This window comes from Sinohyriopsis cumingii, chromosome 16, assembly GCF_028554795.1.
Source record: "Sinohyriopsis cumingii isolate HCF-2022 chromosome 16, ASM2855479v2, whole genome shotgun sequence".
Classification (NCBI taxonomy): Eukaryota; Metazoa; Mollusca; class Bivalvia; order Unionida; family Unionidae; genus Sinohyriopsis; species Sinohyriopsis cumingii.
In genome coordinates, this window is record NC_142976.1 from 77,028,589 (window position 1) to 77,172,767 (window position 144,179).

Sequence of the window (144,179 nt, forward strand, 5' to 3'; positions counted from 1 at the left end):
CACGATAATGTGACTGGGTGGGACATGATGCTACATGTCTGCGGCATGATGTCCCAGTGCTAGACATCACCATAAAGTGCCACACTGCAGATATTGTAGTGATGTGATTTTAAAATTGTTAAAGCTACGTTATAATTCCAAATCACACACACACACAATAAATCCAGCATAAAAATACTGTAAACCAAGGTATTGTTATTCACCCCTCCCCCTTTGTAATACAGGGGGATATATTTATTGCTATGTCCAATGTTCCCAATTTCAGCTTGACATTTTTGACAAACCTTGTCTGACACATGAACCTGCTGCTTGTAATATACATTCATTAGGAAATAAAATTCTGTTTGACCCCTCCATGGGTCTCGTCATGCAGAGCCAGCAATCATTAAGTTTAACCTTATGATTTGCTACAGATTTCCCAATAACAGTGTGTTCATTTTGTAACCAGATGTATTTACATACTGTTGCTATTGCTGATTATGATGTTGACATTTTTTGCACTTTGGTAAATCCACTAACTTTGAGTTGAACAATTAACAGTTCAGTGACAGCATTCTTTTTTGTTTTGTGATATTGAGTTCACTTTTGATTTCCCTTCTGCTTCATGATGGCATTGGATCAAATCTTTTAATTTCACCACCAAAGAGGTTTATTTTTGTAAGTTTATGCTTTGTTTTGATCTGCACTCATGCTCAAGTAAAAATTAAGTGATTTTGACATTTATAGTTAAGACAGAGCAAGTTAAAATTAAGTGATTTTTACATAATTTTGGTGAGCAAGTTAGAATTAGGTGATTTTGTCAATAATTAGGGCAGAACAACTTTAAATTAAGTGATTTTGACATAATTAGGGCAGAACAAGTTAAATTCAAGTGATTTTGAAAATATATAGGACAGAGCAAGTTAAAATCAGGTGATTTTGACATAATAATTAGGACAGAGCAAGTCAACATTAAGTGATTTTGACAATAATTAGGACAGAACAAGTTAAAAGTAAGTGATTTTGACATAATTAAGACAGCAAGTTAGAATTAAGTGATTTTGACAATAATTAGGGCAGAACAACTTTAAATTAAGTGATTTTGACATAATTGATTAGGGCAGAACAAGTTAAATTCAAGTGATTTTGAAAATATATAGGACAGAGCAAGTTAAAATCAGGTGATTTTGACATAATAATTAGGACAGAGCAAGTCAACATTAAGTGATTTTGACAATAATTAGGACAGAGCAAGTTAAAATTAAGTTGGTCCAAGGATTGGATGGACCATTTTCATCATGTGGTTAATTTATTGCCTTGTCAAATATGTGACTTAACAGTAATTAGTGTGCAGTATAAAGTGCTTTGGCAACCAGTGACATTGCATTCAACTAAAACACTCAAAATGATGATGAGGGCATCATGGAAAATGCAGTCACCGATATTGGTCAGATCAGTGTCCAAATTACTGCAACAAAGACATAAAAATGTGCTCTAGAGAAAGCTCAACCATCCATCCATCATCCATCCATCCATCCTTTTGATATTGAGATACTGAGGCTTTAACCTGTCACACCCTGATAGGAACTTTTATTTAGATGTGAAATTGTGGTTCTAGCCTGTCTCACCTTGAAAGGAACTTCTATATGGATGTGAAATTGTGGTTCTAGCCTGTCTCACCTTGATAGGAACTTCTATTTGGATTTGAAATTGAGGATTTTTCCAGTTACATCTTTATAGGAAACCTCTATTCGGATGTGAAATTGAGGCCTTAGCCGGTCTCACCTTGATAGGAACTCTTTTTTTGGATGTGAAATTGAGGATTTAGCCTGAAATGCCCTGATAGGAAGTTCTAATCATGATGTGATAAATGAGGTTTTAGCCTGTCTCACCTTGATAGGAACTTCTATTTGAATGTGAAATTGAGGTTCTAGTCTGTTTCACCTCAATAGGAACTTCTATCTGGATGTGAAATTGAGGATTTTTTCAGTTACACCCTGATAGGAACTTTTATTTGGATGTGAAATTGAGGCTTTAGCCTATCACGCTCTGATAGGAAGTTCTATCATGATGTGATAGTGAGGTTTTAGCCTGTCTCACCTTGATAGGAACCTCTATTTGGCTGTGAAATTGAGACTTTAGACAGTCACACCCTGATTGGAAGTTCTATCATGATGTGAAATTGAGGTTTTAGCCTGTCTCACCTTGATAGGAACTTCTATTTGGATATGAAATTGAGGATTTAGCCTGACTCACCTTGATAGAAACTTCTATTTGGATGTGAAATTGATGATTTTTCAAGTTACATCTTGATAGGAACCTCTATTTGGATGTAATAATGAGGTTTTAGCCTGTCACGTCTTGATAGGAACTTCTCTCAGGATGTGAAATTGAGGCTTTAGCTTTTCATACATTAATAGGAATTTCTATCTGGGTGTGATAATGAGGCATTAGCTTTTCACACCTTTATAGAAACTTTCCACATTCAAATCAAACTGTCCTGTATCTAATTTTGTCAAAACCATCCTGTTTCCCGTTCAGTTTTTCTGGTAGTTAATGTTTAAGTTCAAGAAGAGCAATGGTTACAGAAGAATGTACACTTGAATATTCATATTAGTTCAAATTAAGGTTTCGAGCTGACAAGTTTCCTGTTGATTTTAATCAAATTGGAAGAAATACAGTTGTGATTACTGTTTTGAGATTTAAGGTCGAATAAGAAAGGGTGCAGTCTTTGATAATTGTACCTCAGTGGAGATGGATCTGCAAGAACAGACATCAGTTGATATCACACTTGATGTCCTTCATTCATTATCATATATAAGTATATATACATAAAACATGTAACAAATTAAACTTATTAATGATTAATAATGGAAAAGAAAGATTTATAATTAATGTCATTGGTTGATCTCAAATTTATGTACGGACAAAACTATATAAATAAGTGTGGAATTGTGAAGCAGTACTAAGAGCATGATGAAAAAAGTGTAATAGCAAACATTAAACAAGTTTTCTCTTAATGATAGCTGCAGCATGTGAGTGGTGGAAGTAACAGAAATTTAGAAAAGGCCATTAGCTGTAAATTGTAACCAGTAGACTAATTCTTGGTAAGCTGGACACCAGAGAAGTTGCTTCCTACAGTTTAGCATGGTTACATATTTAGAACAACAGTCATTGACTTCCTAGTGGTTATAAAGTACTGGCTCTGAAGTACTCTGTAGGTGACTTTTTGGGTAGACTTTTAATGTGGTTATTTGTGTTTTCCCACTGCAAAACTAACAGTAGCCAACAGTAATATGACATTTTGAGCATGTAGATATTTGATGACTGTCACCTGATCAGTGACCAGTGCCTCATTGCTGATGATTGGTCATATAATGTAGCTGTTTATTGGAGTCTTTGTTTGAGAACTTGATGAACGAACAAGATCTCTTTGATTTAATTTGAGGTCTACTTAAGCAAGAGGATAGTTGTGCTTCCCTTGCTTCAGGGAGGCTAGCTTGTTGTTGGGATATGACAACTTCACAATGCCAAGGATCTCCCTTCTCGGGAACTGACATCTTCTCACCAAGCGTGTGCAGGCAGTTTTCTATTTTCGAGACCCCTCTTTCATGGAAGCAGCCACTTACCTATCAAGAAAGTGTCTTATACTCCTCTTGGAAATTGGGGGGGGGGGGGGGGGTTGTCCACAGTGGAAAAACAGGACCATTCTTCATGGTCCTATTGGCTAGGTGACTCTTAGCCAAGACCCAAACCTTATTGGACTGCAAAAACAAATAGTGCAGTCATCCATGTGTACATCTGCCATGCACACTAAACAGGGTGTGGTGGTGTCCCATGTTGCCTATTTACGCACACATCTATGAACACCTTGAGGCATTATTGAAGGCTGAAAGGAATACAAAAAATAAAACTATCAACCTGAACAAAAATTTTGTATGAATTACCTATTGCTATTATGGCAGGCATGAGCAACTTCCTTAAGGGCATGGGGCTGATCAATGATTTTTAAAGCTGCACCTTATGATGTAATTTAACAGATAGAACCCGGTTATGGGCCGTATTTTGCCAATCCCTGAATTATAGGGATGAGCCACAGGAAGCAACACTGCCAATATTCTCAAAAGCATCAAAATAAACAAAAACAATGCCAGGACTGGGGAGAGATGACTTTTAATAAATGCAACACAGTAAAGGATACTATTGACAGTAGAAATTCCAAAACACAACTTAAATTGTGAAGTGTTTAATATTCAGAAAACACAGAGAAATGCATGAAGTCAGTCTAAAAGAATGATGATATTCCAACAGTAAAAGTCATGTCCACAGCCAGATTTAGAATGTACCTCCTAACTGCTTTAGACTGTACCTCCTAACTGTCTTCCGATTCACAAGAAGCTTGGAGTCCTCCAATTCAGCAGACAACCAAACCAAACCTCCAGATTACTAGGCATTTACACATACAATTGTACATACTTCCGTGATTTATATATATACCATGAACTGTGTCACATTTTATTGCGACATGTAAGGGGGCGTGCACAAACAAATATTTATAGCTTTGTAGGGAACCTTTCTTCTTTGATGTTTTCACTCTGTTTTTACTAAGAGATTGGTATCGGTGCCCAATAAATCTTCTTGAACCCTTGCCAATGTGAATAAGATAAAAACAATAATTCCTTTTATCGCCTTCTTGATTTCTTAGTAGTCTTCTTTCTCTGAGGACAAAATGCATCACAATCCCGAATCAGCTCACCTTTGGCCTTCATATACAGTGATACCACATGACATTTCACGTTAACTGAGTCTTTTCATAACTGGACCATCTCATTCATAATACAGGGATACTTATGAAAATGGTGCATGGAAAATCGCTACATTATGATGATGGTGTAGGTAAAGTCTCATACATTGTACTGATATTGTAACTATCATTAATCAAGAGAATTAAGTCATAATAGAATGACAAGCACACAACAGATTATATCCTTTCGAACAGGCTGGTCTAGATATTTCTTTAATTTGTGAAGTATTCAAGTCTGACTGTTCTAGTAATTTTCAGAGTTATATATATTTCTGGTTACTTCAATTCGGTTCTGCTCTAGAGTTTCATACTTTAAAAAGAGGGGTTTTTTTATTTTAAAGAAAAAGAATTTCGCTGGTCTTACGCATTGGTTATTTGTTGCAAATGCATACAACTTCACCATATACCTTTCCCTCCAGAAGCATGTAATAACTGTAGAGCAGAACCTTATGATATTATTACTGTATGCTTTAGTTTTGGTCATATAGCTGAAGCATATAAGCCAAAAGCATCTAATCATTCCTTTTGATTCATCATTATGCATTTCTTCCACAGAAAAATATTCATTAACACCAATGTCTCACACAAGTATAACACACTTAACCCCTAGTGCCTGGTACAAAGTGAGCTATTTTCGAAGTGCATGTTGCATTTTCTCAACATGTTGTAGGGTTTAACGCCATTTTTCAGCACACGATAGGCTATACATGGCGGCCAGTATTAATGGTGGAGGAAGAAACCGTGAAATCCCCGGAAAGAACCACCGACCCTCGAGAAGCTACTGGCAAGCTTTCTCACATACCCACATTGGCCGAATCTGAGACTTGAACCCATGCAGACAGAGGTGAGATGGCAGTGATCCGTAACGGAGAGCGCTTTAGACCACTCGGCCACTCGGGGCCCCCATTTTCTCAACATAGAAACCACCAGTATGCTAAAAGACAGGATCTTAACACAGTTGCTGATAAAATGTCACTGATAAATATTTTCAGTTTGGACACGGACAGAATAGATCAGATTAACAGAGGTCAAAGATCAAACTATAAAAGTCAATGAGCACTTTATACTTCAAATTATTTTAACAAATAATTCCTCTCAAATTATATCTTAACACAACTATAAACTCTGATCATAGATTCCCAAAGATTGATATTAAACAAGAATGAATGCCAAATCCATTATATACATATTTCATATGACATGTGCCACAATATTATTTTCTATTGAAAACCCCATTAACTCGTAAACAATGTCGGGTCTTGAACTCAAATTTAGGTAAAAATCTTGTTTATTTTAAGATATGACAAAAGTCGGGCAGGCACAACCCACAGTCATGGAAAAAAAATTAAGCACACAACATGGGTATACATTTCAGTGCTGTCTTGAGAACTAGAACTAAATTATTTTGAAAAAACTTCTTTTTCTTCTTTTTTGAGTCAGCTTTCTTGACCTTCTGACAACCATTTATAGAGTTTGATCAGGATACAACATCTAGAACTGAACTTATTTTGCAAAAACTATTCTTCTTCTTTAAGTTGGAGTGACCTTGATCTTTGATCTTCCAATTCCAAATCTAAATTTTTTAAAGCCAGGTGCATGCTTTCTACTAAGTTTGATTAAAAGATGCTATTTTGCAAAAATAGTCCTTTCTTCTCAAGAGTCACTGTGACCTTGGTCTTTTGAATTTTGACCTCTAAATAGATTGGTTTGCATTCTCGCTCAAAGTGCAAATGATCAAGTTTGGTTAAGGTATATGTTCTACAACAGAGGTCTCAAACTTAGACCACCCTGAGGGCTGAATAAGGACATTTTTGATGGCCCAAGGGTCACGAAGCCTTTGTTATCTCTCCTGATGCCTTGTGACACCAATCATTTTGCGGGCTGTGTGTTTGAGACCCCTGGTCTAGAACAAAGTTTTTTAGTGGAAACTTTCTCCTCTGAGTCAGAGTGACTTTTGATCTTTAGCCCTCCAAAGCAAGACGTTTCTTCACCCAAGTAAAAACTTGAGTTAAGGTATGTGGTTTGTAACTAAAGTTATTCTATTGAAACCAAAAATGGACATTTGTTAGTCATATCATAACACATTCCATGAAATAGCAAGGCATACAAATATGAAATTCAATACATTCTCTACAGTTTGCTTTCAGTCAAGACACACTAACAAGTGTTATCCACCTTTCCAAAAGTAGGTCGCAGTGACTCGAGTCATTTTCTTACAATTTTACAAAATTTGATATATTTTTGTGAGTACAACACTATCACAAAGAAACAGGCCACAGTGGCCTAAATTTAATGCTTTCTGTCAGTTTCTGTCCTTTCAGTTTTCAAGCACATGCATAAGATTGTTTTGAAATTTAGTGATGATGCATTACTGATTATTATACTATCTGCTCTTAACCTATATATGATGACCTAAATTGTTATGTTTTGCTTTGCTAAACAGAGATGTGAAACTATATGTTGGGGGGTGTATTATAATTGTTGTTGAAATGGAGTTCAGTTTATAACAGGGGTGCACAACTCCTGGCCCAAGAGCTGGATCCGGCCCTCGAACATGTTCTGTCTGAGATCGAAGCCTCATTGATTAAAAGGCAATGGAGACCTAAGCCTCAGTGATTAGAAGTCAATGAGACCTAAACCTCAGTTATTAGAACAGTCAATGGAGATCAAAGTCTCAGTGATTAGAACTGTCAATGGAGATAGAAGCCTCATTGATTAGAAATCAATGGAAACCTAAGCCTCAGTTATTAGAACAGTCAATGAGACCTAAGCCTCATTGATTAGAAGTCAATGGAGACCTAAGCCTCAGTGATTAGAACAGTCAATGGAGATCAAAGCACAGCCAGATAAAAGGTCAATTCTTAAGATGGGTTTAAATTTACTTTCTTGCATTGTAAAATGTGAGAATTCTTCTAGTTACCTTTAAAGTTAAAAAGATCAACAAATTAAAGACAAATTATTAAATTCAAGACTTTATTTATAATAATTTTTTGCTGACAAAAGTGATTATTGGTATTCAGTAGCTTTCTAATGTGATTTTAATTGCAATTTACTCAATAAATGCAATAATTCAAGCATGTCAAGGATATCATTTTGCATTACAATAAGAACATTGGTTTGCCATGTGTATCGAAAGATATTTTGTTAAGTAAACTAAAACAATTTATATGAGACAGGTCTAGGTCATGGGATCACCTTCAAGTCACTGGGAAAAACGGGTCTGGATGATCATGGCAGAATGAGACAAATATTAGAGCATTCAGTCAAAATGGTAAACTTCTCTTTGAAAAATATGTTTACCAAATCAACCAAAACAAACTATTTTGGTACTAATATCATCACCATGCACCCTAACTGTCCTACCCCCAAAATCTGTAGCTTCTGGGCCAAGTCACTGAGATCAAAAATAAACACAGGAACCAAGTTTCAATGTGCATCTGAATTTATTGATGTCACAAGAAAATACTGCAAAGTGTGCTCCAAGAGTAGGTCAGCCTCAATAATGAAAAGTTCCATCTAATATATTCCAATCAGATAATAAATTCATTTATATATAAATTAGATGGAATATACTAATTTTGATCAAACATGACATTCTTATGACAGTCCAACTTTAAAATCATGTTGTTTTAAAAAAAAAATGTATTTCTGCATCATAACTTGATTAATAACCACATGTATGAATTTAGAAAGTTCCAAAGACTCCTTGCATCAGAAGTTGTAGTCAAATAAGCAGCCTAATATTTTTTCCATTGATCATCTGCTAATAATTTAGTCTGAAATACCATATATATAATCCATTGATCATCTACTAATAATTTAGTCTGAAATACCATACATATAATCCATTCATCATCTACTAATAATTTAGTCTGAAATACCAAATATATTGATCATCTACTAATAGTTTAGTCTGAAATACCACATATATCCCTTGATCATCTACTAATAATTTAGTCTGAAATACCATATATATAATCCATTGATCATCTACTAATAATTTAGTCTGAAATACCATATATATTGATCATCTACTAATAGTTTAGTCTGAAATACCACATATATATCCCTTGATCATCTACTAATAGTTCAGTCTGAAATACCATATATATATATATATATGCTTATTAGTCATTTTCAACTGCAAACAAACAAAACCAGCAGATCATGGTCTATGTTGGTGCTACTGATTGCTTCTAAAACTCCACACAAACCCAGATCTGCTCGAGCATTATACAATGATAGATTTTGGTCTGTGCAGTTTGCAGTTTGATTCAACATATAAGCAAGTATATATACAAAGTCTACTTGGAAAACAAACCTACATCATTAGAAAAACCCACAAATTTAATGAATGATCAACAGGAGTATTTCCCATGAGACACTAATATCTGACACGAAGATCCTCTTACTCTACTTGTGTATTTTGACCCGTTTTTTAATAATAAGACCAGCTCCAAAACATGATGAAACAACTTAAAAGGCTAATTTTCTTGCTTATCAATGTATTTATGAACTCACAGGGTAGTGTGACCTTAATTATTATCCTTCATATACATCACTGGAATATTTCCAGTAAATGATTCAATGAAAATAAAATGATTATATGAAGAAGAAAAAATTGATTAAATGAAGAAGAAAAAATATTCATGCAAACAATAAAATGAATCAAAATAAAACAAAAAGATCAAGATTGAACAGTAATGAAAAATATAATAAAACAACTTACAATCTGAAAAATAATTTCTGCATATTTTTATATCCAGTCCATTCATCTCCTTGATCTGACCACCGTTTTACTATCTTTAATCTGATCATATGAGTGGACACAAGTGAACAATGGTTAATTTAAATCAATTAATTCAAAGGCTAAGTTTTTACAAGATAATTTTAACAGAAATGATTTAAATTGAATTAATATCAACGAGAATAACTCACTTACAAAACTATACTGTAAACAAATTATAAACATCACTTTTAGCACAGTACTACACAATATAACATCACATAATAGCTTGCGCTAATGGACACCTCTTTTCAATGGCCAGCTCATACTAATGGTCACCTCCTTTCAATGGCCAGCTGACATTAATGGTCACCTCCTTTCAGTGATCAGCTCACACTAATGGTCATCTTTCAGTGGCCAACAGTCTAATTTCCCTTAAAACATATTTCCTCTACAGTCTTTTAACTCCCTCAAACAACATCCTCCCAAAAACCGTATATACTTGAATACAAGTCCAACTGCACACAACATAGACCCATATTTACCATTGTGTAATGTAGTGGGAGATCAGAGACTATGTTTTTTGTTCTACTGATTACTTGTAAGAAACTGCATTGACCCAGATCAGCTGGTGCATTATGCAATAGCAAATCTTGGTCTGTGCTGTTTTCAGATGGTCTTGATAGTACATTCAGAATATTTTCTTGTGTGTTTGGCTGTTGAAAGGAGGCTGCACTATACTTTTCTTCCCAAATATTCAAGTTTAATCTTCGTCCAAGAAAAATGACACTTTATTCAGAAGAGAAATGACAGTAAAAAACAACAATAATTCAAACAACCCCTGCTCAAACAATAGGCAATGTTGCAATGACTCACTCAGCTGAAAGTACCAAAAACTTGAGCAAAAATTTAGTGTCACATTGATTTAAATTTCCAAAGTTCTACTCTATATCAGTGTCTCCTATCCAGCATGCAGTGTGGTAGATTTATCCAGTCTAGTTTCATTTATCTCAAGCAAATCTTCTCTATAAAAACTCAGATTGATATGACGGTCATGTTGTTAAGGATTCTGTAGAAACAGCACTTGAATACATTATCTTCATCTAATTCTCCTGTAAACAAGTCTGACAAGTTCCTGATTACATCGTAGATGCTGTGACCAACCAACAGTTTAGTCAGTGAGATGATCTTTTAAAAATCTTATCCCAAAAATTGGACACGGTTGTTAAATAAATTGTTCCCATAAACAAGATTGTCAGATACATAGAAATTAATTTTTTTAAAAACAGACTGTACATTTGTTTCCGGTGCTAATGAGTATCCATGGCAACAAACTGATTTGCAGCAGTCTTACAGTGGAATGCTATTGAAATACAAATATTACGAGTCCGATTCAACTGCAAATTGCATCGACCCAGATCTGCTGTCACATAATGTGTTAGCAGATCTACTGTACATACTTGCATACAAGTCACGTCAAACTGCAAAGAAAGATCCAGATCTGCGATAGCATAATGAGTTTTAATGTGTTTTCTTATTTTGTTTGCTCTATTGCTCTAAATGATATTCTTTTAGACTAAAACTGTTGCTACATACATTCGTTTGAAGACAATCCTGTGAAATACAAATGCCAGCAATTCTTTAATATGCACATATAACTCTTCCTTCTCATAACCAAGGCAGTTGGGTTCTATAACAGCATTATGCACCAAACCAAGGAATGTGAAAAGGTTTAAAAAGTCAATGAATGCATGCGTGTTGTACTGGGGGTGGGATAAAGAAAAGAGAAAACATCCAGTCATATGTATTGTAATAATTTTCATTTTAGTAAATTGTATATATTTTTTCTCATGTCATGCTATTTGTGCATTTAAACTTGCCTAATAATAATGTTTTAAAAATTTAGCGTGGCCGAATGGTTGCACATGTAGGAAAAATACAAGATAGACTGAAGATAGATGTTTTAAATAGGAATTAATTTTATAATATCATGCTTCACATTTTTTTCCCACCCATATTGCCATATAGGCAATTTAAGTAAACTGGTTTAATTTTGGTCATAGGCACCATAGCAGTATTCTGTTACATCAGGAAGTGTGTTGTAATATTAAGGTGTGTTGCAATAATGAAGTGTTTTTGTGATAATGAAGTAAATTGTAATAATGAAGGGTGTTCATTATAATGAAGGGTATTGTAAAAATGAAGAATATTGTAATCATGAAGGGTTTTGTGATAATGAAGTAAATTGTAATAATGTTTGTTCATTATAATGAAGGGTATTGTAATAATGAAGAATGTTGTAATCATGAAGGGTTTTGTAATAATGAAGAGTTGTACATGCATTTTTCTATACAGATTTTTTTTACAGAAAACAATTTGGTGGATATGGTACATGGTTTTGGGTAGGACAATGTAAGTAAAATGGTATAAAATACTGTATGAAATGAACTCTATGCTGTACACAAAGAAATCTATAGTCTACACAATAAAGAACTATATCTACATATGGCACATAAATTAGAAGGTCACAAAACAATCACAATTTGTGTGATCAAATAAAAGGCATTTCTATCTCTGCAAAACTGTTTATCATGACAATGAAATATCACAAATTTGCCTAATGAATGCTAACATGATTGAAATAGTAAAAAGTGCAAAATGTAACAGAAATTGTGTGATTTTTTAACACAAACAGCTATACAAGAGAACAAAAGAAAAATGCAAATTAAGTAAAATATGAAGATTTCTTTAATCTTTGCAAAGAGACAAGGAACTGTGAATTGTTAGTGAATTTGTGCTCTAACAAACTGTAAGTTTATGGTGTATGTTTAAACCAAGGGAAAAATAAAAGAAGAAAGGTAAACTATAGCACATCTCAGAAAAGCTTTTTCTAGACTATCAGTTGTATCCATTTATTGGCAAATGAGGTTGGATAGGTTCATATAATGTCACTCTTTTCATGCCATCCAAGTATTTGTCGTATTCATCAGATTTGGAGACCTCAATGGTCGGTGTTATTGGGCTGTGACACGACACCTGCAAGGTAAACAAAATATCACACATTATTTCTTTCCTTTTTTTGTAATACTTATTGTCTTAATGGCAAGTCTGTGTCTATGGTCTTTGTAATATTCATTAGACAATGACAGATCTATGTCTGTGGTCTCTGTAATATTTATTAGACAATGACAGATCTATGTCTATAGTCTGTGTAATATTTATTAGACAATGACAGATTTGTGTCTATGGTCTTGTAATATTTATTAGACAATGACAGATCTGTGTCTATATTTGTAATATTTATTAGGCAATGACAGATATATGTCTATAGTCTCTAATATTTATTAGGCAATGACGTATATGTCTATAGTCTCTAACATTTATTAGGCAATGACAGATATATGTCTATAGTCTCTAATATTTATTAGTGACAGGTCTGTGTCGATGGTCTTTGTAATATTTATTAGACAATGACAGATCTATGTATATGGTCTCTAATATTTATTAGACAATAACAGATCTGTTTCTATAAGCTTTGTAATATTTATTAGACAATGACAGATCTACGTCTATGGTCTCTAATATTTATTAGACAATGACAGGTCTGTGTCTATGGTCTTTGTAATATTTATTAGACAATGACAGATCTATGTATATGGTCTCTGTAATATTTATTAGACAATGACAGATCTGTGTCTATGGTCTTTGTAATATTTTATAGACAATGACAGGGCTGTGTCTATAGTCTTTGTAATATTTATTATACAATGACAGGTCTGTGTCTATAGTCTTTGTAATATTTATTAGACAATGACAGATCTGTGTCTATAGTCTTTGTAATATTTATTAGACAATGACAGATCTGTGTCTATGATCTTTGTAATATTTATTATACAATGACAGGTCTATGTCTATGGTCTTTGGAATATTTATTATACAATGACAGGTCTGTGTCTATGGTCTCTGTAATACTTTTAATATAATGGCAGATCTAAGTCCATGGTCTTTGCAGTTGCTTGACCATTATACGTTAATAAACAAAATAAGCAAGACAATCTAAAGGTCAGTATTTAAGTACTGGTTCACATTTGTAGTAAACAAAAACAAAAACAAGGAACAAACATACAAGTACGTAAGTAAACATAAATCAATTTATCTAATGAAACCTGTTCTTAATTTAGGACACTTTCAGAAATCCAAGGAAATTCCTAATATTGGCATCCTGTATATAAAGGAAACCTGACTTATGTGGACCAATGACACTGATTTTTTCCAAAAAAAATTGTTTCACTGCAAACAAAGGCCATTGCCACAAAATAAAAGTTGTACACTATTAAATACTGATGGTTTCATTGTGCATCTCATTATATTATCACTTATATATCGTTGGTTAAGGCACGTGCATTAAGTCGGTGCATTAATAATTTCACTGATATAAAGAATGCCTGTCCATAAAGGACAGATTTATCCAATTTTAAATCTTGTGTTATAACAAGTAATAAAACAACCATTGACCTTTGTTGAGAAGAATATAGTTTTATGAACTAAAAAACATGACATTCTGAACTGCACTTTGTATTAGTCAATATGAGGCTTACTGGTTAATAAAATATAATATTCACCTCAACTAAGGTTTATAATTGTATAGATAAGATAGGGAGACATAAACAGATGTGACTATATACATCTTGGCAAATAGACAGCATGACAGAAAAGGTAGTTGCCATGTTGTCTTTTAATTTTGAACCCTCTACTCATGCACCAATTAAAACTAATCATATTTAACATTAATTATTAATTATTAATAATTAATCATATTTAACTTTGATGTGGAAGAAGATGGCCTTGTGTTAAAAATGGGCCTCTTGGACCTCATAATGGGGGACCATTGAAGATGCCCAAGGACCTCATAATGGGAGACCATTATAGATGCCCCAGACCTCATAATGGGGTACCATTATAGATGCCCAAGGACCTCATAATGGGGTACCATTGGAGATGCCCAAGGACCTCATAATGGGGTACCATTATAGATGCCCAAGGACCTCATAATAGGGGACCATTGGAGATACCCAAGAAGGACCTCATAATGTGGGACCATTTGAGATATCCAAGAAGGACCTCATAATGGGGTACCATTTGAGATACCCAAGAAGGACCTCATAATGGGGTACCATTTGAGATACCCAAGAAGGACCTCATAATATGGGACCATTGGAGATACCCAAGAAGGACCTAATAATGTGGGACCATTTGAGATATCCAAGAAGGACCTCATAATGGGGGAATCATTCTGGATACAAAAGATAAGAAAAGTCCACATATTAAAAGTTGGTGGATAAATTGAAAATTACACTTTCTGAGTGTACAGAATACTACAGTATGATTGTCACTCACACAAAGTCCCTTCATTATAATGCAGTTATGGGAATGACTCCCATTTTTTAAACTTAGTTTTAATCATCACTATTTATTTCATACTTTTGTCTGGTTGTTAGACAAGGAGACCAAAATATAGTGTGGCTTTGCATCATTAAATATCTGGTTTCTTGGGAGTTTTGTGTACAGCATACCCCAAAATATATCATTCTGACATATCTCATTATAAGGTGACTGTACATTTTATATGGCACACTTGTATGGCTCCCATTACCAGCTTTATAATGAGGGAACACTTAACAGTAATTTTACAACCAATGAATTTAAAGATGAATTGAGAAAAGGATATAACAATGTATTAGACAGGACCCCTCCCTCTGCAGAATATTCACTTGAAGAGAAAAAAGTGCATCCAGTATCTGGAAATTTTTGTTAACTGGTACTTACAGTAGTAAGCTGTCTGTGGGCCTTGGTGTGATAGACAGTTAGGGAAATCAAAAGATTGGCACGATCCTCTGTCAGGAGGTCAAATTTCTGACCAAAGCTGATGACTACATCTGTGGATGGTTTTGCTTCATTTCCTTTTTGCAAATATATTTGAAAGGCTGGCAAAAAGTAGTTTTCATAGTCATAGATCTTGACTGGCTGGTCTCGGGCAAGTTTGAATGTTTTTCGACTGTCTATGGATGGTGAAGATACAAATATGGCACATCTGTGAGAGAAATATAAAGAGAAACAATTATCATGAATTTGACTTTCTGGATACCAGCTTGTCCGACATGAGTTGTCCTTAAAATCCAAATTTATTGCAATTAATAAAAAGATCGTTCCCTCAATGTAAGACAGCATTACCTCATTTTAATGCTGCATATGGGAACCATGGAGTATACTGTCTTACATTGAGACTGCCTTATAATGAAGCACATAGTACAGTAGTTACTCATTATAATGCTGGCAACTGAAGCCATGAAGTATATGACCTTATAGTGAGACTATCTTATAATGATGTACATGGTGCAGCATTCCTTCATTATAATGCTGGCCATGGAAGCCATGGAGTATACTGCTTTATAATGAGACTACCTTATAATGAAGTACATGCTATAGTACTCATTATAATGCTTGCCATGGAAGCAATAGAGCATATAGCCTTATAATGAAATACTTGGTGCAGAACTCCTTCATTATAATGCTGCTAATAGAAGCCATAGAATATATGGCATTATAATGAAGTACATAATACATATAATTTAACTACCACTTAATGAAATGGGATCCATGACCATACACACTTATAACAGGAACTGTGTTATAATGAAGGACATTATAGTAAGGGAATGGTATACAAATACCACAAGTTTGTTCAAAATATTGCAAAAGACAGTGGAATGAATGTCACTGTAATAATTTATATTGCTTTGATATCAAATTAGTTTGGAGAACTTTTATTATAAAGAGGATATTTGCTTCCTGCAAGTGAATAATGGATATATTTCATCATATTTAATCTCATGGGTGAAAATACTTGACTTTTTCATCCACAAAATGAAATATATCCATGATTCTCTCTATAGCAAACAAATTTTCTTTTTATTTTATGCTAAAATATATTGGCTAGCAAAATGTGTATTGTCTGTATAACATACGGAAGTAGCATATTTCTTTGAATCCCACACGATGTCCGTGGTGTACCATTTATGTTCTGCTATGTTATTCATGCAGAAAATGTAAACAAAAACCTAATTCTCATTCCCAGTTCAAAGTATAATAGCATGTTAAGAAAAGATAAAAAACTATTTGTGCCTTGTTAGATTTGAACTGGAGTTGGGTTTGATATGCGGCAGCCAGTTTACCACATGGTGAAATAAGCATCTAAGAATAACTTTGAATTTCACGCTTGTCTTCACATTGACATGGCAGTGAAATTATTTCTTGTAATTCACGGCCCTCACGTTAAAATAAAATTACAATTTCTCAGTTTTGGGCAGAGAAATTGATTAAATTTTATCACTTTTAAAATGTAATTAATTACCTGATGATTACTTTTGATCATATTTCTCAACAAAATTACCAACAGAGTATCTTTTAACCTATATCACTTTTCAAATGTAATTAATTACCTGATGATTACTTTTGATCATATTTCTCTACAAAATTACCAACAGAGTATCTTTTAACCTATGTATTTCAATCTACAAATGTAATACCTACATATATTTATCCAGAAGCGTTTTATATTTTAAAGTAAAGGACATGCAAAATACTCTCATTTGCACAAATGTGTGTGTTGTTATGTGGATTTTTAACATAGCTTAAAAAAATTTCAGTCATATCACTATGATGTCTGCAGTGTAGCAGTTTATAGTGATGTCTAGCACTGGGGCATCATGCTGCATACATGTAGCATGATGTCCCACCCAGTCACAAATATATATATATATATATATATATATATATATATATATATATATATATATATATATATATATATATATATATCTGTTTTTATGAAAATGTAACCAAACAGTATTTAGAAAGAAATCTTGAATCCAAAATCTTTCTAACTAACTGATTAAATTATCAATGACTGGTATGCCAATTAAAAAGTCTGATTGGATTCTATTTCGGCTTTTCACAAATTACTGATCAATGACAGATGATAACAGTTGCTACTGATTATAAAAAACCCAATTAAAATAAAAAATGTGCAGAACCATACCAGTGATACTTTCAAAGTACTAGAATGTGTGATACTTTCAAAGTACTAGAATGTGAGATCTGACAGAAGTATTCTATAAGATTTACCAGTGATACTTTCAAAGTACTAGAATGTGAGATATGACAGAAGTATTCTATGAGATTTACATAAATATTATTACATTTAATTTTTCTGTAATAATCCAACTGCTCTAATTTTAAATGCAAACTGTTCATGGGTTCAATTTTAACACAAGTCAGCAAATGAGTAAGGTCCGCATAACTTCATTCCAGATAGCCCGATATGCAAATTATTCTGACGACACTTGCAAGGTATGGTCATTTAGTTGAAAATGTCCATGGAAAAAAGTCTGTATGTGCTTATTATTCCATGAAAATTAATTCAAGCAGTGAACCTGTGATCTGGTTAAAAGTTCTGTAAGAATTTTTTTAGCAATGAGATCTCACAGGCATGTCTCAGAAGTGTATGAGAGCCAAAGTTACAAAGAAGGATACTGAGTGCTACAAATTGAGAAAATGCAGAAAGTCCAGGACCACTCCAGCGACCTAAGTGGTTAGTGCATCTGCCTCAGATGTGGGAGGTCACAGGTTTGAACCAAGGCTCAGTAATACTAAAGACTTTTAAAATATGGTACTAGCAGCTGCCTTGCTTGCTGCTCAGCATTAAGAGGTTAGTTTTAGAACTGGTCGGCCTGGTGTCAGGATAATGTGGCTGGGTGGGAGATGATGCCACATGTCTGTGTAATGATGCTTCAGTGCCAGACATCACTATAAACTGCCACACTGCAGACATCATAGCAATATGACTGATTTTTTTTTTATACATCTATGTTAAAAATCCAAATCACACACACACGGAGTCCAGAGAAAACCATTGGCTCAAGGCTGAGAAATATCATGAACCATTCATTACACACCATGGCATTATTGCAAACCATGGCACCATTACATACCATGACACCATTAACTGTTACCTGCATTTCCTTGTGGCAATAATGTCGTTGCCTTCTACTCGTAACAGCAGTCCACGATCAGCCACCTTAAGAAGCATCTGTGTGGACTGATTTTGAGCAATGTTGGGTGTGTTACATTCTGGGAGACAAATCTGTTCTGCATTAGGTGGCCCAAACATCTGTACAAGAAATAAATTTAAAAAAAAAAACATTTACATAATAATTTACTTCATATGGAAGCAGATAGAACTATTTTTACAGCTCAATAATTTAATATAAACCAGAATTTTATACAACATAACATGCCACTAATAAAAAGAAAGAGAACTGAAATAATGTACAAGGTACCTAATCTGTTGGCCGTATCTGTCGGCCTATAAGTTGATGCGGAGTATAAGTCAAATGAGCATTTTTGGTAGATTTTCCATCTTCATCAATATATAAGTTGATGCTGAATATAAGATGAGGCCATTTCAACACCTCAGCTTCAGTTTTTTCCACTTTGTTCCACAAAGCATCACAAATGTTATCCTATCTGTAACTCAGTAACCTTTCCAGTCTGGATCAATAAATGTAACTTAAAGTACCTAATTTGTTTCACATGAAGTATGTAAAACATGTTATGTACTTTTAGCTACATATAATTATGCTGATCTGAAAATTTACTGAGTTACTGATAGAATAAAATTTGTGATGCTGTATGAAATTAAACAATAATAACTTCCAGTTTCATAAATATTAAAAGTATCACTGTATGCTGTTTCAGATTACCAGCAATAGGGAAATGGCATTATTAATGATAAAATGCTTTTTCCACATTTAATGGGAAGAGATGTATATGTATTTCATCACAATTTTCTTACTGCACCTCATGATCAAAATAAAATATGGCCCGATATATATATATATATATATATATATATATATATATATATATATATATATATATATATATATATATATATATATATATATATATATAAGAGAGAGAGAGAGATTCCAGCTTTTCATGTTTTTTGTAACTTATTGCCACTGTTTAGCTAAAGCTTTTGTCAAAGAGAGAAAACATTAATAAATAAAATAGTAAATGTAATCTATGAAAATACATACCATAGTCCTTCAGGGTTTAAATATTCACAATCGTTATATCTGTAGAGTATCCATTAGGTTAAATCACATGAATAATCATTTTACTTGCTGTCTAATTTTCTTTGCAGGTATAACAACCTCTCCATTTCCAACAAATACAATTTTTTTAAATGTGAAAGTACTCTTACTGTACTTAGGTGGCAACTGTTTTTTATCTTTACCCATGCTATACGTTACTGTAATTGCTGTCAGTCGTATGAGCAAGTTCAAAAGATGTCACTGGTTGAGAATATTATATGAGTAACTACCAGGCATTTCCTTTCATTATATGGTACCTTATTCATAATACCCATGGGAAGACTCATTTCCCTATTGGTAGCCTCACTAATCTGATCTGGTCTGCCAAATCTTGACCTCATAAGAGTATTAGCTTAAAAAATCCTGATTACAGCTGTAGTATATTTAATTAGCATGTGAATATTGGAAGTGATAACTAAAACTAAAAGAAATTACTTACCTCGTGGTATCAATTGAAAATGGAATATAGTACTGCACTTTTATACATGAGTAAGATAACAGACAAGTGAACAATACAGATTATCATAAATCTCTCTCTCTCATAATGGGGCATCATTTTTATTTGATCATGATGTGCAGTAAGAAAATTGTGATGGAATATCTGCATTTGCCATGGTTATTCATCTTCTAACTTGTCAATTCTAAAGAACATATATCAAATTTAAACAACATATATTACTAATGCATGCTGCTTTAGCGCAATTACATCTGATGTACGTTCATTTTTAATACTGACCATCATGCAATTGTTTAAAATCCTTCTATATTTCATCATACATGATCTCTTCCCCAAAATGAAAAATTATTTTTCAAACTTTTGGAGAGTTTTTTTCCATACAAAACATTACGTGACATACGATTAAGCAATTTGGATGACAAAATCCATATATAAGTCAATTCGTAGTATAAGACCAAGTGAAAATTGACTGGTAAAAAAAGTATAGTCTTATAGGCCGGCAAATATGGTACTCAAAATTCAACAGTGATATTCCAACCAGTTATGTTGACATTAATTTGATCAATTTACATGTACGTATTTGGCTTTTAATTATTTGGACTCCACCTAAGATAGCCAGTTTGACCATTATCATTCTGTTACATTTCATTGCCCTCAGTTAGTTCCAACAATGTTCACAGCAATTAATTCAATGACAGAGCCTTCAGTATACAATAATACTGTGTGAATGTTAATAGAAAATATGCTTGTGGACACTGGAGTATTAATTTCTTTGGGTTTCCAAAATAACCATTTTTTTTAAAACCAAATTTAACTGCTTCATAGATTATCAAAGGTACAACAAAAGAGACTTGTCCACCTACCCCCTCGTTTAATTCCTCAGATAGCTGTCCAGTCAGATCCTGTCCAGAACCATGAAAGACTCGACATCCATCAGGGTTTTTACATTCATGCTCAAACATACCTTGGTTTCTGTAGTGCACTGATAGGTACAAGCTGTTATCATCACCTGAAAATAAATACTGTGTTGTTTTCATTTTGAGTCAGACCTATTGACAAAATTTACATCAAAACGTTTCAGGTGAATCTTGATAAAGAATCAAAGGCTTGCCATTTTTTCTAGGGTTCAAATAACAGCTAAGTATTCCAGGCTGAGTGGTCAAATTTACATTTCCTCAATGCAATATGCAAGTGGTTTTACCTCCCTCAGTTTCAAACTTTAGCCAGTACATCTGCAAGGAAAACAACTCTAATTAGAGCTCTGACTTTTTAAAAACAGAAGCAAGGAATGTCTATTGTCATGGTTGTCATATGTATGCGGGTGTAATTCAGGGAATGGTAAGCCATTAGCAATGTCAGTAATTTCAGCAAAACTAAATTTTAGAACTGGTTGATGGAATATCTTGTTGTGAAATGCAGCAGCAAGGGACTACTTTGCACATACTGCAAAATAATACAATACTGACATTAGCCATCCTGGAGTGTTGCTATGACATCCATCAACGTAGTAACATAACCCAGCATAGAGACAATGCAGGAATGAAAAGCTCACTCCCAAATGCAACTAACATGTTAAAACATTCTGACTAGTGTGGCCATTGCATGCATGACATGCCTAACAACAATGAAGATCCTATTTCAGAAATTGTATATCATTATTTAATAGTAATATATTGTTTTAAATACCTCAATATAAGACAAATTCACTTACAAGACAGTCAACTTATATGGGTCATATAACTGCATTGCATTGAGGGTATACTTATATTGGTTCTATCAACTGCATTATAGTGAGGGTATAATTATAATGGTATGATGAACTGCATTACAGTGAGGGTGTCATTATATTTGCCTTTGTAATTATATTGGTATGATGAACTGCATTACAGTGAGGGTGTACTTATTTTTGCCTTATGAACTGCATTATAGTGAGGGTGAACTTGTATATGTACTATGAACTGCATTATAGATTGGGTGTTGTTGTTGTTGTTCTTGGGTTTAACGCCATTTTTCAGCACACGATAGGCTATACATGGCGGCCAGTATAACTGGTGCAGGAAGAACCCTGGAAAACCCAGGGAAGAACCACTGACCCACGAGAAGCTACTGGCATAGATTGGGTGTATTTGTATTGGTCCCATGAACTTCATTATAATGAGGGTGTACTTATAATGGTCCTATCAACTGCATTATAGTAAGGGTGTACTTGTATATGTCCTATGAACTGCATTATAGTAATGGAATAAGTAATGGAATACTTAAGTGGATTCTATGCACTACATTATAATGAGGGTGTACTTACATTTGTATCTAAGGATTTGGAAACATTGTGCAGTAACCCCTGATTATAACACTGTCATGGAAGTCATAAAGTATACCACCTCATAATAATGTATATGCTGCATATAATATTACAACCACACTAACCTTATAGCAAACATAATGTTATAATGAGGTGCCTTATAGCGAGACCACTTATAATGAAGTACATGATACATCTAATTTTACTACCATTTAAATGAAATTACATCCATGGGTATACTTGTCTTATAAAAGGAACTGTGTTATAATAAAAGGACTTATGATACTGGATATATTGTGGTTTACTGATACAAATATTTTTAAATGTGTTTGCATTAGTAGAGATAATAGCCATGTGTAAATACAACAGTAAAGTCTCCATTAAGATGATCAGATTGTCTCCAATATAAATTAACATCTATGTTGTGTATCTATTTAAAAAAATCATTTCAGAAATTTCCAAACAATATTTTTGGTACAAGAAATCATTCCATGTAGCTTTAAAGTGAAAATCAGTATTCTAATAGCAAAATGGCATCAAATTTTATAACAGGGGTTTTGCTGCTGTTGCAAAAATGCGGCATTTGACCAATCAGATAACATGTTTCTTTCACAAAATGTTTGAATATAATGAGTCCTACCATTGGATGCTAAAGATGTACTAGACGAAATTGTGGAAAGTTCTTGGGGTATATCTGCCCCAATATCAGAAAAGGATTTTGCTGCAATTCTCTCAATACTGTTCATCTCTTGGTGGTGTGGTAAGGGAATCTCAATGTCTGAAGATAATAATAATAATAATAATAATAATAATAATAATAATAACTAAAATAATAACAACAAGAGCAACACTGGCTATTTTATGGTAGGCCATGAATTGCTGAATTTCCAAGTAAAATAACTGATAATTCACTGGAGTGAATTAGGATAATTAATTTCATTGCCACATCAATAACAAGATAACCGTAAAATTCAAAGTTGTTATTAGATGCTTACGTAACCTTGTTGTAAATATGGCCACTTCCCATTAAAGATGAATAGAGTTCAAATCCAGCAAGGTGCAAATTATTATTATTTTCTTATTGTGCTCCTTTACTTTGAATTGGGAAGGAGAATTATGTAATTGTTTATATTTTCCTTGCGAATAATCACAAAACAGAACATAAACATTATACTGAAGATATCGTGTAGGATCCGGTATTGAATCTACTTCAATCTGTTCCACAGAATATCTTGCAAGCCAATACGTTTGAGCAGAAAATAAAAATTAAATTTACTTTGCTATGAGTGAATGTCATTGGAGTATATTTCATTTTGTGGGTGAAAAACTTAAGTATTTTCAACCACTCAATTAAATGTATTCTTTCTTCACTTGTTTCAAGCAAAAATTCTCCAGAAAATCTTTATAATCACAAGTAACAGTTTAAAATTACAGAACTCCCATACCTAAACATCCAAATAATTTGTCCTGGAAAATGATTGATATTTCCTGCTTTCTGTTTATTATTTCACTCATTATATATTCAAATGACAAAAGTTTTTGTGAATAAAAGTAGCAAGATATAATTGTCGTTCATTCTGATGTAACACTGAAGGTGGCACATAACAGCTGTGTTTAGAAGCTTAGGTCCCATTTTTTCTGTACAGCATTAGGAACCAAGCTCCTATAGGGATGGTGTATGACAAGAAGCTTCTAGCCCCTATTGAGTGATGCCATATGATAATAAGCCCCAAGCCCCTTTGAGTGATGCCATATGACAATAAGCCTATAGCCGATTTGAGAGATGCCATATGATAATAAGACCCTAGCTCCCTAGAGGGATAGTGTATGACAATAAGCCCCTAGCACCTTTGAGTGATGCCACATGACAATAAGCCCCAAGCCCATTTGAGTGATGCTGTTTGGCAAGAATTACGTAGTCCTTTTTAGTGATGCCATATCATAATAAGCCTCCAGCCCCTTTGAGTGATACTATAAGATAATAAGCAATAAGCTTCCTAGAGGGATAGTGTATGACAATAAGCCCCCAGCCCCTTTGAGTGATGCCAATTGATAATAAACCCCCAGCTTCCTAGCGGGATGGTGTATGACAATAAACCCCAAGCCCCTTTGAGCAATGTCATATGACAATAACCCCTAGCCCATTTGAGTGATACCATATGATAATAATTCAGTGATTAAGCCCCTAGCACCTTTTGCATGATGCCATATGATAATAAGCCCCTGACCCCTTTGAGTAATGCCATATGATAATAAGCCCCTAGCTTCTAAGAGGGATGGTGGATGACAATAAGCCTCTAGCCCATTTCAGCAATGCCATAAGACAATAAGCCCCAAGCTCCTTTCAGTGATGCTGTATGATAATAAACCCCAAGCTCATTTGAGAGATGCAATATGACAATAAGCCCCTAGCTCCCTAGTGGGATGGTGTATGACAATAAGCCCCTAGCCCCTTAGAGTGATGCTGTATGGCCCCTAGCTCCCTAGTGGGATGGTGTATGACAATAAGCCCCTAGCCCTTAGAGTGATGCTGTATGGCAATAAGTCCTTAGCCCCATGGAGTGATGCTATTTTGCAAGAATCACCTAGCCCCTTTGAGCAATGGTGTATGGCAATAAGTCCCTTGCCCCTTTGAGTAATGTTGGATGACAATAAGCTGCTAGTCCCTTTAAATGATGGTGTATTGCATTAAGTCCATATCCCCTTTGAGTGAATGTACATGGCAATAAGTCTTAGCCCCTTTGAGTGATGGTGCATGACAATAAGTCCCTAACCCCTTTGAGAGATGGTATATAGCAATAAGTCCCAAGTCCATCAGAGTGATTGCTGCTATAGTAATGCAAAATAAGTAAGAATTTACACTTCAGTTTGCATACAATCCTCCCTCTTTCAGCTATAGTAATGCAAAATAAATAAGAATTTACACTTCAGTTTGCAAACAATCCTCCCTCTTTCAGCTATAGTAATGCAAAATAAGTAAGAATTTACACTTCAGTTTGCATACAATCCTCCCTCTTTCAGCAACAAGATGGATATCATTTAAATTCTAGATGAAGTTCTCAATGAAAACCTTTCCAAATCATTTTTTATGGTCGGGGGAGGATTGCTGTCCCAATTTAACTGAAGATTACATTGGGATTGCCTTTTTATATGTACACTCCACAATTCTACTTCTATCCCCAAAGCAAAGTGAGGTGTCATTTTAAAATTGTACCTTGGTTAAGTTTTCAGACAAATATTAAGATGTATGTATGTTCTTAAGTTACAAATCTTACAGGATTGCTGTCATATGAATGCAAAATTAGAAGTCCTATTGCCTTTTCATATCCATGGAACCAGACATTGAGGGAAGGTCAGGGTAACTGTAAAATTAGAAGTCATATTGCCTTTTCATATCCATGGAACCAGACATTGAAGCAAGGTCTGGGTAACTGTAAAATCTGAAGTCCTATTGCCTTTTCATATCTATGGAACCAGGCACTGATGCAAGGTCAGGGTAACTGTAAATTTAGAAGTCCTATTGCCTTTTCATATCCATGGAATCAGACATTGAAGCAAAGTCAGGGTAACTGTAAATTTAGAAGTCCTATTGCCTTTTCGTATCCATGGAACCAATGAGGGAAGGTAAAGGTAACTATAAATCTTGCTTAAGAACCATAAACATCTATATCATGCAAGAAATATAACTCCTTGGAATATGTATCAATATTATTCTCTCTCTTATATATATATATATATATATATATATATATATATATATATATATATATATATATATATATATATATATATATATATCTTAATATAATGCAGTCCATAAGAGCTATGGGGTATACTGCCTTATGATAAGCTATAGGATAAATATAATGTTACTACCACTTAATGAAATGGATGGCTCCATGACCACACTTGCCTTATATTAGGAACTATTTTATAATGAAGGGCCCTATAATGAGGGAGTAATGTACACTAATGAAAACAAGCACACAGCTACCATATGTACTGAATGATTAAATTTTGCAACAATATAAAAGAAAACTGGAAAATGCTTTGGCTCACCACTCTCTGGCGACAGGGACTTTTCTGACGTGTCCATATCACTTATGCTGGTGCTGAGGCGGAAGTCATCAGGCATGGACCCGGACCGAACATGGATTAAATCTCCAGAGTCAATATTGTTTAAATCAGGAGGGATTTCTTGTTGACTAACTACGTCACAAGGCTCTGAATAAGAGAAAATTAATTGAACTGATCAGTTTTTACTCTGTTTATTCTCTACTTATTATGGACATGAAAAACACAAACAAGAAATGGGTTAGCTGATAGAATGGTCTAATGCAAAAGTACTCGAGCAATTAACCTTGGTTAGCAGAAAGTATTCCATTTTGTTCAAAACCTGAAGAGTCATTTGTTTAGAAAAAGTTGAAAGATTTTCTATTTTCAGTAAATGCTGCTATATTTGATGCCCCTATCAGTGCTATTTATGCAAACTTGAAAGGCCCTCATGTCAGGATGCTTTCTGCCATATTTATTCTTTCTGGCTGAGCTGTTAAAAATACTAAGTGGAGCAGATGAAGCCAAACTATTTGCATGAAACCATTATGCATAAATTTAACTACAAAGTTTGGTAAACATATGAGGAGCAGAACTCATGCTATTGCACAGAAAGATGCTTGGTGTGATTGGTCACAATTAGTATGCACAGAAAGATGCTTGGTGTGATTGGTCACAATTAGTATGGACAGAAAGATGCTTGGTGTGATTGGTCACAATTAGTATGCACAGAAAGATGCTTGGTGTGATTAGTCACAATTAGTATTATCTTTGATAGCTTGACTCCAAATCAATAAAGTTCTGTATTTTATGGGGGATACATGTCTGTAATGTGTCATGAGGGTATCAAAGCAGAACTCAAATTACTGCATACAAACCATGATCATAGTGGCTGTATAGCCATTATACATTCCATTTCAATTTTGGGTGCATACATGTTGTGACAAATATCAGAGCTTAAAAAACTACAGTGTTCAGTTCTGAAAATTCTGTTGTTCAGTGCTCAAAGTTCTCCTGTTCCATGCTTAAAGTTCTCTTGTTCAGTGCTCAAAATTCTTTTTTGGTGTTCAAAATTCATTGCTCAAACTTCTCTTGTTAAGTACTCAACGTTCTCTTGTTCCACGATCAAAGTTCTCTTGTTCAGTGCTCAAAGTTCTCTTGTTCAGTGCTCAAAAATGTCTTGTTCTCAGTGCTCAAAATTCTTTTTGGGTGTTCAAAATTCTCCTGTTCCATGCTTAAAGTTCTCTTGTTCAGTGCTCAAAATTCTTTTTTGGTATTCAAAATTCACTGCTTAAACTTCTCTTGTTAAGTACTCAACGTTCTCTTGTTCCATGATCAAAGTTCTCTTGTTCAGTGCTCAAAGTTCTCTTGTTCAGTGCTCAAAAATGTCTTGTTCTCAGTGCTCAAAATTCTTTTTAAAAAAGTAACCCTTTCCGTGCAAAATAATATCTATGAACAGAAGACATTGTGAGGATAAAAAGGATTAGAACTAACTATAACATTCCAATTACATCTATGTATTATAAATTTAAAACAGATGTATTGACAGTACATCCTCACCAGGTTTGATTTCCCTGTGTATAGTTACAGGTATCGTCTCTGGTTCCACCTGGTGGACAAAGCCCTGAAATAGTGAAAAAACACAATCCAGTTTCTTCTGTAACTCATTCGTCATATGCAGAATCTGTACATGATCAAATATGATTTCATCTGGTTTGGTATTTGACAGCACGGCAATAAAAGGATATTTAGCAATGAGGAAAATGGTATAATGTTCCTTACCCAAGGTCTCACTATGGTAGCCAACCTGTGGTAGGATTTAAACCAAGAACCTTTTTGGTCAAAAGTCTAACATGCTAACCACTCAGTCAACACAGCTCCAGTCTTCAACAGTTGCCTCCTACTACATGCATGTGAGTGCATTGGGTCTATTCTCCATCCCTGAACCCAAAGGGGGTTAATGAAAATTAACATTGGGTCTATTCTCCATCCCTGAACCCAAAGGGGGTTAATGAAAATTAACACTGGGTCTATTCTCCATCCCTGAACCCAAAGGGGGTTAATGAAAATTAACATTGGGTCTATTCTCCATCCCTGAACCCAAAGGGGGTTAATGAAAATTAACATTGGGTCTATTCTCCATCCCTGAACCCAAAGGGGGTTAATAAAAATTAACATTGGGTCTATTCTCCATCCCTGAACCCAAAGGGGGTTAATGAAAATTAACATTGGGTCTATTCTCCATCCCTGAACCCAAAGGGGGTTAATAAAAATTAACATTGGGTCTATTCTCCATCCCTGAACCCAAAGGGGTTAATGAAAATTAACATTGGGTCTACTCCAAAACCCCAAGCCCACAGGAGGTTAATGAAAATTAACACTGAGTCTATTCTCATTTCACAGCCACAAAGGGGGTTAATTAAAATTAACACTGAGTATATTCTCTTTTCCCAACCCCAAATGGGGTTTAATGAAAATGAGTAACATTTTCAGTCTCATGGTTAACATTTTGAATCATTAATTATAAGTTTATACGATCCTAATAAACAGACAAATTTCATAAATTGCATCACTCTTTACGCCTGAAACTATTTTTTCACACTAAGATAATTACATCTCTTACATACGATGTTTACATTCTGTTCTCATTATTTTTAATTTCATAAGTGAAATCTGTTATAATCTATACTCACATAATAGTCATGTCCAACTGCAAACAACATAGACCCTTATCTGTCATCACAAAATGCATTGGCAGATCAGGGTCTATGTTGTTTGTTCTACTGATTACTCCAAACAAACTGCACAGACCTAGATCTGCCAGCACATAATGCGGTGAGAGACCTGGGCCTATGCAGTTTACAGTTGGACCGGATGTCTAAGTTAATATATACATAAAATAAGGCCAGTACTTACAGTGGGGTCTTCCACTCCTATTGGAAAAAAAAAAAAAGAAACTTCAGTGGAAAATATAATCAAAATCTAATATGCCTATTATAAAACCCTTCCTTTTTTAAATATAGATTCCCACTTTTGCAACAATATTGCAAATATAAGAAATTATTGAATTTATGAATGCATTGATTTTACACACCTATATACACCTCTCCCTCAATAACTCACGCACATCGGGGTCCAAAAACATTGACCACACTATAAGTGAGGCACGAGTTATCAAGGGATCTATAAAAAAAAGCCAAAACCAATAAAGGAATCGACGTAAAGGCAAAAAGGGGTGGGGATGGGTTGGCAGGTTATAGTGTTGAATACTCAATTTATAATCGTGCTGAGATTAACTGTGAATAAATATCTCTTCATAACGGTGTACTTTGTTTATTTTTTCCTCATAGAGCAACATTAATTTCAGGATAAATTACAGTATATTGAGGCGATCATCGAAAACATTATTCCACGCGGTTTCCATTCTCTTAACATGTGTACCACTTCACACATTGTGTACTATGTCACTAATTTGTGTGTTGAATTGGAATTTACATTCTAGTTTTAGTGTCTGATTCAAAATAGACAGGTATTTTTAATACAAAAGATCATTGTCAATCAAATGAACGAACGATAAATAGATAGATTTGATTGTGGTAGAAGTAAAATGAAAAAAAAATCACAAGGGTTAATCATTACCAACATGAATTTAATGGATCTACAAATTTAAAACAATGTAAATTTGAACACGATAGTACTTGCCGTTTTGTGACATGCTTGACAAATATAACTTCACATTTTGAAAAAATCAGTTAATTTTTTTGTGTTACTCCTTGATTTCTCTGCTGCCGAGCAAAATCCCACAGATTTCTCAACTGTATGATCTTTACATAGTCAACATTTTGGGTCTCCAGCCACCGTATAAAAATGTGAAACCATTTTTGATTGGTCAAATAAAATGAATTTTGATAATGGTAGTGACCACAAGAACTTGTGCTCAGAATTGCATGCCTTTGATTTTTTGTTGTTGTACCTCCCATGCTTGATTTGATACAAAAGACATATTCAAAGTGATAAACAACACAGGTCTCCTTTAACTGATTGTTTAGTGCAACAAACACTTCCCCAAGTTGTTGATCAAAACAAAGCCAGCATGTAATTAGGTTCTTACGAAAGTACTCATGGGTTTTGATGTGACGGTGGATTGACTTTTTCATGTTTTCATAGAACAGAATATGTTGTGACTAAAATGTTTACACTGAGACGGAATTAAAGGATTAGAATGTGACTTTCACATAGCAAGACATTTAATTGGTGTTTATTTCATTCTCTGTTGTCACCTGTTAGCATTTACCAGAAGTTTTCATTGATCGCCATTTCACCAGACTGTTTATTTACAGTGTATTGACAACTATTTATCATTACAAAAACTTACATAATATATGATATCTTATTTAGAACTTGCAAATTTCACAATATGGATTCTATCTTTACGGGCATTAATCACCATTTTCGATGATAAAACAAGCGATGTATCAAGGTTTAATTTACTAATTCTTATCATAATTTTTTTTTAAATTGGGAGCCATGCCGTACACCCCGTTATATGTGGGATCCCGAGTTATCCGGGCGCAAGTTATCGAGGGATTGGTGTAGTAGGTCGCTGACTTGTCATAATGGTCATAATGAAATGACCCCTTCAAAATAGGATCCCTAACCATAAACAATGCTAATAAAAGTTGTCAGTATTATTATAAACAAGACATGCAGAGAAATTATGTTTTTGTTAACAATAACAATGATTATTAGTTAAGACCAATCAAGACATGCCAGAGGGTTGTAGATGTATGTCACAGTGACCTATATCTGTTATAGTGATGTAGTACTAATCTGCAAAAAGTAGACATACATCAATGTTCAAAGAAAGTATAGCAATAGAACAAGAGAATGACAAAAATTATTAGGCCTGTACATAGTCACTTATGCAATGAAAAGTAGGTCAGAGTAACCTACCTTTCATATAATGGCATAGTACTCCACACATACAATGTACATATCAAGTTTAATGATTGTACAAGCACCACTGTCCAAGAAGGTGAACTAAACATTAAATATATACAGTCTCTGAGGCAAAGAAATGTAGGTCAGTTACCTAATGTTGAATGGCTGTGGTACACTTTAGGCTGCATGTACATATTGAATTTCTCAACTGTACAAGCAACAATTATGTTTGAGAAACTAACGTAAACAAATAAATTATATATGATTATTGGACAGAAAAAGTAGGTTGCTGTCCATTCATTTAGTTTGGCAATAAAATTACCCATCAGTATGTACAAAAACATATAAAGTTTCATGGCTGTACATGCAATACTGTCCATTAAACTGACCCAAAGAAAGGTTTCAGTCACTAAAGTGTGAAAAACGTAGGTTATGTTGACTTTCTTCTGGTATCATGGCGTAATACTCCTCAAATGCATGTACATATCAAATTCAATGACTGCACAAGCAATAGTGTCAGAGAAACTGACCTAAAAACAAAATATGTACAATGAAGATTGGTCAAAACATAAAGTAGTATGAAATTAATAAAGCAGCAAAAGTAGGTCACAGCAATCTGAATTTATTTTGGCAGTGTGGTCCTCAGGCTGTATAAAGTTTAATTACTATATTTACATGTGTTTGAGAAATTAACTTAAACATAAATTAATACATTTGTTAACGCCAATGCCAACTAAGATGGTGGGTGTATTGTGTAAGTTCTCCTATGCCTTCATGCAGACAAACTACAAACTGGAATCCTATGTCAAGCCTTGTCTTTGTGTGCTTTGAAGATTATACATGATTTATCATTACAGTGCTTGATCAATCAAGTATTTATCTCATTGTTCACCTCCCAGTTTTTAATTATGCTCATGTTCCAATTTATATGCATTTGTATATAATATGTATTTATCAATTATACCATTTCAATAACTAATGTACATGTGTATAACAGTTTATGTACTCTGTGAACTTGTTTGCATATTTCAGATTTCACAATTCTCAACTCCACACATTCAAGTACTAGTATTTACTAATGCTGATTTCAGCTGAAAAAAGTGAAAGACTATTATCATCCTTGTGAGATTAACAAGTTAAGACCTTAGATCCAATCACAGAGCCATTTAAACCATAAAGAGGCCCAAGAGAGGTATTATATTATGAAATATTATATTTAAATTTTATTTAGCATTTATAAACCAACAAGCACAGCTTTACCTGTTTGAGTGTGATTTGGATTCTTAATGTAGCTTTAACAACTTTTCAGACATATTGCTACGATGTTTGCAGTAAGACAGTTTATAGTAATGGGGCATCATGCCGCAGACAGGTAGCATGAATATGTCCCACCCAGTCACATTATCTTGACACCAGGCCGACCAGTCTTAACAATAACCTCTTACTGCTGAGCACCAAGCGAAGCAGCTGTTAGTAACATTTTTGTAATTCTTTGGTATGACTCGGCTGGGAATTGAATCCACGACCTCCCGCATCCGAGGCAGATGCTCTCACCACTAGGCCACCAGAGTGGTTTGTCTGTCTTAGGTTTTGGAGAATAGTATAAAAATGGCAGACACTTTAATTTTTAGAATAAGCAAGATTTTCTGTAAAAGAAGCAAAGAACAATGGTGCATGACGTCACATCAGAACAAAAAGTACAAGTGACCTTCAACTAAGTTAAACCTTTATTTCAATCTTTAGATATAATTAGAAAAATGTAACATACTTGAATTTACAAATCTGTACACTTTGTATGGGTCATTTCCATCCAGTCTGTTCATTTCCTTGACCTCCTGGATGTTGGGCAGACGATTCAGAGCACAACGAAAACGTGTCTTCCACGTGGGCCAATCTGCTTTGTCCACGCCCTCTCTGTATCGCCCCGTGTGGACAGCCCATTCCTATAAAAATTACATATATAAAGATAACACTGCAAGTCAGAGAGAATATTGTAGTAAAATCGTATTTAAATCAGCCACCTAATTAGGAAAATAATAACCCATTTAAATATGTCTCTATTTTTTAGCAAGTTGATGTTGAATATAAAATCCAAATAAAATGTTACATTTTACAATACTGACAAAATTGGCAGATTATGGCAGGTAGTAGCTTAATTAAGAAGACCTTTCATGCAACAAACACGTTTTGAAATATCGGGGTACAGGAATGTGCTGGTTTAACAAGACCATTACATTTATTTTGTATGCTTTGATATTTTATACATACCTACACCTTTCAAAATGTGAACACCTCAAGATAATTAATGATCATTACCAAGCATATGTAACCACTGATGTCGATATATGATATGTATCGTGATATATAGAGCCTGATATGATATGTACAGTGATATATATTCCTATAATGCTTATTTTCATGTAAGTCACATAATGGGCTTCCTTCTGTCATTACAATTCAGTATCACCTAATTATTACTTGCATTTTGATTGCAAATTGGATTTCATTAAACTATCCCAAAATATGACAAAATTTAAAAGACAACAAATACGGCAGGAAAATGCTAGACCTGCCAATACAACTGCGTCCTATTTCAAGAAATAATGTATTATACAATTATATAATTATATAAGTTCTCAGGTTACAAGTATATCATGGATATCGCGATTTGGGAGTTGGTTTAGGCCGTGTTTCTCGTCTTGAAAACTGCTTTTTATTCTATGCCGTTTATATAATAGTCAAATAAGGAAAGTTATTTTCAAAACTAAGGAAACTCAGTTAAGAAGTGCCAATACAATATTTTGTATCTTCATAAGATTTTCAATATCTCCCATACATATGGCTGTATTGTTACATTCCTAATTATTACCACACAGTGGCAACAACAATGTCATGCTTATACATGTAGTTATCTTTAGCATGCGATATACTAATTACTCTATGTCGTTAAGTCTTAAAGTTCATTTCCATTTGAAGATTGAAGACAAGGGAGGTGGATGAGGTTGGAAAGAAGGAGAAGTAGGTACGAAAAATGAAGTTGCTATCCCTCCTCACTCCCTCAAAAAGCATTTTCAACAATTACTAATTAAAAATATATGATACTATGTACTAAAAGCAGTGTATTGTATGACTAGTACACACTTTATAATATAGGATTATGTGTGATATGACTATTACACACTTTATAATATAGGATTATGTGTGATATGACTATTACATGCTTTATAATATAGGATTATGTGTGATATGACTGGTACATGCTTTATAATATAGGATTATGTGTGATATGACTGGTACACGCTTTATAATATAGGACTATGTGTGATATTACTAGTCGACTCTTTATAACAAAAGATTATGTGTGATAAGACTAGTAGACATTCTATAATATTGGATTATGTGTGATATGACTGTTACACACTTTATAATATAGGATTATGTGTGATATGACTAGTCGACTCTTTATAATAAAGGATTATGTGTGATATGACTAGTCGACTCTTTATAATAAAGGATTATGTTTGATATGACTAGTAGACGCTTTATAATACAGGATTATGTGTGATATGACTGGTATATGCTTTATAATAAAGAATTATGTGTGATATGACTAGTCGACTCTTTATAATAAAGGATTATGTGCGATATGACTAGTAGACGATTTATAATATTATTTTTTTTTTTTTTTTTTTTTATTAACCCCGTAATAGGTTGACCAATGGGTCGGGGAACCATCCCAGGGTCACCTTACAATCAAACATTTCTGGTTATCAGATAATCTAGGGATAATAAATATAATCTACAGAGAAAGTAAAAAAGAAAACACACACACACACACACACGCATATACACATGCATATGGCACACAATCTAGGTGACATGGCCTTTGTGATATTACAATATTTTGTTCCTGTTTACCATCAAGACAGAGACAAGTTAAATGTTCATTGTTGAGGTCCATTTTTGAAGAAATTGGTCCTCTTTTTTATTTACCTTAGCATTGTATTTTTCAATGTTCTTATGCATTGCAACTATTTGCTTGAAGGCAAAAATAGAAGGATTTTTCATATTGAATCTGCAAGTATAAATATAATATTTTGCCAAAATAAGCAGAAAATTACCCAAACTGTCCAGTTGTTCACTTCCTAAAAATGTTTCTTTTTTGGACAGATGTACAATATTTGGGCAAAAAGGTGCAAAATCTTCAATAAAACGGTACCAAAACTGTGAAGTAATACTGCAGTCATAAAAGAGATGCTCAATACTTTCAGTTTCACTCTTACAGAAAGTACATTTGTTGTCATCAAATATGTTAATTCTTTTAAGAAAATCATTAGTAGCGATTATTCTATGGATTAATTTAAAGTTAAAAGAGATCAACTTGGTATCCTTGGTACAGCGTTTTGCCTGGCTGTATATATCAGACCACTCCTCACTACTTATATTTTTATTAAATACTTGCATCCAAGCTTCTTGCTTCGCAGTGTGTTGCCTTTTAGTTTCCTGTAAAAGATCTTTGTAAACATACTTGAGTGAATCTTGTTTTCGCAAGTTCGTTATTTTATCCTCCTGCTTATCAAAATTATTATGTACTAGATGGTTTTTTATGGCATCTTTCCATGCTTTAGGAATTCTGGATATTAAGGAGAAGTATTTCAAGAAATCATCGCTTCCAGTTTTTTGTTTTATTATCTCAAAAGGTATTAAATTACCGTGGTCATCTACTAGATCGTTCAGAATTTCAAAACCAGCTTCTGTCCAGGATTTGTATTGATAAATCATTTTAGGGGGGACAAAATTTAAAATACTCATGGATAGATACTCGTTAGGACTTTGCGGTTCTTCTTTCCATTTAGATACTGCCAAAATTACATCTCTCCAAAAACTGTTTTTAATGAACTTACTAAATTCTTCTAATTTCCTTCTCCCTAAATTCCAAATATCCTTTTTATTTCTGAGTATAGTTGTATTGACTAAGCTCTGCCACGTTCCATCTTCCTTTTCCAGCAATCTTTTAACCCATCTTATCTTAATATACCTAATGAATGAAAATATGTGTATCATATTTAGTCCTCCCTCGTTTTCTGGGGAAACTAGTATATCACGTTTTATTCTCTCTACTTTTCCACCCCATACAAATTTAAATAACATGCGATTTAGTTCTGCTTCAACTTTTGCTGATGGGTTAGGAAGTGCTGAAAAAAGATGTATGAATATGGGCAGAACAAGAGTCTTTACAACAATTACTTTACCAACTATTGACAGATGTCTTTGACTCCAGCTTGCCAGTATTCGTTTTGCCTTTGTTAGTTTCTTCATATTATTAATTTCCACCATCTGTTGTAAATCTGGAGAAAATTCTATGCCAAGGAGTGTAAAGTTCGAAGAGGACCAAATTAGGCCCATTTCGGGACATATTCTTTCATTAGAAAATTTCCTGTTTCCAATCCAAATAGTTTTTGTTTTTGTTATGTTACATTTAAGTCCCGATAATAGAGAGAAACCTTGCAAGATATTCATAGTTGCTTCAAGAGAAAAACTAGATCCATCAAGAAGAATAAAAGCGTCATCGGCATACTGACCCAATTTATATTCACTGGCGTCAAAGATTACTCCCCGTACATCCACGTTTTGCTTTAAAGTTATAGCTAAAATCTCAACCCCAATGATAAACAAATAAGGTGCAAGGGGATCTCCTTGACGACATCCTCTTTCAAGTCTAAAAAAAGATGACATATGTCCATTATTTATAACACAACTATTAGAGTCATTACAAAACAGTTTAAACCACTTACAAACGGAATCACCAAAATTAAAAGATTGTAGAGCTTCTTCCACAAAGATCCAGTTAATTGAGTCAAAGGCTTTTTCGAAATCCATTAACAATAATAAACCATATCTGTTTTCATTCTCAAGTTGGTCCATGATATCATATAATAGTCTGGTGTTTTCTCCAATGAATCTACCCTTCATATATCCTTTCTGAGTATCGCTGATTATTGATGGAAGAACCTTTTTAATCCTAGCTGCAATTGCTCCCGAAGCAATCTTATAATCAGTATTTAAAAGTGATATAGGTCTCCAGTTTTTAAAATATCTTCTGTCTTTTTCCTCCTTTGGTAGACATGTGATGACTCCTTGAGTCTGAAAATCTGAAAGTTTTCCTACAGTATATCCGTAATTTATTGATCTACATATAAATCCCCCCAGAGACTTCCAAAAGAATTTATAGAACTCTACAGTGAATCCATCCGAGCCAGGACTTTTTCCATTTTCCATCCGTTTTAGAGACATACCGAATTCATTGATTGTAAGCAGACCCTCGCATGATTCTCTTTCCTCTCGACTAAGTTTAATATTGTGATCAAAAAATCTATTTCGAGTTTCTTGAGTAGCCTCGTCATCAAGCTGAGCTATTCTACTTTTGAACAATTCCATATAAAACTGTTTTTGTGCTTCTAAAATATCTATTTGGTCAGATATATTTGTCCCATCATCTAAAATAATTTCTTTTATTGTCTTATTAACATAGTTTCTTTTTTCAAGATTTAAAAAGTACTTTGTGCTTTTTTCCCCAAATTCATACCATCTAGCTTTAGATCTTAATATAACACCTTCTATGTATTTTTTCCTAGATTCCTCTAATTCTGCTTTTTTTCTCTCTAAATTTTCCAGAATTTCCTCATTTATGTTATTCGACAGTCCCCCCTGAATTTCTATTATTTCCTGCTCAATTTTCTTTAATTTTTCCCGTTTCTCTTTTGATTTCCTAATAGAATAACATATAGTTTCAGATCTTATTTTCATTTTCAAAATTTCAAAGAACATTTGGTCGTTACAGGAAAGAGAAACATGGAGAGAGTCATCTTTATTTCCCCCTACATAATATTCATTTACAGTGTCAGTTATACACTTTTTGACCAAATCAGTATACTCAGTGTTCCTCAACAGTTGGTTATTAAATTTCCAATATCCTTTTCCCCTTGGAAACATTGAAAACGCCACACTCAAAACAATAGCTGAATGATCAGTCTTGTACCCTGGTAAGATACATGCATCAGCTGTATTCATATGAATGTCATCCGATACAAGAAAGTAATCTAGTCTACTTTGTTTCAAGGGAGATTTTTGCCTCCAGGTATACATCTTTAAGTCTTGGTTGAAATTTCGCCAGGGATCAATTAATTCCAATTCGTTTTTCAGGTCTTGAATCGCTGCCCTAGACTGTTGGTGTTTGTCATGTAAAATATTATAAGTATCCAAATCTAAGTCTTGAACAGTATTCCAGTCTCCGCACATTATAATTGATGAGTTCTCAAAAAATAAAGTCTCCTCCTTTAACTTTCTAAAAAAGCTAGGATTATCATCATTATAACCATACAAATTCACGAGGGTTATTCTGTTGCCATTAATTGTAATATCTAAAATAATAAATCTCCCTTGACTGTCACATCTTTCTCTATGGATTATAAATTCAAAAGTATTTCTAAAAAATATTGCAACCCCAGCACTCTTACTAGAGCAGTGGCTAAATATACATTTGTATCCCCATTCAGCTGCCCAATATATTTCATCGTTCTTTGTACTATGAGTTTCTTGCAAGCATATTATAGATACATTCTTTTGTTTTACCCAGTGGAAAATATCCCTTCGTTTTAAGACTGAACCTTGCAGGCCTCTAACATTAATAGATATAATTTTTATGTTATTATCCATGAAAACAGCAGAAATTTTACACATACATATTCTTGTACAGGAATGTATGAAGTAATTATCACCTTGAGTTTATCATATGCATGGCTTTCACACTCACACTCACACAGAATACAAACATCCATAATAAAATCATCCATGGTGTTACAGTAAATGCTGTAGCTTTGGCTGCGTTTAACATTGATACAGTATACTATGGACAACAAGTGAAACAACTCCATTTGCGATAACTCTTATGCACCTCTGACAGACCTTTCCGGGGCTAAGACAGTTTTGTAAACCAAACAGCACAGATTAAAAAGAATATAAATTACAACTTAATGAATGAAAAAAGGGGTAAAAGGGAAGAAAAAGAAAGGGTGAAAGAGCGCATACATGGGAGTGGTGGGTGATTGAATGTATGAGCAAAAAAAGTGAGACTGAGAGATTTATCGTGGAGGAGTAATGTTGAGAAAAGTGAGTAAACAACTGAGTAAATGTGTATATGACGATTTATAATATTAGATTATGTGTGATATGACTTGCATGCTTTATAATATAGAATTATGTCTGATATGACTGCTACATGCTTTACAATATAGGATTATGTGCGATATATGCATGTTACATTCTTTATAATATGACTGTTACATGTTTTATAATATAGGATTATGTGTGATATGACTGGTATATTCTTTACAATAGGGTATTATGTGTGATATATGAATGTTACAAGCTTTATAATATATGATTGTGTGATATGACTGTTACACAGTTTATAATATAGGTATATGTGCAATATATGACTATCAAATGCTTTATAATATAGGATTATGAGTGATATGATTGTTATATGCTTTACCAATATAGACTTATATGCAAGCCCCTTCAGAGGCTGAGAGAGGTCTGAGCGACTTTGAGAGTTTGATGCCCCCAGGCCCTGCCTATATTGAAATTTGGAAATGAACTGATTGCCAAAAACAACCCATATCATTTACCTGGTACTATGTAAAGATTTAAAAGATGACTAAGAACACAAGAGTATTAAGGAGATTTTTAAAAGAAACTGGTAAAAACCAAGGCCCCTTAGGGGTTGAGGCCCAGTCCATATACCCCCATCCACCCACCCCTCTGACTGGGTCTGCTTATATGTGATGAATGTTACATGGGTTACACTATAGACTTATATATGATATGACTGTTACATGCTTTACAATACAGAATATATATGATATGACTGTTACATGCTTTACAATACAGAATATATATGATATGACTGTTACATGCTTTACAATACATAATATATATGATATGACTGTTACATGCTTTACAATAAAGAATATATATGATATGACTGGTACATGCTTTACAATACACAATATATATGATACGACTGTTACATGCTTTACAATACAGAATATATATGATATGACTGTTACTGGCTTTACAATACAGAATATATATGATATGACTGTTACATGCTTTACAATACATAATATATATGATATGACTGTTACATGCTTTATAATGCAGAATATATATGATATGACTGTTACATGCTTTATAATACAGAATATATATGATATGACTGTTACATGCTTTATAATAGAGAATATGTATGATATGACTGTTACATGCTTCCAAGACTGAATATATATGATATGACTGTTACTGGCTTTACAATACAGAATATATATGATATGACTGTTACATGCTTTACAATACATAATATATATGATATGACTGTTACATGCTTTATAATACATAATATATATGATATGACTATTACATGCTTACAATACTGAATATATATGATATGACTTTTACATGCTTTACAATACAAAATATATATGACTCTTATATGCTTTATAATACAGAATATATACAATATGACTGTTACATGCTTTACAATCTGTTGTTTTCACGTGACGTCACAAAACGTTAGGACTTCCACATCCACCATGTTAAGTCCCTAGCCCCGCAAGCCAGCACCTAATAACATTGTTCTTCCCTCATAATTACGAAGACACGTTTCATTTTGTGCGTAAGAATATAATAATACATCACAATGTGTTGTTCCTGTCAACCACACAAGACTGAATGTGTGACTTTCTACTTGTTTTCTTCAAGTAAAACATTTAAATTTCAACCATCTTTGTTATTCTTTCATAAACAAATTAGATCGATCAATAAAAAAAGGCATTACACAAACAAGTGAAAACATGTAATGATTTTCAATTTTCGTGGGCTGAAATCAATCATTTGGTTATCGTTCAAGTTCAAATACTAATTGTTAATATATAATTTCATATTTCTAAAAGCATTTTAGGAATACTTTTTGACATTCGACACAGTCATGTTCCGTTAGGCACGTGTTTCGTTTGAACACACTGAAGATGAAACTTCTTTGAATGGTTATCGCTTTGATTCATTATCATCCTACGTCCATCATTTCCACCACAAATACAATACCTGACCATACTAATTAAATTGGTTTGTCAACTGTCTTTGGCACAAACACTTGTTGACGCGAAAAGTATTTGAACATAAAAGTTCTGGCATAAAACACATGCTATGAAATTTTAATTCATAACTGATATTGTATCCCTAAAATCATTGTCTGGAAATACTCTTTCAAGATGACAAGGTTAAGGATATGATATGAAACACTTTAAAAATGTCAGTATTGTCTGTTTGTAAAAAAAAATAACTGCATTTCTATTTGATAGCAATATGCACAATTACGGTTCAACTTCACCATTCTGTCTTTCAATATAAGCAAGGGAACTTCCAGATTTATTTTTATTTTCATGCCATAGGGCACTTAATTTCAAGTATCTATGTATTGTTTCAATGAAGTAAATGTCCTTATTGACAGTTAAATCAGATTATTATCTTGAATATACACGATGACTAATGTTGACAAAGATTTGTTAGGGACTCAAGATGGTGGCGCAAGGTGCGCGTGCGTTGCATTGTGGGTATTTGCATACTCGATCGTGACATCTGTGAAAACAATCCATACAGAACATATATGATATGACTCTTATATGTTTTACAATACATAATATATATGATATGACTGTTATATGCTTTACATTATATGATCTGCACCAATTTATCCTTAGGAGTATACTGACAATATGAGCCCATATTTGGGTGCGGGGAGGGGGGGGGGCATATGGGACCAGCCTAGTCCTACATGTAAGACATAGCACATTTTGATTTTGTTGAGGTCTTACAGGTAGGACTAGGGACCAGCCATTCGCGAAGTTTTCTCAAAACTGTCCGGGAAAAAAAATTCAAATTATTTTGAGGTAGAAGTTTTGCTAATGGTTAGAGAGATTGAAGGCCAGAGGAAACTGGCGGCGGTAAAACGACGAATACTGCAACGACGCTGAAGAAAAGAAAAAAAAAACAAACAACCATAATACAAGCTAAAACAGCAACATCGTTGATTGGAGTCCTGCAATTTCTGAAGAAACTAAAATACATTTTATTATTCTAACCTTGAAAATCATTGAATCTGCCTCACTCCAATCTCTGTTGCCCACGTGTTTCCATGGCACCCGGAATGTTTTTTCTTTCTTGTTTATCCACTGTAGTCCTGGAATCTCCCCACTCTCAATCCGCGATTCCAGCCACGGTATCATCCGCTGGCGACTGTGGTGGTCTGCGTACGTCATACTGGAGTTATGGTGTTCCCTGGAAATTGATGTATACATTTATTTATTACATTTATTTAATAATTTATCCATGATCTAGTTTTAGCTATCATTCTGCTAAAAGATATATGTGTATCAAGAGATGCATTCTAAGATTACGGTATAATCTTACTAACATGTTTGACTAAACTAGAAAACTTGTTTATATTTTAATAATAATAATATTTATTTTTAAAAAAAAAAACAATCGATCCTTGCTTCCCCATCCCTGTATGAACCGTACCACAATCCCCAACCCCACATTCATCATTAAATTAATAAAAAGTGTAACCGCGATAAACACTAAAAGCAACTTCAATTGCATTATTGTGATGTTTCCTTGAAGATGATGCTGAAAATGTTCCAGTCACAATGAAACTCAAACTGTAACCCAAATCCTTGCAAACATTATGTTGTGTCATTTTAATTATTTATTTAAGTAATAAGATTTTTTTTTTTTTTTTTTTTTTTTTTTTACTTCACTGTGATTCTTTTCTGTATTCATTAAATATAGATCACCAACGTGCACCCCTAGTACCTCATCTGGTAAGGGTGGTGGAACTGCAGTTTAATATCGAGTTTCGTAGTCCAAACAGTTGGCGGGATGGGGTGGGGGTGGAAGCATAGGGGAAATGTCAAACAACGCGTTACACTTTATGTTGCGCGCTTGATTTTAACAAAAACATTTCATACACACTTCAACGGATATATGTGTATAGTTTTAAGTAAAGTTTAGAATGAGGACGATTTGACTTAATTGCAAATTTTAGTTATTTCTGTAAAATTCATCATTTGCATACCATTAAACAGTTTACAGATTGACATGAAATGCCATTAATGGGTGAATAAAATAACTGAATACAAATCTTTTGAACTTAAGTTAGTAATATTCGCAATACAGTGTTTCATTAAGAGTCCAAATAATTACCATGCGACGTGAACATTATCTAAAGTTATTTTTCTGAAGTTACTACCCAACGTGAACATTGTCCAAAATATTTGTCAACTAATAAACTTTTTTTTTCATGTCACTGATTGCAGTGCGATATAATGATCTAAATTCAACTAAAAAAACTCACAAATTCACTAGAATATTCTCGGTTTATATAAATCTCTGAAATCGGAAGCTCGCTGTATTTTAACGTTAATTTTATCCGGTATCAACCTTTTGTCTATGAAACTCTGTGTGTGCGTGTGTGTGTGTGTCTGTGTAATTTTGGATTTTTAACCTAGCTTTAACAATTTGAGTCATATCGCTACGATATATGCTGTCTGACAGTTTATAGTGACGTCCAGCACCAGGACATCATGCCACAGAAATGGAGCATCATATCCTACCCAGTCACATTATCCTGACACCAGCTGACCAGTCCTAACACTAACCTCTTAATGCTGTCAGCCAAGCGGTGCTGCTGCAAGTAGCATTTTTATAAGTCTTTGATATAACTCAAACCAGCGACCAACCGCATCCGAAGCGGACGCTCTAACCACTTAGGCCACCGAAATGGTCAGAAACACTCAGCAAATTAGAAAATTTAGTGTAAATTATGGCCGAAATGCACTGTACATAACAAATGCGTATCCCAATAAAAGCTACATCAGTGCGCTTAAACAAAATTTTTACTTCCGTGTTTGCCAACATGTTTTATCCTAATGTTTATATAAACTGAGTAAAAAACAAACTTTGGTATCAAAACTGGGGGTCAAATTAAAAACTGGGGGGTCTCTGAAGCGCAAATGAGGGTAAAGGGAAACACTGGTTATTTTTCCAATGTGTAGTAATAACAGACATATTTAATTGAAGATTGACATCCTTTTATAAAACATTTTAAAAATCCTTTCTGTCAAATTTGGTCAAATCCTTTTTGGCAGTGTTAGAAGAAGGCGTTGAAAGTTTTTCTAACTTGAAAGTTTGTTGCACCGTTTTAGAGAAGACGTAGATCACATTTGTTGTTTTTCTGAATATATTCTTTAATGAAGAAATTGCATCATTTGTGGAAATTAGCAAGACCTTTATGTTACAATGCCTTCTATTAAAAGCTGGTTGACTTTGGTGCACTGTTTGAAAACAGGTAATTTCAGAGTTTATTTATCTCCAATACATCGGTTATATTTGATTTTGGCTCAGTAACATTTTGTACAATAATGAAAACATGTGTCGGAATATTTCGCTAAACGTTGGTCAAATTCGTTAAAGCGTTTTCTCGAGAAATCATTTAAAAGTTTTCCATTTTCAGTAATAGTGGCCAGTTTCATGGCGGATTGACATCATTTGCATTAAACTGAAATGCCTTCATGTCACGATGCTTTCTGCCAATACTGGTTTAATTAGTCAAGCATTTCTTGGAAGCTGACAAAAGCAATTGTTCATGAACGCAGGACGGATGCAGGGTCATACGATAAGCTCATCTGGCCCTATAGCCAGATGAGCTAAAGAGAAGTCATAACTCAAGTGCCTAATTAAAAGAGCCCCACAGTTCTATCAGAGGAATATGTAAAAACTGCTTGCTTTGGATATATGATTGCTTATTAAAGGTGAAACCAATCTGATTAAAATCGCAATCTTCGTTTAATAAGTAGATCTGATAGGCACCGACACGAGGCCATGTTCTGTGACTTTGTGATTCACCAATCAAATCACAGCTTTCAAATTTTTTAAAGTTAAAATCGTCATTTGAAACAGATAATAGTAACGAGAACTCTCTCCAACACGAAATGCAACGATTTACCTGATAGTGATTCTAAAATTAAGCTACCATGTTACATACTTTTAGTAAAAGTTTTCCTCTGATTATAGCAGCAAGTTTGCCTAATTACCCACCATTCTCTGTCCATGAAAATGCACCTGATGTCCGATGGAAGAAGTGGGTAAAACAGCTTGATAACCTTTTGACCTGAATGGACATCAAATAACACAAAACGTCGGCGTACGTTGTCCTTTACAATATTCTGGAGAGGACATAAATCGTATTTTCGAAAACCTCCAAGAACACCGGCGATCATTACCCATCTGCCATAGAAAATCTGACAAACTACTTTGCACCAGAGAAGAACCACGAATTTGAAATCTACAAATTTCGTCAAGAAAAACAACAAAATGGACAATAATTTGATGATCTTCACAAGAAGCTAAGACAGTTTTCTGCAACGTGTGAATTCGCTGATGTCGATAAAGAAATAAAGTCGCAAATAATTCAAGGTTGTCTGTCAACACGTCTTTGACGTCGCGCACTTCGTGAATAAATTAACCTATCACATCTATTTACATTTGCCCTGGCCTGGAACTCTCTGACAGATATGTGAGAGAAATAGAAAAATCTGAAGAGTGAATGTAAATGCCACAACAAATGGAATGACATGGAATCGTCGCAAAAACAAGACACGCTTCATGGAGAAATCGAACATCAATCACAAACAATAATAAAGAAAACAAAAAATGCAGAAATTGTACCACGCAAAGGCAATCAGTACCCAGCAAAACGGAAACAATGTAATTTTTTGAAGAAGAAAAACCATTTTTCAAGAGTTTGATGATCAAAACTTGAAAAAAATGAAAGTTAATAAAGTAAAAGGTCAAAGAAACAAAGATAGTACATCTGAGAGCTCAAAGAATACACTTTGGCCTGCAACCTAGAAGCAACGTAAACATTCTTAAAGCAAGACAGCTTCAAACAATTTATTTATTTATTTATTTATTTATTTATCGTATGTCGTACATGCCTAGCCATTTAACAGCACAATCGTCAGCAAGGTGCAGAGCCTGCATTCCACTGGGGAACTTGTCAGTGGACAGTTGTTCTTAATGTGTGACATAATCTGCAGAGCTCCACAATAGCAGAAGTAGATGGAACAAAAAGGTGTTGACTGACACAGGATCGAGTATTACTCTCATGGACAAGCATACAGCAGTGAAACTGAAACATATCCCGAGACTACAGAAAACAGATACAATGTATGCATTATGGATAATAATAATAATAATAATAATAATAATGACCTTATTTAAAGAGGGTAACACAATTAGCTAAAAACTAATCTACCTTGAGGCCCTCATACAAAGGAATTCATTTATTTAAGCTGCATCTCTGAAGCCACTGGATATATTGGGTTTGGAAGAAGGAAATAGAGTGGGCATTTCTATTCTCAACTGGAATACTATTCCAGAGCAGAGTTCCAGAGTATTGGAAACTTTTGTAAATAATTTCTTTTTTGGTTTGGGAATTTTATACTGTTTGGTAGACATGAATCGCAGGTGGGGAGTATTACCAGGTAGCCTATACTGGAATAGTGATTGTAAATATTCAGGAGCACTATTCTGAGATATCCTGTACATTAATTTGGCTTTTCTCAAACAGATTCGGTCTTTAATAGGTAATATTTTTAACCTACCAGCTAAACTTTCCTTGCTTTCTTTCTGGATTGACATTAGCCCAAATGCACTTTTTTGAAGATGTGCCAGCTTTGCTATGTTTTTATCATTTGAATTACCCCATACTGTACTACAGTAGTCCAAATAGGGTTGTATGTAACTGTTATAAAATAGTTTTCTGTGCCTTTCAGGGAGAAAATGTCTTATCCTACTGAGAAGCCATAAACTTGAATAGACTTTTTTACTGGTATGTTTGATATGTTCAGTCCATGATAGCTTATTATCTACCAGAACACCAAGTAGCCTATCATGACAGACTATTTGCAGATTTGTATCCTTCCATGTCAGACATAGTTCATCACTATCAAGATTTGTCCTTCTTTGCCGTGTTGAGATAAGTAATATTTTAGTTTTACCAGTATTTACCACCATGCCATTACATGTGCACCAGTTTTCCAGTTTGCTTAGTGCATTCTGTAAAGAAATTTCGAGCTCATGCTTTGTGTTTTGGATGTCTGACAATCTTGTGTCATCTGCATAGAGATCTGTAGATGATATTGAGTCTCTTAGTAAAAGTGGTAGGACATTAATAAATAAAATGAATAGTAGTGGACCTAGAATTGATCCTTGTGGTACTCCATATCTAATTGTTTCAGGTTCAGACAGAACATTATTTATGTAAACATGTTGTGTTCTCTCATTTAAGTACGAAGTAAACCATCTAATTGTTCTTTCATCACACTGGTAGATTTTCAGTTTCTTCAAAAGGATTTCATGATCCACCATGTCAAAAGCTTTCCTGAAATCTACAAATACAGTTCCTATTATTCTACCTTGGTCAAGTGCTTGAAGCCATTTATCAGTTAGGGAGATCAAGGCAGTCTCACAGGAATGGTTCTGTCTAAAGCCTGATTGATTAGGATGTAACAGCAAGTGTTCGGTTAAATATGACATGAATGAGTCATGGACATGTTTTTCAATCAATTTTGACAAGTTTGGTAGTATTGAAATTGGTCGGTAGTTATCAGCATCATCCTTAGAACCAGATTTGTGAATAGGAGTTACTTTTGCAGTTTTCCATATTTTGGGGACAGATGAGGTTGCAATACTTAAATTACTTATGAATGTTATGATATCTACAATAGCAAAGGCAGAAGATTTAATGAGTCGTGGACCAATCTGATCAAGTCCTGTAGCTTTCTTGGTATCAAGTTCACTGAGACATTTTGTAACAAAGTTTTTTGACACTGGTGGGATAGAGAAACATACCTCCTTTGAGATTTTACTGCTGCAGAACTTTTTCAGTTCATTAAAGTTGTTTTCTATCACTGGCTCTTTTAACTTTGTGGTCATGTTGATGAAAAAATCATTGAAAACATTTGCAATGTCAGTGTCATCAGTGACTATGGTGTCATTTACCAGAAGTGAGTGAATTTTATTTGTCTGTTTTTTGTGCGTTCCTCCAGTGAGTTCATTGAAGACTTTCCAAATGGAGTTTGTGTTGCTCTTTTTGTTTTCAATCAATGATTGATAATAAGTTTTTTTTATAGCTTTTTTGATCATACTTGTTATTTTATTTCTCCATACTTTATATTGTGCATGGTTTTCCATAGCCTTGAATTTGTCTCGTGTTTTCATAGCATCTAGGATTTCAGTAGTAAGCCAATTAGGTTGAATATCAGTCTTTACTCGATATACTTTCAGTGGTGCATGCTTAGATACTACATCCATAAATAAGTCAGTCCACACCCTCATGGCTTCATCTATGTCATCCAAATTTTGGATCATACTCCATGGAACTTTATATAGGTCATTGAGAAATTGTTCTTCATTAAAAGTTTTGAACGATCTGTAAGTGATCGTTTTATGTGTATTTTTCTTATTTTTCTTGCATTTAACCTTTCTTGTCAAAAAAGTAGGATAGTGGTCACTAAGACCAACATTCGGTACATTAACACAAGCCACATTGTCTGGTAGGTTAGTATAAATGTGATCAATAAGAGTGCTTGATTTTTCAGTAACCAAATTACCATTCAGACGTTAAGTGTGTGTGTGTGTGTGTGTGTGTGTGTGTGTGCGTGCTTGCGTGTGTTTTGGATTTTTAACACAGCTTTGACAATTTTTCAATCATATCGCTACGATGTTTGCAGTATTACAGTTTACAGTGATGTCTAGCACTTGGGCATCATGCCGCATGATGTCCCACCCAGGCACATTATCCTGACACCATGCCAACCAGTCCTAACTCTAACCTCTAAATGACGGGCGCCTAGCGAGGCAGCTGCTTGTACCATTTTTATAAGTCTTTGATATCACTCGGCCAGGCTTCGAACCTGCGATCTCCCGCATCCGAGGCAGACGCTCTAACCACTAGGCCACCGGAGCGATAGCTGTGAAGTTTCATGCCAAGATTGAAACTATGGATAGGACCAAGTCAGCTCAATCAACGTAACCAAATGAAATGTTGGAAATCAACTGAGCAAAGAAAACAAGCTTTTGCAAATAATTCCACGAGTATGTGCTTCAGTGACGAGGAAATCCGAAGAACTGTCCAAACAGTTCACAGGTATTTTCAAAGGATTCGGAAAATTAAAGACATATAAATACACTTTTACGCTGATGGTAATATTGTCCCTGTCAATTAGCGCCACCGACGTATTACATTTCAATAGAGCTGGAAATACTTGAAAAATTATCGAGAAGGTGGGTGGATCAGCTCCATGAGTGTCACCAATTGTGGAAGCACCCAAACACAAAACCCTGATGAAATCAGGATCAGCGTATATATGCGTTTGAAGTGAGGGACACGTCACTTTAAGGATAAATGATCTTACAGTACATCTCAGCGGTGCAACCATGTTCTCCAAGCTTGATCTAAATTCGGGTTACCATTAACTGAAATTGGACGAAATATCAAGGAACATTACAGCATAATTTACTCACATAAGACTAGAGAGATATAAACGCCTCAGTTTCGAAATATCACTAGCTGCATAGACATTCCAAAGCACGCGTTACAACAATGGAATGACTATGAGGCGCAAGAAATATTATCGATGACAGTCTAGTATTCAGTCGTACTCATGAAGCACATGACTAAAATCAAGATTCTTTCACCTGCATCGTTGAAAAAGTATTGGCATTAAATAAACGGAAATGTTAAACAAAGACAAAATTGAGTTCTTTGACATCTTTTTCAGCAAAGATGGAGTTTTTTTCAGATCGAAAGAAAGTGGAAGCAATTGAAAATGCCAGTATTCCATCAAATATGTCAGTATGCGGTTTACTAAGCATGACAAACGACGTAGGACGATTTATCCAAAAATATTCAATGACCAACTAGCCTCTTCGTGCCTTAACCAATCAAAACTAATCAGGGGAATGGACAGACAAACACAAGAAAACAAGACTGAGCAAGTGACACAGTAACTGCGTATTTTGATCCTAATGAGGAAACACAATTAATTGTAGGTTCAAGTTCTATTGGTCTAGATGCAGTACTAACTCAGAATGGAAAGTTTACTGCCGACGCAAGCAGAGCACTTCCAACTGTAGAAAAACAGTGTTCACAGACGGAACCAATAGTGTACTAGCGGGGGAATGCGCGGAAGGGCGGTTGCCCCCGGCGCCAGAGGTCTTAGGGCGACAAAACCCCTTTGGGTCATTATCGCGGCCCCAGGTGCAATTTACCCTTAGTACGCCAATGGAGGGAACGTTAAGCACTAGTAATAGCTTGGAGTTATCAAAATTTCCATCTGAGCTATACCTGTTTGGCCACGCATTTACGCTAATCTGTGACCACAAGGCCCATAAAGTCATTTTCAATAATTCAAATCACGACCTTCTGCAAGAATCGATATGTTTCGATTGAAATCACAAACGTACAGTTTCAATGTGGTTTACAAGCCAATTAAAACGAATACAGCAGACGACACCTGACGACATCCAAAGGCTCGAACTAAATCCTGTAAACATGCAGAAGTTGCCGAAGCAAATGTTCGGTTCATATCTGTCAATGCAGTAACTAAGCTGTCACAAGAAGCAGTGTTATAAGAGAATTTAAACATTCCCTCTGCTGAACTAGAAACATCGAAACCAGTGATGACGTTGATATTTTTGGATGTAGGTCTGACAAGTGGGTCAGTTATAGTTTTAATGATAGTGAATAAAATATGCAAGTAGAAACATATCTTTACCTCTCGCAGCAAAACGCATACAGTACAGTTGTACCTCTCTTAGGGAGAATATGTTTATATGTACTTAAATATTTCGTTACACTTAGAGTGATCTCGTTAAGCGTTGATCACATTAAGCTGAAAATTTTAGATATTGCATAAAATGATTACACCGAATAAACAAGAGGTCTATGATACGGGGCTTCCAAATATACCTTTAAGTACAAGTACAACAACCCTAGCACTGCAAGTTTTGAAGTTAAAATTTGTCTACACATTTGTCTTACGTTTTGAATTTTAAATATCCCCAAATAACGGTGAAGACACGAGTGTGTGTGTGTTTGTGTGTGTGTGTGTGTGTGTGTGTGCGCGCGCGCGCGAATAACATATAGAGACTGGCTGTCAGAGTAGAGAAGACAAAAATGTATAGACACATTAATAGTTTTTGACTCAGAGACGCATCGGTTATATGTTACTTATCAAAACAAACGTTTTATAAAAAATAAAAACAAAATAGACGAGTACTCTTCCAAGAATTTGCTCATTAGGGACAAATATATACTTTATACCCACTGAACTTTAAGATAACAACTGATACAAAACAATAGCTATTGTGGTCAAGACACCAGTCGTTTATCGTACTAGTCTATCGCATCTTAGCGAATACCGGGAACTGTTTGCGTTTGAATGCTCAAATGTCATAGGACTTTAAGATTTTTTTTTTTTAAAAAAAACGGACAGAATAATGCCTGTTGTCAGCAGAATACGCAATTTTTTTCTTTCTGGTATCACGTAATCAAATACATATCGGATCTATCTGCACGAGCGCTGTAAGCTCTGGCGTGTTTCACATGGATATCAGATGACCAGTGCGATTCTGAACCAGTGTGAAATGTTTGTCAAGAAGAATTTACAGCTTCTGTATTTTGCTGAAAGTGATTTCAAGAAGGAACCTTGCATACCGAACTCAAAAAGACATGAAAGTTCTTTTGTAATAAAACGTATGCTCCCGGTTCCTGCTGATGGATGCACTGACCCGACGTTTCGTGAATATGTTCCGAGTCATTTAACGTTGCAACAGGAGTGGTCACAAAGGTCCTCGTTTGGTCTGATACAGCATCTTTAAGATGCATGACAACAGCAAGCTAACGACTGTGTCGGCTAAAGTTGTTCGAGAAATGTTGTTAAATGCAAAATGTTTAACGTTGACACTGGTTGGGTAGGGTACAACTTCCCATGACGCATGTACACTTAAAGTTTCATGGAAATGGAGGCAACGGTGTTTGAGAAATCGAAATAAATGAGAAATGTGAGGATTGTTTTTGTGTGTGGATATTTTCTATGGTAATATAGGTAATAGGCAATATTCGAAACAAAACCTTTTAAATATCAAAGGACACCCATTGGAAATGTAGTTTGCGTGTGCACCAAATTTGATTGAAATAACTCGCTGAAATGACAAATTCAGTAATTATTGCATTGTTTACATAAAAGCAACATGAACTTTTTTATTTAAATATGAAAATTCTTACTGGCATTAGGTATATTTTCACATCTTGTTTGATATACTTGCCAAGTTTGGTTTAAATATTTTGAACGCTTGGAGAGTTACGTCCCGGACACTGAAAAGTGTACAGCCAGACTGTAATAGCGATTCCCCCCCCCCCCCAAGTTGTTAATATTATGTGAAGTGCCAAATTTAATTAAAATCCAAACTAAAAAAAGAAAAACAACATCGAAAAAAAGAAAGGATACCCATGTCTAACCTACGATTTGCAAGGGGGTCCCGAGTGGCCGAGGTGTCTAAAGCGCTCTCTGTTACGGATCACTGCCATCTCACCTCTGTCTGTGTTGGAGTCTCGGAATCGGCCAATGTGGGTATGTGAGAAAGCTGGCCAGTAGCTTCTCGAGGGTCGGTGGTTCTTTCCGGGGATTTCCTGGGTTCTTCCTCCACCATTAATACTGGCCGCCATGTATAGCCTATCGTGTGCTGAAAAATGGCATTAAACCCTACAACAACAACAATCACTACGCAGATAGTACATGTCAATGTGGTAGTCACGTGACACCAACAAAACCATCGCCGACACGTGCTCGGTACTTCTTGAAAATGGGTTTCTCCATCCACTGTGACACTAACAGGTTTCTGGTCGTTGTTCTCAGAATAAATATGCTGAGAATTAAGTGTGCATTATATTTATTTACAAAGATTAAGTGATATATATAATATGTCCAAATGCAATGTACAACAACATTGAAAACAAAAAGCCAACAATCTAACAAACAGAACTCTCTAACGTCCAATAATAATAATAATAATAATAACATTTCTGGTGTTTAAAAGCACATCAGCACATAAAACTTTATATCTTCTCGACGCAGTTGTGTATCCAGTACACTAACCACTGAACCATCAAGGCTCCAACCACGACGACAACAATAACAACAATAAAATTGAACACTTAGAAAAACATACGGTTTAACACCCAATAATGTTTGGAATTTAAAGTTTCTTTTTACCTATTTTACATTGTTCTTATTCCAAATAAGTGCAAATACCAACTCCTACTTATTACGTTATTTTGGATTTAAATTGGCACACTTTGGAATACTCACCGTTAAAATACTAATTTTCAACGTCATGTTCTTAATTCTCGTAAAGTGATGAAATTTACAACTATTGTCTTTTAGCAATGCGGATAACTGATTACGATCACATACCAGCGAGTTCTCTCTCTCTCTCTCTCTCTCCACCCACCCACACACATACACACTCAGAGCGCCATTACTCCCATCACACATTCATTAATAAAAACACATGTGTATTTTTCTGAAACTGATCTTGTTTTATCTTTGAAGGAAAATTTAATATTTCCTAAAATTTTGAGTAGTTTTTAAACTTGTTTATTTTTCCAAGTATAACAAGACTTCTAGGTATATGATTATTCTTTAAGGAGGTTTTCATTTTCTTTTGTATTATATACTATATATATCTATATTTATACCAGAATCACAGCATAGTTAGAACTATCATAACCAATATAATTTAAAAATCTAATTTTGGGAATAGAATCATTCGAGAAATTGAGTTAAACGAGTGCATGATCTGATACATTTCAAAGCAGTGAAATATTTATTAAAAAAAACGTTTGAATATTTTGAACTCCATAAACCAATATGTGACAGAATTGTTGGGAGTACGAAACAGTTCTTCTTTAATCAACAGGAACAACAATTTATAATGATCAAGCTGTTTTTCTTTTTCTTCTTCATAATAAATGTCCATGAAAGGTGTAACTGGTAATTTGTATATCAGTCCAGCCAGTGTGTTATGACCCAATCAAACAGCAACAAGGGACAAATAGAAAAATATGAATCTAGAATAAAAGGGAAATGCGTGTAGCATACAAATTATGTCATGAATATCCATCCGTACGCAACAAATGCCAAAACAATTTGATCAATTTTTATATAGACCAACCTTTCATCGAGACATACCTGCATGAAATCGATATGGATATGATTTAAAATTTTCGACTGGGAATGGACTCTGACCCTACACCCCAACATAAATGTCCAAATATAAAAAATGGGGTGACAAGGGTCAGAGGAAACTCAGACTAGCCAATAGGTTGAACACTGGTCATCAACAATCATTATGTAGTACTTTAACGTTTAGAGTGGGAATCAAAGTTGGCAAGAAGAGTCAACTAAAGAGGACTCGCTTAAATTTATCGTATATATTTGTAAACCACCCTTGGTCTTTTAAACAGTTGCCTTAATTTACAAACATCATACATGTCCACGGAATTGGACTAATGTTATCTCATATTATCAAGAGTCCTCTCCCTTTAAAAACATATTTACATTAGCAGCAGCAAGAAGAATATGTAGATAACGTATCTCTTTATGTATCGACAGGCCTCTTGTATGTAACAGAAATCAAGAATTCACATTGGAAAGTACATGCTTAAATTTTCATTCAATGGTAACCTTTTGGTAATAGGTGCCCTCGAAAATGAGGGAAAGAGGGAACTTAAACATTAGTAACAACGCACTTACATGAGCTCTTATCGATCAAGAACCTTTCAACTACAGGATAGTAATCAATTGTTCGAATAGCTGATATTACGGCCTGTCCCAAACTCTCGCCAATAATCGCTATGGTCTGTCCCAAACTCTCGCAAATAATCACACCAGCCCCACCCACTTTACCTAGTCTTCAACCCAATTTCTAGTATAAGAGTAAAAGGATGTTTTTATAGCAACTTTGTATCCCCTAAATACATTGCAAGCTTAACCTGCCTGCGAAGGTTCGAGTCAGGGCTCAACCAACGTGGGTTATGTCAGAAAGTTTACCCGTAGATCCCTGTTATTGGATGTTTTCCCCCCGGGTTTTCCCCGGACTCTGTCTCTGCCATTACTACTGGCCGCCATACATTACGTGGTCTTTCGCGTGCTGAAAATGGCATTAAACCTACAAAAATAGCAAACTAACAGTCAAGTGCTAAGTTAAATTAGTTCAATTTAAAAAAGAAAAATACACCATTGTCGAATACAGTGGTTGAACTTACCGTATTAATTACTATATCCAGAACAATGAAGATGCTAAAATTAACACAGTGTTAGGGAATACATCATCTTCAGCCAGACTGACTGAGAATTAATACACTAACAAAGACTAACTCACATGTATAAAAATCCCTCACTGCCAGGTAATATTGTCAGCTCTACTTTCGATTTTCATAGTCTTTGTATTAGTGGAAAACACGCTTGCAGTATAGGTTAAATAATGACAGCCTACATTTGGGGTTATCAACATATATATCAATCGGGTGAGGGCATGCGGTGAATAGTCATTTGTAGATATGTCTATTAATATCCTTTGTCCTCTATTTTACCAAAACGTCGGTAGGTTAGTATGACATTATCATTCCAAAGAATGACTCATTTGTACTTCTGTGGTTTTTTCTTTCAGCGCAGTGTATGTTGTGAAGAGATTGAAATCTTAGCATTGCTCCTTGGCATCCGTTCAATATTGTGGTATGATATTGGACATAAAGAAGTAATTACGTTTTGCTGTTTTAAAACAGTAATAACAGTATATGCAGTCAGCATGGATTCCTGGGTCTGCTCACCCCCACCCCCGCATCAACAATTAAAACAATGAAGAATATGGCATATTTAGCATCAATATGACCCGCTGAGAGAGAGAGAGAGAGAGAGAGACAGAGACAGAGAGAGAGAGGTGATTCATCTAATATCAGTACTTTATACAATGGACAGTACAACCAAGCACGAGAAAACAATAGCGGCTTATAACAATAAATACGACATGCTTGTGTCTATTCAACACACAACAAAGGATGTTTAACAATAATCGTGAGAAAGCCATTGTGTCCTTGAAATCTTGCACGTTCACGAAATCATGTCATTAATTCAGGGCTTGGGCGTGGAATGGATGTACGTCCTCGTATGAATGATAGACACTACAGGAAAATCTATAATAAAATTAATAATTATTTCCTTTGTTTAGTTTTTAACTTATTTTACTGTAAATTTTTTGAACAATGTTCGATTTTAAAGTACGCATACGAATTGACTAAACAAGCAACGTTCCTCCATAATATGCAAATGCCCTGTAAGACGTGTGTGTGTGTGTGATTTGGATTTTTAACGTAGTTTTTAAAAAAAAAGTCAGTCATATTGCTACGATGTCTGCAGTGTGGCAGTTTATAGTGATGTCTAGCACTGAAGCGTCATGCCTCAGACATGTACCTTAATGGCCCATCCAGTCATATTATACAAACACCAGGCCTACCAGTCCTAACACTGACCTCTTAATGCTGAGCACCTAGCGAGGTAGCTGCTCGTACCATTTGTGTAATTCTTTGGTACGACTCAGCCTAGGTTAGAGCCCGCGACCTCCCGCATCCGAGGCGGACGCTCTAATCATTTAGGCCACCGGAGCGGTTTCCGTGAAAGACATATTTTCTATATGGGTATATTATATACGAGTAAGTTTGGAACATTTATTATCATTAGGAGGGGGGTTGGTGTATTTAAAAAAAAGAACAACAAAGCAAAAAAAACAGACAGTTTACGACGCCTGGAAAGTTGTTACTGCTGTTAGGGCCTGGCTTGACAAGATCTGTGTAGTCTAATCGTACAAAATGTTATCTGTCCGTCCTTCCGCCAACAATTATGTTTCTGCAAGATAATTTTACTGGGTATTGTCGGATTTTAATCAAATTTATTATGCGACTCTACAACGATGAGACCTGAAAGAGCTGATTTCTGCAACATAACTTTACAAAAACTTATAAATTTGGGCTTTCATTGACAATACTTTGGATAAGTTAGATTTTCAGCATTTCATGGCAAAGTTCATGGGACTTATGCACCTGATTTAATCCAAATCTGGCAGATTTTTACTGATGAGACTTTGACATCAAATTAATTTTACAACGTTTCTCACTATCATTTACGAAGTTTGTGGCCCTTCATTGCCCCTCGTCATTTGGTTTGCACAGCACAACTATTGTTAAGAAATATTACATTTCAACCACATGTATACTGTATCAAGGAATATTACAGTTCAACCACATATTCCAAGGAAAATTACAGTTCAGCTACACGTATCGCGTATCAAGGAATATTACGCTTCAATCACATGTATCATGCATCAGTGAATATTGCATTTCAGTCACATGTATCATGCATCACAGAAGATTAGATGTCAGTCACATGTATTATGTATCAAGGAATATTACATTCAATCACATGTAGCATATGAAAGAATATTATATTTCAATCACACGTATCGTGTATCAAGGAATACTACATTTCAATCACATGTATTATGTATCAAGAAATATTACATTTCAACAACATGTATCATGCATCTTGGAACATTACATTTCAATCACATGTATCATGTATCAAGGAACATTACATTCAACGACATGTATCATGCATCAAGGAATATTACATTTCAATCACATGTATCACGAATCCAGGAATATTACTTTTCAACCACATGCATCGTGCACGTTTATACTAGTGAGCCCTTTAATGAATTGGGTTTCCAGGTTCCTTATTTAGAAGAGTTATGCCCCCTGATTACCCATGCTCCTAACTTCGGATTCATAATGCAAGTTCTACCCCAGCAAACTAGAATACCTCATGTTGCTGCTGCTGTTGTTGTTGTTGTTGGTATCATCATGCAAACTTAACTACTGTGAAGTGAGCTATATTCTACTGATAAGAAACCACCTCTTTTGCCCTGAGACCGTTTGCTGTTGTATGCAGTTTTGCAAATTGCGAAGTCTGAGATTCGAAACTGCATTCTGAGCAAATTACGGGCACGAAAATTCCTTTAAAGTTTTAAAATGATGGATGCCACGAAGTATGGCAAAGTCACACAATGATTTGCTGTAAACCCAGTGGATAGATTTCTAAAGTAAGGATAAAACCGAGGAAATTACTAACCGCAAACATCACATAACATGCTATTGTTTATTTCCTGCATTTTTTTTTTTTCTCCAGCGGAAATCATGGGAGTTTTAAAATGTCGAAAGTACATTTTACAGGTTGGCAGAGACGGCTGATGAATAAGGAGGTGTGACCTCGCTGTGCGTGCACTGTTTTGCATGGCCAACTGGTAGGTGTGTCACCGTGAAACGTAAAGAATAAAGAAAATCTTGGGGAAAAATACTAAAGCATGCACCGACTTTTTAATCGGCCCTTAGCAAACTCATTCATTTTATTTCAACATATACTAAGGGGCACATTTCAGATTTTATGCATTTCAAACAGTACTTAAGTGTGGGTCAGTAGTTTGAACTTATCCACGCTTGAAAAGAAAGAAAGAAAAAGAAGAAAACTAAAGGACTTAGATGAATATATATTATACAAGGTATGTACGTATGTTTACAAAGAACATCTATTTATGGAAATCGAAACGAATGGAAAACAAGGTGTATTTTCCGCAAGGGGTTTTCGTAAATTATGTTTATTAATTAAATCAATTATTGCTAAAACACAAGCATATCAACTTCGGAATTTTAACTGGAACAAACATCATTTACTTTTCTGAAGATCTCGAAATTTACACTTAAAACCCACACTCGCAAAGACAGCTTTAAAATAGTACAGAGACAAGGTGAGTAATCGGGTTGCTCTTAACGTCTGTAGCATACGACAACACTGATCTGTTTTTACATGATGCGTTAAATACAGACTTAATACAACATATCGATTTCAGCTATGTAAGTAACACTTACCTCATGAAGAATGTGCATAAAATGGTACATCAGTGCTTCTGAGAAGAATATGCACAAAACAACTCATGTAACCCACTGAAATATTTATATGTACACCGTTCCTGGAATACCAACTTTTCGGGGAATTCCGTATAGTACTTCCCGTAAATCTATTTATAACTGCGGTCCTTGTGTGTAGCCGTGTGTGCATGGGAAATAACGTGACGCGCTTCTTGCACTGGTTAGACAGGAGATAGTTTAGCCCAGCCAAACTGCGTTCACTTTTGATTTATTAATTTTAAATATGTGTCTGGGGGGATCGTTGATGGCTTAGTACTATAGCTGTTTTTCCAATATTGGAATTAAAACTTTGAATGTAAGTGCCCGTTATATCATCCTATAGGTTCCAGTATGTTACAGGGTTGGGTTGTTCACAATCGTGCGTTGGGTTTTTTGGTTACCTTTTTATTGGGATGTGCGGGTGGTGTTTTGTTTCGCTTGTTTTTTTTTTTTGTTGTTGTTTTTTTTTTTTTTGTTTACCTGGAAACAGCGGATTTTATTTCAGCTCAGCATACATTATATATATATATATATATATATATATATATATATATATATATATATATATATATATATATAACTGAGCGCAACAAAACTGAAAGAAAGAAATTTACATTTTACGGTCTACATCTGTCTTATAATCAAGGTCCCCGAGTGGCCGAGTGGTCTAAAGCGCTCTCTGTTACGGATCACTGCCGTCTCACCTCTGCATGGGTTCGAGTCTCGGATTCAGCCAATGTGGATATGTGAGAAAGCTTGCCAGTAGCTTCTCGTGGGTCGGTGGTTCCTTCCGGGGTTTTCCGGGGTTCTTCCTCCACCGTTAATACTGGCCGCCATGTATAGCAGCCTATCGTATGCTGAAAAATGGCGTCAAACCCTCCAACAAAAATTCGTATAAATTGCTGCATATTCAGTTAGAAATGCTAAAATATTAAATAACTTAACTTACAAGAATCAAATTAATATTTTTAATAAAATAAAGTCACCTGGCGTATTGTGAAAATGAACACTGATACGTCTGTTATAAAATTTCACTGTCAATACTCGATAGTTAAATCTTTAATTAATTTTAGAATGTCTCTGCCAGTCGATTTAAACCAGACCGATTTGTTTCATTATATATTTAAATCAGATCGATTTCTTTCGTGGAAATATATGTTCTCTATACAGACAATACGTTATAAATTGAAAGTCAGCCGATGAAGATATTACACAAAACTGCTGAACGTACGAACCAGCCTTATTGTGAAGAAGAAAACGTAGACAGACAGAGACAGATAAACAGCACCTCTTTTACTACGTGTTTTATGTGTCTGTTATAATCTGTGCAATATATATGCGAGTACTACAGATAAAAGCGAGAATATAAAGCAGGCGAAGAAGGAGTATGACTCTGTGTGTGTGTGTGAGTGTGATTTATATTTTTAACGTAAATTTTAAAACAAATTCAGTCTTATCGCTACAAGTAACAATGTAATCAGTGTGGCAGTTTATTGTGACGTCTAGCACTGATGCATCATGCCGCAGACATGTAGTTTCATGTCCTACCCAGTCAAATTATGCTAGCAACAGGCCGACCAGTCCTAACACTAACCTAATATGCTGAACGTCTAGAGTGGCAGCTGCTTCTACCATTTTTATAAGTCTTTGGTATGACTCGGCCGAGGTTCATACCTGCGACCTCCCGCATTCGAGGAGGGCGCTCTAACCACTTAGGCCACATGAGCGGTCAAGAAGAAGAATATTGACGACGATGATGACTGTTGCAATTATTAAAAGAAACAATAAGGTTTTATTTACAAATGAAATAATACACGGTTGTACACGAAAACCAAAACGTGCACAATGTATCCAACTGAGACGATTTGATTCTGACATTTTTGCACTGGAGGGAAAGCAAGAGAATGGATAGTATATGTTGTTAGATAGTTCTGATCGCATGGAATGCCAAATGAATTTAAATGTACAAATAATGAATTCGTTGACTAATACTATATACATACAGTATTGCACTTTTCAATTGTTCATTATATGTGCGCTTCTGAATTATTAGGTAGCTTTTTATTAAATTTTTCCAGCGAGAACAATGCTTCATTTATTTTCCTTATTTAAAAATATGAAATAAGTTGTGGAGGATTATTCATGTTGTAATATAAATAGTATTGCATTATCAAAACAATTTACAGCTCATTCAGAGAAGAAGAAAAAGCTTAATTCGTTCGTAAACTTTCCACTCAGCAGCTTCATAATTCCGACTTGATTATCTAAAATGTAGATTAATTTAAATAAATAAGCAGACACCATTAGGTTTTTTGAACAAAGATGAGTGCCAGTGGAAGTGAATTAATAATTAATAATGCATACATGGTAAAGGAAAATTGCTTTGAGGAAGTAATTAGCAAAGTCTTACCTAAAACTTCTAGAACTATGGTGATGGTATCTGCAACTCGACGTCCGTATCTGCTGCTGTCCTGCGGAGTTCCAGTTTTCCATCGGATAACAGTAATAAGGCCCCCACTGTTCATTATTATAATAACCCGGATACTCCATTCTATGGTGTGCTTCCAATTTTTTCTCGAACTCACGTCTATTGTGGAAAAGACGGAAGTTTACAGTGCGTGGCACACAAATGAAACAAGAGTTATAAAGCATTGTACATATCCTTTGAAAATTTCCTGCTTGAGATAAGATAACTTCCACCCTGATCGACACATATTTCGTCAAGAACTATTTCATGGAAACATTAAGATTTTGTGTAACAGATAGTTTTTGTAGTTCTGCATGAAATTTGCGCTTTTGAAATTCACATCCTTTCTTTTAAACATTATATTCACAAGGGATCTTTATTTTAAAATATTTGTGCATTTTAAGAACGTGTAGAAAATCTGCTGATTTAGAGGTGGAATTATCGCCGCAAGCAACGGGTGACAATCCGCTACGCTTGTTCATCACACGAGACTGCCTTTGCGAATATTTCCTCGTTTCGCACGAATATGAATAAACATTTTTAGCCTCTTTACTACGAGCGCCAGTAAAACTTTTTACCAATGTGACCCAACCTGACCTTTTATGCTGTTTGCATAAGCCAATCAAAGTTTCTCTTCCAAGTACATTAACTTATCAACTACAACGGGTATATTTTTACTGTTTACAAGCGAATGTTATATTGTGTTGTTAATGACGTAGTTGTTTATGCATACTCTTGAAGGACCGGAAAATTTCAGCACAGGCAGGCACGGGTGATAAGAGTATAACGGCTTGCCGAACATGCCTTTCGACAATAAGGTGGAATGAGTTCTAAGTTTTCTCTTGTCTTTCTTTCTGATGCAGTAAAGACACAAACAATACTAGACTTGGTACTTTAAAAAAAGGAGGACGCTTGTGAAATATTGCATAAATAAATCTTAACCTAAATGAAATACTCTTCCGTTCTCTCACGCTTATAATTAAAAAAAAATTTTGAAGACATGTACTAAGAATGAACCCAAAGGAAAGTCGGTTGTATTAGATATTTCCTGCTCGCCTGTATGGTACATACTCCAAACACTTGGAATGGCTAGTTTATCAAGACCAATACGTTATTACAAAAACACATAATTCATTTTTGATGGATGTTAACATAAGTGAAATTGCATGATCATAGATGCAACAGTGTCTAGATAACTGAGATTTCTGGCATACTGTATAAGCCAGTTATAACTGCTGTATATTTCTAATTACTCCTTGGACAATACAATTCTCTGCGTTTAAACGATTTCATCCCATTGGCAACAACATAGTCTTCCATTATCGCATAAATTAAGGTAAAAGCGTCTCAGACGACAAAATTAGGGCGTCATGTGACCATGTTAATCGTAGTTATACGCTATTTTCAGATGTGGAAACCCTTACATACGTACTAAACTTGCCTTTTTTCGATGCGTATTTACATTGAGTACAATCTTTGTTTCACAATGATTACACATTTTGAATCTGACAGGAAAAACGAACGATGAAATAAAAAAGACAAATTCAAAGAAACAGTTCAGAAAATTTATAAAACAGTGCTCATTGACGTGTCGCCACTAAATTAAGCTGCAAAAATAAAAAATGGCAATTTGCACAAATCTATTTTGAGTCCGATCTATAAAGTGTCCGATGTGTTTACGCAGACGTTATAAAAGCCATGCCTGACTGAAGAAGGATGTTCATGAAGCAAAAAATATCAATCTATTGGAAGCAAGTTATTGTTAGTTTCCTTTTCAAAATGGAGTTTGCTTTACTTTTCCTGCTTTTTGCGTTTCCGCTGACCACCCTCCTCACCATGCATGCGCAAACGGAAAATGTATGCAAGATGGATATAAAAAAAATGTATACTGCTCCTTCAACATACTTTATCTTTTATCTGGGTGCGAGAGACAATTCAATATTATCGGACACACTTCTATTCACAGCGAACATGTTGGTACACTATTCTGCTAGTATAAAGTGCACCTTTCTTTCGTGAACATCAGAAAACAGTCCAATAAGGAAATAATCTTTCACTTCAGGAGATGTTAAAAGAAACAGTCTTGAATTATCCTTATGCAAAAACAATCTGATAAAGAGGACGCTTTGAAGTCATATAATGGTTAGCAGAGCTTCCAATACTTCAACAATATTCTGAGCGTTTTACGAGAGAAAAAATTAGATAACATCCGATGACCTTCCCGGTGTGATTAATTGCAATGTTAACGGCTTGCGATTAAACTAGTGCTGTCTGGCTTTAAACTCGTGCTGTCTGGTTAAAAGAAAGCGTTAAACTGGAGCGCTAAACGAATTTTATGAATTTATGAAAAGACACCCGCGGCTTGTAACGTCAAAGAACTTACGATCAATCAATTCGATTTAAATTTTGGTTTCAAGATCTGTATATTATCAAACCTACTCTAACAGACACCTCCTTAAGACAGTCACATTTATAAGACAGACACATTTTTAAAAAGACCCAACTTAATCTACTCCACATATAGTTAGTCTCCTTACAACAACCACCGTTATAATAAAACCAGCTCTTGCCAGTCCCAATTATGAATTTCTTGTACAGGTTTCGCTGTACTTTATACATCTAATTACTAAACTCAGTCCATATAAGGAAAGACGGTGTGTTTCAAGAACACCGAGTAAGGTGTAGGACGTTTACTCTCTAATGAAGTTCAGTTTAATGAATCTGGACTCTAGTCTCTTTATTTCAAGCAAGTCCCCATCGTCGTGAACACAGCCGAAAATCCACAATGTTCTTTTATCACTCGTGGTGGCCTGCGTGAAGATTTCCTTCTTGTTCATTAATATTCATAAGCCTGCTTAGCCTGCTTAGCCAATCACTGCAAACGCGGGTAAAATATTCTTGCCATTGTGACCGAACATGACATTTTACGCCATTTGAATTATCCAATCAAAATTTCTGTATCATAAACAGTCAATTATATATTGATAACACGAGCACTTTCACAGATGTGCACAAAACTGTTACATTGTGTTGCTGATGACGTATTTTGTTTATGCGTACTCGTGAAAAATGAGGAATTCTACACACATACAGCTATGGGAGATAAAGAAGCGTAGCGAATTGTTGCCCGTGGCTGGCGACGATATGAAGTCTCATATGTCAGTCGAAATAAACTTATTAATATTTGAAGCGCGTTGACCTATCCTTTGTAGTTAATCTTCAGAAGGCACTATTTTACCATATATCAATGCGGATGTTGGGAGCTCTGAGTGGTCGAGTGGTCTGTAGCGCTCACCGTTACGGATCACTGCCATCTCACTTCTGTCTGCGTGGGTTCGAGTCTCGGGTTCGGCCAATGTGGGTATGTGAAAAGCTTTCCAGTAGCTTCTCGTGGGTCAGTTGTTCTTTCCGGGGTTTTCCAGGGTTCTTCCTCCACCATTTACACTGTCCGCCATATATAGCCTATCTTGTGCTGAAAAATGGCGTTAAACCCAACAAGAACAACAACAATACGGAGGTTGAAGATCATATGTAAAATTCTATTTGAAAACATAAATATTTGTGGATTGTACTGATTTAGATTTCAGATTAAAACTTTATTTTCACATAATTGGATACCCATATCCAATCAATGTGGAAATACATTTGCTACTGTATTTACTCCTATATATTAAGTGTCCCGTTTCAAATACTCTAGACTCAGATCAAATGAGCCACGTTAGCTCAGTTGGTGCAGTGTCGGACTACATACCCGTCCAGGCCGACCCGGGTCGGATGGCTATGCATGTCTTTGGGGAAAGTACTTGGCTCCCATTTCTTCGGTTAGACCAAACAAACAGTCATCCACCTTTTGTCTGATATTACTGGTGGCGGAGACAAAATGCGATTGGCACTATTTGTTCCGAAGTTATTAGCCACTTGTTCTGTCGGATTATCATCCACTCGCTAGTAATTAAGAAATTTATTTCGACTGACCTTTCTATGCGGATTGTCATCTTCGTTAGCCAAAGTTCCGGTATGATAACCTATCTATACCTTAGTATCTAGCAGATATTTATGTGCTTCGGGTCAGTGAATTTATTGGATGCAGTCGCAAGCCACCGCATCCAATCAAAATTAACTTGTTTAAATTTGAACACTTTTCATACATAATCGAGACAAGGGGAGCACACAACTTGAATGGACTGATAAATAAGCAATTTTCCAGTGCCGGTTCGTGTTTGCACAAATACCTTTCATTCAAATACATCTGTAATGGCTTCCCTCTGGTAAATAGTCATACTTTCGATGTTAAACTTCCAAAGCACTCTTGTTAGGTCAAGTGCCCCCACCATTTTCGGTCGATGTACAATGGACCACGCTATTGGTTAGTTGGCATTACATATTAAGGGAGGCAACTCATGAAATTCAATAGATGTCGCTAGGACAGAGCACCAATATCTCTGTTCGATCCGGGGCCCCGAGTGGCCGAGTGGTCTAAAGCGCTCACCGTTCCGGATCACTGCCATCTCACCTCTGTCTGCGTGGGTTCGAGTCCAAGGCTCGGCTAGCGTGGGTACGTGGGAAAGCCTGCCAGTAGCTTCTCGTGGGTCGGTGGTTCTTCCCTGGGTTTTCCAGGGTTCTTCCTCCACCATTAATACTGGCCGCCATGTATAGCCTATCGTGTGCTGAAAAATGGCGTTAAACCCTAGATCAACAAGATCTGTTCGATCCGCCAAGGTGTATATAGGATTATCATATGGGAACCTTGGCTAGCGAAGATGGTGGACCTGACATTTTAAATTGCTCACGCATGCGTGGAAGGCAGTGTCACCCTAAGGTAAGAGAAACGCCCGGAGACCATCGAGGTCTATATTACTAGGAACTTATTAATGTTTGTAATAGAGCTGCGATTAAGTCTTGCCTTTACCCTTATTTTATGGTGACGCTGCCTTAAACGTATGCGTCATCAATTTCAAATTTCAATTCAGTAACCGATGGATACACGTGTCTTCTATTTTAATATGGATTAATATTAAAAAGTGAGTGTTCTGAAGGATTTAATACCATGGGTAAAAAAAGATGAATTTTACAAAGGTCAGTAGAAATAAAATTTTTAATTACCAGAGAGCGGCCGATAGTCAGACATAGCTGTAGGCTGAAAGCTTCAGCACAAATAATGCCAAACGTCTTTGGTGTCCGCCACTAGTAATGTCAGATAAAAGGCGGAGAACTACTTGTTGCATTATTTCCATGGTATGATATAGCTAACATTGCGTTATAAGTGCTGTTAAAAACAACAAAAATAGGCCCATATACCGTAGTGTCATGCGCCGGCAGATCATAATATACTCTGTTTGCTCAACTTATAGATTCAAGCAAATGGTACGGACACAGATCCGCAGGTAAATTTAGCGATGGTAAAACTGGTCTATGCTGGTCGCATTGCATGAGCGATAAAAGCGGGTAAAGACGGCACGTTATCTTGCAGTTGTAACCATATTTTGCAGGGATCACAACCATGTCTGTGCGTTTATTTGACCGTGTTATTAATTATAAACGATCTCCCTGTAATGGTAAACCTATCTTCTTGCACTGCTGAACGGATATATCACACTAATCGACTTAATATCTGATCCCGTGATAGGCATTAATCGGGAAAGATTTGCCGAATAGCTCACCTGCCCGCATCAACCCACTTTGCCTTTTATTCAGAATAAACATAATTGCTGAATCTATGCAGAAATTACTTAGGCAAAATCTTAAACGTTTTTGTAGCAAGCACTCCGAATGAAATGAAAACATCCCAAAACAATAACGTGGTTTGTGCCAAGGGGATTTGGGTTTGTTAATATTTTACGGGACATCAACACGAGTAGGTTATTTAGTGCTAATGCAATCGGAGTCAAGTTCCTTACCCGAGGACATAACAAGGCAGCAGACCTACGCTGACGTGATGTTGTATTCGAATACTCACCCTTTCGGTCGCGAGTCCGGACCGCTAGCCATTATGCCATCGCGAAACCTGTCTCAATTAGTTGCCCCTCACGATACATACATACATACATACATACATACATACATACATACATACATACATACATACATTCGCGAAATATGCGACAGATATTTACATATTTGGAGACGATTTTGCCAAAAAATAGAATTTTTATCAAAAACGGCTTTAAAGCTTTTTTCTTAAAAAAAATTAAAGAAAATAAGTTTGTACATTTGTAATAAAGACTTAGTTAGCAGTCTGACGTGGAAAAAGAAAATAAAAATCTGCTGGAAATAGTGTGTACGGAGTTGAAATAAATATCGGTATTCCATCTGGGTGAATACTTACAATTTATGGGTTTACCCTCACACAGCAGACATGGAGGTACTTCTTTTGTCTTGTCATTGGGACTGGGCCTTAATGTTTGACGTTCTGGAGGCTGCGCTCAGAGGACCAATAAGAATATTCCCAATATATTCGTTCCTCTATCCCTAGGTATATAAAATAGATTCTTCTACTTTATGCTTTTGGAATAATCCATAAAGCTCAATGGAGATGAAAGCATTACAGTTGGTGGAATCATGATTCTGCAGCCTGGTTTCCTGTCCCAGATTTTCGCACGTGAGTAAGCCTTTTAACTTATCACAATAGACAACCAGAAGACGGCCTGATGTTCAATCAGCCAGTAGATATTGGGTCAAAGTACCATACCACATTATTCACCGACAATCATCTTTGCAGTATACATAGTATTTTAATGGCACGTCAGCACAATCGTTGTTATATATTGCCGAAGAAAAGTATTGTTCTGAAATAAAATGGGGAAATTTTAAAAGAACTATTGGAAGATAAACCGTTCCATAAAAACGTAAATATGACGGCATTCAACATACAAAACAAAATCTTAAAGTTAAAACTGGTTAAAATCTTAAGGAAGAGACACTCTTCCAAATAAAAGCAATACTTTCTCTTACAAAAAAAATAAAATAAAGTAAAAGATACGGGGTTTCAAAGTTTTGTTAAGTCGTGTTGTTGCCTGGTTTAACGCCATTTTTCGGCGCAAGATAGGCCATACATAGCGGCCAGTATAATTGGCGGAGGAAAAACCCGGGAAAACATCGGTACGAACCACCGACCGAGGGGAAGCTACTGACAGCTTTCTCACATGTACACATTGGTCCAGCCTGAGACTCTAACCCACGCAAACAGAGGTGAGATGACAGTGATCGGTACAAGCGGCCACTTTAGATCACTAGCCCCCACCCCACCCCCACAGTTTTGTTAAAGTATTTATAATGAAATAAACATGTTATAAAGGTAAGGTATATTCAATATAGAACCACGTTTTTTAGTATATAAACCGCATTCTTTTAGAAATTCAAAGTATGTGTGTTGGTGTTTTTTTCATGGTCATACAAGAACTTGATCGGGTGACCTCATACGATTTCTATCTCGCAGTTCGATAGCCGATACACGTAGCAGAAATTTGTTCATTATCAGTTATCAGTAGACACTGAAATTGGTAAGCACTCTAGTCGATACTCTCCCCTTTTAAAAAGAATTATTTTTATTTCATTCTATTTATTTTTCCTTCATTTTCTCGCGAAACACATTGGATATAACAAAATATTGTTTAATTGGTCATCGACAGGTGTTTTAGATACTTTCTTAATATATCCGGGAATATTGTCACGTTCTTTTTTTAAAATCTATATTGTAGACCATAGATCCGCATATTCATACGTTGTGGCCGAAACGTGATAAATCGAATCTAATCTTCATGTTTGGTTCCATTCAAGTTTTCAGGGATTAAAAGTTAATTGCTTGGTTATAGTGATATAGTTATCATTGTTCAAAGTGTCACTCTAGTATTTAGTGTGTTATTCGGTCGGTCTGCAAATTATTTGATTACGAAAGTATAATCCTTTCACGTAAGCTACAAGAAACGTGTTCCTTATTTTTTCCCCTCTGTTTTTCTATAAATTACTGAGTCATATTTCTTCTTGGTGGATAGAACACCATTAAGTTTATCCTTTCGTTCATTCGTGGAACTGTCGTAACCTAAATATATACGTATATTGAAAGGAAACTCCCCCCTTTATACGCGACGAGAGTTTGTGTGGATTTTAACGGCACATTTCAACACATTACTGGCTCTAACATGTCGAGGAAAAGTGAGCAAAATACCTTTCCCAAAGACGCAGAGTGGCAGCTGATCCAGGATTGGTTTGGGTGGATACTGAACCAACGACCCTTAGATTACGAGTCCGATGTTCCACCAGCTGAGTCTCTCCACTGATATATATATATATATATATATATATATATATATATATATATATATATATATATATATATATATATATATATATATATATATATATATATTGATTATGTGCATTATTTTTAATTTTTACAGGCTATATATTACCAAGACTTGCTCGAATAATTTTGAAAGGTTTTGATACCAAAATGACCCACATTAGCCTTGTTGAGATGGCTATTCAGCAGTTAGATGGCACGTTCCCCACCCTGGCAGTTTGCAGATGGCTTAACGGTTTCAGCACACAGATGCTTAAGTTTTTATTTTCTTCGCTTCTTGTCGGTTGTTTCTTTGTGTCGTAGCCCCAAAGCTGGTACTTCAAACAGCATACTCCGTAAAGCTTAACTTAAAATGGTCCGCTGACAATAGAATTATTGCCTGTCAACCTTAACCCACCAAAAGTTAGTTTTGCCTGAAAAAGAGAGCACCTCTTTCGAATGGCCAGTGCTCAATTGGAATTTTAAATGATGAACGCTTGGATAACAGATTGTGGTAGGTAGGTGGAGATTGGAGGAATTGTCATGCGAGGTTCTAAGATAAGTTAGTATATGTGTGAAGGTAAGGTATATGAACTGCAGAGATAAAAGTAATGATGAAAATATACAGACACTTTTACTTAATTTAAAAGAGGATGCAAATTATAACATATTATTTGTATCGGTCTGCTGTTATTTTGGGGTAATTTGTCAGTAATAATCTGGAGTAGGTCACAAAACATCCATATATTGGGAGCTTTGTAAAATTTACTATGTGTACTGAAATCTGAACATCCAGTTAAATAAACATTTAATAAGATTGTTGAATATCCAAAATGTCGAATACGTTACTTATTTGAATCAAGAATAGTTTTAAAGATGAGCGACGTCATACAATATTTATGTCCTGTAAGTCTTTCTAGATCTACCCATGGTCAAACCGTAATCCACCTATAGTAAAACCTTAATCCATCTATTGTCAAACCTTAATCCACCTTTGGTCAAACAATAATCTACTTATGGTCGAACCATAATCCGTCCATTGTCAAACCATAATCCACCCATGGTCTAACCATATTCCACCCATAGTCAAACTTTAATCCCGCAACTACAGCGTGAAAAGACTGAAACATCAACCCACCGCAAGTTATCTGTCACCAAATAAAACGTTATCTTTTCTCTACCAATCCAGAATACTGAGGAAAAAAACAAACATTGCATCCACAGAGTGGTACATGCTATCTCACCAATTTCTTCTTCTGTCTTCGGTGATCCTCTGTATGTAAGAAGTGTTGTGTCCAATCCAGCACTTGTCAGCTTCCCTGGTATGTCCATGGGCGAGGCACTTTACTCATTTTGTCTCTGTACTATATAGTCATTGATGTAGTGATGTGCCTTTAAACACCAATCAACCAACAAATAACTCGTCTGTCTGGGTTAGCCCTTACATCGTGGCCTAACCATTCTATCAGAGACCTTCTTTTCTTCGTGACAGCTTCATTAGAGTTATATACCTTCGCAGCCATTTAAAAAAAAACAAAAAAAAAAAAAAACAAAAGGTTTAGGAGCCAAACTGAAGATTTAACTTCGACTTCAGGATCCGAGTTCGTGTTGACTATAAATGTAATCCCAGCAGGTATGTATAAATATTTAGAGTTTCGAGTTTCTGACAATACCAGATACTCCGATATCTTTACTTTAATTTCAGATTCAGTATTTGTATCAGTTCCATTTTCTTTTTCGTGTCTTGCCCGCTTGACATGAAACTTTTACTAAGATATAAAGAAAAATTTGAAACTGTCTTAAAGGAGGAAGAGTTGACCAATCACTGCCATCTCATCTCTGTCCGCATGGGTTTGAGTCTCAGGCTCTACCAACGAGGGTATGAGAGAAAGCTTGCCAGTAGCTTCCCGTGAGTCGGCGGTTCTTACCTTGGTTTCACAGTTTCTACCTGTACTAGTTACACTTTCCGCCATGTAATAGCCTATCATGCGCTAAAAAATGGCGTTACCCCCCCCCCACAAAAAACCAAAACAAAATAAAAGCAACAACAGCAACAACAACAAAAACCAACATTTCAGTTTATAGAATCAATAGCTTATGTACACGATTTGTTACTTCCAATTTATTTCTCTGATTTTGTGACTGATTTCGTCTTGACTCTGATTACTTTTACCTCTCGGACTTAATTACATCATCGTTCTTTATAAATTTACTTTTTCTATATCTTTTCTGTAATTGCGGAATCTGTTTCTGTTTAATCCAATCTAGCTCTTTGAAATCAGTATTACTATCATTTTAATATATAAATATATGACATCCATTAGTACATCGGTTGATAAAAAATGTGCTCTCAATTGAACCTTTGCTTCAGGGCTTGAGGGGTGAGACAGATATAAGAACCATGAAAATATACAATATAGGGATAATTTTATTTAACATCGGTTGTAATAGTTACATAAAACACTACCTCTGGACGAGATATTTTACCAACGTGACCAGATTTTTTTTACGTAATAATGTTTTCATGTGTAATATCATAGTTGCCACGTGTCTTAATATATTAAAATATAAAGTTGGAAGATTTTGTTTTTCTTAACAGAGTATATTGTGAGCTGCTAAAATCAATTAAATTTGTTAGCGTCCTTTACCGTACTCCTCCACCTCCCCATTTGTCCGAATTTTATGTTACTACAAATTGACAGATATGGGGTTTTGACCTATTTAACCATTTATTATAGATCAATAACTTAAAAGTAGTCGACAAACTGTGGCTGACACGTTGCAAGACGCTTAAACGTCTTGCCACCTGTTTTTTTTTTTTTTTTTTTACACATCTCAAATATCTGGTTGCTCAAATTTACGTTTCACTTAGTCCTCACATGGTATTTCATGATACTCTGTTGTGCAATCATACTAATTTTTGGCATCTTTGCGAAGAACAATGGCTTGGAATTTCTGGGAATTGTCTTGCCTAACATTTACTGCAAACCAGTCAGTAGGTATCTTGTTCTCATTTTGTAAAACAGGTTTGAGAGAATTTGTATATTTATGGATTAAAATTATGATGTTGTCATCAGCAAGGTTATACAATGTCGTTTCATTTGTGAAGATGAAAATGTTATTTATAACGATATTAAATATGAAAGGTCTCAATACTGAGCCGTGTGATACTCTTTTTGAGGCTTAACTTCAGTCACTATGCAAGAATCAGAATTCAACAATTTGTGTTTGGTTAGACAATCGTTTTCAATTGGTTTGACTGAGTCCTGATCAGTTATAAGCTTTTACCTCATCATTGATGAGACTGCGAAAACTGTCAACGTCCTAGAATTGGAGCTAATGTGCAGAAAGCACCCCCTCCACCAAATTCTCCACCAGTTTTAGAAGTGTGGTTTGATCTCCAAACTCTTCCAAAGGACAGAAAGAAAGCTGAAACATTATTAATAAAATATAATTAGAGCTCATTACATAAAAGATTTAAAAATATGAAAGTGCATGGTAAAATACAGACTGCTCAGTAGCTGCCTTTAAACATAGGATCAGCTTTCTTGTAGACTGGGTTACCATTTTTCTTTAGAACAATTTAGAAATTTGATGATGCGCCTTGATAATGCCGCCGCCCTGGTGGTGCCGATTTCATATTTGACAGTAATCTGGATCTTTCACGTGTTGACCAAATTTGTCAGATAATTCATTATGTTGACATAAATGAAGGAGAAGTAGAGGTCAGAGTCTTTTATCAATCTCTTTTGTCTTGATGGAAAGATAGCTGCAGCTGCAACGGATCATATTCTGAAACTGTAGTGAAGCAGTTAAATTTGTAGTTAAATCAAAAAGTTGTTATTCCATGTACAAACCATAGCGTGAATTAAGCTGGAGTTCATTGCAAATGCAGTAGCAGTTTTTTGTCACTGTCGAAAACTTTGTATGTTTTTTTTTTCCTTCTTCCACATATCAATGGGATGTTCTTCAGAAACATGTTTCGAAAAATGTAAAAGCGATAGGTGAAACTCACTGGAGAGCAAAACATGAAACGGTCAAGTTTTGATGAAATTGTTTGATTCCCTGTAGGAGCTAAGGGATGGCGAATCAGATTCATTTGAAACCAGACAGGATGCAGGAACAATACTCACTGCAATATTGTCATATACCTTCATACCATATGTGCATTTCTGGAACGACATACTGGAGGAGATGCAGAAGTATCAACTAACAATAGGTCCCACAATCGATGGTTGCGCAATTAAGATGAATGCTCGAGGTATATACTTCAACGATGAAAGAGACAATCTAATTACGAAGGTCCAGACGACTGCTGCCAATACAAAGACAATGATATCAGAGCGTCGTGCTCAGAATAAAAGTCAAATGTCTGGAGAAAAGGCGAACGATGTTGGGCTAACTTGCCCGCAAAAAATCAGTGGCGAACACATAGAGATTGTCGATCGTCTACATGAGGAAACCGAGCGTATATCTTAGCAGCTGTGCGAAATTAAATCTTACTTTGGATTTTTCACACGATTTAACTTTTTTTGGACCCCACAAATAATGACGAAATTCGTAATGCAAGTGCGAATCTTATTCATCAGTACGACGAAGTTGATGCTGATCGTCTGTATTACGAAATCCTAAGTCCTCGTCGTCACATTCAGAGTTATGTGGAAATTACAGGCAAGAAAGCTCAAAACTGGGAGGCATTGAAACTTTTCCAATGGTTTGTTAAGTGGGAATAAGCAGAATATCATCCAAAACCTTACCATTGCACAAAGCATATTTTTATATTTTCGTGTGTCAGCATAGCTAGGTGCAATAGAAGTTTTCAAAACTCAAATTAATTAAGACATAGTTAAGATTCATCATGAAGGAGGCACACCTGGCCAATTTGGCAATGCTCTCCATTAAAATGGAGGGGGTCGAAACAACTAACTTTGTTGATGTCATTTTGGCTCCGTACGCCAATGGGCTAGCACCCCACTAGCCCAGTGGCGTACGGAGCCAAAATGACATCAACAAAGTTAGTTGTTAAATGAACCCCATTGATAAGACTGAAATTCATTCCATACATGAGTACAACGGGTCTTAAAAATTCCGTAGTTCAGGCGTTTTTAAAAACCAGTCTATTATATGTAGGCATCATGGAATTGCGGACTAATGCAAGACTTTCCTACTTCCGATACTGACGAGCTAAACAACCAGCAAAACTACGCACCTCGATAATGACATTTCGAGAACGGAAGTGCTTCAACAAGCAAGGGGAAGTTTACGCTTTGCAAACACACATATTTGCAACTTTCTTCTACGAAAAAGTGTGCTTAACTTAAATTACAATCAAGAGATTAACCTGTCAACCTTAGGAAGTCACGAAAATAGTGGGACCACGTTTTAGGAACCATCTTTTAACATACAGATGGTGACCTCCGAGTTAGTCGGCGTAGGGATAATATCCAAAATTGTATAATAAATCGTCAGATAGCAGATACGCTTACTGAGCGGTGATGGCGAAGAGTGTGGGTTTACAAAGATACTATGTCCCACGTGTATAAATACAGACTAATACATGTTAAAAATGATAGGAGACGGATGTTGCTCAAGAGAATCCCTGACCTTTCACGGAGTCAAATTATACAAGTTTTCAGCACAATACAATGGCATGGACTACGACATTGGTTTCAAACAAAACCGCAGTAAAATGACTTTTAACTGATAATTTCAAGTTGATTTTAGTTACCTGATTTAACCAAATGTCATTGCCTACTTGAAGAATCCTCAAAGAAATTGATTTTACATTCATGATGATATGATTTGGTGATGTCCTAATTTTTGTTTTTGACCCCTTTGACTTCCTAATCCAAAGCCACTGGGCAACGGATGAAGAAGTGTGATTTTATATATATATATATATATATTTTGGATTATTCAAGAATTATACCAACATGGAAATAAATAGCATATGAAACAAAGAAGGAAACTCTTAGTATCTCTTTACTACATAACACCATTCCTTTCAGGCGGGAACTACTATTACACTGAAATTCAGAAATCGTACTTATAGACTACGCCCCATAGGAAAGTAACTCACTAAGTGTCAACAATATCATTAACAGTAACAAAATGAATTAAGAAGGATCTTAAACAAGGTGTACCCAAGAATAAAACATATTCTCTGTAACGGAATGGATATAGTACCTTTTCTGTTGTCAGATAGATTCTTTAGACATACCTCTTCCTCAGAGAGTTCGTCCAATGTAATATAACTTTCCATTTGTCTTTATAAAAAAATCTTCTTCCAAGTAATTAAATTCAAAACAGTGCGCACGTGCTTCCCATCTTTGACATACATTACCCTTGACATGACCTTTGTACATTTATGAACACTAACATCCTGCTTGCACATGTTCCCTATTTTAAATAACCGAAGAAAACTGTGTGTATCGAATGATACAGCATTTGTCATTAGATAAATGTCAGACGGTGGCAAAATGATTTCAAACCAGTCCGTAAAAATCCTGTTTATGATGATGATGTGGTAATTGCACAAGTTCAAACAGAAGAAAATGATAATGTGCTTCTATCAAATGACTATACTCATATCACATCAGGTGTTCCTGAAATGACGCCATCGGGTGTTCCTGAAACCATACCATCTGGTGAGCCTGGAATAACACCATCAGATGTTCCTTAAACCACACCATCAGATATTCCTGAAACCACACCATCTTGTGATCCTGAAACTGCACCATCGGGTGTTCCTAAAACCACACCAGGTGACTATGCTGGCCTGAGAAACCGTTATTTAGATGATATCGACGAGTACTATTGGCAGATAAGAAAAAATAACTTGCCATGGATGAATCACAATAGTTATTGGAAAGAAATAGCTTTAGGATCAAATCTAGACACTCATTTATGTAAAACGTGCTTCAGATAGTAAGGTCAAGACAATTTTGTTGAAATGAAACATCAAATCAATTATAGCACACATCACAGCAGGCCAGACTGTAAGGGAATTGTTGGTCACGTTACGCTGGACAAAAAAAGCATTTGTAAACAATAACATTTTTCAAATATAAAACAAGTAGACGTTATAATTATTATATATTGAAAATTGTCACCTTCTTGCTTCCAATTAAAACTCCATGATTGTGAGGAATTTGTCATGTTAGTGACACATGATCTAAAGATGGTCGCTTCAACGGCTATTTTTTTTATACAACTTGTTTTTATCCTAACACATTTGAATTATACCACATTTGTGAAAATAAAACAGTTTCCATGGAATCAATTTTCAATATTTCAATAACTGTTTCCATGCCAATAGTAAATTTGTCTAAAAACGTTAAGATTTTGGAGCAGTAAGTGATTAATATGTGAACGAAGAGTAATTTTTTTTCATGAAATCAATACAATCTAAGGACATCCACTTTATTTCGTGTTTAGTGACTTTTGTAACCATTATATTCAATGCCCTAATAAAATATTTAAATATTGAATTTTAACCATCTTTAGACTTCTATGCCAATAATAACCACCTTCAGACTTCTATGCTAATAATAACAATATTCAGACTTCTATGCTAACAATAACCATCTTCAGACTTCTATGCTAATAATAACCATCTTCAGACTTCTATGCTAATAAAAACCATCCGTAGACTTCTATGCTAATAATAACCATCTTTAGACTTCTATACTAATAATAAACATCCTTAGACTTCTGTGCTAATAATAACCATCTTCAGACTTCTATGCTAATAATAACCATCTTTAGACTTCTATGCTAATAATAAACATCCTTAGACTTCTGTGCTAATAATTAACCATATTTAGACTTCTATTCAAATAATAACCGTCTTCAGACTTCTATGCTAATAATAATCATCTATGTTAACAATAACCATTATTAGACTTCTATGCAAATAATAGCCATCTTTAGACTTCTATTCTAATTTCTAATAATCGTGATAGATCGCGCGTCTTTAATTCGATCTGACCTCGAATTTTAAATAAATCTATATAAAAAGCAAAAGCAATTTTTCAAATTTTTCAGGGAGAAAATTTTGGTGGATCAGACAAAAATTTAAATAGTTATATAAATTTAGATCAATCTAAGAATTAAATTTTGGTAATGTTTCATTCATAGTGATTTTTTTTATCATTTTTTTACCACTAGATGCCGATTTTGTCTGCATCAGTGTATCAGGTAAAGCCAAACTATCATATTCTGGACTTTACAAATTTTATTTAGAGTTTTACAAATTTTATTTAGAGTTTTACAAATTTAAGCCTAAAATCGCATTGACCTAATTTATTTTCAACATTAGTGACATCAATTATTTCATTGTTTTACTGCTTCCTATTAATTTCCCAATAACTTCAGCACAAAAAAATAAATATATAGGGAAAACTGGATCTCAGTAAATATAACCACTTTTTATATTAAAAACCAAATTGTGCATGTACCCATTTGGCAAGATATATGAATTAGCTACCGCTTTTAAAATGTTTGTATCAATTTTAATATTGAATCTCGCAAGATAAAGTATCTAAAAGTTTCACGTGGACACAAAATTAAACCATAGATCTCCTATCGTTCTGATAGTTTCCACAAATAATTTATCTTTTAATTTTCATTTATTACATCGTCTAAAATACTTTTTATTCTATTTTGCATTAAACCTGAAGTCATTTTTATATATCACACTCAAAGAAATCGGTCTCCAGTTCTTCAAAAAGTATACATTTTTATTTAGTTTAGGTTTGTAAGTTATCATTCCATATTCTAGAGTAACTGACAATGAGCCCGAATAATATCCTTAAGTTATTGATCACGAAATGATACTGCACTCATCTCCCAAAATATTTAGAAAATAATTTTTTAAATTCATCCAGAAATTTACTTTAATCGCTGTGCATATTTTTAACTTACTTAGATTTTTCTGGATAATAATTTCACCTTCCAAACCTCGTGATGATTGCATCAACATTTTCTGTAGATTTTTTTTAAATTTAACAACTCGTGGACAAGCATGTAGCATTATGTCAGTATGTCTGTTTTCCAGCGTTGTTAAAGTCTAGTTTGAATCAAGTTTATAATTTTGAATGTTATCTCATTCATTTCTTCTGTGATGTCATATATTACCTTGCCAGGACATTGTCTTCATCGGGTATCGGCAACCTATGTCACGCGTTCCAACGATGGCACGCCAGACTCTTCAGAAAAGCACACGGTACGAGTTGTAGTTTTGTATTTTATGAACTGGAAATGATAAATAAATCAAAAGAACGAATATGACTTGGCACACAACATTCTACAACTGAGCTGACCTTGGCACAGAAGTTCTAAAAGGTTTTTGACGCCTGGTCTAGATTTTAATCGCTTTTTAAAGTTTTTCATGTGTATCAATGATGTTTCTGAATATACTTTTCCCCCCTCAGTCCTTGTGATCAATGCAAATTCTCATGTTGCACATAATTTAACACCTTAACGCTCTAAAGCACTGTTGATTATTCGTTTGTTTGTGGAGGGGTCAGGGGTATTTTTCAATTATACAATCTTGCTATAAGTTTTCAGTCTCCTTAACACTGCTGTTAAGTTGTCATACACATACAACGGAGTCATGTATTTTGGTATGTGATAGTATTATTTAATATCTCAGATTAAATTGTGTAAGCGTCAGCTCATTTCTGGTTTCATTTAAAGTGATATACTCCTCGTTTTAATCTTTAGGGTTCTTTAAAACCTTTACACTTCAGATGCCTTTCCAGTCTTAGTAAGTGGAGAATTATTCAGTGTTTTAATTAACCACCAAATCCTAAAGGTTTTCCTGTGTCAAATTATTTTCCTTAATTTTTTCTTCAGTTTTTCGCTCTGTGAAGATTTTTCGAATTGCAATGTGCGTATCATTTCTACCTTTCTTTGCAAGCTGAAGAATATCTTAAAAATATATGTCATTATCAAAATGGATTTTTATTTAAACGTTGTTGTCTTTGCATATTTTTGCATATCAACAGTGTTTGCTTCCCATCGACCACCAACGTGACGTACATAAACTGCTTATAGAGAAAGATATTATTGCATGTTTGTGTAATGTATATGTAGACAGCTCCGTTAACCAGTCTTTCAATTATGAGCATTTTATTTTCTTTCTGTCCCGATTAGTTTGTTGCCGTAATTAATTGATACTTGTGTAAACAACTGGATTTTCTGGATCAAAGTAAAAACAGTGTGAATACTAATCTTTATGAGCATTGAAAACAAAATAAAAACAACCAGAGAATAGTCATGCATGATTGTCTTTAGGTGTTATCGACCAATAGGACGACAGTTTAAAACATTTATTTTTATTTTAAAAAATGTGCCATGTTTTTGGAATCCTTTCAAAACTATAAATGATTTCAGATTTACGTCACATTTTGTCATTCCTACGGTTGGCGTTGCTATAGTTACTTCATATATTGAACTGATCTATGTTGCTTTATTACGATATGTTCTTCGTAAATTCTTTCTCTGTTTTTGTTGAATCATTGTAAATTGGTCTAGTATATTTACCTAATCTTCAAGTTATAGTGTACATTTAGCCTCATTCTAATTTTTGCATTAGTTGCATCACATATGTAATTGTACCGTTAAACTATCTTGCTGTCAGGACTGATATTCATTTTATTGTTATCATCGTTGAAAAGAATTGCTAAATATTTGTATTTTTCGAAACGATTGGAGTATATCTTTTATGCTGCTTAAAATGAACAAATCAAAACTTTTATTCTCTTATTATTTTTTAACAACTGACCTTGAGTACGCTTAGCAAACAATATGGCTAACATTTGCTTTGATGTTAAACTAAACAAATATTGTTATGGTTAGGTGTTTGTTTATAGCCCGAGGGAAAGCAAGACTGAGGAGACAGATAATTGAATCAGGAATGATAATGCAAGGTGAGCGTTGTTAGAGTTCAGCATTAGGGAAGAAATAATAACATACTCCATGATTGTTGCTGCAGGCCACTTTTAGTGACTTCAGTATAGATTATATATAGAAATAAAACATAATTCAAGTCAAGAGGTTTACAAATGCATATCAAAGCTACTTCTATAATGGCATAGCTTCTCTATGCACACTTCATACATTCGTTAACCTTACTTTACATACATAATGAAGCTCAAGTGCATGAAATTTTGGGCTCCGGCCGCCATCACACAGAGAGGGCCCGACACATCTAGCGCTCTCTGTGTAGACCAAAATGAAAGAAAGGGGCTGGGGATACCTGCAGCAATCGAGCGAAGCAAACAAACATGGAAGGAAAAGAAAACATAATAGAATAAGATAATAATTCTTTATTGCAGACTACATAGTCCATACATCTAAATTAAAATATAAAGTAAAAATATTGTAAACATAAAAGAACATATATATCATACAGACAAGTATACATATAATGACGCATTGAGCAACCCATATCGCGAAAAGGGTGTTGACATGTCGCAGAACGCCAATGGAGGAATGTTTTTGTAAGATGTTCACAGCTTCAATGAAATCATGTGAAATGAATTGCTCTTCAATGAAACAATATGAAGAGCAGTGCCATTATGATATGGACGGCTGTATCGGTCTCTGCCCCCATGAGACCTAAAAGAAGAATTGGAAAGCAGAACACGTAAGTAGGAAGTGATGTGATTACGTGTACACCAACGGAAGTCAGCACTAAATCACAGATTGGAAATTCTATCGCGCATGCGTAGATTTTGGGGCACGAAACTTAGGCGAAAAAGGGTACCACTGGAGTGTTTGTAATGTGTAAAATGGATAACTAAACCACCGTCACTGATCCGAACCTGAGAGAAATGAAACAAGTTTGGATTGCTGAAGCCAGGTTATTTAACGGTCATTTCCCCTACCCGCAGAAACGCATGAAATGCAAAAAGTAACATAGACTTAAATAGAGCCATACGAACAGCATTGTGATTAAATGTCGGAAGGACTAAAACGAGTTTTTGTAGCATACATTTATCACTTGGTTTTCTGGCGTCTGTGTGTGGTAAATGTTTATGAAGCGTTTGCAGGAGTTTTTGAATAAGAAAGGAATTGGTTGAATCAGGGGTATTTTTTAGTTTGTGCACATAGCCAATAGCCGAGACATATGTAGATATGGTTGATGGTGCATAGTGTTTTTCAAAAAGATACGAGTTTTAAAGCGGTTGAAAAATCGATGTAATGTGTCCAACTGCGCCTGTAAGATTCTACTGAAGATGGAGAAAGAGCACTTTATCCTAACATGGACAATATCACTCCCAGTCTGCTAATGTTGGTAGTTCTGGGATCTGTTCTGGGATTTCCTCTGCACAAGGTGAGAGCTGGAAGAATCTGTGCACCTGCTGGCGAGAAAGAGCATCCGCTAAATCGTTTTAAAGACCAGGGATGTGACGAGCACGGAACAAAATACTGTAGTGGAGGCAGGTGAGGACCAGTCACCGAATCAAATGCATAATGTCGGATTCCCTACATGATTGCTTATTGATGATATGAACTAAGGCCTTGTTATCGGTATGGATATGAATACAATTGTTAGCAAGCAAAGGCCTTCATATTTGAAGAGCAATGCCGACAGGGTAAAGTTCAAGAATAGTAATGTTTTTTTCTCTTTCCACTCCTCATTCCAAACCCCATGAAACCATCTAGAGCACAGAACGGCCGGTAGCCCACAGTACTAGCAGCGTCAGTGACGAGATTCGGTGTGTCTGGTAAGAAGAAAGAGCGACCATTGAAATGCATTGCTGTTTCCCTTTTTATTTTTAAAATGGCTCCACAGAGAAAAGCCTCCAAGGGGGTACAGATGGTGTAGACTTTATGAATAATGCACGCAAAAGAGCGCTTCCGCGACGAAAGGCTTCAAAGGGGGTATATCACCTGGTTGACACCAGGAATGTCAGGCATAGAAGAACTTCCTCAGCTCCAGCTCCTGGCACTTCTTCTTCCCTTGATGCTGAGGCGATAAAAAACATAACAAGAGAGGTAACTGACACCTCAAGGCCCACGTGGATGATGGATCGGCCAACATTTTCAGCACCCTGCAACAGATACATCAACCAGCTGCTAATCCATCACCTGCGGCATCTACGTCACAGCAGGGGAATCATGAGGTGGTGGACCAGGCTGTAGAGATAGCAACGTCAGCATTGGTGGGAGATACACTAATAGGTAATGCTACTTTGTGCACCCCTATGAATATTCCCAGTCAGTCAGCACTGCCATGTCTAAACCAATCTAAATTTGTTAGTGCATCCACTCAGATCACAACTGCTATTCAAACAACTCATTTTGGAAGGCCAGTACACTGATTTAGCTATGCTTCTTCCTGATAGGAGTGAGGAGACCTTTAAGATGCAGATTGATATTAACCAGGCTTCTCCCGAATAAAACTGGTCCCTAGTCAGAATCAAACCCCTCTTTCCCTTACTCATTGTCTCTTTGCTTTGAATAGGTTCGTGGCAATTCTCGCATAAAGTAAAACAGTATCAATTGCATGTTTTGTCGCAACATATGGAAACAGTAATGACTCTTTCCAACAAAAAAAGCAAGCTGGCGTTACTATGACGAGCAGTTCCGTCAACTGGTCCGTCGCCATGAAGCCGAATGGGGCACACCACACTTGGAATTAGTTGTACCTGCAGTCGGTTCTAGGCCTGCATGAGATTGTACAATCTCTACATCTAAATTCCCCAAGAGTTAAATTTCCAAAGAGGGTCTGCTTCTCCTATCACAAAGGTAAACACTGTACAGCTGGTTTGTCCTGCTCATTCCAACACAGATGTTTCAATTGCCTTGGGAACCACCCCTTTTTATCATGCAGACAGAATGTAACGCAGCCTTTCAAAGTCATGCCACGTTACTCCCAAAAGTTGGAATTACAAGATAATCCTTTGCTTTTTCTTGGGACCGTAAAAATGGAGCTAACCGCCCACAAAATGGTATTGAAAGCGCCTCATCGTCCCCCCCCCCCACAACTTGAGTAAGGCGTCATCTACGCCAATTGCACCACATAGCCTTTAGTTTTCATTACAGGGGTTTGAACCCCTCTTAACACACTATTTAATCAACGGTTTCAATCGGGGCTTTGACATCGGTCATAGTGGGTCCATATCGACATCGGGTTGTAACAACTTGACATCGGCTGAAGCACAACCAAAAATTATGGACGCCAAAATCCAAAAGGAATTGACACTTGGCACATTTGCGGGTCCCTTCCATTCTCGACCATTTCCAAAAATGCAGATTTCTCACTTAGGCCTGATTGAGAAAAAGACTCTGGGCACTTATTGGAGTACATCCTTTATGCTGCCTAAAATAAACAAATTAAAACTTTTATTCTCTTAATTTTTTTAACAACCGGCCTTGAGTGAGCTTTGATCCTGCCCAAGATAGCAAAGAACAGGACTCACATTTGCTTCGATGTTAAACTAAACAAATATTTATATTGGCTATCGGATAACATTTATTGAATACAGCGAAGTTATGTGCCATTATTTAATGTGTGTGAATGAGATTTAAATAATTATGTTTGCATTCTCTACACTAATTGTCTTTATTGACTGACTTGTGCTGCAATTTTTAAAATTGCGAATTAATACTCTCAAGTCAGACTGGTCTAGTAATTAGTTTACAGCAACATAGATATTTCCAACAATGTGCCATGTTTCTGGAATCCTTTCAAAACTATAAATGATTAAATGATTTCAGATTTACGTCACATTTTGGCATTCATACGGCTGGTTTTGCTAAAGTTACTTCATATATTGAATTGACATATGTTGCTTTATTACGATATATATATATATATATATATATATATATATATATATATATATATATATATATATATATATATATATATATATATTCTTCGTAAATTCTGTTTTTTTGTTGTTTTATTGAATCGTTGTAAATTGGTCTAGTATATTTACCTAATCTTCAATTTTTAGTGTACATTTAGCCTCATTCTAATGTTTGCATTAGTTGCATCACATATGTAATTGTACCGTTAAACTATCTTGCTATCAGGACTGATATTCATTTTATTGTTATCATCGTTGAAAAGAATTGCTAAATATGTGTATTTTTCGAAACGATTGGAGTATATCCTTTATGCTGCTTAAAATGAACAAATTAAAACTTTTTTCCCTTATTTTGTTTTTAACAACTGACCTTGAGTACGCTTTGATCCCGTCAAAGATAGCAAAGAATAGGACTAACATTTGCTTCGATGTTAAACAAAGCAAATATTTAAATCGGCTATCGGATAACTTGAATTCAATACATCAAAGTAATGTGCCATTATTTAATGTGTGTGAATGAGATTTAAAAAATTATTTGGCGTTCTCTACAATATATGTCTTTATCGACTGACTTGTGTTGCAGTTTTCAAAAAATTGTGAATTAATACTCTCAAGTCTAACTTGTCTAGCAATAGGTTTACATCATTATAGATATTGTTATTTCTCTAAGAAGGAAGTTATAGTGGATCATATGGTTGTAATTAACACTGTTAATTTAACAATGTTCTATTTGTGTATGTATCTTTTTGCCTTTACCCAATCCCCCACCCCGCCTCTATACGCCCCACTCCATCCCTATGCCATATCGTTCAAGGGACCAATTTTGTAAAACACGTTACATGTCAATGTCTTGCTTTATTTAAGAACTGCATCAAAATGGAAACCTTAACCAAAAGAGAGGAAGGAGCATCCTATATATTTCTGACCTTTTGACACCGCCATAACACGTTGAGTCAATTTGATACTTTACTACTTTGTTGATATGATCATGTTACACTAGAAGTGGAAGATTAAAACGAGGACGCGTAAAAGTCAAGTATAGAGAAATTAGAACATCAAGTCTATTGTCTAATAATCAAAAACTGATCTTTGGCTCTATTTGGTTTCGTGATAGTTGTATAAAGGTCATTCTTCAAACGAAACACAATAGTGACACGTATCTTTTTCTCACATCGCCATTCATTAATGAAACTGGACGAGGGAACAGACATCACGGATGTCGCAATTCATAAACCCTTGACCTAGAATTTTGCAGACACTTTAACATGCGCAAATTGTTTCCTTTTGTGCTTTCAAGGTAATATTTATATTGACCTACGCGTGATTCCTTACGTCTTGGTTACAAATGCATTTAGTTCCACGCATGATCTGAGAAACAACAGGTCCACTTAAGAAAGGTCCTAAAATGTTCCTCGAGATGGTAAAATGCATCTTGACACCTTAAAAATGTCTAATTGGGGTATTTAAAATAAATTAGAATTATACCCGTATCTCACCACCATTGCATTATTTGTTGATCTGAAGGAATTACTAGTCTTTGTAATTTTAAAACGGATTTATCTTACTGTTAGAGAGGGGGCCCCAGGTGACCGAATGGTCTAAGGCGTTCGCCTTTGCATATCACTGACATCTCACCCCTGCCAGCATGGGTTCGAGTCTCGGGCTCGTCCTATCATGTGCTGAAAAATGGTGCTATACCCCTAACAACAGCAACAACAACAACAATTGTAAGAGTAATATAACTTTCAAATAAAAATATTCAGCGAAGTTATGTGCCATTATTTAATGTTTGTGAAGGAAACTTAAATTAGTATTTGGCATCATGCAGGACTCGGTTATAGTGAATTTATAGCGACAGGTAAAGGTCGTTCAGACAGGAGTTGCAAACGTGAGAAAAGAAACAAAAAGTGTTGGTTCTACCTTTTTAACTACATCTTCTGAATAACAAATTTATCAAGTCTAACTTATTAAAAATTGAAGTTATAATATGGCAAATGCAATATCGTGCGAGTTCTTGAAAAAAGATTTCGTACACTGTACACAGTGTCTTTGCTAAGGGTGCACCTCGACTAGAGTACATATTCTTTTGGTTTTCATTGACAGTGAAACACGTCGTCTAGTCCAGTATATCGACTACCACCATATGAGACAGAATAATTTTGACATAAACTCAGTGAATACATTTTGTGATAATGTACCATCCGAGAATCCTTGACCTTTTGAGGAAATGAGGATTTTAATGACCATTTACGTTCTATGCTTCGTTTTATATAATATTTTTACAAAATTTTTAAGATATTTGCATTTTTCATTTTATCTTCCTGTACTTCATGTTTACATTGATTTACAAGGGTTTATCTTGTTTTTTGTGCATGTCTTCATTTTTACATTTTTATATATTTACTTTGAATTGGCATTATATAGACATTGTTGTGCACATGTGCCGTGAAACGCTAATACATACATACATACATACATACATACATACATGCATACATACATACACCCCAGGAGACAGTCGCTTGTAAGTCGAGTCCAACTGCACACTGCACAGACCCTGGACCGGCAGGTCTGGGCCTGTAATGTTTGTAAGGAGTAACCAGTAGAACAAACAACATAGACCCTGATATGCAGGTGCATTATGTTACTGCAGATGCATGCATGCATACATAGCTGCAAACAATAGTTTACTCATACTCCTAGGACAGTTCGAATAATGTTTATGATCAGACGGGTGCTCCATAATGATACAAAACTTCGTTTACGTCAACTATTTATATCTCAAACTGATTACACAGGTCCCTGTATTGTTAGAACTGTTGAGTTTCGAACGTACATTGCGTATAACAAACCATTTTATTGAATCAGTATTTCCCAGTGTTAACTTTTTCTTTTCAAAACCAAGTCCTTACGTGTTACAAAATTTGCCTTTTGTTTTCGTCGACCTTAAAACGTCTTCTGATCATGTTTAATAATCCTTCCAATTTATGTTAGACTTTATTAATTGTTACTTTTGTCAAATCTATCAATACGTTGCAGATGCAACTATATATATATATATATATATATATATATATATATATATATATATATATATATATATATATATATATATATATATTGTATATATATATATATATATATATATATATATATATATATATATATATATATATATATATATATATATATATATATATATATATATATATATATTGTACGTAACATTTTAAGCCAAAACTCAGCATTTTGACCGATAATAGTGAATGACGATTCTTATTCGTGCATGAGGTTTTTCTCGTTACTCCGCTAAAAAATTTAGCACTTTAAAAGATTATTTCTATTCTGTCATGCAAATATTTATGACCAGGATAATTTAAGCTGGTGTCATGGTAACATCTTTACGTGATAGAGTCATCAGGAATTTTTATCCCATTGTCACAGGACATGTTACCTTGATGAGATGAGATGATCTCTTACATCTGAATCCTTTGAGATTGTACTTCGACCAAGTGAAAGACTGCTTAACTCTTTATTGTTATGCCACGATGTTAATATCATACTTGACAATGGCGTTAACTGTCGTAAGGCAGTTATCGCTATCCACCGAAATTATCAGTTTCGCATGACGATAAACACACTTAGCTTCTCGCAGAAATAATGAAATAATAATGTAAGATCATACCAGATGCTCCCAATCAAAACTTATTCTTGTCTACAACTGGTCATGCATATATATATATATATATATATATATATATATATATATATATATATATATATATATATATATATATATATAAATATATGTATGTATATACTCGCTTATAAGTCGAATCAACCCGCAAACAACAAAGATATTGATCTGCCGTAGCATAATGCGCTTACAGATGAGGGTATATGCTGTTTGTTTAACTGATTTCTCCTAACAAATTGCTCAGACACCGATCTGCCGACGCATTATGTAGTTGGACTCGTCTTATAAGCGAATACAGACGGTACTTCATAAGGTTTAAAAATCGCGCTTCCCTTATAGCGACTTATATATATATATATATATATATATATATATATATATATATATATATATATATATATATATATATATATATATATATATATTCTAGTGGAAGACAGAAAATACAATGATAGGAAGAAAGTTTAAGAAAAGGTTCCGTATTTTTGATGAATGGAGGTGAGGTAGGGGTGGAGGGCATGTGATGAACCATGATTTATGGAAGAAAAACAAAACAAACAAGCGAACACAAATGAAATGAAGAAAAATTTACCTTTGAACTCAAGAAACGGCAAAAAAAAAAACAACTAAACAAAGACCACTGCAATGAAATTGAATAGTTGAACACACTCTTCTAGGGTTAATAACTGTTCAGATTTTCAAGAAAAAGCATCTTATTCACAACTTATCATGGTAGAAAGTAAGCTGTGATAATGAAATACTGCATATAGAACATATACTACGTAGAGAACATATTAAGTATTACAGTCCCTACAGCTAAAACATCAGAGTTACGTGGAACGTGCATACACGGACATACATAGGCTCATCTATACTACCAAAATGCTCACCAAGGATCAAATGACGTAATTTTAATCGACCGTTCCGGTGGCCTAAGTGGTTAGAGCGTCCACCTCAGATGTGGGAGATCGCGGGTTGGAACACCGACCGAGTCATACCAAAGACTTATAAAAATAGTATTAGCAGGCGCTCAGTATTATGAGGTTAGTGTTAGGACTGGTCGACCTCCTTAGCCTGTGAGAATTAGGAAACAAACAAAACGACCCGATAGGATTAAGGGCATCAATATTAACATACATTATCAATAAATACGAGGCCTACACCCAAATCTTCATAGAGATTCCAAAACAAAAAATCCAAATAACACGGCAGCAGGGATAGTAATTCCAAAATTAGACATCACCTTTGGAAAAAGACTACCAGACCAGTATGCAATTTACGCTGTAGAATTCATGGCAATATTAATGGCACTAACCTACGTAAAACATGTCCAACAACTAACACGGTCTGGGCCCCAAGTGGTCTAAAGCGCTCTCCGTTACGGATCACTCCATCTCACCTCTGTCTGCGTAGGTTCGAGTCTCGGATTCGGCCAATGTGGGTATGTGAGAAAGCTTGCCAGTAGCTTATCGAGGGTCGGTGGTTCTTTCCGGGGATTTCCCGGGTTCTTCCTCCACCATTAATACTGGCCGCCATGTATATCCTATCGTGTGCTGAAAAATGGCGTTAAACCCTACAACAACAACAACTAAAACGGTCATACTAAGCGAATCGTACAGTGTACTACAATCTTTGACAACAGACCAATCCAAAAGTAGAACTAATATGATTAGCCAAGGAAGAGCTCTACTCAAAGAATTTAAAAAAAATAAAATCAAACAAGTTGAATTCGTATGAATCCACTCCCACAACCTAATTCCGAATAATAACAAAACAGACGCAAAACAACTCCACAAATGAACCCATGGCCAAAAACATCGCCTACAGCGTCACTGAAATCCACAACAACAAAAAAGTCGGAGAGGTCAAACCAAAATATATGTCTTGTACAAAGTTGATACCATTACGCCTAAACAGTTGAACGAAAATATACACTAGCTATCACTAAACAACAGGAATAGGATATAAAGCTATCAAAGAAATGTAGATACAAACAAAATAATCAGGGGCCATATTAGCTGCCATCGTATAGATGGGTGTCTTTGAAACGTCGATAAGGGACCTGACTATTCAGCAAAGATATCCGTCTATTACAAATTACATAGGGTTTGATATAATGTTTAACATGCTAGATGATGTCTTTTAAACGTAACTCTGGGACCTGATTACTCAGCAAAGACATCTGTCTTTTACAAAGCTAACGCCATTTCGCCAACCAAAAAATATTGATCCAAAATATACATAAGTATTAAATATACAACAACAATAAACTATGAAGTTACCAAAAGAAAAGTAGATTAAAACAAAATAATCAGGGGAAAACCAAAACCAATAAAGCTAAAATAAGCATAATTCCATTCAACTAGCCATACGATCAAGGGAAAAAAAAACAAACAACAACCCCTCCTAAACGTAGACATTTCACATCAAGCATGATAGTAATAAAGAAGATCAGGAGACAGGCAAAAGACCAAAAACACCAACGGGCACGGGAAAAGAAGAAGACAGCTGAAATAAAGAAGAGCAGGAAAAAGACTCAACACTAGACAGAAGTATTGAACACTGACAGCAAGAAGGAGGCCCAAAGGAAGAGCATAAAGAGAAGACCACCTGGCAGAAACCTCCTGAAGATTTGGGGGAAAAAAAGTATAAATGAAAAGAAATTGCCACCAAATAATCAGTGAAACACCACCCGCCACCCCCGCCTGAAAAGAATTGCTATCCCTGAACAAAAATAACCAAGGCCGGTACAAACATCCCCCCAACACACCCCACTTATGTATGCGAGAGAGTGTCCGTGAACGCATATCGGAATGTATGCTAAAACTAACAGAAACACCAACAGAGACATCTATAGTTTGCTACAATATATAGCACACACACCAAACCCTCTCCCTCCCCGATATATATATATATATATATATATATATATATATATATATATATATATATATATATATGTCACACAAGTTACCACATATGGCTTTCATTCCGACCCACGAAAGCCCTCTTTAGAACAACAGTTCGCTGGCCCTGAAAAGGCTGATTGGTTCAAATTCCCACTAGAGAAATCTTACACCCAGATTGAGATCTAAAACAAAAACGAGAGGCTACTTGAGCCTACACGATGTGACGAACTTTCGGAAAATTTAAGTATTCACAGTACACGAAATTAAAGAACTATCATAAGATACGAAAATTCACAACTCAGGAATATCGTAATTGAATGTGACAATAACATGATAGGAACAGCCCGATAAAAATAGGGAACTGGGCATATGAATTTAAAACTATTTATGCTTGTGTACTTGGTGACAGCTCTGAATGAAAGAAGACGGGGATGCAGACAACCACCGGAAGACGACGCTGGAGGATGTCGCTGTAATGCGAGTTAGGTGCAGCCTTCAGGGCTCCGCTGCTTCCGGTTGCTTGCTTGGGAGGCATTGTACTAGCGGTTAATCGCATAAATTAAGCAACTGTAATCCAAAGAACTGAACTGGTCGACTCGGTGTCAGGATAATTTGACTGGGTAGGACATGATGCTACATGTCTGCGGCATGATGCCCCAATGCTAGACATCATTGTAAACTGCCATGATGCAGACATCATAGCGGTATGACTCAAATTGTTAAGGCTTTGTTTAAAATCCAAATCACACACACACGCACAAGCACACACACACACACACACACACACACACACACACACACACACACACACACACTTGTAATCATGTATGTTTGCATTTCTTTGCAATCACGTTTGATAACTTTACTTCTTTTAGTTCACACAGCTGGAAAAACTGGCGATACATATGAAGTGGTCAACAATGAAACCAACCAATACATGTATCATGTAGAATACTCAAGCGCGTTTTGAACATTCCGCTCACAGAAAAATATTCTTACAAATAAAGAGAACCAGTCTGGAATCAGAGGGACGAATATGACTGGTTAGTATAACTTTAGAGGTACAATGATATTCGGATATATGCAGTTTTATTAACGTCAAGAAAACGCTGGAATCTTGTACTGATAAGGGCAAACCTTTAATTAGGAAAGTAGCCAAACTTCCCCTCCCGCGATCAAAAGATGGCATATACATAAAATTTCACCACCACCCCCGTAAAATCCGCCTGCACCTGACGTAAATAGACTTAAAATAGAAGTGAGAAATTCCAACAAACACCTAGTAGAATGTGCTCGTATTTTAACTTCCTTTTAACTTGTCTGACTTGCTAAAGGCCTTTCCAGTGGAAAGTTCTTCTACGTGTATCTTCCCAGGGCCAATACGTTTCACCAACCTTGCCCACCATTAGGTACTAATTACTGGTTCCGATTATATATGTGCTTGACCTGACAAAGAATGAATTAAAAAGGAGACACCTAAAAACACGTCCGTATTCAACGTAATTTCTGATGAAGTCTTCTAATTATGAAACTAAAACTAGAGTTTATAGTTCAATCTGAATATAACGATACCCCACCCCATCCTACCCATCCCTAGAATAACATATTTAAAAAAATGAATGGCACTACGTTCATAGATCGGTTTAGTAATTCTTATTTATTTTGTTGAACAAAACTTACATTTTTCGGTGTGCTCAACAGACTTGTATCCATTTCTCAATTAATTAATAATAATTATTTGTTTAGATCATTCCTTATTCAATCTATTCATGTATGTGTTCATTTATATATGCAGGTATATTGCTATTTAAGTGATATTTTCAACAATAACAAGAAGAAAGCTTGAAAGAATATTGGAACAAAAGTGAATATACGAATATTATGACCCATTTAGACTGGCATGACTGATACTGGAAAATCTTTATTTAAAAACATTTTGTTGACAATTTGATAAAATTAGTTAAATAATTCAGGATTTAAAACTTCGACAGAAATACTTTTGGAAACTAAAAATCATTCCATAAATTACTGATTCCGGATACACAAAAGAAACGAACTAATCAGAAGAAACTGTGAAAATACCTGAATTTTCAGAAAATCTAAAATTCTGGCTATTTATTTCCAGCAAATATTGCTTCACACCGATGCACTCCTAATTTAAACAATTCTGCAAATAAATGGCATTTACAGTAAATGCGTGCCAATACAGTTTTGAAAGTACCGAACGCCAGGCAATACTGTAGTGGCAGAAGATCACAGGTTACGAATATTGTCACGCCTCTTAAAACCGTAAAGGAAATATTTATTCTGAGTAAGGGGAAATTTTTTATTTTAAAAACCATCTTGAAGTTTAAACTTGATTCATTTTTCTGCGATTTTACAGTATGATATGCCACAGACGGCACAGTTATTGGCGCGTGTTTATGTTGGTCTTGTAGTGGAGCACAATCATTATGGGCTACCTTGGAAAATTAGATCTTACCATAAGATTCAATAAACCATCTCGCATTATAAAAGAATATATATCTTTAAAAAGAAGTCATGAAAATCATCTCGTAAATAAAGAAATTAGAAAATTCCAAAGAATTACCTTTACTTATCAAGAAATCAGACCGTATCTGAGTTTGAATTAAAGTAGTTTGCGGTCATTCGGCAATGTACAACTGTCAAATAATTTTATTCCCTGTTTATTAACATATTTCCCGTAGTTTCAGCCCAGTAATCGATCCTTACATGATTGTCAACATTTTGTAACTTCCAAAGGGATGTCCTTCCAACCTTTGACCACGTTGAAGTCCATATTTAGTCACTAACGATGCTATGTTACATTAAACAACTTATACAGTTTCACAGTTGTAACAATAAGGTAATTCAGTATTTTTTCCTCTTCTTCGTGGATACAGAATACTTCCGTATTTTCCATATTCAATAAAAGAAACTTTAACAATGTCCAACATTATAAACTTAGCTAATGCGTTTTTTGTACACACACACACACACACACACACACACACATGCGTACATACATATATAGTTTGCATAGTTTGTATTAAGTGTCTATTGTTCCTCTTTTAAATATGAATTCAGTGTCATTTGATATCAGTTGCTATTTGTGTTAAGAAATTAATACTGCGCTGCCCGTTCGGAATGCTAGTATATGAAGAACAGTGGAAGACTTTATCATTCAAAATAAAAGGAGAGAGAGAGAGAGAGAGATTTTCGGTGTTATTTTCCGTCGGTTAATGTATTTCACTGTACAAATATATTTTCACAAAAGAAATATTACACTGGTCAACAGTGAAATCATTACTGACTTGAAAATGCCCTAATCTGTAGTATTTTGGTGTGCCGAACACGAATATAACCGTGAAAAATTTGGATTGGCTCTCGTTTTGAAGATATTCATATACCTCATTTTCTATGTTTCACTGTGTAAATTTCTCCAGTAGGACTGCAGCAACATCCGGAATAATGATGTAACATTGCATAATACGATCATGCTCACATCATCCACAGTTGATTGCATCATTTTCTGATGCAATGCAATACTAATGCCATGCGGCTGCTGAAGTAAGTTGACGTCAGCAGTGTACTATACATGTGTAGGCCTATTATACTAATGCCAGGCGGCTGCTGAAGCTGACGTAAGCAGTGTACTATATAAAGCCCAATCAGATAGGTTCAGCATTTAAAATATTTTAGACGTTGTGCGAGACAGTTCAAGCTACTGTTACATAAAACTTATTATTTTATCCATTTACGTACAATAAAGAACAGTAATGCCTCGAAAGTGTGTTAATACCGCGGACAATTTTTGCTATATTTGTGGAGAAGTGACATTTGCCAACCAGAAGAAAAGTATCAATTCTCAAGTGAAGAAGGCATATCATCTTTACTTCGGATGCAAGGTTGGTGACCAAGACAAGCCTTGGGCTCCGCATATATGCTGTGCTACATGTACAACACAGCTTTCACAGTGGTTGAATTGCAAAAGGTCATCAATGCCGTTTGCAGTCCCAATGGTGTGGAGAGAGCCAAGCAACCACCTAAATGACTGTTACTTCTGCTTGGTTCCTCCTCTTTCCGGCGGAATAACGAAGCGAAAGAAGTCGAGAATAGTCTACCCAAACATTCCGTCTGCATTGAGACCAGTTCCACATGGTGAGGGACTTCCTATTCCAGAACCTCCAGCAGAATATTCTCTTGATTCATCTGACGAAGACAAAGGTGAGTCGACCTGTTCTTCTCCTGGTCCATCAGCATGCAGTGATCCAGATTTTCACTGTGGTGCATCATCAACCCCACACAGAATAACACAGGAAGAACTAAATGACCTGATTCGTGATTTGGACTTATCAAAGAACAAGGCAGAATTGCTAGGATCAAGACTCCAACAATGGAATCTTCTAGAAGAAGATGTCACAATTACTGCATATCGAAAGCGCCACCAGCAATTGGAGCCTTTCTTCAGAAAGGAAAGTAATCTGATATTCTGTTCCGATATTGAGGGCCTCATGAATGCTTTAAAAATCACTCATGACCCACAAGAATGGAGACTATTTGTGGACTCTTCGAAACTGAGTCTCAAGGCTGTGCTTTTGCACAATGGAAACATTCTTCCATCTATTCCAGTAGCGTATGCTGTCCACATGAAAGAGACATACGATAACTTAAGGCAGCTACTGAATTCCATTGAGTATAACAAGTACAGCTGGCACCTCTGTTGTGATTTGAAGGTAGTTGCCCTTTTAATGGGACTGCAGCAAGGATATACAAAATACATGTGTTTCTTATGCGAGTGGGATAGCCGAGCAAGGGAAATGCACTACATGAGGAAGGAATGGACTCACAGGCAGAATGTAGCCATTGGAGAGAAGAATATCCAACACCCAGCTCTGGTTGAGGCTCAGAAAATCTTGCTACCACCCCTTCACATCAAACTAGGTTTGATGAAGAACTTCGTGAAAGCCATTGACCGGACTTTGCCAGCATTCCGATACCTGCATGAAAAATTCCCTCGACTCAGCGAAGCAAAGATTAAAGAGGGAGTTTTTGTGGGTCCTCAGATTCGAGAGCTTTTCAAAGATGACCGGTTCAACAACTTGCTGGAAGGTGACGCGAAACAAGCATGGAATGCTTTTCGCCTAGTTTCTACAAACTTCCTCGGAAATGTTAGGGCAGAAAACTATAAGGAACTAGTAGAAGACATGTTGATGAAGTATAAGAAACTTGGCTGCAATATGTCTCTAAAGATTCACTTCCTTCATTCCCATTTGGATTTCTTTCCTAGCAACTGTGGTATTGTTAGTGATGAACACGGCGAACGTTTTCATCAAGATATCGCAACAATGGGACAAAGATACCAGGGAAAACGGTCCACTACAATGCTGGCTGACTACTGCTGGACACTCCTCAGAGATGCTCCCGAACAGCTGTACAAGAGACAGGCGAAGAAATCTAAGATGTAGTCAATGACTTGATTTTTTATAGGTAGGCTATTACAGTTGACCTTTTACTATTGGAATGCATTTCGTTATGTAAACATTAATTTCTTGCAGATTACAAAAAAACTAGAGCCAATTTTGCAATTTGACTGTCATATTCGTGTTCAGCACATAAAAATTGATAAGAATTGACTAATTTTATTTCAGTAACATGACTTTTGTAAAAATTTGTTGTCCAGTGTTATTAAACAGCTTTCAAGAAACATTATCGTGCTTTAGGAAAATTAAAGTTTATTTTTGGCTATATTCCTCGAAGACAACTTCTTTGTTATCGACTTATTTCAACAAATTATCTATTTTCCAGGAATGGTACCTGTATGCGAGTAATTGGAGACCTAATAGTGCTCGAGGTTTTCTTATATACATAAATAACTCTTTCCGAGAAGGGTATGCTGCATGTATAAGAATAGGTGTACTAGTAGTGATTGACGGTTTTAACTGAATACGTAATTATCATTGTGCCATATTACTTCAGTAAATTATACTCTGAAACCGTCATGACGGTAACAATCTCAAATAGACCTAAGCGCTAAAGCTCGTTAACAATGTGCCAAATTTCAAACGAAGCATGCATACCGATGCATAGGTAGGTTATGGCGTGTAACACATTGCATAATTTAATACAGTGTTTTATACAGGAGCAGTCACTTAAATGTAATAGTTATTGATTCATATGTGAATTTTTTCCGGCATGTATTCGATATTATGTTCATTCATTTACAGAATGTATCTTGTCCTATACATATTAAAAATGCTGTATTTCGCTGCTTTAATACAGAATTCGATTGGAAATGACAAATTTGCTTTACATGCTGTATTTTATTTCAAACTTCTCTAGCAGGCCCATGTGAATTACAAATTGTAACAGCGGTAAACCCCATGACCGTTGTGGGCCCCCGGAATGTTGTCCTTGTTGTTCTACCCTGTCCGCAGCAATATAGTTGATAACGAGTTCAGTGAGTAAGGAAACGGACCATAAGTCTACAGTAAACTACTATACTAAAAATGTTGGATAATATATTAATATACCGTGTTTTGATATTTAAATGACCGAACTATTGACTGTTTTCTCGCACGCGAACTTCGTATAGTACATTTGCTACAGCTAAATGTTGTTTCGTTGGCACACTCTGAATGCACGCTATTTTAAACTATCAGTTTGTAAAATAAAAATAAAAGAAACACTAAAATTCACTTTATTCATAATATAAACACCTGCTCAATCAATTCCTTACGTGTCTGTATTGTAATAAGGTGTGGCACCTCCTCTCAGTTCCATTCCTTACGTGTCTGTGTTGTAACAAGGTGTAGCACCTACTCAGTTCAATTTCTTATGTATCTGTGTTGTAAAAAGGTGTAGCACCTCCTCAGTTAAATTCCTTACGTGTCTGTGTTGTAATAAGGTGTGGCACCTCATCAGTTCAACTCCTTACGTGTCTGTGTTGTAACAAGGTGTAGCACCTACTCAGTTCAATTCCTGACATGTGTGCATTCTAAGAACTTATTTCTTAGTCTAATGAAGTGTATATTACTGCAGAATAATTTCAATAATTCTCAAATTTTGCAGGAACGAAGAAAATATAACATTTTATGCTTTACACAATATCCACCAAACCGGTATATGCGCTTGGTTGTGTATTAGATTATCCGCCAAAAGTGTGTGTGTGTGTGTGTGTGTGTGTGTGTGTGTGTGTGAGAGAGAGAGAGAGAGAGAGAGAGAGAGAGAGAGATAATTGTTCTGGTTTTATGTAAATAACTTTCCATAGCAGTATTTTATTTTTTCACATTTTTTTCTCGCTTCGCATGTATGATAACGCAGTGCGGTAGCTCAGACTCGTAACCATGGGTCGCGGGTTCTATACCCACCCAGCCAGTCTTGGTCAACAGCCTATGTATGTCCTTGTGAAATTCGCTTAACTCACATTTCCTCGGCAAGATATATCCAATAATGTGATCAAATGCAGTTAAAGAACAACCATCCCATGATTCTACAAACAAAATATTCTTATGAAGAAATATGATCTTGTTTTATAATTTTGGCGCAAAAGATCTCCACAAGTGGCCAATGGTGAACAAAGTGAGAAGACGGCAATTCGTCTCAATAAAAAAAAAGAACACATTTGGCGATTTCTGAATTTAGCTGTTTGTGCTGATATACGATGTTTATTTGCCTGCAAGTCGATGACATCTGCTAAGGTAACGCATTTTCGAAGTTTCATGAATGATGTAAATTACTAATACATGCTCAATTTAAGGATAATTCAATACATTTTGTTTAGCTTAAAAGCAAAAATTAAGACATAAAGGGGAATTACGAAAGACACACTATAACGGCAATGACTTACTTGAGTAGGAGCGAAATTCAGATCGGAACGTTCCGTGGTACAACTCTTATCTGGCACACTAGATAATCGAACATTTAAATATTTTTCAGTAAAATGTGGCGACTTTTTGGAAAATTATTGCGCCAGTCTAGATAATGCTTCTATTTTATCTATTTATTTTAAGGAATGTAACACATTCCAAGAAGTATATGATACATGAGAGTATACGTAACATTGTTCTTGCAGTTTCGTAGATTTATGGGAATTGGGTTGTTTTACCAGTTTGGCGTTACAACCACACATCATGTATCCCTTCATTTCAAAGAATAGAATACTTTTATAGGAGGTAGAGTACATTTCTGTCATAGTACTTAGAAACTTCTTTACCTAGAAATCCTTGACATTTTCTTTACGGGAGTAAATTATTCTGTTGCACTACAATTGTTTTTGTGTTGCAATGAACCGTATCTATTTCATGCGAATCCAATACTTTGCGCTTAATCGGGACAGCTGAATTCATAGTGGGGATTTCCTTAGATAAAAATGCACAAACGTGTGAGAAAATGTCCTATATTTTTCAGTTAGAATAATACCTATGGTTGTATTTTACTGATAAATCGATTTTTTTTCCCCATTCATACGTTGAAATCGGGAAGGTACTTTCAGAGCTAAATTATTGTTATAGTGAAAACGTAAACCTTACCTGGTATTCCCTCATTTCAACAAAGTTACATTTTCAAGGAAGAATACTTTGCCTGTATGAGAAAAAAAAACGAAATTTTATTTCATGGAAGTTTTAAAAGTTTTGCAGAGATTTATTTATTTAGTTACCAATTGTTTTTGAGTGTCATGACGAAGGAGTCTCTAGAATTTAGGTTCTTTTCTTTTTATGCCTTTTGTGCCCTATGTCAAACTTTTCTAAGTTGGTCGTGTTCGCACAATTTATGAAAATTGTCCACACTTTTTAGAGTGCTGTTTTCAGGAAGCTTTCTGAAAATCAAAGATAGACTCGTTAATCTTATAACTATAAATGTATCAAGATAAAGTTTTATTCCGTTGGAAAAGCATCATCAAAAGCAAAACAACTAGGTTCAAGATGCCAGTGAAACTTTTAAGTCAAACTGGAACTACAAATCAGTAAAGTTTTAATTGAAAAAAAAATAAACAAACGGGAAACAACAGAAAACAACAACAACAACAACAACAAAACCACTCTGGTGACCCAAGTGGTTAGAGCATCCGCTTCGGGTGCTGGAGGTCGCGCGTTTGAATCCCGGCCGTGTCATACTAAAGACTTATAAAAATGGTAGTAGCAGCTGCCTAGTTCAGAATTAAGATGTAAGTGTTTTGAATGATCGGTTCAGTTTCAAGATAATGTGACTGGATGGAACATGATGCTACATGTCTGCAGCATGATACACCAGGAATTGAATCCATTGGATCAACCCTAGTCGGTACATCCTTAGGTAAGACATTTTCTCCAAACGTCTTAGCATTAAATAACCTTCTTGTGTTGCTGGGTCGCAGAACGCCAAGCTAGACTATATCACAGTTAGATCGTGATTAGAAAAGGAGGTGCGTATTAAAATTTATCTAGTTCATCTGGATACTCAGCCTCTTACCTGTTAAACAGTTATTTAGATGAAACGAAATTCGTAATGTTCAAGCAGACGTGACGTGTCGCCAACACCAAATATTCCACATAATATGTTCGAGAATAAAACGCTTCAAGTAAACTATTCGTCATAACAATATGGACACTTTGTGTAATTATCTGCAAAACAGTAGGAAATGGTGTAAATGTAATACAATTTTGATGCAAAACTCTTGTAATATTTCATTTCTAAAAAATGTAAACTCTGCTTTCATTGTTCAGTCTAAGATATATACAGGTGTTTTAAGTACGGTATCAGCATTTTGAAGTCATAATTATAGGCATGAATCTGCGTTTTAAAAAAAGCAATTTGCAAAACTATGTGGGCCTTTAGAAACCGCAGCACTGTCATTAATGTATTACCATAAAGTTATTAAGAATGCTTGTTTGGGGGAACACGAGCACTTTGCATGATTATTCAGTCCCACGACTAGAAAGTTGCACAAATGCGAGTCTAAGCAGAATGATTCGTTCCCGTTCCATAACTTCATACACATTTAACTCGGCAGGTATATTCTGGTAATGTTCAAGTGTCCTAAGCCCGTGCATAGTCATTTCTGTAATGGTAGAATACCTCTTAATCCTCATCACCATTATTATTTAAAAACAATCGTTGGGTATTCGAATGAGAGAATCTATTCATTTGTTGGTTGGAATTTAATGGCAAACCAACGCTTGGAAGTTTATATATTGCCGATGCGATTGGAGTCAACTGAATTGTCCTGATAGTAGTTATATGAGGGGACTGGGCCTCAAATAGGAAGTCCTATGTTAAAATGGTCCATATGTTTAGCATGGGAACGGTATTATCGCCTCATCGGTTTGAAAGATCTTAGTATCAAACCGGAAATTAACATTACGTAGTAAATTTTAGGCCATATCAGCCCCCCCCCCCCCCGCGTAAAACTGTGAAGTGTAAGGATTGATGGCCTGTCCAACTGGAAAGTAGGCCGTAGGGATGCTACATTGAAATATATAGGTCTAAGAAGTTATAGCCTCAAAATGGTTTTATAGCCTCAAACGGGAATGCCAATGTAAAAACTTGTATCTGTAATCGAACAAACATCTTTACTATCCAAACACACACAAACCAGAACCTGCCTCTTGATTACTATCCACACACACGCTCTACAATGCAGCAACCTCTTTTTCATTATTATACAAACACACCCTCCATTGAAAAGGATAGGAACTGTTTATACACATTCTTACACAAGCATTCTATCACACACAAGGGTGGGAAGTGTTTATAGACATGCTACTATACCGTTACATTCAAACATGCTATCACACAGAAGAAAGAAGAGGTAAAATGGTTTTAAGTTTTTGTCAACAAAATAAACACCGAAACAGAATGTGTTTGTGTGTGTCTATATTGTTGACAACTACAATTAGAGTTAAGAGACTTTGTTCTATCAGTTGATCAAGTCTCGAGAGACGAAGATAGGGAAGGTCTGAATTCCAGTAAATTCTTCACCGTAACAGAGGAAGAAATAGTGTAACCCTTTACAAAAAGAACTCAAACATAAGACCTTTGGAAAAAAATATCATACTCTATATTATCTATTTTGTTTAGTTTAATTTTAGATTAAATTCGTTATTCTCATCTAATCAAGACACCTGGTTCCTGAGGTTTACCAGTAGAGAACAATCTGAGTATCATGGGCATAGCTGGAACAATGAAGACAATGTACTGGCGTGCACCAGGTGAGGATACCTCATAGCTGCGGAGTGATAGTACTATATTAGTAATAGGGGATGCCGTAGGGTCAATGGGAAAATACATTACAGACACCCCCGACCAAAACGTTTAGGGTCAAGCCTTTTCAGATCACCCTAGGAACGTTTAGGGTCAATGGGAATTGTACATGGTGAATACTGGTCCTCTATAGCGCTAAGGGAAAGTGGGGTTATTGTATAGCGATAATAGGAATGGTGGAACAGGTGAGGTGACGTCACGGTACTGAACATTGGTAACAATGTAGCAAGGGGCTGACCTGAATACGCGCTACTCAAAGGAGAGACAAATACAGGAAAGATATAGACATAAACATAGATAACACATACAACACATATACATAGATTGATGAATATCAATCTTTCACACCTACACTGTAAAACCGACTTAACATTTTTTGGGCAAAGAGAATAAATATCTTTTCGAGGCATATGACTGGCCCTGAAAAAGGCCTTAGTTTTTCTGTCTTCTTCTTTTTCTAGTTTCTTCTTTTCCACCACCACCTTCTTAGTTTTGTTATTGTTGTTGTCTTCTTTTTTCATTTTTTCCTCCTCCCGTTTTTCCTACTCCTTCTTCTTTCTTCCTCTTCTCATTATCCTCTTTCTTTTCTATCCTTTCATTCCATTCCCTCATTCTTTTCTATCCTCTTCATCCTCCTTCTCCTCTTGTTCTTATTTAATCATTTATTTAACTTGTCCCTTAATTTGTTTTCGATTATTGATTTCCATCTCGACTCCATGGGGACTGTAAGAATAAAAATCGTCATCCAGTTTGTCTCCAAATGTTTTGATCATTCCCGTATTATCGAGAACGTCTTGCAGCTTCTTCATTTCATCAAGGTGGTTACTTGCCATCTTGGTTTATTCAATGTTGTATGGCTGCATGGCGTGAATGGCAAACGCTCGTCTTTATATATGTCAAGCATGGACGTGAAGGAAAACATTCCATACACTCACTTCACATATTATCTACTATCTACACAGAAGGGAAGAAAAATTATTTTATACTATCTACAAACCCCAAATCTAATATCCACACGGCAAGAGAAAGAAAAGAAAGAAACAAACACCAAATATACTATCCACACACAGGAAGGAGTAAAAGCAAACCCCAAATCTATTATCCACACACGGGAAGGAGAAAAACAAACACTAAATCTACTGTCAACACACGGGAGGGAGAAAAAGCAAACCCATTATCTACTATCCATACACGGGAAGAGGAAAAAACAAACCCAAAATTTACTATCCACACACGGGAAGAGGAGGAAAAACAAACCTATTATATACTATCCACACACGGGAAGAGGAAAAAACAAATCCATGATCTACTATGCACACACGGGAAGGGGAAAAAACCCCAAATCTACTATCCACACACGGGAAGGAGTAAAAAAAAAACCAAACCCCAAATCTACTATCCACACACGGTAAGGAGAAACAAACAAACCCCAAATCCACTATCCACACACGGAGAGGAAAAAATGAAACCCATTATCTTTATATCCACAAATGGGAAGCGGAAAAAAAACCTATGATCTACTATGCACATACGGGAAGAGGAAAAGAAAAACAAATATACTCTCAACACAGAAGGTAGGGAAAATAAGCCCCAAATCTACTACCCACATACGGGAAGGAGAAAAAACAATCCCCAAATATACTAACCACACAAGAGAAGTAGAAATAATAACCCAATATACACTATCAAGACAGAGGGAAGAAGATAAAACCATAATATACTAACCACACAGAGGGAAGAAGAAAACCATTATATACTATCAACACAGAGTGAAGAAATAACCCATTGTATATACTATCAACACAGACTGAAAAAATAACTCATTATAAACTATCAACACAGAGTGAAGAAGAATTTTGTTTCAAAGCACCTAAGCCCTCACCTACAATAACCAACTCTATCAAACATCCACACCCACACACAAACTCCAAAACCCAAATAACCCGTTATTCTATGGCGTCAGTGTGTGATTTTAGAAAAATTCAAGACACAAAATGTTGGCTGAACAGACTGACTATTTTTTACCCACTTGCATGCCTGAAGTCCGGGAAGGAAAACATCCCTTCCATTTCAATTCTAATTAAAAAATGACCCAGCGGGATAGAGAGGTGAAAGAGCACATATTCATGCACTGTCAATAAAACAAAACACACCATCCTTATCATAAAAAGTCAAGACCAAGAGACACTTACCTTTTCTTTCTGGTATATTCTCTTTTAGAAGTTAGTATGAAATTTCACAACAGGGCCAACGCATCAACTCAAATTGTCAATGTTTCCATATCCATCTCTTCACTGGCACAAGTTCTTCCTCGTCATCAAATTTATTTTTCTTCTTAACCACTCTCCGCTTTTTCCTCTTGTTTCTGTTTCTTCTCTTTTTTCTTAAGGCACTCTGAAGTCCAGTGTCCTTTCTCCTGACAACTTTAACAGGTATCTTGACTTTTGTCTCTCTTTCTTGGACGAAGCGAATATTCTGGAGATAAATACACATTTACTTTGCAGATATAGAAAACTTATCAGCACTTATACACTTTTGACTCATCAAATCAACGACCAGAAGGGTCAGTTTTGTTGCCACTTTCGCCTGTGAATTATGCTTTCGTACAACTCTTAGCAAATCTTTGACCAACAGGTTTATCTGTGCTGACTCTTCCATCTTCTTGATCGTATGAGATTTGAATGAATACTCTGACTCTTAGACACTCACCCTATATACAAGAACATGCTGTGTGTGAAACCTAGTCAAATGAAATTTTGCAATAAGATGAAAGGATTTCACTGATAAAGTAAGACGGAAACGACGTGCCGTGTCACTCGCGTCATTCTTGAAAAAGCCTTGTATTTGTTTCCTTTCTGAAAAACGGTAGATCTAATGTTAGAATTTTTTTCCGTGACACAATGCAGTGCCAAAATAAGGATAAAGACAATATACTTGATTTGTACAAGTCAACTCAAGATTTGATTTCATTCAACGATTTACTGATATAAGAAAAACATCGTTCTACAATTGTTAGGGTGTACGTTTTGGGAGAAAAAAATACATGACAAACAGAACAGTTCACATAATTATGGTAAGTACTGATCAGATTTTTGGAGAGGTATCCTGAAACGGAACAAATGCCATTAGGATTTCAATCAAACATATTACGTCAGAGAGAGAGAGAGAGAGAGATTATGTTATTCCTACTTTTAAAAAGTATCACGACACTTACTTTTTTCTTTTTATGGTATATTTTTGCTAAGAAAGTTTCAAAGAAACACACATTCCACTTAGAAATCAGATCCATAGGAAAAATTCACCTTTGTACAATATCACCAGAGTGAACTGATGGCGCATGCGATTAATACGTTCTCACAGATTAGTACAATTAAACATTCCTTGATGTATTTATTGTTCGTGCATTAGTTTAATTTTTTTAAATATTGTTTTGCATTTTTGTAAATCGCCTAGCTGCGAGACCCAGAATACACATGGCATAACTCGTCACTGTGTGAAGAGTTACTGAAGTCAATTCGAAGCGAACGCGGTAAGAAAATAAGTCCAGCCAATGAAATGGCTTACAACGAGTGATGCATTGTTTTGTTCTAAGGCAGCGTGGCAAAATAATGCCTACGCTCTTGCGTTGTTACCATTGCAGTGCAGACAGACTGGAATGTGAACTTACAATCACTCTGTTGTGTATTGTACCATTTCTTCTTACGACATGAAACAATGAGCAGTCACAGTATTGGTTCGCGTTTTCAATCTGACAATTTTTTTTTGTTATATATCTCACTCAAACATTTTGACATAAACACTCACACTCACATCGGTAGTGTCAGAAGTGTCACAGTATCGAGTGGCATGTTTTTTTTTTCTTCTCTCGTTGTTTTTCTTTTCTTTCTTCAAACCAGTTAATTTAGGGTTTGTATGAAGTAAAGAAGCGAAAGTACAGTGAACCTAAAGGATGATGACCCAAGCTGTCTGTCTATTGATGCCTGTATTTACTTAAGAATAAATATGACCTCTAAAGCACAAAGATATACGGCAATCATGATTAGAATGAATGCAAAGACAGCTAACTGTAGTAACAAAGGGGGTGTTTTCCTTCACGTTTGTGTAACTTAGAGTTTCAATCCTCTCTCAAGACATAATTGGTATCCTTTTGTAGGGTCTGAAATAAGAAAACTGAACAAACTTAAGCACTTTGCTATAGATAATTTCAGCAACAGACTAAACAACACAAATAACGTTACAACAATAGAAAGCCTTAAATCATCTATTAAAAAGAAAGAAATGCAGCAAAAAGAAAATTAAAGATTAATGATGCCTAACCAACAAAACTGAATTTAAGAAATGTATGTGTAGATATGCCTCTCACTGTAAGGAGGTATGTGGATGTCATTTTTCAGTTAGGAGATTGTGTCCTATTTGTTTGTTTCTTGTTTGTTTTAGCTTTTTCTTAAAAATGAACATTTAATGTAGCTTAGAACAAAATGTCTTTCTTTCATAAAATGTAAAGTTAACCGTTATATTTGTAGTGATTTTTTCCTAAGGTATGAATAGTAATTTTTAAAAGTACTATTCTAGGACCAAAAACTGGGTTTTTATAACAAATATGGGATATATCTGAGTGAGAGTTTTAGGTTTTTTTTGTGGTCATTGCCCGGTTAGCTTCCTTGGAATTAACATGCACTGGATTGGAGTGAAAGTTTCATTACGTGATAGAACTGTAACTAGTGATATCAAAAGCTTATCAATGGAATTACAAGATCATATCTACAAGTTTCATTACAAGTCAAGGAGAGAGGAGAAGTCCAAGCTAGTGAATAAAGATAATCTTGGCAAAGAGTTGCGTAGGAGAAAGGTAGATCAAGTGAGCAAGGATATTCGATTCATATTTGTTAGAACTTTCTTTTAGAGACTGTACTTGTCAAGAACAGATTTGACAGCTCAACAACATCATGATATACTCTTCAGGAACCCTATTGATTTTACTGGAGAAGTTTGTAGATATATTCTGTTCACTGAAGATTTGCTTCAACGTGCGCGTAATGAAGTAGAAGCAGAATGAGGCTGAGTATTTGTTTTGTGAAGAAGATGAGGAAGTAGAAGTTAGAATTTGAGGTTAATTAAGTAACTGAGTTAGAGTTTAACAGTACGGTTTGTGATGTGAAGTTGAGTGAATCTAAAGGGTTTTCAATTGAAAGAGTCTTCAGTCCAGTGAAGAAGTTTAGAGATAAAGGAACTACAGACATGTATATTAAAGACAATGTTTGGTGGTGGATTTTCTTGTCAAGGATATCAGATTATACTGTCAAACCTTTCATAATGGAAACTTCTTTATCAGAGGAGATTATGGAACTGAATGACAACAAAAAGTACAAGAAGCATGTTCAAAAAATAAAAGGGACAAGTCAAATATGGGAGTCGTTGTGGAATGAAAATAGTAACTGTGCAAACAAGAGGAGAGATGATGTGTTGGAAAAGATATATAAAAAAACACTTCCATTTGAACTGAGGGAAATAATGTATGTACAAGTGAAAGTGTTAGAGAAAAAGACTCAAGTGATTTTGATAACGATTCAAAGAGAAATGAATAGAAGATTGCATAGGCAGCATTGCTTCAGCTGTAATTGGCAAGATTTCCAGGATGATTTCTTTGCTGGGAACAGTATGAGTGATGGAAAAGCAAGTCAAAGATTTGAAAGACTGATTGCTTTGAAAGAGCGTAGGCATTACTTTGCCATACTGCCTTAGAACAAAACAATGCATCACCTGTTGTAAGCCATTTCATTGGCTAGATTTATTTTCTTACTGCATTGACTTCAGTAGCTCTTCACACAGTGACGAGATAGGTCATGTTTCTCTGGGTCTAGCTAGGCGATTTGAAGATACCTCTCTAAAAATGTAATCAGTAGTTACCATAATTATGTGAACTGTGTTGTTTGTCGTCTATTTTATTTTTCTTCAAAAAGATTACATTCTAACAATTATAGAACGATGTTGTTTTTTTTCTATCAGTAAATCGTTGGATGAAATAAAATCTTGAGTTGACTTAAGCTTGGACAATTCAAGTATCTTAGCTTTATCCTTATTTTGGCACTGCATTGTATTACCGAAAAAATTTCTAACATTACATCTACCGTTTTTCAGAAAAGAAACACATTGCACTGTATGACCCTGCCTATGGTTAACTCTGAATTCTGAAAACTTTGCAACATTGTTTATAGCGTGTGCTAAATTTGGGATATGTTAAGCAAATGTTAAGCAGTCAGTCGACAATAAATACCACACTATCTTTTTATGAAATTGATGAATAAATGAAAACAATGAACATATTTCACATAGAACGTATGGTTGTCTTCATTATCTTTGTCCTATATTACCGCAAAAAATAACAGAACCAAAAATGGTGTCCTACGTTTTTTTTCTTTACCATTCTTCCTTTCTCTCTCTAATGTAATGTTACGTCTGTCTGCCCATCTCTCAAAACACTCCAGACTAAAGAACAGCCCGTTCTACTGTCACCCAGTAACACTTGTGTGTGTGTTAGCTTTCGCTTAACGTTTGTACAAAAATTTAATTACAAAGAAATAGCAACTATTGACGTAAACCGTTTAATTTAACCCTGTAGATCGCTAGCACAAACCTCTATCAACACATTTTCAAAAATATTGTTTGACACGGATTGCCACTGTCGCTAGGTGTCTGCTGTCTCCTTAGAAAATAGATCGTTTCGTCTTGATTATAGAAAGTTAATTTGACTAAGTTTAACACACTACTTGAACTCTTTACATTTCACGCTGCAGGTGTAAGCCGTCGTTCTCAATTTTCTGGAAGTTCATTTTTGCGTTTCTCAGATGTGGTAATATTTTGCACGGACCGAACGAATTTGTTTTGGCGTGAATCAGGACTTTTGGTTTTGTGGCACAAGTGGAGAGCGTTGATTCAAGCTCACTTACGTGGTCTTCTAAATCGCTGGCACGGGTTTGAGCCAACACTTCAGCTCTTGTGTGAGGCGACACGGTACGTCGTTGCCTCTTACTTTCTCAATGAAATAGTTTCATCTTATTGCAAAATTTCATTTGAATAGGTTTCACACGCAGCAGGTCCCTGTATATGGGGAGAGTGTCTTAGAGTCAGAGTATTCATTCAACTCTCAAACAATCAAGAATATGGAAGAGTCAGCACAGATCGACCTGCTGTTCAAAGATTTGCTAAGAGTTATACGAAAGCATAATTCACAAGCGAAAGTGGCAACAAAACTTATCCTTCTGGTCTTTGATTTTGATGAGTCATACGAAAGTGTATAAGTACTGATGAAGTTTTGTTATATCTGCAAAATAAATGTGTATTTATCTCCAGAATATCCGCTTCGTCCAAGAAAGAGAGACAAAAGTCAAGATACCTGTTATCGTTGTCAGAAGAAAGGACACTGGGCCTCAGAGTGCCTTAAGATAAAAGAGAAGAAACAGAAACAAGAGGAGAAAGCGGAGAGGGTTTTCTTATGTTACGTGTTTAGGCTCTAATAAACAGTAACAAAGAAAGAGTGAAAACAGTAAGCGTTGAAACATTTAACAAATAATTTATTTCCCTGGAAAAACATTGTAAAAATCAAAGAAAAAAAAAGAACTTAGGTTTTAAGAAATTAAATCCAGAAATAATCCAAGAATAATCCACGAATTAAATTTAGAAGTCCTAGTAATGAAATGTTCTAATGAATTCAAGTTCGTGCCGCGAACAAAATTCCAAAATGGAAGGCGATGACGTATACTGTAGCGGAGATCGTTTAAGAAGAACAAAAAGTTGATGATGATGTGCCAGTGAAGAGATGGAAATGGAAAAATTGTCAATTTGAGCCGATGCGTTGACCCTGATGTGAAATTTCATACTAACTTCAAGAAGAGAATAGACCAGAAAGAAAACGTAAGTGTCTCTTGGTCTTGACTTTTTCTAATAAAGATGGTGTGTTTGTTTTTATTGACACTGCATGAATATGTGCTCTTTCACCTCTCTATCCCTCTGGGTCATTTTTTTGAAGTTAGAATTGAAATGGAAGGGATGTTTTCCTTCACGCACGCACTTTAGGCATGCAAATTGGTAACAAATAGTCAGTCTGTTCATTCATGATTTTGTCTTGATTTTTTCTAAAATCACACACTGACGCCATAGAATAACGGGTTAAATGGGTTTTGGAGTGTGTGTGTGTGTGTGTGGGGGGGGTGTTTGGTAGAGTTGGTCATTGTAGGTGAGGGCGTAGGTGCTTTCAATTTTTTTTCTTCTTCACTCTGTGTTGATAGTAATTAATGGTTTTCTTCTTCCCTCTGTGTGGTTAGTACATTATGTTTTTTTTTTCTTCATCTTCATCTTCTTCCCTTTGTGTTGATAGTGTATATTGTTATTTTTTCCTTTCCCGTGTGTGGATGGTATATTTGGGGTTAGTTTTTTCTCCTTCCCGTTTGTGGGTAGTATTTGGGGCTTGTTTTTCCTTCCTTCTGTGCTGAGAGTATATTTGTATGGTTTTTTTTCCTCTTCCCGTGTGTGGATAGTAGATTTGGTGTTTGTTATTTTCCTCTTCCCATGTGTGGATAGTAGATAATGGTTTTTTGTCCACTTTCCGGAAGTGTGTGGATAGTAGATTTTTTTTCTTTCTTTCCTCTTCCCGTGTGTGGATAGTAGATAATGGGTTTGTTTTTTTCTTCTTCCCATGTGTGGATAGTAGATTTGGGGTTTGCTATTTTCCTCTTCCCGTGTGTGGATGGTAGATATTGGTTTCATTTTTCCTCTTCTCGTGTATTGAAAGTAGATAATGGGTTTGTTATTTTCCTTTTTCCGTGTGTGGATAGTATATTTGGGGTTTATATGTGTGCACGTACGTTGCGTGGATAGTATATTTTTGGGGTTTGTATGCGTGCGCGTACGTTGTGGATAGTAGGGTTGGGTTTGTCTTTTCCTCCTCCCGTGCATGGATAGTAGATTTGGGGTTTGTTTTTTTCTTCTTACCGTGTGTAGATAGTAGATAATGGGATGGTTTGTTCTCCTTCCCGTATGAAGATAGTACATTTGGGGTTTGTTTTTTCTCCTTCCCGTGTGTGGATAGTAGATAGTATATAATGTGAAGTGAGTGTAGGAAATGCTTTCCTTCACGTCCGTGCTTGACACTCCATTCAGACAGTTAGGACCTCTTGTAAGGTTCACTGCCTGACGGCTTTAATTAAAAAGTGCTCCCTGAACACATAAATGCCATGGGGAAGTGGTTCCAATTCCTTCACCTAGGAGCAGTTAAATAGCCTACCGTGTAGGCATAAAGCAGAGATACATGCTCAAAAGAGCGCAAACCTCTTTAATACAACATAGATAGATAGACATTCGCGCCATTCAACATTTAATAAACCAAGATGGCAAGTAACCACCTTGATAAAGTGAAGAAGCTGCAAGACGTTCTCGAAAATTTGGGAATGATCGAAGAAGCGTTAGTCAAACTGGATGACGATTTTTATTCTTACAGTCCCCATCGAGTCAAGCTGGAAATCAATAATCGAAGAAAATCAAAGGACACGTGAGTGAAAATCATTAAAGAAGAAAAAAGAAGAGAAGGAGGATGAAGAGAATATAAAACGAATGAGGAAATGGAATGAAAAGATCGAAAAGGAAGAGGAGGATAATAAGAGGAAGAAAGTGGAAGAGGAGTAGGAACAACAGGAGGAGGAAAAAAAAAACAAAATGAAGAAGACAACAGCAATAAAAGAACTAACAAGATGGTGGAGGAAAAGAAGAAACTAGAAGAATAAGAAAACCCCAAAGGCGCTTTTCAGGGCCACTTATTTGCCTCGAAAAGATATCTATTCTCTTTGCCTAAATTTTGTTAAGTCGATTTTATAGTTTAGGTGTGATAGATTGATATTCACCAATCTATGTCTATGTGTTGTATGTATTTTATATGTCTATTTCTCACCCATGCGACAGAGAAATCTGCTTGTTTTGCTAACCTTACTTTTCCTGTCTCAGTCTAATCATCTCAGACCAGTCGTCTCAGTCAAAGTGTCCACGCGCTCAGAACTACTTTTAAAAAAGAAAGCCTTGTTGTCTAATACTGTGCCTGACGTAGTTGTACTAAAATCAAACAACAACAACAACAACAACAGCAACAAATATATAACAAAAACATAGTAACTTAAGTTAAATCCATCTTTGAGAACACACCATACAAAAACAGTTCGAGAGAGACAAAGACAAACGCATATGATGTCGAACTTTTTGGTTTTATGCTTGTTCGTTCCACACAGCATGGTCAATTTTATTCTATATGCAGGCCTAGCTCAGTACGTTTTTAAATCAGCGTCATTAAATATAGTTAAAGCTAACTAACTAGTTTTAAATACTTCGTGTGAAACAAATTATATATTGTTAGCTACATTTAATGACGCTGACCTGAAAATGACTGTGCTACAGATAGGATAAAATTCTCAATGCTGTGTGAACAATATAACAGAAAACACTGGTCCATGCATATAGACTATAGACCTATACACTTCACAGCCTCCCAACTCTCTTACCAACTACGGAAAACTTTATAACAGCCAGAAAAGTTTTATATAAAATATGCTTTTTTCTAATTTTGTTAAGCATCTCCATTGTACCCCGGTTGAATAAAAAATATACCTACAATATTTAATGACAAATAATACACTTACCAGCCAGAAGGAATCATTTATCCGTCAGCACATTAATCCATAAGCAAATTTCATTGTAGCACTTGCCATATTTCCAGGACAGAAAAATAAATGCTCAAAGAATCCGTGAACTTGAAAGTTTAGCACATTGTTATCCGCTAGTGCCCGTGTTTGCAGGGTCTATTATACACGGGGGTAATTTTACAATCAATATTAAGGACAACACAAGTATGTCACACACAGTTTCACCTCCTCTAAAGAAAAGAATAGTTATATACGATAGTGACACAGATCTCTACCCATGAAAAATATAAAGAAAGATGTTACTCTTCGTTACAGCTTGTACTAAGTATAAGCATCGTGGGGAGACAAATAATATAAACCCTTGACTGAGATTTCCTTGTCTCGGTCCAAACCCCAACATAGATTCTATGTCTATATCTTTCCTGTATTTGTCTCTTCCAAGAGTAGCGCGTATCCAGGTCAGCCCCTTGCTACATTGTTGCCAATGTTCAGTACCGTGACGTCACCTCACCTGTTCCATTCCTATTATCCCTATACAACAATCCAACTTTCCCTTGACGCTACACAGGCCCAATATTCCCCATGTTCAATTCCCATTGACCCTAAACGTTCCCAGGAGGTCTGTAATGTTTTATTTCCATTGACGTTTCGGTATCCCTATTATTCCTTACTATGTATACCACTGCTAAGACAGTTGTGACCAGTATTTTTCTTCTTGAAGAGGATGTCATCAATTTTCATGCCGTCTCCGCAAGACTGCATGCGACGGACGGACGTACTTTCTTCGCCTCATTCTCAAACTTTACCATTGGATAGGTAGGTGATTTCAGAAAGAAAGAGAAAGAAGAATTGGAAATTTATTTTGCATCGACAAAAAGAAGCAGAGGAGGAATTTATTTAACAACAACAAGAAGAGGAAAAACGAAAACGAGAAGACGAGAAAAGAAAAACATTAAACAGTGAACAGAAAGAAGGGAGTGAAAACAAAACGGTGAGTATGCTGCAAGGCATTTTGGCGGAGTTAAAGTATCTGAGACAAATATATCAGACTTCCTTAAATAAATACATGAGGAAAAGACCGTTCACGTACCAAGAGTTATAAACCGTCTATCATTTCATCCCCTCTCAGCGCCACTGAGATGCTAGTAGCAACAGCAGTTACTACTACAATTTACAAATTAGCAACAGTGGCAGCAGGAGGAGTAGGTGGAGTAGTATATGGTCGAGAAAAGAAAGGGATTAACAGAGTTAAAGCTGATGATATAAAGTCCATAAGTTTATTTGTGATTCAGAAGAAAAAAAACAAAGGTCCCTTTCAGGTCAACTATATCTCTTAGAAACGTGATACAGCTCAATGATTGCGAAATCAAATAAAATTTAAATCCCTTACCCATGATTCACAGAATGTGACTTTGTTTGAGCCTCTGATCCATGTTAAAATAGTACAAAAAATGAAGACAATGAGATACTGACATTTCTTTCGTATATTCTCTTTGAATGAAAATCGGAATGCAAATTAGACAACATTTCGTCATTCTTTCTTTCACAGTCTGTTTCCTTTTTTTATTTCTTCAATGGCATAGGATTTCCTCGTCTTTGTCTTCCAGTTAGATTGCCCTTTCTTTCCTGAACGGGTACTTCTTCTGTTTCTGCTTCTAAATCCTGCTCCTGCGTTTACTCTTTTCTTTTCTTGGGATACTCTGAAGGCCAATTGTCTATTTTTTCTCTCTCAATAATAACATATATCATTAGCTTTGTCTCCCTTTTCTCTCGTCTTACCTTTGCTTTCACGTTGTGGACACAATATCATTTCACTTGACGGACATAGCAGGCATCTTAACTTTTATCTCGAGAAGAGTAGTCCATAGTCTTATCTGAAGTATATTTTTGAATGACTATCTGCAAATCTCTGGCGATAAAGGCGATCTGTCTTGACTCTTCCAGCTTCTTCACAATCTGAAAGCTGAATACGCAAGATTATCCCTTTGTGTATATCAAGAGTATCCCTTTGTGTATATCAAGTATCCCTTTGTGTATATCAAGAGTATCCCTTTGTGTATATCAAGTATCCCTTTGTGTATATCAAGAGTATCCCTTTGTGTATATCATGTATCCCTTTGTGTATATCGAGAGTATCCCTTTGTTTATATCAAGCATGTGTGTGTAAAAGTTAGTCAAAACAACTTTTGGAATTATGTTGAAACAATCACACTCTCATACGCAAACACAAGTGCCTGCTGCCTTCCCGTGCTTTCAAAGATGACATTAGTAATCCTGAACGAAACACCATCCACCTCTGCCACGAGACCAAAAGAGTCAAGATTCACCAGGAAAGAAACTTGTTAAGTAAATCTTCCGAAGATTATTTTCACATTCTAGAGATTCAAACATCAGAAAAGTGAGAACCACTGCTTACACTTATACTGAGAATTTTTTTAAAAAGAGTTTAAGACTGAAGTGCCCTAAGAGAAATCAGAAAGTTTAATTACAGATTTGTGTTATTCAATTTTAGAGACATTGAAACGACAGTAACATGCCGAAGAGGACGGTCGTTAGAAACTCTCCATTACTCAGGACAGTTTGATGTCTCCTGTTTGAATCGAGACATGAAAAAAGGCAGAACTAACACCCTCCAAAGTTATCGTCAAAATTCAACACGTTCAACAAAACCAGTTTAACATGACCGATGGAAGGGCTACTCTTCACACGATTCACGTTTCACCTCATAGAGGTCAAGGGCCACACAAAAAGGGTTATTGGTGGAGGAAATTGGAAGTATCAAACGCAGCATCGTCCAACCTGACAATGAAAACAATTAAATATTCTTAGCCCTTGCATTCTTCGTGGGCCGAATGTGTGCCAACAAAAACGATGACATAGAATGCATAAGGCCATAGACAAGCATTCGATAACCAAACCGAACCAATCAACGATGAGAAACAGAACTCCATTGACAGCAAACAAGAATATTCAAAGAGATAGTGTGTAACGTTCCAGAAATACATAAGCTTCAAGACGTCTTGAATCCTAGTTAATAGTTAAAAAGTTCATCTGCATGTCGTTCGTGGAGCTCTCTTGTTCCGAGGACCCTATTTATCAGACGGAAAATGCGTTCACGTGTATCATCATCAAGAACATTTCGATGCTGTTAACACTGTGCAGGATTTCTCGGATATGCTTACAATTTTGAGGAATGTGACCAAGGATGCAGCAGTCCTGACCAGCACATTTATCGCGGAGCAATATGTCGTGCGTATTTAGCGCCCAAACCATGCATTTTCGATAGAGAAGAACGAATTCTCTTCTCTGCTCTTCTTGCAAGCAAACCTTTGTCAGTGCATCTTGTTACGAACATCATCATATCAAACAATTTCAACAACAGAAAAATGCTTGCGAATTACTGAGATTGTGCTTCTCTTGTGGACATTTATTCAAACCAAGAACTCAAAGGCACACGTTGGTCTAGGAAAGAAAAGATGCCGTTTTCAAACCAAATCATGGAGTTCAATTATCTATGCAAAACTAAACAAGTTGATTTTATATTTTTTTTTACTTTCAATGAACACAATAGACTGTCATTCACATTCATATTATTGCGCAGTTTGTCGTGCTTGTCAGACGTGTACACAAAAGAATCTATATTTTTCACTCTCCCTAATTGTACTAAGATTCTAGACGGAGAGACAAAAATTATTCGGGGCTTGTGTACTCTTTCCCATGGCGAGGATGACATCCAGGGTTACGGAGGAGTGTCATCGATATGCTGTATGTGTAGGATGGACAATTTCGTTTGAAACATTATTCAGAACAAGGCACCAAATGTCGCACAGTTTCAATGAACGAAGTCAACCTCATGAAAGTGGGACAAGTACGTTCTAAAGGTTCCATGAGTTATTTAGCTTTGCTTTCGGGTAGAAATAAGAAATGTTAAAATACTGTCGATGGGACATGGACATTTTACGACGTTGCTGGGGACAATTTGGACAATTATTTCTGGATCACGGAGGAATAAATTCTTTGAAGGACTCTTCTACCTTCGCTAAAGCTTGTGGATTAGTCTGTTGAAAGAAGGTCATGCCTAAGAACAATCTTGCCATCATACCCCCTCAACCCTCTCACTCGGATAACCGTCTATAATCCCGAAAGCTTTGTTCTGGCTACATTACTTGAGTTAATGCGAATACAAAGTCATATTTAATTGTTTCTGGGGAAAATTGGCGCAACGTCCGTTATTATCCAATGCAGAATACATGGCAGACCCAAGTCGTTACTTTCAACTGGTGGACGACAAAGGAAAACTCATGAAACACATGGAACTCGACCATTAAGACTTGATCTAAGTAAATTACGAAGAAGTGGTAGATTTTTTACCTATCTAAGAATTGTATCCATGCACTCGCAAGCCACTTGATATATCACTAGCTCATGTAGACGTACAACCAAAAAATAATACATTTGTCTTTTGGTTTTTGCCTGATTATTGTGACGTTTAAGCTCAGTTTAAGTTGTTCAAACAATGGCTTAAATATCTGCTTGGAGTACCCACTACTAAATCGTTAGCCAAAACTGGACTTGTCGACTAGGGACGAATAGACCAATTATAGTGTTTCATATGTGATGGGAAGGTCAAGGAATAAGGGTATAAAGAGTAAACTTTCCTGATACATGCCAGAAAGACTCCGTGATGTCACTGCCTTACTTCATTTGGTGGGACATGAAATATTACGCTCATACTTTAGAAGAGAACGTTCATAGTTTTCCCTGAACTATAAAACGCATTTACACATGCCTTTACAAATTCAAGTGAAACGCAAAGAAAAATCACAGTCTTTGCGACATACACATTTAAATCATTAGAACCCGCATGTTATCATATGTTTGGTTACTTTTAAAGTGTTCAAATGATCAGACATTGATCATATACTTACGACTCAGAAGAATTTCAATGCCACAACTTCTAAATACAAGGCTGGAATCCTACCAAGAACTCTTCCAGAAGACGAGGACTTGCAGGATTCGTAGCAATATGACTGAAAAATTGTTAAAGCTACGTTAAAAATCCAAATCACACACACACACACAACGTTTACAAGAAATGTCACCTTAAGATGAGACTCCTTCAAGTCATGTAGTGTGTGTGTGTGTGTGTGTGTGTGTGTGTGTTAGTGCCTAAAGAATTTCGGTTTCAGTCTTTACCATTAGATACCTTGTGACTATTTCCACAAAACGAAAGAAATTACAGTGAATGACTAGTTTAGAGCATAATCAGAGTCTACATTTGGAACATAGGAACACATTCACAGACAGGAGTTTGTCAAGATAGAAGTGAAACGCAAACTCAGAACCATGTCTTGATTTTGAAACTGTTTCTTTTTCCTCAGTATAGGAAGATTGATTCGTGGGAAAGACTGACACAGATACGAAATGTTACGTGGATACAAAGCATACCATGGCACGACTTTTATCCTCAGTGTTGCAATAAAGTCCGTGGAAGGAAGTCAGTGACACTGTTCATGACTTAATGATTACCAAACCCGTACACAAGAACTGTTTCCGCATAGGACGTCATTGAATTTTGGACGATGTGTGGTGTGTTTAGTGACTACTTTTCTCAGATTTAGTTTACCAGGATTTTTAAAAACTATTAATGAACAGTACATGCATCAAATAAATGACCATGAAACCCATATCTGTGAATGCAAGACAAATTGTATTAAAAGTGTTGAGATGAAGGCAAGTTGTATTAAAAGTGTTGAGATGAAGGCAAGTTGTATTAAACGTGTTGAGATGAAGGCAAATTGTATACCTCCGTGGGAAGAAGGCATTTATCAAACTTTATCGACGCTTCATTTTACACAGAAGTGTGTATAGTTAGCTAGTTATACCAACACATTTACGACTGGTAATATAAACATGACCGAAAAATTCTTGGCTTATATGCTTGGATACAAGACGTTGATGAGTATGTGAAAGACATTGCGTGTCACTAATCCAATGAAGAAAATTTTTTTAGAAATGGTGCAAGAAGTGAAAATGAAATTGGAAACAATTTTAGAACAGTGGAAGAAGAAACTGCAGCAGAGAAAGAAATATTACAAGTCCTCGAGAGTTGTAGTACCATTGTACATATTGAAAAGAGTGGAAAGAAATGACATTCCATGATAAATGAAAGACAATGAATTTCATGTAAACAGGAAGAACACCATAGCGTTTATGGATTTTATGGGACACAAATAGATCAAGAATATTGTACACTTACTTTTGTTGGGGGGGGAGAGACTTTAATTTTTACCACACTGAAGGTCATTGGTCGTTTATGACTTATGTAATTTAACGTTTTCAATCTGTTTAAATGTGTTTTAGTGGTTTCACTTTTTGAAAAACGTTAAATATATATCAGATCTAAAAATGTTTTGTGTCGTTGATGGCAATGTCAGAATTCTCAGCACCAAGGTTATTGCTGCATCCATCTCCTCATCCCCTGTTCTCAGTGTGATTGACGAAAGGTTAGATTGTCAAAGTTAGAAGGTCTTACATCTTGGCCATCCTTTTGACATGTTCATTGTTGGACTGAGTGGATCAGGCAAAACCGAATTTGTCAAACGTTTGATCGAGCACATTTCACATTTGTTTGATCGTCCACACCATAGCGTGTGGTGTTACAAAGAATGCAATCGACTTATAACATTAAATTAAAAAGGTCAGGCAGAATCTATTGCGTTTATAGCAGTTGGTCGTGCAGACGATGTGATCGGGCCTAACGTCTGTCAAACACGTCTTGTTATCTTCGATGATATGTTTGGAAAAGACGAAAATGAAATTAAAGTTTGGTTTAGCAGCAGAGGAGGCGAACAGACCAATGGTCGAAAAACGTCCAAATGTCGAAAATATGCTTGCTTACAAATGATCGAAAAAAAAGAAAAGCGTCGACATATTTAAAAAAGCGTTGACACTTTACTGAGAGAGTCTCTATGGAATTTTTCTAATTAATATTACTCCATTGTCGTTGGTGATTTTTTTCTAGTTTATTATGCGCGTTGTTTACGCAATTACGTCTTAATTGAGGTCCCGCCTCCTCTGCTGCTATATTAATTTATCCAAATATTTTATCAAGTCCATCTTGTTCTAGGATCGTGCAAATTTATTGTTATAAATCCATGTGGAGTCGCTTGCCCTCGTGAAAAGAAATTTCTGAATTTAATTATATTCATTCACCGCTACACCAAGTTTGATGAATATTTCGCAACGTATGTGTATCAACTCCAATAAACACAACTAAAATATTACAGTTATCTCTGATCACTTTTGGTATTTGTGTGTATCGTTGAGTAACATAAATAACATCGGTGTTTTTATGTCTGCCTCGAGAAAAAATCCTAGCTGGATTTGATTGTTTGTCCAGCATCACATCGCCGTATACAACAAAATTATTAATAAATCCGTCTATGGAATCTACTGATGGTGCTTCATCAATATCTGTATCTTTATCTATTTGCGCGTTTTCTTTAAAATCCTTGAGCACATCATAACATCGTTGATCGTCAACTGACGGGGCTACCAAATACAATTTATCCCACTTTAACCATCTCATTATAAGATTAAGTAACAACTGTGTCTTTCCACTTCCAGATGGTCCTATTATTATCATTCTGATGGAATTTGGTAACGCAGGATGGTGCTTGACAGGTTCTCGTTTTCTTGTCGCTGAGAAATCAATTATATCCATGCTGTATAAAATATATATGGATTTATATTGTGTGAAGTGCAGGACGCGTACCCCGACGGATACACTGACAACTATTACCACAAAAAATAATAGATCAGCGGTTACGGGTAAGTGTACGCGGTGTGGTACAAAGAAATTTAAATTTATCTCCACGCAGTCAGGTGAAAAACCAAAGCCAAAACCAAAGTGAAAACCAAAGTCAAAGTCAAAGCCAAAGTCAAGTAAAAAAAAAGCAACGTTGAGGTGATATTGCATCAAAATTAACAAAATTACCAGGAACTCCGTGGGCTAAATACCCAGGAGAAAAACACCTACCAGGATATAATTATTGCGGTCCTGGTACTCGACTCGATATCAGGCTTGATAATCAGGATCAACCAAAACCAGGCGAGGAACCAATAAACGCTATTGATAAAGCATGTCATGCTCATGATGTTGCGTATAAAAGCAATGATCTACAACATAGGCATATTGCAGATGTGAAATTAATTCATGCGCTAGATTCTATAAAAAAATAAAAATATCAAAGAAAAATTAGCTAATTGGTTAGTAAGATCCGCGATGAAAGGTAAATTAGCGCTAGGGGTTGGTAATATATAAAATGGAATCGATTTATTATTCCCCAATTGGATACTGGAAAGGTAAAGCAGCAATTAGTAAACTTGCTGATGCAGCAGCGGTTAAACATTCTACTTCTAAAGAGTGGTTATCCAAACAGCAATATGGCAAATTTACCTACCACCACCGAAACAAATTCAGTACGCGTATTTCGATGTTAGTGTTCCTAATGAAGTTCATCAAGCTGATATTCTGTTTTTACCACATGATACTTTACGTAGAAAAACGTACAAATACGCGCTAACTGTTGTTGATGTTGCACGTAGATATAAAGAAGCAGAGCCGTTGTCAACAAAGACAGCTGCTGAAGTTGCTTCTGCGTTTAAACGAATTTATCAACGAGGTGGTCTACGATGGCCACAGCTGCTACAGGTTGACCCTGGCAAAGAATTTTTTAGTCCAGTATCATCGTTAATGAAACAACATAATACCAAAATACGACGAGGACATACCGCAATTCATCGTGATGAGGCAATTGTTGAACGATTTAATCGAACACTTGCTGAGCGGTTATTTGGATATCAATACGCGATGGAATGTATTCAGGATACGAGATCTCGTGAATGGGTTGCAAGATTACCAAGTGTGATAGCCGCGTTAAATAATGAGATTACTCGAACGACCAACATGAAACCTATTAATGCAATTACAAAAAAACATATATCCGTACAACAACGTGATCTTTCAGCACAGCCAGTATTAGGTAATATCACTGTAAGGTATTTATATGAGCCAGGCGAACTCGAAGGTGGTAAAAAAAGAGCGACTGATCCTACTTGGAGTATTACCACACACAAGATATCCATCGTGACAAGATCCTCAGGTAGACCTGCAATCTACAGACTGGATTCAACTGCTCCTCAATGTGGATTTGTACGTGAACAATTACAAGTAATTCCCGATGACACACAATTACCACCCAAATCACTTAACTAGCGCCGCGACGTCGGTTACATTCAAGACAGGTCAACATGATATTTTCTCGTGTATGACCAAGATTGTTATTTTTTCTATCTGCGGTAAATTGTCTTGGATCATTTTTCAGATACCGCCATAACATTATACAATTACAACTTGCACAATGATTATTCTGCTGTTGTTTCAGCGCATTAATAAAATCAACATCAAGATCAAAATCGCGTTTGTTTTTTTTGTCACCTTGTTTATGACCAGATAATTTTTTTCTTATTAAATATTGTCAATATCATCGTTGATCACTGACGAGTCCATGACGATTCTCTGCAGTTGAGATATTTTTCTAACTCGAGACACTGCAAGATAAACTAAGTTCGACCATTCGATACCATCATCAACGATCCAAACAAATGTATCAGAGATGGTTAATCCCTGAGATGAATGAATCGTTATCGCGTATCCAAGCGTCCACGGGGATTTATCAGCACGTAGAGCATCTTCAACAACATCAACATCAACTGCAACAATATCATTCAACACAAGATTCTGTTTCCTTGACTCTGTCAAGTGTCCTGGTATATCAACGTCAATATTTTACCGTCGCGTATCTGCTGGTCGATAACATAACGGAACTGGCAACGCTGGAAACTTTTCTCGTCGTAACTGAAACAACTCCCGTTGAAGTGTATCACGAACTATCTTTCTACTTGCAACTATCAAATCGTTTGGTCTCCACGCGCGCAAAAAGTCTTTCATGGGTGTTTCTGAAATTACCTCGCGCATTACCTCACACTGAATTTTGTTCGGTTGTAGTCTGATTAATTTTTTAAATTCCTTTAATTCTGCATCAAGTGCTCTATGATCATCAGCCACTACTTCGTAGTGGTCAACGAAAATTTTTAGCCAATCATGTGGAGATGGTCCAACTACGGGTGGTGGTTGACCGTGATCGCCGCACATTATCACAGCAGTATTTCTTGTTAATAACCAATCAAGAAACATTTTTAATGTTTCTAGCGGTACAGCGCATATTTCATCCCATATTATGATCCTTGGAATATATTTTTCTCCCATCCTTAAAGATGTCCATGTATCACCCTTCCATCGGAAGAAGCTGTGATAAGTACATGACTGTACTCCTCGTTGTTTCATTTCTCGCGCGAGTCTGTGTGTAGTTGTTAGCACAATCATATCTGAATTTTGAAATAGTTCGATAGCTCGAGTGGTTTTACCACAACTGCCAGGTCCGTTTAGATAAACTGTTTTATTTCTGGTTATTGGATCGTATACTGATGGTGCAGAAGATATCTGATTATTTCTGCCTGATTTTATGAGGTAAATATCTTTAACTGCAACATCAGCGGATTCGGAATAATCGAGTATATATTCCCCTTTTATTCTTCACAAACCCCACGATGCACAAGTGCCTATGCATAATTTTAATATTTTTCCTAACCCAGCGGCATCTTTGATAGACGCACCGGTATCTTTAACCATTTCTCCCCACGTGTTTATTATTTTACGTCTTTTATCCGTTAGGCCGTTTCCACGGGCCGCGTTTGTAAAATCTTCTGTTACTCGTTCAGCTACACAGTTTATTTTTGAAAATTTCATCGGCGCCAGTTTATCAACGTTGGGTTTTTCATTTATCACATAGATTCCATAAATAACCGCAGTCACAGGATATGCTCGTTCATAATACGGTTTGTCAATACCGGTCAATAGACCTGGTTTGGAATCTTTACTTAGTACGACAGTTTTTTTATTACCGTGGACAGAATCATATTTGTCACGGATAATTCAATCATCTGTTTCTGTCAATACGACAAATTTTATTCTGAAAAGATACTTTCGATTATCAAGGTATTTAATGATAGTTGTCGCTTGTTTGTCATTCATCGTAGGGTCGATGATATCTTTGTTGCGTATATCATAAACGTTGACCAGACATGAGATGCACCATCTGCGTGAAATTCTTTCTTGGCGTCGTGAATTTTATTAATCAAACTTTTATTTTTCTGATCAACCAGATCTTGCATCGGTAGGTTAGGAGATATTCTGTCGAGATTAAATTTATCCACGCTCCAGGGCTTTATTCGGGATAATCTATCGAATTCGTTCATATTATATTTCAAACAAATATTTAAATTAAAATATTATGTATACAATGTCTCAATGCAAATGGCTCATAGTGGGTTCATTGACTCGTTGTAATAAATCCTGTAAAAAGGAATTCTGCGGACAACACATGCAAAACGCTCACCGTGGAAGCTTAGGACCAATACCATGTCTGCGATGTGGTGCTGGAGTATGAGAAAAAACACAGTTGTGTGCGTGTTGTGGTGGTAAACGATACAGAGAGCTTAAAAGATATTATGACAACAAAAAAAAAATAACGACCCTGACAGAGTCAATAACAACGCTATAAAATCCGTGGAGGATTATCTAACTAAGTTTTCAGACAAATTATGATTTAAATAAATAATATTAATATTAAATTAATAATAATATAATATTGAGTATCAAACACCATATCAAAACAAACAATCTGATTGATTTTGTTAATTTTGATTACCAATCACCATATCAAAACAAACAATCTGATTGATTTTGTTAATTTTGAGTACCAATCACCTATCAATTTCAGAATAAAAAAATATTTCAGAATAATAATAGGATATTTTTTGCAAAACTGATTGATTTACATGATTTTGACTACCTAAATACATATCAAGATTAACAAACCGATCGATTTACATGATTTTGAGTATCAATAATAAAATATTTCTGATAAAATACAATATTTCTGATAAAATACAATATTCCTGAAAAATCTACGACAGAAATCTTAAGATTTCACATACAGATTGACAATCAATTCCTCTCTCATCAGGTCAATTAAGTGTCCTATGTGATCTGTGAGTTTAAAATCTATTCGTGTTAACATATTATTATGACACCGCAGATAAACAGTATTAGTTGGTTCTTGCACGATCAAATCCCCAGGGGGAACTTGTGGTGTGAAAATGCATAGGATAAATCCTTGTTGAGCCTGATTTGATTTTCCAAGATTTATTTGATAGCTGCCATCGATTACGTCACAAGCTAGATTAACCGCGATTGTCGATGTTATATTAACTATTCCCGGATCATTATTATATCTAAGAACAGTTGCTGGTGGGGCTATTTTTCTCCACGCATCGAGTATTTTAGGAAAATATTCATCAATGAGATCATTGACAGATTTTCTTAATCTATCTGGATTATAATCAGGGAACTTAAACGTTGCAATGTCAGCTTCGGGTATCTTGTATTTGGTTGCGAAAAACCTTCTATAGTCGCCCGATGATTCAAAGACCATGTTTATGATTCTATTATGAAAATATTCAATGGTATCAGCTATATGATTTAAAATTTCTATTCGTTTAATAATTTTTTCACGCGTAGATGTCAACTCATACAAATATTCATGAAAAAGAACACGTAAATTAACCAATTGTTCTTCGTGATCTGAATTTATGATATTAATGACATTATTGATATTTATATCGTAAAATGAATTGTACAGGTTATTACCGTTATCAGCGTTGTGTAAAAGCCAATAATATTCACCAGTTTTATCGACACGAAATTGATCCCGTTTATCCCATACTCGTTTTTCTATGTTCCACCAAAAACTCGTATAATTCATTTTAATATCATGATGAAAACTTTTCGTCGATGTAAAATCAGCCCGACTTGGTTCTGGTATCTGTGCAGGTATTGGTGGTGCTATTTCAGGCCAACCTAGCACGTTTCTGATTGAAGATTGATAAATATCAACGACATAATCAGGAGAGTTTATTTCGATTGCAGAAGACAGTGTTGGTTGATGAACGTTAATTGATATTTTTGTTTCTATTCCTGTTATTGATTTTATTCTACGCGCAAATTCATCATTGATTTGTTCGATCTCATAACTACCAGTTGGTATTCCAACAACAACCCAGTCAGGTGTTCAACGGGTTTATTCTTATTAGCAAATACAAGCGAATTATTTGCTGGTGTACCATTAAATGATCTCGATCTGATATTTGGCCAACTATGGTATACTTGTAATTGCGCTAGTGCAATTTCTTTTACTGGAATTGCAGTTGGAAAATTGATGTTAAATTCAGGATTAGTCGAGCTTACCGAGATCATCGTGATCTTGTGTGGTGTTGTGTTCGTCACAATCTGCTGGAGTAATTCCGTCATTATTAATACTCGTACCTTTAACAGCGCTGTTATATATTTTAATCATTTCTGAAAACTCAAAATCAGATACAATTCCATCACTGAGACTAGCTGATAACAACGAAGATAACTTCGAGCATGCGACCGTCGCTGTATGTAATCTTATCATGTAATCAGATAATTCTTCATTCGTGCAAGTACATATTTTTTTTGCAATGATATTAAGCACACCTGCAATCGTTGTTGCTGCTGAAATACAAATAGTTACGGCTACTGGTGCCATCATTGTCATTGTTGATAATATCACACCGGTTGCATCAACAACAGCGGATACTGAATAAACGATCACGTCGACGATAACTAGTCGTCGTCGATATTTCTTTACTTTTACTGTATATTGTTCGACTCGATCTTTTAAGTTCGTTTGTCATTCACGCGCTTGATTGTACCTAAATTTTTGAACGTCGATTGAGGTACTCATTATATTTTATGCAGTAACCAATTGAGGTGTTTCAGCTACAAATTCCAAACACCACCAGAAAGATGTTGCGGTTAATTTCTTATCAGCTGCTTCCAGAATAAATATTTCTATTTACTATAACAGATACAGCCCCGGAAAACTTATCAGTTGAATGACGCCATGGATACGTTGTAAATATTTCAAATTTTGCAGCACTGAACACAGACAACCTGTACACGCCAGTGACTGTTGCGGTATATTTGATAGTTTTATTTTGCTGCGACCATGTTGCGAATCCAGATGATACTGTGCATACGATGTTGGTAATATGCCCGGGAGTAACCCCGCCGGGAATTTTAATCAGGCTAATTTTATTAACGATCTCAGGAATCCCCGCTACGACATCTTCGAGTGTTTTTTTTAGTTGTGTCGATGTTCGTCTTGATTTCAACGAGTTTTATGTCAACGGCGTGCGGAGTGCCGAAGAATTTATCTATGGATTCATCGGTTTTTGAAAATTTCTTCGAAATCTTCCAAAAGTGCCTGCGTACACATCATACTCGGCCCGCTACGTGGATAATTTATCATCTACGGTGTTGTAGTTGACGTCAACGTATTTTTTTGTTGCGGCATCTTCGTCGGATGTTGGATATCTCAAAACTATTATCTTATTCCCGTTCATGCTGAGTTCTCCCGTCATTGTGTCACCGGTATTTTTCACGCGATTAGCAACACTTGCTGTAATTTGATCTCTGATGGTTGTAAACGATACACTTGAATCCCTGATTATACCGCCGTCAGTAAACACAGGAATATTATCCGTGACCGCACCAAGTACTCGTCGAATTATGTCATTCCATTTGATATTGCTGGTTTTTAGTTTACCATATCGATCCTGAAAAATAACAACCTCATCTGGGTCAATTCCAGCCAGGTTCATAATATCAGCGAGTTCATCTTTAGTCGCGTACTTCGACAGATCAACGTCATCGGACTTTTTCTTAACGCGTGAAGAAGATCTTCTTCCGTAAATATCAACCATTATATAAGATCTAAGATCTAAGATCTCTCTAAAACGAATTGGTTGCTTGTATAATCATGCACGACTTTATGTGGCGGTTTGGATGATTTTGATATAGCGTTAAGTACATTAATTACTTCACGGCCGCATATTGGCGGATCTGTCATTGTTTGTGTGGGTAGCGTTGAATACCAAACTTTCGCGTCAAGTGGCGCGACATACTTGATAAACTCACGCGGTGGAGCTAACCCGTATGAATCAAAATAAACGATTCCACGTGGATCAACCGCGTATGATACCCAATGAGTACCAGGTCCTGAATTCGAGTCAAGATTAATAATACCTGTTTCGAGTTTGTTCGGTTGTTTCGGTAATTGATCTCGCATAGAAACACCTCTGGAGTTTTTTATTGGTAATCGTTTAGCAACATCAAGTAAATCAAAATTTGATGCTGGAGCGTCTAACGAAGTGATCCTGGAAGCCTCAGACCTCTTCCCCAACGAGATCCCGGTAATCTTAGGCCGCGTCCCTTTTTTTTATATCCCTTTCCTGTTGCTTTCTTTAGGGCCATTCCGGCAGCTGTTCCAACAGCACCTAATGCGGCTGCTTTTGCTACGGCTGGAGCAGCAGCAGCTATTAATGCTGGAATGGCCGCGAGAAGTGGAAAAATATCACCGGTTTTAGCTGAGTCCTTAATCGCACCCGCAGAGAGATTAAGTTTGACTCCTGTTTTTGATTGTTTAGCGCCGTCGAAATGTTTAAGCTGACGTTCTAATAATGATACTTTATTTTGACCACCCGTGATCTGATCTCGCCTTAGTGATATTTTCATTCCGCAGTTTTTTGCTGAATTTGAATGAAGGTTTTTAATCTGACCATGAGTCAGACTGACACTAACGTGATGATATGACATTTTATAAGAAATACTTGCCACGCTCCAAATAATGATTAAAGATTTTCCACTGGTGCATCAACGACCCTCATTCGACCACTACCACCTTCAAGTAACATGGCTTTATCGCTGAGTATAACCGCGATTGCTCTATAATTAGCAACTACATTTAAGGTTGCTTTAAGATGTATATCAACGACAGATTGTTTTGATAGCTCAAGATGCTCCAGCGAAAAATAATAAATCGGATACAAAGTTCTGAAATCATGTTGTGATATTTGCAACCCAGTATCTACATTCTGATCATGTCCCATGAATGACATCAATCGATGATATACACGTCCTATATGATTTTGTGCATAATTTAGTTGTATTTTCTCTGTTGGTTCTTGTTGTGCGTTTATCCGTAAGGAAATATCTGTGATACTTAGTTGGTCAAATATCATATGAGAGTGATTTTGTGAGTTTAAACGATCACGGGTCTGAAACGCAATAAAAATATGCCGTGGTGCAGAAACACCTTGTCGTGATGCTATATGCCATGTAAACTGACCGTTAACGTCAGTTTGCATACTTCCGTGCTTGTTGTTAACCATGACAACAAGGATTTACCACCTGTGTCCATGAAAGAAATCAATTTTTGTTCTTCTGCGATCGTTGGAGTCATTACCGGCATCCACAGTGAAAGTTTCGATAATGCTACTTTATCAGCATCACCAAGAGGTCTCCACAGAGCATCGTTATCATCACCCTTTCTTACAAGAACAACCGTGTGTCTAGCTCCAAAAATAACCTTTTTAACATTCCTACAAAATCCAAAAATATGCGATAGCGGAATTGTACATGAAAAACTTCTATTGCCTCCTATCAACATATTTCTACGCATTGTAAATCCCAAGGTGAAATTTTCATTAGCACCATGAACAACCGGCCACACATCAGCATCAGCGTTATTGGCAAAATTTCTTGGTCGTCTTATATTATACGGATCGCTTTCAGGGTGATCAGAATTATCTTTCGCAAACATCATTGTGGGACCTGCTGATCTTGTATAATCATCAGAATATATTGCCAACCCTATTATTGTTGTAGCAACGTCGACATCATTCTGAATCGATTCAATATTTTTTCCATCAATCATATACGTGGCGCTACCAAATAATGCCATGATCCCGTTGTTGACAAAACCAACTTTTACTGCATCTAAGTAATTAGTATCATCCGTTTTTACAATTGTACCTTCTACCTCAATAAAAGCCTCAGCGGGTGGAAAATATCCACTTGTGTCATGAACTTGTAGTTAAATTCTTTCTCCACGTTGATCTAGTGTTCGTGCGTCATAAGAATAAAACTGATAATGACGTACCGATTCATCTTTAAGACAGGTGCTTCCATGTCAAATGATGTGTCGGATACGCGCTTGAACATTTTATTTTAATTATTTTCGTCTAACATGTTGATTACCGCGTTCGGAAAGTTCCACTTCGTGAAGCTCCACTTCCTGATATTAAACTTGAGATATTATTTCCCGATTCACCGAGTCCCCGATCTGCTAACGCTGCTAGTTTGTGATTTGCAGCTTGATTTATTATTTTACTGACATCTGCGGGCATAATTTCAGTACTTGGCAATTTTACTGGTTGTCGTTTTCGTCTTATTAATCGTGCTAGTCTATCTCTGATCGCCGAGAGCGCATTACCAGCAACATTGACAATTGCACCAGGAGCTTTTTCACGAACATCATCGATAGCTTTCATCGATAATTGTTTTGCATTAGGCGCTGCTTTTAGGGATAACCTTGTAAATAATCCCTGAATAACATCACCAAGTCCATCTCCGTAAATTGCTCTATAGATTGGTAATCGTGAGTTTACCGCTCTTACTGATACGGATTTACGATGATTATTGTGTACTATCATCTTATTTTATTTACCATTTATCTAATCGCGGTGACTAATCATCAACGAGCTCATCAATAAGTTCTCAGTAAACACTGATATCCATGATGCCGCCGCGAAATAATCGCTGGCAAATATCAGCTGCTTCATTGGTTATTTCTGGTGAGTTATTTCCGGCACGTTTTCCCCCTATGAGAACTTCTAACCGTGACACGTCATTGAGGATATTATTGGGACAAACAAAATTATTTCCCAGACCACTCACTTTTACTCCTTCTTCTGTTGTTTTCTTAAATAGTCTTGAGGGTGATCTTCCTCCTTCTGCTTTTTTAAGTAGCTTCTCAGACCTCTCAAGTTCCGACATCAACCTTTGCTGCGGTGAAGAAGATTGTTGTTGTTCTATTTGTTGCAGAGGTGGAGGAAGTTGATATGAAGGTTCCTGCTGGGAGAGTTGTTCTTGTTCTAGTTGTTTTATTTTCTCTCTACAAAGTCTTTTTACTTCTTCATCAAGACTTTTGTATTCTGGACATCTAGTTTGTTTTTTGTTTCTATATACGCGATATATCCATTTAATAAGATTATCATCACTTACTTTTTCATGACGGGGTTTTAAAATATCAGATTTATTAAATATACCAAATAACATTTTTTCGGGTAATTTTTCTGTTTTAGTATTTCTAATATCTTCAACAAAATCATCCCTAAATCGTGCAATCAATTCTAAGTTTTCTCCTATTGGTTTGGGTTCAGATGCAAGTTCTTTTCTCACGTCGGCGACTTCAGTACGAAGTTTTCCAATATTTTCAAGTATTTCTTCATCGACAGGTGGAGGTTGAGCTGCAGCTATATCAGTTGGAAGATCTCGCAAAATCTTTTTTGTTTGTTTGGTTCTTCTTGCTATTTTTTCAGTTTGTTCTGCGGTTTGTTTTAATACTGGAAAAATACCCTCTTTCCTCTTCTCATCTTCCTCCTTAATATCTCCCCATATAGTTTTTTCAACAGCCGCTGCAGCTTTCTTAGTAACTGCAGTGACGGGTTTAAATAGTTTTTTAGTGTCTTCTTCGTACTTAACTTGTGATTGTTGCTGCGCTTGTAGGTTTTTTCTAAATGAATCTCTAACAGGAAGAAATTTTTTGATTGCTTCTAATCGTTCTCGTGCTATTCTTGCAGTATAAGATTCCGGATGTACCATTTTATTATAACATAATGATTTAATTAATATAGCAGCAGAGGAGGTGGGACCTCAATTAAGACGTAATTGCGTAAACAACGCGCATAATAAACTAGAAAAAATCACCAACGACAATGGAGTAATATTAATTAGAAAAATTCCATAGAGACTCTCTCAGTAAAGTGTCGACGCTTTTTTAAATCTGTCGACGCTTGTCTTTTTTCAATCATTTGTAGGAAGGCTTATTTTCGACATTTGGACGTTTTTCGACCATTGGTCTGTTTGCCTCCTCTGCTGCTGGTTTACATGAAAAGGACATCATCATAATGCCAGCATTATTTATATTTCTCAAAACTTATTGGAAAAGAGTAAGCACATCACACCATCGATGTTCATTATGTGGTTGTGTTTAAAAGTCCACGAGACAAATGTTAAGGGCAAGTGTTAGCTAAACAATTTGGAACAGCTTGGCAGAATAATGCGTATGATGATGCCACTCAAACACCTCATGCGTATGACGACGCCACTCAAACACCTCATGCGTATGATGATGCCACTCAAACACCTCATGCGTATGACGACGCCACTCAAACACCTCATGCGTATGACGATGCCATTCAAACACCTCATGCGTATGACGACGCCACTCAAACACCTCATACGTACTTACTCATGAATTTAAAACCATTCACATCCGATTATTTAAGATTTCGTTAAAATTTCTTTGACCATTGGTGCCAAAAAAAGGAGGTACTGTCATTAACACGTCCCTGTTGGCACATGTCTGAAGGAAAAGAACTATAAAAAAACATACAGCACTTCTTTTCTTGTAAAAAGTATTCCACATGACCTTATTTCATTTTCTCATCCTTCTGCCAATTTGATTCTGATTTACTTTGACAACATGCAAATTCATTTACATACCCCATCAAACCAAGCATACTTTTGAAAAACATGAATTAGAGGTGGCACAACCGGTAGATCCCAGAATCGACACTCAAACCAAAATAAGCAAATCATTTTGAAATCTGGTGGAAGTGGCTATTTCGGTTGGTCATTATTTGTTCCATTTTAAATGGGATCTGAATGCCTAAGCTCTAATCTAAAGAGACAAATCTCTCACAAGTACGACAGCAGACCATAAAGAATAGTAGTAGTACAGCAAATTCACACAAGAAAAAGGAAACCCCAAGAACAAAAGCCCAAAGAAAACACATCTCCTGCCAATAAGAGAGTTACTGCCCCTGGGACGCATACGTACTCCAGAAAACCACCCTGTTCAGTAACAGTGCCTCCTATTGTCACGTCGACTTCTAGTCCGCTCACGACGATGCCTGCAATTCTTTTTAACACCAGTATTTCCGAATTGGATGAAAATTTAAAATTATTTCTAAAGGAATTTCTCGGTCACCGGCGGGGGCCACAACGTCGTTTTCCACTGTACTAGCAATTGCTGAGGCAGCGAAAAGAAATGGCCTCACCAAAAAAACATTAGTACAAGACAGGACAGGAATGTTAATAATTTACTTGATTTATTCAGGCAATAACTGTCACAAGTTAGTCCTTTGAAAATATCACCCAGTGCTGCCCATTGTGAAGTTTATACGACTTACCGAGAATCAGAGGAGACGAATTTCAGTATAAGAAAGGAGAATGTGATACGATTCACTTCATTGTTTTTGCACTCGAAATGAAAGATATCACCATGAAGTGCACACTACCAAATAATTTTCATCCAAACAAGGAGAAGGGGACTCCTTCCTCATTTAGCTAAAAATTGGGATGCATGTTTCGTCAGTACTAAATACAAACTAACGACAAAAAATATCATTCAAAACGTACCCAAAGAAATCATCGATACTGTGTGTGAATGTTGTTTGCATGTTTTGAAAGGAAAGGTACCTTAGTTCAAAACACAGAAATAACGAATCGGAAAATATTTAAACGTCTTTCGTCAATTGGTGAAAAAGAAAAAACCCATTGATCGAAATAAGAAATCTTCGTTTAACGAGAAGGATTTCTACCCATGATGATAGGACCGTTGTTAAAAGTGGTTGTTCCTTGTTGGGATCCGTTGTTGGACCGTCTTTAGAAGGAGCCATGAGATAAGGAGGAAACAAATGAAGATAAAAGGGACACCTTTTTCCTGGAAAGACATAACATTTGTACCTTTCTATCCTTTGGAACGACGAAAACGCACTCTAATTCCATTCAAACAAAGGACGGAACTCAATTGTTGGTACGAACAACGGATACCTCATTTACCTCCGAATCCTAATTTCACCGAGATGTCACAGTTACATCATGAATCACATGAATAATTGATAGAGTACGGACAAGTATTACAACATCTTCAACTCTTTCACCAGTAAGTTTTTGACTATATAGCTAAACCTACCTTACGAAATTTGAAGACGATCATGAAAGAAGAACCCAGAGCCACCAAGACAGCTACAGCCAGAGGGATGGAAGATGACACCTCCAATACCTAGTAAGATTGCAGTTTCCTTGTTGTCACCATTCTTCATTCCCGAACGAGAAGAAATAAAAGTTCGGGGTTGGAAAAAAGAAATGATTCATACTCCTCCAATGTGAAATTTACCCCTACCTCGAGCAATCACCCCCCCCCCCCGACCAACAGCTATAAATTGGGAGGAAGAGGAAAGGATATATTATGAAACAATGCAATATACACGAGGGATGTAAAATGGGGGTTGGTGACATCTACTCAAACAAGGAAGCGGTAAGGCAGTTTATTGGAGACTATACGGAGGTGGAGAGAGGTAAAAAGTTACATAAAAATCGCACAGTGCTGATAACATCAGACGAAGCATATGTTGACACCCCTAATCGAGTTGCAAAATACTAAGAAATCACACGTATCGAATAATATAAAGTGAGTGTCACTCGGCAGAACTCATTAAGCACAATCACAAATAACAAACCAACAGGAAAACAACACGTGCTGATTTAACAAATTACGAACAGCACAACTGAAAAAGACACTGAATAGATAATACGAGAACTGAAAAGTAAGGGACTATAAATTGAAAAGGCTCAATGACAGCTAAATAAATAAGGGGATAAATCATACACAGTTTTATATCAATTCTACAAAAAAACAACCGCCAATGGTACAAGTCGCCTTCAACATCCAATAATATTTATCGGATTATAGAAACAAAACTAGATTCTGTCAAAGATGCAAAGTTTGGGTACATTTCTCCAAAAGTTGTAAACTAAAACACCAAGATGTGAAAAGTGTGGGATAAATGCCTATATGACGGCCAAACTGTACAAATTGTGGAGGGCGCCATTATCCTCAATCAGATGAATGTCTACAGTGGCGTTACTAGGGTTGGTGTCATTCAGTGCGGTAACCCATGGTGTCACCCCAATGGACCTTCTTCCGTAACAGACCATACAGAATCCTTAGTAATGTCATTTTGGTGTCACCCCCTCTGATGATTACATGGAACTTTTCAACGTTCCAAATTATGTAGCTGAATGTTGGCATCCGTTAGTCTCGAGAGACGATGGAACTGCGCCTATGAGAGATGTCCCGGTTGGTGGTTGTGCAGCGTCTGCTGTGGCTAAGTAGTCCAATGCGGGAGTGGCAGTCCCTGCTGCACTTGCTGCACTTAAAGGTTGCGTCAGGTATTGGTTGGAGCTGCTTCTTCTTCCTCTGCGATCGTCTTTCATCAGCTAGCAAGCGTTGCATGTCCTCTCCGGCTTTCAGACCAGTGATCAGAACATGTTGCCAGCTTGATCTGTCTAGAGCGAGCTCTTCCCAGGTGTTAACATCGATATCAAAGACTTTCATGTCGTGCTTGCAGACATCCTTGAAGCGGAGATGTGGCCGTCCGATCGACCTTTTGCCAGAGGCGAGTTCCGAATAAAGAATGTCTTTGGGGATCCGTCCGTCATCCATCCAACGTACATGGCCCAGCCATCTGATGCGGCGATGGCGGAGGAGTGTGATCATGCTGGGAATCTTGGCACGCTCGAACACCTCGTTGTTTGTTACTCGATCGTTCCAGGTGATCCCAAGTATGCGTCGGAGGCATCGCATGTGAAAGGCGCTTAGTCCTTTCTCTTGTGAGGCGTACAGGGTCCAGGTTTCACTGGCGTACATGAGAGTGCTTAGCACGCATGCAGGGTACACGGTGAACTTAGTGTTCATGGTCAGCATACTGTTGTTCCACACTCTCTGCGACAACCTGGAGAGAGTTGTTGATGACTTTCCGATCCGCTTGTTAAGCTCAGCATCGAGTGAGAGGTTGTTGGTGATGGTAGAGCCGAGGTACATGAACTGACTTACCACCTCAAGTTCGTAGTTGTGGATGATGATGCTTGGGGGTCCGCGTCCTGAACCATCACGTTTGTTTTCTTTAGGCTTATGGTTAACCCAAACTCATCGCATGCTTTAGCAACGCAGGCCATCAGGCGCTGAAGCTCAGCTTCTGTGTGGGTGGCTAGAGCAGCATCGTCTGCGAAGAGCATGTCCCTGATGGTTACTTCACGCACTTTGCTCTTTGCCTTCAGTCGTGCCAGGTTGAACAGTCTGCCGTCTGATCTTGTGTGCAGGTAAATCTCTTCTGTGGACGTCCCAAAGGCGTGTTTGAGCAGGACTGCGAAGAAGATGCCGAAGAGCGTGGGGGCAAAGACGCAGCCCTGTTTAACTCCACTGCGGATGTCAAAGGGGTCGGATGTTGAGCCATGTGCCTTTCATGTCATCGTGGAAGGACTGGATCATGCTTAGCAGCGTTGGAGGGCAACCAATTTTCGCCAGGATTATGAAGAGTCCGTCTCTGCTGACCACATCGAATGCCTTGGTGAGGTCTATAAAGGGCAAGAAGAGGGGTCTGTGTTGTTCTCTGCATTTTTCCTGCAGTTGCCTGACAGAGAAGATCATGTCGATTGTGGACCTCTCTGCGCGGAACCCGCACTGCGACTCTGGGTAAACTCTGTCAGCAAGCGTCTGCAGTCTGATCAGGAGGCCCGTGCGAAAACTTTACCCACGACGCTGAGAAGTGATATGCCTCTGTAGTTGTTGCAGTCGCTTCTGTCGCCCTTGTTCTTGTAGAGGGTTATGATGTTAGCGTCTCTCATGTCCTGAGGCACTGCACCTTCGTCCCAGCACTGGCAGAGGAGGTCGTGCAGGTGTGTGAGCAGCACGCTACATCCGCACTTGATGAGTTCTGCTGTGATGCCATCCTTCCCTGGGGCTTTACCAAAGGACAGTTTCTTTAAGGCCTTCTTTAGTTCGTCTACAGTAGGTTTCTCGTCCAGTTCGGCCATGAGAGTGAGGTTTTCAATGGCGTTGAGGACATCATTGGTAACGTGGTTCTCTTTGTAGTACAGTTCGGAGTAGTATTCCACCCAACGCTTCAGTTTCTTCGTGGGACCCACTGCTTTCTTTATGCCATCGTACATGCCTCTGATGTTTCCAATATCTGCTGCTGACTGGATACTCTGACAGAGCTGAAGCCAGTATTCAATGGCACACTGCCGTGCTAATCTCTGCACTTTGCTTCTGGTAGATCTGTATGCCTGTAGTGTCTTCTGGCAGGGGGATCGCTTGTATTGCAAGTGAGCACTGTGACGCTCTTCTATGGCTGGCATGAGTGTGGCAGAGTTAGCCTCAAACCAGTCATTGTTCTTTGATTGCTTCTTACAAAAGATCCGTGTGGCTGTGCTGTATACAGTCTCTCTGATGTGATCCCATCTTTCTTTGGCACTTCCGTTGGGGGGTTCTGAGTCAAACGTCTTGGAAAGAGCATAGGTAAATTCCTCAGCCTTGTCTGGATGTGATGTCTTGCTCACATCAATGCGTGGTTGACCCTCTTGCCTAGAGCGGTGGATCTTCTTTGGCTGAAGCTTGATTTTGCAGCACACCAGCGAGTGGTCGGTGTCGCAGTCAGCACTGTGGAAGGTACGGGTAAGAAGCACACCCTTCATGGCTGATCGTCTTGTAATGATCAAGTCCAGCTGGTGCCAGTGTTTAGACCGGGGATGCCTGGAAGACACTTTGTGCTGTGGCTTTGTCTGAAAGAATGAATTGGTGATGCTGAGTTCGTGGTACGAGCACATCTCTAGAAGGCGCTGCCCATTCTCATTCATCTTCCCAACGCCAAACTTGCCAAGACAGGAGGGCGAAGAGCCATGACCCTAGCATTGAAATCGCCCAGCAAAATCAAGTTCTCTTCCTTGGGAATTTTGTCGATGAGCGAGTTTAACTCATCATAAAACTCATCCTTGGTATCTGTGGAGGATCTTAGTGTGGGAGCGTAAACGCTGATCAGGTTGACAGGCCCGTTTGTGGTGTGGAGGCGGAGGGATAGCAGTCTTCCATTTCCTTGTTGGCAGGGTTCTATCATCCCCAGCAGAGTGTTCCTGACAGTGAATCCAACACCAGACTCTCTGGCTTTATCTGCGCTCTTTCCTTGCCAGAAGAATGTGTAGTACTTTTCTCTGAAGGACCCAGAATCTGGTAGTCGTGTCTCCTGTAGTGAGGCGATGTCGATCTGGAGCCTTGCAAGTTCGTCATTGATGACTGAAGTCTTACGAACATCACTGATTGTCTGGAGATCATCTGAAAGCCCAGTCAGCATGGTCCGGACATTCCAGGTACCTACTGTTGCCCATGCAGCTGATCGCCCCTCTCCACGCAGCTGATTGATCCAAGGGAAAGGACAAGCCGATACATCATGGCACCAGCTGCGTCGCAGGAGTTGCCGAGATGACACTGAAATCAATGCCAAGTCGCCTTAGGGACTCTGTCTCCGGATTTTCTGTTGGGGTTTACTCCCTTAGCCTTTCCCATGAGAGGGTATAGTCGCAAGGCAGCGAAGGTTTGAAATCGGAGTTTACCTTCTCCTAGATGGGCGACCACCCAAGGTTAACGAGCCCCATCTGCCCGAAGCATTTGGTTTTGAGGCGCCAGAAGCTCGCCTGTCATCCCTTCTCCAGTCAGTTTAAACAGGTTCCGCCACTCGTGAAGGTCTGGAGCTGGATTTGGTTGTCAGAGGCTCTGTCAGACGCAAGCCATAGGGAGATTTCCAAGTGAAGTGGGTGCTTATCTCCCACATCTGCCCCGGCGATGACAACCCATGAAATCCAAATTATGTAGCTAAGGATAAAGAAATTAGCTCGCAAAACATTAAAGAGAGGACTAAAAACGTATCGGGTAAAACTTTACAACAAACTCCTTTTAGAATCAAATTGCAATAGGTAAAAAATGGATATGAACCAAGAAACACTCGAAATATCAAATAATAAAATATCAGGAACAATTAAAGAACGGGGATAAAGAAAATAATACTCTATAAAAAAACAACACATAAAAATAACAGGCCCAGATCAGATACAATCTTATGTAGGAACTTAAAAGACATAGATCAAGTAACCCCAAATCTACCCAGTACATCAACCACAAACACAAAAATAGAACTCGTAATAACAAAACAGATCCAACAAGAAATAAAACATATGTACAAACAAACCCATAAATAGGATATGAAAGGTTACCATAATAATTAAGGATTTAAACTTTAACACCGAAAATGGAATCTCAAACATGATTCGAACCCTTCGATGGAACTGTGGGGGATTAAATAGTAATAACCCCAAATGGGTTCTTAAAATAACATAAGAAACCAAATAAACCTGATGTTATTTGCCTTCAACGGGCTCACCTGGGTGGCGTAATTAATCAAATCCCTAAAATCTCAGAATTCACTACATGTTACTTTAAGCATAGACCCAAAAGAAAAAGGAAGGCGGACTAGCAACATTCGTTAGTGGTGCCTTTTCGAGTGAGTCCCCTTAACTGGATCCAGCATCCCAATTATAATACCAAATAATAAAAATAAATACTCGCAATAAGACTAAATTTACATTAGTTAATTTGTTCGATCCTGGCGAGGCCAGCGTCAATCCAAGCAAAAATTACAACGATATTTTGAATAATTTGGGAGATGACGTAATAATATGTGGAGATTTAATGCCCAAGGTAATCATTGAGGAAGACGCCACTTAGGAGAGGGGGAAATATCGAGAGGTGGGTCTCTGAATGAAACCTAGTCGTACTGAATAAAGGATCCAGCGCTAGGATCAACCCAGAAAAGGGATCATCAACTGCAACTGACCTAATTATATGTTCCCGCCAGAATCGCTGAATAGCGTAATGGGAAGTTAATCAAGAAAGGATGACATGGTTACCACTTCTCTATATTAATTTCGCGCCATATAAAATATAGTGTAGAAAGAAGCATATTCCAAGCAATACAGAAAATTCCCATAGCCCTGCTAACCTGTCCATACTTATTACAACCAGGAGCCAAAAATATCGATTCGATATATAACAATATCCTGGGAAAAGAGGACACTCATACTACTCTGCTACAACACGATGCTACAAAAGCACTAAAAGCGCCAACAATGTAGAATATAGGATCAAAAAAATTAAAATCGGCAAATACCACATGTCTTTTTACGGTGAGGGGGAGCTCAACCCTGCGAGAGTGAATTGGTACATCATTCGTTTTAGGGGACCTGGTTCGCGGTAAGGATGGACCAATCCAATCCTCTGTGGCGGCAGGTGCCCCACCTTTCATTTAACTGACTCAGACGGGAAAGCCTCAGCACACTTCAAACATAATCAGTATCAGAACCTATCAGATAACTAAATCAACATTAAAATGGTACTATTTTCGACACAGTGGTAATCTCTACAGAACAACGACGCCTCCACACCGTAATACACTCGATAACCTACGCTCTTTCTTCCGCTAAACAAATAACTCTGATCTATAATAAGGTAACATGCAACTTCCTTCCTTCGCTACTTAATAGCAAAGTGTATCGGCGAAAAGCCAGGGAATAGTTCAGCCGCTAACTTAGATCTTAATAAACACTTAATCAACATAAGATGACCCTAAGCCCGGGACACCAGAGCCAGACACACGATGTGGCATGCTTGGATTACATTATGTAACTTAGGCAAAGGACCTGACCTCAAAATTATGTAAGATTATAAGGTGGCCCAAAGCCCAGACCATCACACAAAGTGGCACCCCTTGGTTTACATTAAGTAACTTAGCCAGTGTACCCGACAATCTGAACTCAGAATTTACTAAGAGTATAAATTGGTATATAAAAAAGACAATCAATACTTGGTTTATTAAACATAACAACCATAACTAATCCGACCCCAAATCCAAGGCCAACATGGCCCACCGCACTACACAGTAAATATCGACACCCAAAACACAAAAAATAATCATTTGACATAGCATTATTTGCAAGATAAAACTCATTCCAATTATTCAGTATATGGTGATTAATAACCCCAGGTCTGGCTATACAAGATAGTCAGATTGAATAACACAAAAACTCAAAACAAAACCAATCATCAAGGCACAGTGCCTCCTAATTTTGAACCGCCCCGAATAAAGCAACCCATGGCAGAAACCGATACAAAACAATTGTCAATTCTACACTCCACTAACCACTAGCCACAATTAGAGAGAACATTCTTTTTTCACCTGTTAAAATTGGGAAAATATTTGTTGAACAAACTTGTAAACCCAGGATCAATAGAAGCTTTGCTGAGACGCCGAGGCTAGAATCTCTCTCTCCTCCGTTCCAACCTCCAGACATAATTAACTAAGAAGTATGCAGTTCACACATTAAAGCGTTGGGCGTATGTCTAGCACAAGTTCGGCAATTAATCACGAAGTACGCGGTGCGCACTAGAACCGGATGCACTTTCCCATTTGGTCAAATGCGATTTTAATCAAATTTCAGTCAGTCAGTCGTGTCATTCATCGTCGACCAGAAATGAAAGAAAAATGGCAGAACACTTTAAGGTGGGAACGTTGCGAGAAGGATAATACATTTGCAAATATAACACGCGGGTTATCCAAATTTTTCTCTAACACGAACCCCCCCCCCCCCACCTCCACCTTGAGGAGTATATATGTCCGCGTGTTATACAGTTTGATTTTTACTCGTATTACCAGGCTGTAGTAATGTTTTAAAAGACTCGTTTCCTATTTTGAACAACGCACCAAATTCGAAATTGTAAACAAGTCTTATATTAATTATATAGTTATGTTTTACATTTCAGCTAAATTTGTCAAAGTTTGAATACGATATAATAACAAGAAAACACGATCAACATAATAATATCAGCATCTTCGATTTAATAACTAATTAATGAAGAATAGCAATGTTGTTGTGTTTACTAAAATCTTAAACTACCATCTATGGGTTTGATACACTGTCGACGTCGTAATCGGATTCAGAGCTACCGTAGACAAGTCGACTTCCGGAAGCATTTCACATATCTGGAATCCACTGCGGAAAGTTGCCGGTTTTATCATTATTTTTATGTTGTTGTTGTTTGTTTGTAAAATCGGAATGTTTGTAGTTCATGCTATCTGGCGATTATTTACGAGCAGGTGACTATTTTATTGATTTTAAATTACCGGTAACGAACAGGCGCAGTTTAAGGCCGGCATTTAACAAAAAGAGCACGTGGCACCATCTTGGAATATTTGAAAAGGCTCAAGGTGAGGAAACTACCAGAAATTACGAATTGACACCCGATACGTCCATTGGTTCAGGCTACAAGCCTGGAATTGTTGATTTTACCATGTTTGTTTGAAACGGATCTGCTGCGGTTCAGTGGTGGACAGAAAGGATGATTCACTTTAACCTAGTATTGCATACCATGTTAATAATGAAAGAAGCCAATACAAAAAAATTTGGTCATATATATTCTTTACGAAAACCTGCGGGTTTTATACGTCCACAGGTATTCTAATATATTTGTTTTACAAACAATAGAAAATCTGCGGGCTATACACGAACGTGTGTTATACTTGGACTGGTGTAATATTCGCTAATTTACGGTGATCAGTTTATTGGGGAGAAGAGTATATCCTAGGTCGGGATCAAGAACTAGACATCTACCTTCACAAACGGCATTCAAAGAGGGAGACAGGCTCGTTAAATCCTCGAAAAGGTTTATTAGAAAAGTGATGGAGGAGGATTGGAGTAAATTAAAGCAGCAAGGGCGGAAGAGAGGAGGGAAAATGAAGGACTGAAGTGAACAAAGAAATAGAAGAGGAGATAAGGAAAAGAGAGAGCAGAAATTTAACAGATTGAATAGGTGTGTGTGTGTGTGTGTGTGATTTAGAAATGTAACGTTGATTTTCACAATGTTTCAGTCATATTGCTACGGTGTCTGCAGTGTGACAGTTTATAAGTAGTAAATGGGGTCACCCTAGCCTCAATGGGAATTAGCATTACAGAGACCCCTGGGTCACTCTAGCCTCAATGGAAATTTAACATGGAGAAAAATCGTGGGTCACTCTAGCCTCAAGGGGAATTTAACATGGGAAATAGTCT

At 36.3% G+C, this 144,179-nt stretch overlaps 1 protein-coding gene across 5 annotated transcripts; it reads right to left on the bottom strand.

Annotated features, from left to right (window-relative positions):
* Window positions 1-7,739: 7,739 nt before the first annotated feature.
* LOC149780842 (interferon regulatory factor 4-like) lies at window positions 7,740-68,685 on the bottom strand. Of its 5 annotated transcripts, XM_089937912.1 has the most exons (12): window positions 68,536-68,685; window positions 62,154-62,330; window positions 42,681-42,876; window positions 33,248-33,422; window positions 29,455-29,471; window positions 28,099-28,162; window positions 26,545-26,709; window positions 23,126-23,263; window positions 21,047-21,192; window positions 18,581-18,738; window positions 15,336-15,600; window positions 7,740-12,545 (listed from the first exon to the last, which is right to left on the bottom strand). In XM_089937912.1, exons 2-12 carry the CDS (start codon window positions 62,291-62,293, stop codon window positions 12,408-12,410), a joined length of 1,602 nt encoding a protein of 533 aa, XP_089794038.1. In that variant the 5' UTR covers window positions 62,294-62,330; window positions 68,536-68,685; the 3' UTR covers window positions 7,740-12,407. The 5 variants fall into 5 exon arrangements, with proteins under 5 accessions (XP_089794038.1, XP_089794037.1, XP_089794039.1 ...); XM_089937911.1 differs by lacking the exon at window positions 68,536-68,685 and having other exon boundaries at window positions 62,154-62,344; XM_089937913.1 differs by lacking the exons at window positions 62,154-62,330; window positions 68,536-68,685 and adding an exon at window positions 59,705-59,852.
* Between the last annotated feature and the right edge of the window lie 75,494 nt (window positions 68,686-144,179).

Excerpts from the sequence above, each read along its gene's own strand:
- LOC149780842 (XM_089937912.1), bottom strand. The coding sequence starts at position 62,293 with ATGGAGTATCCGGGTTATTATAATAATGAACAGTGGGGGCCTTATTAC. Across the intron at positions 23,264-26,544 it reads GTCCCTGTCGCCAGAGAGTG|ACATTGAGATTCCCTTACCA; the intron begins GTGAGCCAAAGC and ends TATTATCTTCAG. Across the intron at positions 15,601-18,580 it reads ATTGCCACAAGGAAATGCAG|ATGTGCCATATTTGTATCTT; the intron begins GTAACAGTTAAT and ends TTTCTCTCACAG.